Source organism: Sus scrofa, chromosome 16, assembly GCF_000003025.6.
Source record: "Sus scrofa isolate TJ Tabasco breed Duroc chromosome 16, Sscrofa11.1, whole genome shotgun sequence".
Lineage (NCBI taxonomy): Eukaryota > Metazoa > Chordata > Mammalia > Artiodactyla > Suidae > Sus > Sus scrofa.
The window spans coordinates 60,276,308-60,420,486 of record NC_010458.4 but is presented as its reverse complement, the minus strand read 5'-3'; the positions used below and the strand labels follow the sequence as shown (position 1 = coordinate 60,420,486).

At 39.7% G+C, this 144,179-nt stretch overlaps 3 protein-coding genes and 1 pseudogene across 4 annotated transcripts; 2 read left to right on the top strand and 2 right to left on the bottom strand.

Annotated features, from left to right (window-relative positions):
• LOC100515694 lies at positions 47,702-50,614 on the bottom strand (annotated as a pseudogene).
• Positions 63,750-71,232, top strand: CCNG1 (cyclin G1). Its single transcript, NM_001031781.2, is given in 7 exon segments — positions 63,750-63,960; positions 65,005-65,268; positions 67,224-67,477; positions 68,074-68,152; positions 68,234-68,332; positions 68,550-68,744; positions 70,003-71,232. Coding segments are annotated over 5 exon segments (888 nt in total). The 5' UTR covers positions 63,750-63,960; the 3' UTR covers positions 68,742-68,744; positions 70,003-71,232.
• On the bottom strand, positions 78,765-88,347 carry NUDCD2 (NudC domain containing 2). The gene is made up of 4 exons (XM_003134083.6): positions 87,786-88,347; positions 84,083-84,131; positions 83,703-83,854; positions 78,765-79,745 (listed from the first exon to the last, which is right to left on the bottom strand). Exons 1-4 carry the CDS (start codon positions 87,972-87,974, stop codon positions 79,662-79,664), a joined length of 474 nt encoding a protein of 157 aa, XP_003134131.1. The 5' UTR covers positions 87,975-88,347; the 3' UTR covers positions 78,765-79,661.
• HMMR (hyaluronan mediated motility receptor) lies at positions 88,076-129,803 on the top strand. Of its 2 annotated transcripts, none has more exons than XM_003134082.6 (18): positions 88,076-88,688; positions 92,065-92,163; positions 93,154-93,233; positions 97,243-97,290; positions 101,786-101,974; positions 103,234-103,320; positions 103,411-103,511; positions 105,949-106,023; positions 106,155-106,333; positions 107,242-107,390; positions 109,293-109,507; positions 113,243-113,359; positions 119,161-119,307; positions 119,828-119,977; positions 120,064-120,163; positions 120,876-121,052; positions 127,251-127,413; positions 128,541-129,803. In XM_003134082.6, exons 1-18 carry the CDS (start codon positions 88,643-88,645, stop codon positions 128,558-128,560), a joined length of 2,142 nt encoding a protein of 713 aa, XP_003134130.2. In that variant the 5' UTR covers positions 88,076-88,642; the 3' UTR covers positions 128,561-129,803. The 2 variants fall into 2 exon arrangements, with proteins under 2 accessions (XP_003134130.2, XP_005672613.1); XM_005672556.3 differs by having other exon boundaries at positions 88,463-88,688; positions 93,151-93,233.

Here is a 144,179-nt window from a genome sequence, read left to right as displayed (position 1 = left end):
TATAAAATCCATATGCAAATGGCCAAAAAACACATGAAAAGATGTTCAACATCACTCATTATTAGAGAAATGCAAATCAAAACCACCATGAGGTACCACCTTACACCAGCCAGAATGGCCAGCATCCAAAAGTCTACAAACAGTAAGTGCTGGAGAGGGTATGGAGAAAAAGGAACCCTAGTACACTGTTGGTGGGATTGTAAATTGGTGCAACCACTGTGGAAAGCAGTATGGAGATGCCTCAGAAAACTAAACATAGAACTATCATTTGATCCAGCAATCCCACTCCTGGGCATCTATCCAGGGAAAACCACGACTCACAAAGACACATGTACTTCAGTGTTCACTGCAGCACTATTTGCAATAGCCAAGACATGGAAACAACCTAAATGTCCAACAGAGGAGTAGATCAAGAAGATGTGGTACATATACACAATGGAATATTACTCAGCCATTAAAAGGAATGAGGTACCAGCATTTTTAGCAACATGGATGGACCTAGAAATTATCATGCTAAGTGAAGTCAGCCATACAATGAGACACGAGCATCAAATGCTTTCACTGATATGTGGAATCTGAAAAAAGGACAGACTGAACTTCTTTGCAGAACAGATGCTGACTCACAGACATTGAAAAACTTATGGTCTCCAGAGGAGACAGTTTGCGGGATGGGGGGATGTGCTTGGGTTGTGGGATGGAAATCCTGTGAAATTGGATTGTGATGATCATTATACAACTACAGATGTGATAAATTCCTTAGAGTAATAAAAAAATATATATATATAAATCAAATGTGATGTGCACATTTTGTTTGGACCCTAATTCAAATAAATGAACTCTAAACACTTTTGAAACACTCAAGGAAATTCGAATATGAACTAGATATTAGATAATGTTAAGAAATTGTTAATTCTGTTAGGTATGGTAATGGCATTATATTTGTGTTAAAAATACACCCTTATGGCATTCCTGTTGTGGCTCAGCAGTAAAGAACCCAACTAGTATCCATGAGGACACTGTTCGATCCCTGACCTCACTCAGTGGGTTAAAGATCCAGTGTTGTCATAAGCTGTGCTGTAGGTCGTAGATGTGGCTTGGATCTGTCACTGCTGCAGGCAGCTGCAGTTCTGATTCAACCCCTAGCCTAGGAACTTCCATATGCTGCATGTGAGGCCCTAAAATGCAAAAAAAAAAAAATTCCTTATATACCAGACATATATTATATGTGTAATATTCAAGGTAAGCTAGTAACTCTAGTTAGATGACATCATAGTTGGAATTTTCTTTAAAGGCTTGAATATGGGCATTCCCGTTGTGGCGCAGTGGTTAACGAATCCGACTAGGAACCATGAGGTTGCGGGTTCGGTCCCTGCCCTTGCTCAGTGGGTTAACAATCCGGCGTTGCCGTGAACTGTGGTGTAGGTTGCAGACGCGGCTCGGATCCTGCGTTGCTGAGGCTCTGGCGTAGGCCGGAGGCTACAGCTCCGATTCAACCCCTAGCATGGGAACCTCCATATGCCGTGGGAGCGGCCCAAGAAATAGCAAAAAAAAAAGACAAAAAAAAAAAAAAAAGGCTTGAATATACCAGCAAAAACAACACCATCACCACCCGTAGTAGTAGTCACAGTGGTGGGGATGGGAAATAAAGTTAAGGCTAACGAAATGTTCTATAAATATGGAAATTGAATGATAGGTGTACTAAAGTTCATCATATTTTCTCTCTACTTCTGTACGTTTGAAGATTTCCAAAATTTAAAATAATTTCAGCCTCAAATAATTTAGAAGCCAGTCTCATGAGTGAGGTGTTGATTAAAATGTATTACTCCATTTTGGATGGATAAAGAAGGTGTGACACATATATAAAATGGGATGTTAGCCATAAAAAAGAAAGAATGCCATTTGCAGAAACATGAATGGACCTAGAGATTATCATACTAAGTGAAGTCAGACAGACACTGAAAGACAAATATTATACGATATCATTTATATGTAGAAGCTAAAAAGTGATGAAAATGAACTTATTTACAAAACAGAAACAGATTCACAAGCTTCAAAACAAACTTATGGTTAACAAAGGGAAAATATAGGGAGGCAGGGTGGATAGGGAATTGGGGACTGGCATGAGTATACTTTTGAATATGGAATAGATGGCCAACAGGGACCTGCTGTATAGCATAGGGAACTTTCCTCTATACTCTGTGATAACCTATGTGGGAAAAGAATTCTAAAAAGAATGGATATGTGTATATGTATAATTGAATCACTTTGTTGTACAGAAGAAATTAACACAACATTGTAAATCAACTATATACTTCCACAATTTTTTTGTTTGTTTGTTTGTTTTTTGTCTTTTTAGGGCTGCACCCGCAGCACGTGGAGATACCCAGGCTAGGGGTCTAATCAGAGCTGTAGCTGCCAGCCTACACCACAGCCAAAGCAATGTGGGATCCAAGCCATGTCTGTACACCACAGCTCACGGCAACCCCAGTTCCTTAACCCACTGAGTGAGGCCAGGGATTGAACCCACAACCTCATGGTTCCTAGTCGGATTCGTTTCTGCTGTGCCATGATGGGAACTCCTCCATAATTTTTTAAATAAAAATAAAATAAAATGTATTATTCCATTTTGGTTGAAAAATACATTTGTCTCTACCACAGTGAGTGGTTTTCACAATTTCAAAAGAGAAGAATTGGGTTCTAATTATCATTCTGGGTGACCTTCGTTCAACATGGCCTCCACAAAGTTTACTTTCCTCATCAGTCAACTAAGAATGACTTGATCACTTGGTCTTTTCCAGCACCATTCCAGGGCTATTTTGTTCTATAACAGAATAATTGGATAAGGAATGGATTTTAATGCAATAATCATTTGATTTTATAAGTATTCATTTTTATATGTTTTAAAACAGCTTCATTACCTATAATGACTATATTTAATATTCAACCACAGTAATTATACAAGGTCAGAAATGTCCAAGGGCTATGAATTCTATGAACAGTATCCTATGAAGAAACTAATTTGTACTTTTCCTGTAACAGTGAACCCATAACCCCTAGAAATCCCTAACTGCCTAATACTAATCCAATCATGATTTTCTACATGGCTCAGATCACCAGGTAATAGCTCAATTGACTGTAATGAATGTCCTGGTTGCCCCATCACATAGCAAAGATTCTTCAAAAGACTAATCTGATAATGTAGAGATTGAAGGAAAAAAAAATGAAGGTTTCCTACTCTTCAACAATTGCTGACAAACTGTAGATGACCTTGTGGATCAAATATTAATACTTGATCTATCAATTACACCCCTACCTTCCAAACACACAGAAGTGAAGTCAGGCCAGCATAACAATCCAGGATGAGGGGTTGGTTTTTTGTTCTTGTTTCTGTTTTGTTTTTTTCATTCTCAGCCCATTATTTGTTTTAATTAAAGTATAGTTGATTTACAATGTTGTATTAGTTTCAAGTATACATTGAAGTGGTTCAGTTTTATATATATACTTTTACATACTTGCGTGTTTATATATTTATATATACTTCAGATTCTTTTACATTACAGGTTATTACAAGATATTGAATATACTTCCCTGTGCTATATGGTAAATCCTTGTTATCTATTCTTTATATAGTAATATGTATCTCTTAATCCCAAACTCTTAATTTATCCCACCCCCTTTCTTCACTGGTAACCATAAATTTGTCTATGCGTCAGTCCATTATTTTTTCCACAACTCTCATTTTCTAGGGACATTTCCAATTTAGGATCAAACTCACTAAGACTAATGTTTCTATACCTTTCTTTTAATAATCTTGACTTAATTCAATTACTAAATTACTAACTGCTAAATACTGTGATCTTTAAAATATTTTTATAACGCGGAGAAGAGAGATTTTTTCATATCCAACGTTGTCCCTCTTAACTTGATTTTAAAATTCCAAGTCTTTGCTTTTTAGCAAGGGGGGAAACGTAAGTTAGAATCAGCAAAATAATTCGGTATTTGTATAGAAACATAGTAGGTATACTGAACTACAATGTTAATTATGTTTAAGTATGAAATATTTGAGTGATGGATAATTACTTTTAAAAATAAAATTGTGTAGGAGTTCCCGTCCTGGCACAGTGGTTAACGAATCCAACTAGGAACCATGAGGTTGCGGGTTCAATCCCTAGATTTGCTCAGTGGATTAAGGATCTGGCGTTGCTGTGAGCTGTGGTGTGGGTCGCAGATGTGGCTCGGATCCTGTGCTGCTGTGGCTCTGGCGTAGGCCAGCGGCTACAGCTCCGATTTGACCCCTAGCCTGGGAAACTCCATATGCCACGGGAGCGGCTCAAGTAAAGGCAAAAAGACAAAAAAATAAATAACTAAAATAAAATGGCATATTACTCATAATGAGTACTTTTTTCCTTTTAAAAATATTTATTTATTTATTATTTTCATCTATTTTGGCTGTGGCATGCAGATTTCAGGGGTCAGGGATCAAACCCATGCCACAGCTGTGACCTGAGTCACAGCATTGACAACACTGGATCCTTAACCCACTGCGCCACCAAGGGAACACTTAGTAATTTTTTTTTCCTTAATTGCAAATAATGAAACACCTAGTCAAATAATTTTACAGGTTGAAAGATGTCAGACTTGGAAGAGAGAGAATTTAATGCTTCAGTTCAGAAGATTTTAGAAATACCTTTGATTTCTTGCCCTGGCTTAGGGAGAAAGTAATAATACTCTGGTTAGGGTAAGAATTTTGAGATATTTTATGTGATCACATTTTGTTTCATTTTTCTAAGCCCCTTCAAGGAAAATTTCTCTATTGCTTCAGGAAATGAGAGATCTGATGAATTTGAAACAAACCATTGCTTTTAAATTCCTTCATTAATTCATATCAGGTATAAAATCCCTATTAGATAATTCTGCATTGAAATGTTTGAATTTCCTTTGAAATAAAAACTTCCAAGTATAAATTATCACTGTTTTCCAAAGCCCTATGGGGTATCACTTGACATTGTTTTATACTTTGATTGCTAAACCAGAAAATACATATTTTAACTTTTAACAGGCCACCACACTGCACACCTTCAAGCAGTACTGTGCTACCACAGTCCAGTGAACGATGTCCCTAGGCTGTACTACATGGATGTTATACAGTTGCTTCTGGCACCTGCATCCTCAATTTCATAAAAATGTTCTACCAAGAGTAAACACTCAGTAAATATTTGCCAATCAATTGTAGTTTCTATAACAGCAGCTTCAGTTGAATATTGGTGGAGTATTAGAAGACTTCAACTTCAAAATTTCTTAATGATCAAGTAGTACCTATTAAACAGTTTTTATTGTATTAAACTCTAACTTAAGCTGTATTCACACAGTGTAAAGTGCATAAATATTTGGCAATCTTTGCATCCGTTTGTTAGGGAGAAATAGACAAACTAAAGGAACCCTACTTCCCTACTGATGGGAATGTAAATTGGTACAACCGCTATGAAAAACAGTAGGGAGGTAACTCAGAAAACTAAATATAGTGCACTATATGATCCAGCAATCCCACTCCTAGGCATATATCCGGACAAAACTTCCATTCAAAAAGATACATGCACCCCTACGTGCATTGCAGCACTATTCACAATAGCCAAGACACGAAAACAACCTGAATATCCATCAACAGATGAATAGATTAAGATGAGGTACATATATACAATGGAATACTATTCAGCCATTTAAAAGACAAAATAATGCCATTTGCAGCAACATGTATGGAACTAGAATTTCTTTTCTTTTTTTTTTCTTCTGTCTGTTTAGGGCCTCAGCCATGGCACATGAAGGTTCCCAGGCTAGGGGTTGAATAGGGGCCATAGCGGCTAGCCTATATCACAGCTACAGCAAAGCCAGATCTGAGCCACATCTCCATAGCTTGCCAGCGATGCCAGATTCTTAACCCACTGAGCAAGGCCAGGGATGGAACCTGCATCCTCATGGATACTAGTCAGATCTATTTTCCGCTGAGCCACGACAGGAACTCCCTGGAACTAGAGATTTTCCTACTAAATGAAGTAATTCAGAAAGAGACAGACAAATGCCATGATATTACTTATATGTGGTATCTAAAGTATGGCTCAAATTATTGTATCTACAAAACTGAAACAGATCATGAGCATGGAGAGCAGACTTGTGGGTGCCAGGAGGGAGGGGGAGAAAGCGGGATGGACAGAGAGTTTGGGGTTGGTAGATGCAAACTATTACATTTAGAATGGGTAAGCAATGGGGTCCTACTGTACAGCACAGGTAACTATATCCATTCTCTTGGGATAGAATATGATAGTATGAGAAGATAGTATGAGAAAAAGAATGCAGATATATGTATCTGCTATGCATAATCAACTATACTCTAATACAAAAATAAATACCAATAAAAATAACAATAAAAAACTAGATTTGTAATTCAAACCAGCAGTGTGATAGTAGGCATTGACCAGGTGTATATAAAGAATACCAAAATTCTGTTTTGCTCTTGGAGAAAGACCTAATCATTACTTAGTGTCCAACACAATACAAAGTTTTCTATCTATAAGTTCTTTTTTCTTAACAAAATACTGTCACAGACATCTTACCTTTGCCTTCCCTTTTCAAAAACAGTATGAAGTGGTATTATCAATATTATTATTATATATTGAATGAAATTGAGACTCAGAGAATTTAAATAGCATAAACATGGCCACAGCAAGTGGTATCACCAAAACGGAAATCCCTGCCTTCTAACTCCAAGACTTGAACACAATATACCACCAAGGTCAAGGTCAAGTTCTATTTTAGTCATTCCTAATTATTCCAACCTGCTCTTTTATTGCTTGAATGTAAGAGTATAGTGAGAAGAAAATCAGGTTATTTGAAATAACTGTGATGAAGAAAACTGCTCAAAATAGATAGGCAAGTTACTTGACTTGCAAACTTTTGATTGGAAAGTTTATAAAATAAATGGCATGAAACATGAAACCCACAAATTGACCTTTCTCACAAAGAATCTTTTCCCCTTCAGGAACTGGCAACAGTGTGGGAGCAGGGAGAGGTAGAAAAGAATGGTAGAACTAGAAACATCCTTAAAGCCCAGACTTATTCCAAAAATCTGGGTTGCAATCCAACTATGTGTCCTTGAATGTCTCTGAGCCTCAGATTTTTTGTCTATAAAACATATATACCAATATCCATCCTCGTCATACATATTGTGAGATTAAACAAGATATTGTATATATGGCATTAGCACATGACAATGTTCAATGTAATTGCATCTAGCTCGATGTTTCCCAAATGGTTAGGGATATTATTTTAGGTGGGTTTTTTTTTTAATGTCTAGACATTATCACACAATTATTATTTTAAGTAGTTTACATGTAACTCACTAGATACTAAACACCATCATATCTCAAGAGGCAATCTGCTTAGTCTGGTACGGCTGCTATTATCTCCTCCTGCTTCCCTCTTCCAAAACCTCCAGCTTATGTGACCCCTCCAAACCTCATCCTTCTGCTGCCACCTCTGAATCCCCTTTGAACCTTCCCTTCAGAGTCTCAACTCCCACACTGCACTTTTCCTCAGCCACTGTCTTCCCTAAGGAGGGGCTGTAGGAGACAGGTTAGAGACCAGTTAGCCTGAAGGAACCATAAGGCTGCGGCTTGATGTTTCAGTAGAATTAGCAAATAAAAATGCTGGATGCCTATTTAAGTTGGAATTTCAGATAGATAATGAAAATTTTTAGTATGAGTAGTCCACAAAATACTTTAAATGTCTTTACTCAAAAAGGATTCAGCGTAATCATTGCCATGGTTCAGGCCACTGCTGTGGCAAATGTTCAATTCCTGGCCCAGGAACTTCTATGTGCTTCAGGCCCAGCCAAAAAGAAAACCAAAAAAACAAAGAGAAAAGCGATTTTTTTTCCAAACATGAACCCAAAATAAAAGGGAAAATATAATCCAAAGGAAATAAAGTAGACAACAGTAACGGCAATGCCTCCAAGTGGGTGAAGCTCTCTTGGACCTTGTAAACCAGAGCAGCTAAATGCCATCACGACCCCATCCAATGACAGATGGAGAATAATCCCCCAGCTAAGTCCTATTCAAATACTTGACCAACAAAATGACGTGTTATAATAAATTAATGGGTGTTTTAAGCTATTAAGTTTGAGTAATTTATTATGCAAGACTAGAATATATAACAGAAGATAGAATAGGACTGGTGTCATTAAGTCATAGAATCGTACTGGACACAGGTGGAGATCCACTTCTATGGAAGCAAATCAGAGAAGAGTTCACAAGGAAGGCAGAATTTCAGTTGGTCTTAAAGGATGAGTAGAAAACAATCATTTCAGTAGAGCATAAATTTAAAGACCCTCTCTTTTCAGAGCCCTAAATACTAGTTTGCAGGTCCCTTCAAATTAAGAGAAATGCAAGGATGAACTGAGAGGTAAAATCACAGGGGACAATGGGAAAGAAGAGTGACTCCATTAAATATATTAGCTTTGGTTATAAAAAATAAGATTATGAGAAATATATTATTCCCAGCACCTTTCAAATACTACTACCTGCAGAAAATTTTCCTTGCCAGTGAAATCAGAGACCCTGAACTTTTAACAAAAGTATTATCGCTTTTTATTGTTATGGACTCTTAGGAAAAGACTATTGCAACTGACAGGATGCCAATTGAAACCAACTCAAGCAATTGGACAACTTTATCACCTCAAGAAACTTCAAAGTTCGCACATGAACGCAACCTTCTGTAAGAATTCAAATAATAATTTCATTCTCTCTATTTCCCTCTGTGTGTTTATGTGTTGTCTCATTCTTTCCTATCATATAGAGGCTTCGGTCATAAGACATTGAACAGGCTATAACTCCAAATAAGACTATGTTATCCCACCTTAGTAAGCTCAGAGAAAAGTGAAAGCATCTTTTTCCCAACCCCTTCTTATTAGTATTTAAAATCCCCGGGAAACTATTTTTCCCCACTTCGTAGGTTGTCTTTTTTTTTTTTTTTTTTTATGGTTTCCTTTGCTGTGCAAAAGTTTGTCAGTTTGATTAGCTGTATGGTATCACTTATATCTGATATATGGCACAAATGAAACTTTTCCACAGAAAAGAAACCCATGGACTTGGAGAACAGACTTGCGGTTGCCAAGAGGGATGAGGAGGGGGTAGGATGGCTGGGAGTTTGGGGTTAGTAGATGCATACTATTTCATTTGCAGTGGATAAGTAATGAGATCCTGCTTTATAGAACAGGGACCTATATCTGGTCACCTGTGATGGAACATGATGGAGGATAATGTGAGAAAAAGAATATATATAAATATATATGTATATAAATATATACACACACAGAGAGAGACAAGACTGGGTCACTGTGCTGTACAGTAAAATTGACAGAACACTGAATCAACTATAATGGAAAAATAAAAATCATCAAAAAAATGTTTTTAAATAAAATCCCAGGTAAGGTCTCTGATTGGCTGATATATTCTCATGCCTTTGTACAATCATTGTCACTGGTTAATAAGGTAATATGATTGGCCAGTACCAATAAAAGTTCCTAAAGGGTGGGGGGTAATAGTGCTGTAAATCAGAAGAAACAGGGTGAAAGTGTTGCTGGGCTGATCAAAACCAACAAAAAAAAACAAACAAAAAACAACAACAAACAGATGGCTAGCACATGAATATAATGACTGACTTTGTAGAATTTCATTTTGAACAATGAGCTCTCACACTTTTAAGGCAGCATAACCATTCTTTTTTTGTTTGTTTGTTTGTTGTTTTTTTTGTTGTTGTTGTTCTTTGTCTTTTTAGGACCACACCCGCAGCATATGGAAGTTTCCAGGTCAGGGGTCTAATTGGAGCTGTAGCCGCCGGCCTTTGCCAGAGCCAAGCAATGTGGAATCCGAGCTGTGTCTGCAACCTACACCACAGCTCACGGCAACACCAGATCGTTAACCCACTGAGCAAGGCCAGGGATCGAACCCACAACCTCATGGTCCCTAGTCGGATTCGTTAACCACTGAGCCATGATGGGAACTCCAGCATAACCATTCTTAATGCGCTGCATTCTTCAGTCCTTCCTCATCCCACCTCAGTCTAATCTTATTGACTCTAGACTTAAATCATAATTCTCAAGGAATTAAAGAACTTGAACATCACGAAGAAGGTCAATGAATAGACCTAGAAACATAAATCACTTTTTCTGAATGCCTGACATGTACAGCAAGGAAACACACAAGCAAGGACAGATACCTCTTGAGAAGGTAAAATAAGAATATAGACAACAAGGGAGTTCCCGTCATGGCACAGTGGTTAACGAATCCGACTAGGAACCATGAGGTTGCGGGTTCAGTCCCCGGCCTTGCTCAGTGGGTTAAGGATTCGGCACTGCCGTGAGCTGTGGTGTAGGTTGCAGACGCGGCTCGGGTCCCACATTGCTGTGGCTCTGGGGTAGGCCAGTGGCTACAGCTCCAATTCGACCCCTAGCCTGGGAACCTCCATATGCCGTGGGAGCAGCCCAAGAAATGGAGAAAAAAAAAAAAAAAGAATATAGACAACAAAAATGTGAAGAATGGATATATTTTCCACTCCTGCAGGGCAGATTTTATTTCCAAACATCTCATTCCCTCTCAAAAACTGCAGTGCAGATTTTGCAAACAGAATGAGTTATGTAAGTAGGATTATGTACTCTTCATGCAAACTTTGAAGCCAGCTATCCATCCGGTTCTATTTCCCAGATAGGAAAAAGGATTACCACACAGCTCCAATGCTACATAGATATTGGTAAATTCTGCCTCTCTCATTTCAAGTTAGGAAGAGGAAGATATATATTTGAAAACTGTTCAACCAGACTCTCTTAATGAAGGTGATGGCATGTGGATTAAATGATTATGGTTTTACAGTTATATATTGGGATCCACACAATATATTTAAGTATTATGGTTTAATTGTGCCTCCAAAAATTCACATGTTGAAGTTGTTACCCGCCCCCACTGCCATATTTCAGAATTTGACCTTATTTGGAGATAGGTTCTTTACAGAGGTAATCTATTTAAAATGATGTCATTAGCATAAGCTCTAGTCTAATATTTCTGGTATCCTTCTAAAAAAAGGAGAAATTTAGAGACATAGGGAGAATGCTATGTGAAGATAAAGGCAGCGAACATGGTGATGTTTCTACAAGCCAAGGAACACCAAGGATTGCCAGAAAACCACCAGAAGCTAGGCAAGAGGCTTAGAACAAATTCTACCTCATAGCTTCAAAAAATACCAACCCTGCTACCACCTTGACCATGGTCTCCCAAACTCAGAACTGTGAGACAATACATTTCCATTGTTTAAGTCAGAGTTTAGTGTACTTCGTTACACTGCTATAGGAAACTAATACATAAAGCAAAAAACATCACAAGAATGGAAATGAATGAGGGAATACATTACCTCTGAGAACTTTAAACTTTAATTTTTGCATCCACCGTAATGAAACCGCTTAATTCTATTCTCCTCAGACTAAATAAAAGTCAGAAAATTTAATATGTGGCACAAATGAACCTTTCCACAGAAAAGAAACTCATGGACTTGGAGAACAGACTTGTGGTTGCCAAGGAGGAGGGGGAGGGAGTGGGATGGAATGGAAGCTTAGGGTTAATAGATGCAGAATGGAATGGATTAGCAATGAGATCCTATTGCCTTTGGAATGGATTAGCAATGAGATCCTACTGTGTAGCACTGGGAACTATGTCTAGCCACTTATGATGGAGCACAATAATGTTAGAAAAAAGAATGTATACATATATGTGTAACTGGGTCACCATGCTGTACAGTAGAAAACCGTCAGAACACTGTAAACCAGCTATAATGGAAAAAAATAAAAACCATTATATTAAAAAAATCAGAAAATAAGGTAACTACCTTCAATACACAGGTCAAAAAAATGTACTATGTTTTATTCAATAAATTAAATTAATTGAAGCAAAATTAGGTTCCTTTCCAGCACCTAAATAACCCAGATAATGGTCTCAAACTTCAGATTTGCTTGGTCATTTGAAGTTAACTTATTTCAGATAGAGAAGTTCAGATTACCTTTGACCAAAAAGATACCTCATCAGTCTCTGTTAACCAGCCCATTTTCCCTTTCTAACCTGATCTGGTCCTCCTTTTCAGTTCCATGTGGGTTCATGTTCCTTCCTGTGCAAATGGAAGAAGAGAGGCCTGGAGGGAGGGGTGAAGGTAATGCAAAAGCAGAAATGCAAACCATCTGTGTTCATGTATTAGGTGGAGGTCAAGACTCAGTAGCTGCCTGGAAGCGTATCTGAGCTTCTCAACTTTTACATTTCAGAAGCATTGTCCTCCCACCAAGCCAAGAAAAAGAATCAGAGCTTAGAGAAGAGATTATAAAGCTGATATCCCTAGTCCTATGACTCCAACAAGTTTCTTTAATAGGCCAGGATATTGTTTGGGCAGAACTAGATGGCTTCCTATTCACAGGTCAATCTGAGCATGAAATCCACCTGTTTCTCCAATAGGTAGTGAGAAAACAGAATGCAGTGAAAATAGCTATCCACTGGCCCTAATGCAGCCTGGAAAGTCTGGGAGTTGTCATTTCCACCTCAGTTGAAAAACACAAAAAGTAAATTGGGGTTAAGATCACTACACTGTTTAAGAAACAAGGGTTCTAGGAGCAGCATGTCCTCTTCTTGTCTCCATTGCCTTGCAGTTAGAAAACATGGTTATTCACTCAATTTCAGAAACCCACTTACTATTGCAAAAAGCATGGTAGATGTGCCAACCTATACATTCAAAATGGCAAATGCCAAGCTGTTTCGTGTAGGCAGATGGTGAGCATTTGGAAAAGGCTTTGAGATACATATGTTTTGAACAGAAGTAAAACTGCAAAACCTCAAGAAATCTCTACAATTTCAGCCTCTTTCACCCACCCAAACTGGCCAGATCCCCCCAGATAACACTCCTTGCACTTTGGGCTTGCTTAATGTCTCTCTGCATACCCTACCCACTTATGACTGACACTTCATAATGCCTTTTGGTTTTGAAACTTGCTTCACTTAAATTGACCTATTAATACCACAATCCCACCTCTACCTTGACTTCACCCCATAACCAAAGATCATCTCTGTCTCATTCCTATATCCCAGCACCCACTCACCAGCCTGGAAAGTCTGGAACTTGTCATTAACAATAATAGTAGTAATAATAATAATAATAATAATAATAATAATAATAACAATAATAATTCATAGCCTTGGTTTGCTGTTGTTATTTTAAACCCCCTTTATATTAAGAAAGATATGCAATTTTACCACAAATGCCACTTCCTATTAATTGAAAGAGGCTGTTTCAGGTGCATGTTCAGAAAGATTCTGAGGTCTTATCCTAACTTAGTTGAAAGGATGCCTCAGCAATTAGCAATATCTGCCATAGTCACTAAGAGAGAAATGGAAAACTACCTGCTATATACATGCCAACTCTCCTGTGTATCACTAAATTCTGTGCTTTCAGTTATTTCCTCAAATACACACACACACACACAGCATTTTTTTAAAACTATTTTAACTACATATTCTTACATCTAGAAGTTCAACCCATGTGATCAAGGCAATTTTAACCACGTGGTTAAAATAGCTCATGTTGCAAGCCCAGACAATTTAAAATGGGGTTTGCAAATTTAACTTGTAAAAAGACAATAGAAACATGACAAACTATAAAATGTAAGTACATACACTTATATGTATTAACCATATTGCCTCAAAAGATCCTAAATAAAGATACCACAAAATGAGTTTACCACTCATTTGAGTTTACTACTCAAAATGAGATACCACAAAATGAGTTGATGAACTAGCAGAGGACAGAAATAAGGTCTAAAGCAGGAGGTAGGATCTGAATGGTCAAGCCTAGAGGAATGGAGGATCTCTGGACACCAGGCTGAAGAACATCAGAGGAGATGCTGGGGGGGAAAGGGAAGGAACTTCTAAAAGAGAAAGGCACCAAAACCATGTTGCCATATTTCAGGGCTTTTGAGGGTAGATGCTAACTATAGAGAACATCACGTGAACGAGATGGTATTAGACTCCATCCCAAAACAAATAACCTTGAAACTGAAATCCACAAAAAGAAAAATCACAAGTTAAAGCTTCCGTAGTCTATCTTTAAACACAACTTTTTTCGGCGGGGGGGGGGGGGAATCTATTTAAAACAAGCATTTAGAAAAGCATCGTTTTCCTGGCATGATTATTATGCGCCTCATGTTGGCAGGAAGACTTCATTTCCAGTGATATTTTCCAATTGTTAAAATGAAAAAAAAAAAAAAATCCTCCCTGCCGCTTTCTTTGCAATCCATAATTTTGTATTTTTAATTTTGATAACTCAAGTGTCTCTAAGCAGAAATAAGCTGCATATTCATGAGCCCTGATTTGCTGTAATCATTATTTCTGCGGCTCTCTGTCTATGAAGACTCCAAGTACTTGAATCCTTGTTCTCAGGCAATTATATCAGATTGGCTTGGAGCTGAGGGTGCTGGGAGACCCCACTTTTTCCTTTTTCTCTTTGAACGGCTCTGTTGCTCTATCTGAGGTCATCTTTCCTTGCTCCCAAACGGGGCTGATAATTAGTTGCCTCAACATTAGCAGGAAGGATAAAAGTCTATTTAATATGTTAACTAGAGAATTGTTAACTTTTCATCAATCAGCCTTTAGTCACAGACAGCAAAGGGAAAAACCAAAGAGAGGAAAAAAGATATATGAAAATGAGGTTGAGCAAAACCTAAAGGAAGGCATATATACATCAACAATATTTTGTTTATGTGAAAGATATGGATGCAGAAATAAATTAAAAAAAAAACAATAAAATAAGATGGCCAAAGGGTGAAAAAAAACAAAAACAAAAAAGCTAGAAACTAAAAAAAAAAAAAAAAATCCACAAATCTATCTAAAATTTGTCTTCTCTTAGTGGAAATAGCCCAGGTTGGGGCTTCAAATAAATGGAAGCTTGAATGTCAGATCAGCTGCATCCCAGCTATCTGTCCAAGGGAAGGTTTCCTATTTCTCGGCTTTTCTTCCCTGGTCAGGACTAATACCCTCATCTACAAAGGGATCATCACCCTTCCATTAAAGTTTTGTTTGGAGACTTAAATGAGAGGTATTGAAAGCATACAGTATCGAGTCTAATACAAAGATGTACTGAAAGCATATAGTATCGAGTCTAAAACAAAGTCTAATACAAAGTATCTGTCTTACTCTGACTGATTTCTCTTTTTTCTTTTCTGGCTAAACAGTAATTCTGTTTCTAAAAGCCTAACAGCTCCCTTCAGGGACTATTCCAGACTATAGCCAAGCATCTCATTTAGGAAGTTCTTCCCAAAAGGTGATACCAGAAGAGACATCCCAACTCATCTCTCCATTTACCTAAAATTGGGTTTTCCTTTGATATAGTAGTATGCACACAAATGAGGGTTCAAATCTAGTTCCATTTACTGCACATATGACCTTGGACTCTCCAAACTTTAGTTTCCTCTTTTGTACTTTCTATAGTTAAAAGGGAGAAATTGTACACAGGGGCTTATCATGGTATTTGGGTGAAGTAGTAGATTAACAAATACCATTTATTGTTATGTCTCTTCTAGTCCTCCTACTGCATCAAGAAGAAACAGCACATTTGGGAACTTTGTCCTTCCTTTCTGCAATTATTTGGCAGCAGTTACATGGCCACCAAGTAGATTCAGTTCCAGAATCAGTTTGAATCAACATCTAGATTCCACCCCAAACCTCCATTTTTCAGATGTTGAGGGTGAAGCCCAGAAAGTTAAAGTCCCCAGTGGAGGTCACACAGAAGAGCAATTGTGAGATTTTAAAGCCATGAGATCAAAATAACAGTGTGTCTTAGAGCAACAGCTCAACTTCTTGGAAAGACTCAAGTCTACATCTTTAAAAATGTGATCTGGCAGACCATTCTGTCTGCCTGTCAGTTGTTCTGTTTGTTTCTATTTAGGATAGGTTATATCTGTCTGCCTTCAGTTGCTCCGTTTGTTTCTGTTTAAATAGGTTAAATATTACCAGTAATACACAAAGCTAGAGTTTATTTATTTACCAATTGACTTAAAGAATGAATCTCCACCAGGAAAATTAAAAAATTATCTATATAAATTCCTTGAGGGCAAGGACTATGTCTTCATCTTTGTATCCCTAAAAGTAGTTAGTGAAATGACCCCTGATGAGTATTTGTCAAATAAATCATAAAGAATTATCTAACTGAGGAGCCTCCCATGCTTCTCCCTGGCTCCTTCCTTACCATGCCATTTACGGAAGACAAAGGTGCACTTTCCACCTCGGAACCTTTGCACCTACTCTTCCTCTCCCTGCAATACTCTTCCCCATCTCTTCAATTAGCCGCTCATTGTCAACCTTCAGTTCTTGGCTTACACGCCACTTCCTCCCAGAAGACAACCCAGATCATCCTTTGTAAATTCCAGTGACTTACTATCTTATCCTCCTAGTAGTTTCTGTAACTGTGCCCATCACAATCAGAATGACCAGATGGTGTGTTCTCCATAAGCCAAATGAGAACACATTGCTTATCTAAATTGTTCTTTGTATATGCCTAGGGCCTAGCATTGTGCTTGGCCACTAAAAAAGGCTCAACAAATATTCATTTGAAAAGTGAGCAAAAGGATGGAAAGCAGGGACCCAGAGTGAATTTCTGATCCAGTGTTAGGAATACATGATCCGATTCCTATTTGTCTTCTATTAGAGATAGAAAATGTGGACTGAGTGCTCTTCGTTTTCTTTCCTCATTACGTAAGATATTAAGCAAATAAATGCATTCCAGGGTGCAAGAGCATGCTGTGAGTTCTTTTTTTTTTTTTCTTCTGTCTTTCCAGGGCCGCACATGGAGGTTCCCAGGCTAGGGGTCAAATCAGAGCTATACCCACTGCCCTACACCACAGCCACAGCAATGCCAGATCAGAGCTGTGTCTGTGACCTACACCACAGCTCATGGCAACATCAGATCCTTAACCCACTGAGTGAGGCCAAGGATCAAACCTGCATCCTCATGGATACTAGTCAGATTCATTTCCACTGAGCAACAACAGGAACTCCCATGTTGTGAGTTCTGAAGGCCTCACCACCCCCAACCCAAGACATCAGCGTGAAGGCCCCTAAAATTAAGATTATTAATTGCACTGGGGAGTTTTGTGTTTCTTTGGAAAATTAAGTCCTACCTGCTATTCAAGAGATCAGCACTTACTCCTCAGTTTTTTCTTGTTTGATTCCCAAGAAAGAGCAGGTCGATTTCCAGGACAATGATTAAAAGGGCATTTCTCCCCCTCTCCTAATCTTTCTATGTAAGTGAATCAGAGCTGACAGGCCATTACAGCAGTACAGTACCCAGCTGACAATATTGACTGAAAAGCAACTACCTTGCTTATTTTCTTTTGACTTAATGATGGAACAGACACAAATGGAGCTTGCTGTCTTAGCTTTTAGTCCTTAATCCTGTCAGAGTGCTCAACCACCACTGTACTGATCATGCAAAAAGAGATATCAAGCTAAAAATAAAAGCCTGCCCAGAATATTTTAGACAATCACAAGGCCATTTCACGCTTAAACTTAATTTTCTCTCTCACATCAAACTGATGAATTTTCATATGAAAGTATAACTACCAATGCCTCATTAAAATAATGTTTGCTGTATAAATATTCTTAAACAATTTAAAATTTTTGCTTGTTACATTATTTAACTCTGGATAACATATTTAATTTTTATCAGCAATCATCACAAGTACTTCAGAATTCCTCCAGGTGAGCAAATTAATCTAAGAAAAGTTTTCAAATTGAGTGAAATTTTATCACTAATATATTTAAGATTAATAAAATTGACAAAACATTATGTTTTGTGAATATCTGATTTAGCACTTATTACATTATGACTTCTTAGCTTTTTAATGTATTTTTGAGCCAATTCAAAGAATTTTTTTCAGGTTTCAAAAGCCCATAGACACTGATCTATTAGTGGATAAATTAGCCCTACATGTGTTCAATCCATGCAAAAATTCAGATTTATAACTGATCAACTTTCAGTGGATAATCATACCTCTAGAGTAAAACAACTGGGATTACCCTGAAATTGTGTACAAGGAGTTTCCACTGTGGTTCAGTGGGTTAAGAAACTGACTAGTATCCATGAGGATGTAGGTTTGATCCCTGGCCTTGCTCATTGGGTTAGGGATCCCACATTGCAGCAAGCTGTGGTATAGGTTGTAGGCTGCAGATGCAAACTACAGCTCTGGCATTGCTGTGGCCTCAACTGTGGCTCCGATTTGACCCCTAGCTCTCCACTCTCTCCAGAGAAAGACTTAATGGATATGTCTTTGGCAGACCTAAATACAGAATTTACCAAATAGTAGGTACTCTTTTTTTTTTTTTTTGTCTTTTTGCCTTTTCTAGGGCCGCTTCCCAAGGCACATGAAGATTCCCAGGCTAGGGATCTAATCGGAGCTGTAGCTACTGGTCTACGCCACAGCCACAGCCACGCGGGATCTGAGCCGCATCGGTGACCTACACCTCAGCTCACGGCAACGCCAGATCCTTAGCCCACTGAGCAAGGCCAGGGATCGAACCCAAAACATCATGGTTCCTAGTCGGATTCGTTAACCACTGCACCGTGACGGGAACTTCTAGTAAGTACTCTTAATATCTTCACTTGTGTGAGTTTATATTATATAGAGTGACCAGAAATAGCTCTAGTTCTTCTACATAAACCAAATACCCATGCATTTTCATTTGGTGGTAGAAGTGACCACATTAAAATATTTTACCCTACATTTATGGGATTTTTGTTTTTTTCATTTGTTTGGGTTTTTTTTTTTTGCTTTTGCTTTTTAGGGCCATGCCTGCAGTATTTGGAAGTTCCCAGGTTAGGGGTCAAATTGGAACTGCAGCTGCCAGCTTACACCACAGCTACAGCAACACAGGATCTGAGAACCACAGTCACAGCAATGCAGGATCCAAGCTGCATCTGTGACCTACACCAACCACAGCTCACGGCAACCCTGGATCCTTAACCCACTGAGCTAGGCCAGGGATTGAACCTGCGTCCTTGAGGATACCAGTCAGGTTTGTTACCACTGAGCCACAATGGGAACTCCTAAATTTATGGGTGTTTTTTTGTTTTTGTTGTTGTTGTTGTTTTGTTGTTTGTTGTTTTTTTTTTGTCCAACTATTTGGAAACTTCTGGTATCCTAGAAATTTTTGCAGAAGTTATTATAATCAGCTTCAAAGAAATTGTTTACATAATATACACCCTCTTATATATACACTGAAAGAGCATCTGGTCACCAATATTTTCTGAGAAAGTGTCTGTGGGGTGCAATTGATGAAATAAGATGAGGCATGATCCGTATTCTCATTCCCTAACAGTTCAGTATTAACATTCAGTGTAATTTGAAACAACCTTTTTAAATCACATTGGTGATTAGGTAATTTTCCTCTTCAGCTATCCAATTTTTCTGAAGCTCATCCCTTGAAATGAGTGCATTAATATTAAAGTTTGCAAAATAGCAACCTTGGAGAAAATGTACACTCTGACTTTTTCCCTTTCGGAAGTGACTTCATCAGTGACTGCAACCATCAGATGCTCAATCAGCTGAATAACAATGATGATAATTAATATTTATTGAGCACCTGTCATATGTCAACACTGTGCCAAGTACTTCACGTACATCACTTCATTTAATTTCTACAGCAACTATAAGACAGATATTCTCTCATTCTAGAGATGAGGGAACTGAGGCTCAAGAAGTTTAGGTAAACTATCAAAGTCCCATAGCTAGCAAACAGCATAATCCTGTCTACAAAACAGAAACAGACTCACAAACATAGAGACCAGATTTGTGGTTGCCCGGGAGGAGGGTGAGGAAGTGGGATGGATGGGGAGTTTGGGGTTGGTAAATGCAAACTATTACATTTAGAATGGATAAGCAATGAGGTCCTGCTGTATAGCACAGGGAACTATATCCAATCTCTTGTGATAGAACATGATGGAAGATAACACGAAAAAGAATGTATATATATGTATGACTGGGTCACTTTGCTGTACAGCAGAAACTGAAAGAACACTATAATCTAAAAAGAATTTTTTTTTTTTTTGTCTTTTTGCCATTTCTTGGGCCGCTCCCGCGGCATATGGAAGTTCCCAGGCTAGGGATCGAATGAGAGCTGTAGTTGCCAGCCTACACCACAGCTCACGGCAACGCCAGATCGTTAACCCACTGAGCAAGGGCAGGGACCGAACCCGCAACCTCCTGGTTCCTAGTCGGATTGGTTAACCACTGCGCCACGACGGGAACTCCAGAAATTTTTTTAAATAAATGTAAATTCAAGCTGTCTGACCAAAGAGCTCACATTCTTTCCCTTTACACTAGGTATTTTCTTAAGTGGATAGTTTAATTCAACTGAGTACTTAACAGGCAAAGGCAAAATTCTAGATGATAGTGGATTTCTTTTAACTAAACCAACAATCCTGACATTATGATAATAAAAACAGTAGAGCCTGAACTCCCAAGAACTAAACTGATTGTTTCTTAATGTTAATTATTCAATATGATTTAATTCTTAGTGAATGCAGACAAAACCTTTCTGGACATGGGGTGGGAGTCTAGACAGCCTCATATCAATGGCACCAGCCTAAAAGATAAATTCTTAAGAAAAAAAACTACAGCTTTTAATCTTCAAAGCAAATATTGATTGACTTGATTTTTTTTTTCTCTAACTTGTGAAAAAGCTGTAAAAAGAGAACAAAAGGGTGAGCTAAACTGAGAACATGATCAAGGACGAGAGGATCAAGGAGAAAAGGAGAGAAATATCACCACTATTTTGTGTTTCTCAGCTCTAAATATCTTCAATAAACAAATCTACTCTGATACTTACCTAAATAACTCCATTAACCTGGGTGATTTGTCAGAGAAAATAATTGGCACAGATCTGGGAATATCCTTTTTTACATGCAAAAATCTACATTATTTTCTTGAAGACTTCTTTTATGGTCTTTATTAAACACAAGCAAGGGGAGTTCCCATCGTGATGCAGCGGAAATGAATCCAACTAGGAACCATGAGGTTTCGAGTTCCATCCCTGGCCTCGCTCAGTGGATTAAGTATCCAGCGTTGCCGTGAGCTGTGGTGTAGGTCGCAGACACGGCTCAGATCCTGCATTGCTGTGGATCTCATGTAGGCAGCTACAGCTCCGATTAGACCCCTAGCCTTGGAACCTCCATATGCTGCAGGTGCAGCCACAAAAAGACAAAAAAAAAAAAAAAAAAAAAAAAAAAAAGAACACAAGAAAGGGATGCACACAAAAGATTCCCTGGAATTCAGTGGAGCTCCTGGTGTTTTCTCTGTCACAGTCCATTGGGTCAGCTGTAACAAAGCCCACAGACTGGTGCCTTAGCAACAACAGAAATGTGTTTCTCACTGTCCTGAAAGCTGGAGGTCCAGAGTGCCAGCCTGGTTGAGTGCCTGAGAAGGTCTTCTGCCAGGTTACAAACAGACATTTTCTTGTGTGCCCTCACATGTGAAAGGGGCAAGCTAGTTCTCTGGAGCTTCTTTTATAATGGCACTAATTTCGTTCATGAAGGCAGAACCGTCATGACCTAATCCAAAGACCTCACTTCCTAATGCCAATAATTTGGGCATTAGTATTTCAACACATGAATTCTGAGAACACACAGACATTCAGAACATAGTGCTTTCCTAGAGAGGTATAATATCTCTCTCTCTCTCTCTCTCTCACACACACACACCAAAATGGCTTTTATTTACCTCACCTCAGAACTTAAGGGCTTTTACGATTCCGGTATATATTCACTTCCTCATGCCCTCATCAAAGATTTATTGACTATCTGTTATGTCCCAGACACTATGGACAATAACAAGTATACAAGGTAAATAACCTAGAGTTCTTTTTGGATTTTAAATGATCTTTAGTTAAGACAAACATTAAAAATAGATCTAACTTTTTATGAGCATTTAAATGCCAAACTAAGTGACTTACATTTGTTAATTCACTTAGTCATCACAAGAGGCTCATGATAAATGTATTCTTATTTTTCCATATGCCGTTTGAGGTAACTGAAACTTAGATAAGCCAGTTTACACAGAATCACAGTGATGGAACTACTCCTACTAATATTAGTAGGAATATGTCATATACAGAACTTAGTATATACCAAGAATTGTTCTAAGCACCCCACATAGACTAGCTTATTTACTCATCACCTTCCTTTTACCAATGAGAAAACAGTAGCACAGAGATACTAAATAAATTCTCCAAAGTTACCCAACTAGAAAGTGGCAGAGCTGGAAGGTAAACCCCAGTGTGATGAATCCAGTTGTTCTTAATACCTCACAGGTTCAAGTCTGACCATCCCAAGCTCAAGCTCAAAACCACTATGAAACTATAAAATAATGTATGGCGCCCCTGATTATGAGAGTGTGTCTATCTTCCTGGTTGGAAAACTAAAGAAAGAAGAGGAGTTAAAGAGGATGGTTTATTTCAACAGCTCAAAACTTCTTTCATCAAAATGAGCAAAAGCTACTTAATAACACACATCAGTTATTAGGAAGGCCTAAGTTGTATCCAAGAATAGCATACGTGGTGGACATGATGATGGGATAACTAGATTGCCATGGAAGGAAAAGATTTGATGCCCAGCTCTGCGGAGGGAAGTTAGCAGACAGTCTCCAGCTGTCCATGCCTTCTGGTTTTATGTCATTTGTAGAGAAATGGCCTTTCTTCAGGTACACCCTTCTGAGGGCAGTTCACTTCTGGTGGCTGGTTCAGACGAGACTATAAAGACCTGACCATTTTGAGCTAAAACAGGAAGCTGTGACGAGCAAGTGCTGTTCCAGAACTCCCCACCAGGTTAGCCAAGTGTCTCAGGCCTGCATCTTAGTTTGATTCCATCCTCTACCTAAACCTCCTCCTTCCTCTATCTCCCTCAAAGATATTGATTCCTAATCAAATAGCTTGTACCACAAACTCTTTCTCACATCTGCTTCTCAAAAATTCAGTATGAAAGAGTTAGCTGTGAATGATCTGAGAAAGCAGGCAATAAGTGGTAAATTTTGGAGCTAGATCACTCACCACCTTGTCGTGAAGACTCCTGGTGGCAAGTGGAGCATGATAAGCTCTTGTCACAAGGGGGCTATTAAATTGTTAAAACCTTTACTGCTGGTGAATTAGTCATGTGTGCCAGTGGAAGGCAATGCCCTAGAAAGTGAAATGCACTAGGTATGTGATAATTATAAAGAAAACATTAGGAAGTTCCTGTTGCAGCTCAGTGGTAACAAGACTATTATCCATGAGGATATAGGTTCGATCCATGGCCTCGCTCAGTGGGTCAAGGATCTGGCGTTGCTGTGGCTGTGGTAGAGGCTGACAGTTGCAGCTCCAACTTGACCCCTAGCAAGGGAACTTCCCTATGAAACAGGTGTGGCCCTAAAAAGCAAAATAAAGAAAAAAGAAAGAAAGAAAAAGAAAATATTAGATAAAAGGATAAAGGTGCACAGAAAATATGCTCAACATTTTTATTCATCATGGAAATGAAAACCAAACCCACAGTAAGATATCACTTCATATCCAGTAGGATATCTATAATGAAAAAGACAGACAATTATAAGTGTTGAAAGGGATGTGGAGAAACTAGGGCCCTGATATTTTTGCTGATGGGAATGTAAAATGACGCAGTCTCCCTGGAAAACAGCTTCACAAAAATTTCATCATAGAGTTATTACGTGACCCTGCAAACCCATTCCTATGGATATATTTAAGAGAAATTAAAAAATACATCTACACAAAAACTTAAACAGAAATGTTCAGAGTTCCCCAGTTGCCTAGGAGTTAAGGATTCAGCATTGTCACTGCTGTGGCTCAGGAACTTCCATGTGCCACGGGTGCAGCCAAACAAAACAAAACAGAAATGCTCATAGCGTTATTACTGATACAGCCCAAAGGGAAACCAATCTAGATATCCATCAACTGAATAAACAAATGTAATGTGTCCATACAATTAAATATTATTTGAGAATAAAAAGAAATAAAGTACTTATACCTGCTACCACATGACTGAACCATGAAAAAAATTACAGGCTAGTCACATAAAACAGCATATTGTATTATTCCATTTATACCAAATGTCCACAACAGGCAGATTTATATTTATAGATAGAAATTTAGGAGTTCCCATCGTGGCGCAGTGGTTAACGAATCCGACTAGGAACCATGAGGTTGCGGGTTCGATCCCTGCCCTTGCTCAGTGGGTTGAGGATCCAGCGTTGCCGTGAGCTGTGGTGTAGGTTGCAGACGCGGCTCGGATCCCGCGTTGCTGTGGCTCTGGTGTAGGCCGGTGGCTACAGCTCCAATTGGACCCCTAGCCTGGGAATCTCCATATGCCGCGGGAGCGGCCCAAGAAATAGCAAAAAGACCAAAAAAAAAAAAAAAAAAAAAAAAAAAAGAAAGAAGTAACTAAAAATCATTTACTGCAAAAGAGTACTTTCCAATTTTAAACAGGAAAAATAAAACTCCATGAAAGAAGAGTTAGGTGCATTTATACTCATTATTTTCTTTAGAAAACTGATCACAGTGATTGGCAGGTAGTAGTCACTCAATAAATTTTTACTGGATAAATGTTGAGAAAACCCATCTGAAGACGCACTTATGAATATTTCCAGGGGTGGCATGAAAGTAAGGAAAGGGAGGCACCCATCTGAGGGCAAAATTTAAGGAAACATTCCATTGTAGCATGGAGGAAACGAATCCAACTAGGAACTATGAAGCTGCAGGTATGATCCCTGGACTAGCTCAGTGAGTTAAGAATCTGGCATTGCCATGAGCTGTGGTGTAGGTCGCAGACATGGCTTGGATCTGATGTTGCTGTGGCTGTGGCCTAGGCCGGCAGCTCTAGCTCCAATTGGACCTCTAGCCTGGGAACCTCCATATGCCGTGGGTGCAGCCCTAAAAAAATTTTTTTAAATAAAAATAAAACCCAAAAAAATTCCTTTTGCCTCAGCCTCCAAGACGGCTCAGCATGGCATTGACACTGATCCTATCTTTATGTAAAAATTTGGTATTTTCTTCATATGAATTATTTTGCATTTATTTTGTTTCCACCCTGATTACACACATACTGACTATACACAAACTCAGTAAAGTCAATCTAAGGCAAGAATATAAAGAAATGACTCAGGCATGGAGTCAAGGAGTCCTCCTGGACTCACAGAGAAAAATGATTTTATCTGTGAATGCAACTTTATAGTACAAAGTAGAAATTGATGCATGACATAAGAAAATCATACCTATATTTCAATGAGCTTTGAAGCAAAAAGAGTTAGCGTTCTGATATATAGTTGAAATAGGAGATTTTTATATCTAAATCCTAATTAAACTGATTTCTATAAATTTAGAAAAGGCAAAAATGCCATCCTTATAAAAAAAAAACAGTGAAACTACTGATGGTGAAATATGGAGAATAGTTAATTTAAATATTTATATATGATTCCTAGCTTATAAAACTTGGAGTTGAGCCTAGCTGTAACTTACTAAGATTTTTAAAACCTGCTAACTGCAGTCAACATTTTCTCATGGATTGACAGTATGTTAAGACAACCTGGGTTCCAAATTCAGTTCTCCCTTTTGGCTGGGTAGTCTTGGGCTCATTACTAAACCTCTCGACCCTTACTTTTCTCCATTGTAAAATGAGAGGTAATAATACTTATTTCCTGAGGATGTTATGAGAATTAAAAGAAACAATCTATGTAAAGTGCCCAGCACATGATAGTTAATGAGGCAGTGCCCCCATGGGTTTAATTAAAGCTTTGGCTCTCTGCCTCTCAGTGAACAAAAAACTTTCAGTGTCATTATTAATGGAAGAAGTCTGAGAAAATAGAATGTCAAAACCACGCGCAGGATAGAGATGAATGAGCTGGCATCATTTCCAGGCTCCTAAGCTGGAAATTTTTTCCTCCTAAAGTTAGATTTTGCTGAAAAAAGTGACACAAGGCTGCCATCTCGTGGTTGAATGAATGAAAGCCAAACTTTTGGTATTAACCCAAGCTATGAATCCTTCCAAAAGATACCCCTAATTTAAAAAACACCCCTTCACCACGAGACTTTATTGGCAGCGAGGTGCCAATTTCCTTAAGCATAGCAACAAATATACAGACACAAGTCCTTTCTGCAACCTCTCTTCAACTGGGTACCCCACCTTCCCAGCCCTGTCTCACTAGTCTTACCTCTGCCCAGGCCATCAAAACATTCTGTCAGCCACCTATCCCAATGCAAAGAATCTGATTCATTTACAATGCTATTTTTTTAAATTCCTAATACAGAGTTATTCCATGGGAGATTTGCATTTTAATTTTGATTTAGTTTGGATTTTATATTTTGTTTCATTTTAATTGTCTTCCAAACTTCGGCATCCATCAGAACCACCTTGTGTTTATAAACCACAGCATTTTGGCCCCATTGCTGTTTTCTGGAAACATGGATTTCTAACTATTTCCCCACATTGCTGGTCTGGAGACCACAATCTGTCCCCAGTTTTCTATGACAGAATTTTGTAATGGGAGACAGCTGATGACAGAGAAAATTTCTTAAAGGAGCACCTCTTCTATATTTCTGAAATCCATCCACCCTTGCTGCCCCTGTTGTCACTGCTGCACCTGAGGTGACCACAGCCTCTCTCCTCTGTTCACAACAGCATCCTTCAGTTTTCTTTCTCCAACAGATTCTCCATATGTAAATAAGAGCAATCAAAAGTATATCACCATCAAGCCCCATCCAAAGCTTCCAACAAACCTCAGGACTCCATTTAAACATATCCTTTAAGACCATTTATAATCTAGTCCCTGCCTGCTTCATGACCAGCCCACCTCTAGCCAATTCTGCACCTCACTCTGTGCCCTTTCTAGCCCAGTGGTTCTCAGAATGTGGTCCCCAGACCAAGCAGCATCAGCATCACCTGGGAGCTGGTTAGAAATGCAATTTTCCAGCCTTTCCAGACCTAGTGAATTAGAAACCCAGCTGCCCATTTTAACAAGCCTCCAGGTGATTCTGATGCAGCCAAAGTTTAAGAATCCCTGCCTGGCCAACCTCAGCTATTTGTCAAGCATGCTACACCTTCCCTCCTACTGCTACCGTTGTGAACATTCTTCTCCCAGAACACTCCAATCCTCCCCATTAACCGTCATAACTCCCAAATAATTTCCCTGCACATCTGCCTAGGTTCTGTGCTCAGGTCAGGAATCTCACAGTATCCTGCACTCCATTCAGCACTCCAGCCATCACCATACTGCACGATAAGTGTTCACACGTTCCAACCTTGGTCTGGATGCTGACTGCTTCATCATATGCACACTGTATCTCGATGCCCAGGGCAGGGCCTGCCTCAGAACAGCCACTCAGGATTTGTTGAATGAATGAATGACAAAGTATCACATGAAGAGTTGCCCTCTCCATGTGGCCCCATAGAAGACTTAAAAAAGATGAGTAAAATGTTTTCTAACTCAGAGAAGCTATCTGGCCTTGGCAGGAGCTTGCTGATTTCACAATGGATTGTGAGCAGGTCTGGTCTGAATAATATATTGCTGTTGTAAGTCAGCCTTAGAATAACAATGTGACATGGCCAAGGCTTTGTTTAAGGTCAACAAGCACACTGAGGTCTTATGTCAGGTACTGTGCTAGGAACACTAAGTCTAAGGAGCTGCAAATCATCCACGTGAAACAGGCACCAGAACAACTGAGACAGTGTCGCAGGATCCCAGAGGAGGGGGAAAGAATGGGGGCTGATCAGGAAAGACTTCAGTGAGAAAAGTGAGTCAGGCTGTGGTAGTGAGTTCAGTAAGAATTTCCAGAAGATATATCCAAGTCCTAGTCCTGTGATCTAATTTGGAACAAGGGTCTTTGCAGATGAAATTAGGTTATGGACCTTGAGATCATCCTGGATTTCAAGGGGGCCCTGAAGTAAATGACTGGTATCCTTCTACGAGAGAGGAAAAGGAGATTTGAGAAGAAGGCAAATAAAGAGAAAGCCATGTGAAGATGGAGGTGGAGACTAGAGTGAAAAGGCAGGGAAGGCCAAGGGTTGCCAGCCACCCCAAGAAGCTGGGCGAGGAGCATGGAAATGATTCACCTTCAGAGCCTCCAAAGGGAACCAATCCTGCCAACACTTTGATTTTGGACTTCTGTCCCCCAGAACTGTGAGAGAGTAAATTTCTGGGTAGTTTATTTTTCGTCTTTTTTTTTTTTCTTTTTAGGGCTGCACCTGCAGCATATTAAATTTCCCAGGCTAGGGGCTTAATCAGAGCATCAGCTGCTGGTCTACACCACAACCACAGCAATGCCAAATCTGAGCCACATCTGTGAACTTTGCTGCAGCTTGCTGTAACACCTGATCCTTAACCCACTGACTGAGGCCAGGGATCGAACCCACGTTCTCATGGATGCTTTGTAGGGCTCTTAACCCTCTGAGCCACAATGAGAATTCCAATTTCTATTGTTTTAAGCCACCAAGGTTGTGGTAATCTGTTATGGCAGCCCTATGGAACCAAAATGGCCTTGAAGGATGGGTTAGATAAAGAAGCTCTTAGATAAAGAAAATGGAAAGAACAAAAGTTTAATCTCATAAAGGTATCACATGTTCCAGGAACAGGAAGAAGTCTGGTGAGAAAACACCAAGGGAAATAAGTCGACTCAAAAGGTAGAATGGGAGTTCTCTCGAAGCACAGAGGGTTAAGGATCTGGCATTTTCACTGGAGCAGCTTGGCCCATTGCTGTGGTGCAGGTTGGACCCCTGGTCCAGCAACCCCCCATGTCACTGAGGGCATCCCCCCTGCAAAAAAAGTATAGACTTCCACCAGACTAAGAGGAGCTGTGAACCTCATGCTGCATTAGAAACTGGAGTCCTGGAGTTCCCGTCGTGGCGCAGTGGTTAACGAATCCGACTATGAACCATGAGGTTGCGGGTTCGGTCCCTGCCCTTGCTCAGTGGGTTAACAATCCGGCGTTGCCGTGAGCTGTGGTGTAGGTTGCAGACCCGGCTCGGATCCTGCGTTGCTGTGGCTCTGGCGTAGGCCGGTGGCTATAGCTCTGATTGGACCCCTAGCCTGGGAACCTCCATATGCCGAGGGAGCGGCCCAAGAAATAGCAAAAAGACAAAAAAAAGAAACTGGAGTCCTATTGAGTGGTATTTGGATTTTTTTTTTTTTTTTTTTTTTGTCTTTTTGCTATTTCTTGGGCCACTCCAGCAGCATATGGAGGTTCCCAGGCTAGGGGTCCAATCGGAGCTGTAGCCACCGGCCTACGCCAGAGCCACAGCAACACGGGATCCAAGCCGCGTCTGCAACCTAAACCACAGCTCACGGCAATCCTGGATCGTTAACCCACTGAGCAAGGGCAGGGACCGAACCCGCAACCTCATGGTTCCTAGTCGGATTCGTTAACCACTGCGCCACGACGGGAACTCCTGGATGGTTTTTTTGTTACGGCCAGCAAACTCAGGAATAAGGGGATTATTTTAGTTATTATCATTGTTCTTACCCAGACAGAGAAGTGGAAAGGAACAATTTACTGCCACCTGGAGCCTGGGACCCAATCTCCCAACAGAAATATAATCATCAATTTGGAACATATGACATCTCTCCTTCTCCTAAACTCAGACCAAAGCAGACTCTGAGGCTGACTCTCCCTCTGTCACCTACCTCCAACTCCAATGCTCTTTGCCACTATGTTGCAGTAAAAGCAAACTGTTAAAAGGTAAACTGAGGCACATTAAAATTTTTTTCAAAATTTATTTGAGCACACATCCTTTCAAATCAGGCAGTACCAAACCAGAAGTTATCAGGAGCATCCCACTGACAGGAGCAAAGGGAGAGGTTTTTATAGACAAAGCAGGGAAGCAAAACAAGGAAATCATTCGATTGGCTGTCACTGAAGCAGTTGACTTATTTGGGAAAGCCTTATTTGGGTTGCTTATTTGTGACTGGTTGTTCTTAAGTTCCATTTTCTTGAATTCAGGTGCACTGACTCTGACTTAGGATTTGGTTTGCTTGCTTACCTGGGCTGCCAAGGCATTAAAGCCACCCCAGGCTAATGGCTTTTTCATTTGATTACTTTAACAAAACCAAGCCTGCATTCTGCAGCATCACTGGAAACAAATCCAGAGAGTCCCAGAAAGATCATGTGTACCCACCAGTGCCTGGTACTCAGGCACCCCAGGCCACTGTTCTGTAACAAACTTCAAAAGCAGAAGAGAGAAGATTCAGGAGAATGACTACATCCACTCCCCCACCTCTCACTGCTCTATTCAAACTTGACACAGGTTGCCTGTTGTAAATCTTCTGTATATAAATACATACACACACATACATATACATACACACATACATACACATATGTACATATTTATAAAGCAAATGCAACTTGCATTAATAAAATTCTTTATTATTTCCTATTCACTGAAGGGTTTTTTTCTCTTTTTACCTAACATCACAGGCACTTCATAACTAGCATCTACTGTGGCACCTATACAATTTAATCCTAGGCTTTTGAACACATTCAATTGTTATTAAGATACTCTGTCTCCTTTGACAGACCCTACAAACCACTTAATTGCGAAATGTTGTTTGCGCATAGCATCTCTTCTCAGATAACTGTAAAAAAATAAGTTATTTCAAATGAAAATAATAGACAACTCCAGCTGAAGCCACAGAAGACCTCCTCAGTCTACCTACTTTGAAACACATGATTTGTCTTGGCCAAGATTAATTTTACTTTGAAGATGTCCTTCTCCTCCAAGCCAAATGCCCCCATCATTCATCCAGCTCTCAGAAACTCACACTACACCCAAGGTCCAGAGCTCACCAGCCTGGATTTGATCCATCTCCCAGACCAAGCCGTGTGGTGCTCAGACACCCCAATCCTCCATCTCTGAGACCAGCCACCAGACATGGAAGTACTTGATCAGCACAAGACCTCAGAGTGAGAGAAGTGGGCCTTCTCTGAACCAGTTCTTGAAATTATTATGTAGAACCAAACTAACATGGAGTCACTTACGTCAGGGACAAGATAGAGACTGGTGCATAAAGGAACACAAAACTTAAGTTCACCCAACGGACAAGTATACCTTTTCTCAGGGATCAGCAGAGGACTCCAGCCTATCCCTTAATGCCAGGTCTGTTCACACCATCTCTGGGCTTCTTGTTCCCCTGACTCAGCTACCCTGATCCAAATAAGGAAGAAGGCCATAGGCAACCAGTGACCTGGAAAAGCCAAATAACTACCACATTTAACCTCATAAAAATCCCTTGGTCTGTGAGCAGCTCAAAACTTATTGCTCCAGAAAGCCTTGAGTTTCCTGGCTTCAGGTTGAAACCCTTTTAATAAACTCATCTTTCTGCTTTGCTTTACTCAGTACACAGTAACTTGGTCCTGGTCCAACACAGAGAGAAAGCATGTGGTCCATCCATCTTGCTTACCCCATACTGGTCTGTATCATCTAGATTTACCTTGCTCTTACCCCTCTTTCAATTGTGCTGTTTAAATTTCTTTCATTTCTACTTCCTCATCACTGTAATGTCACCCTGGAGTTCTGAATGTCAAGGGGTCAGCATATGGAAATTTTTATAGCAATAAATAGTCTCTGCAGTCTTTGCAGTGAAAAGGATCAAGACTTTTAGTCTCCCAACAAGCCTTGAAAACATCCTAGTTTCATATTAATTTATGTCAGGCCATAGTGAATCAATGAGACAGTATTTCAAACATATATATTATATGCAACATCAAATTCACCAACTCAAAGGCATAAGAAATCTGACATTTATTGTTCTTTAACCCAATTCTGTCAGCTTCCTTTCCTAGAGTTACATGGAAATCTGGCTCACAAGTACCTGAAAAGTCAATTAAACTCATCTACTCTTCAGTCCATTGTGATTATGCCATTATCCTTACTGTCTGATTTTTCAGGGCCCCTTGAAGTGAATGCACAACAATGCAGGACAAGGGACTTCCCCTAGCCAAGGAGCCCCATAATTCAGCGCTGGGGGCCTACCAAGGGCAGTTCCTTCTGAGGTTTTTGCTGCCCTCTGGGTGGGGACTAGGGCTGCAGCCAAGATCCCAACACATGTATTACTATTGTATTCTAGAAGTGGGGCAAGTGCTTCTTTAACCATGCAGCTTAAAGTCCCTCCCGTGCAATCTGATGTCTGACTTTGCTGGATCTCTGTGTTACACCTGAAGGAAATGGGAAAAGATACCTACCTGCCTGATACGTCTCTCTCTGATTTTTCTCCAAAGAATACTGCAGTCTCAGGTCTGATGTGTGTGCTCTTTGGTTATTTTCCATTGTGTGCCCGTCACACACCCTACGCCAGAAAACAAGAAGGGGTGAATATCTAGAAGTAAAGAACTGCTTCATTTCTTTATACTGGTTTTATTATGATATGTCAAAGCCATACAAAAGGATTGGACCTCCTTTAACATGGCAGACTGAATACACGTGTTTATTGCCACTCCTTCCTGACACCCACTAAAACAACAATAAAAGAAATGTAAATAGTATAATTCCAAAATGCAAAGAGAATAGGAGAGGAGACAAGAAATTAACAAGTTTCTGAAAGCTGAAAAAGAGAGGATTGGTAAGTGAAAAATAGAGGTTTCTCCCGGACACCCTCCCCCTCACCCCCATCACCCAAAAAAAAAAGAAGAAGAAGAAGAAGAAGAAAGAAAAAAAAGAAAACCTACTTGTTAGGGTACCGTTGAGTGAAACTGCTGCCCACCTTGACCAGGCACCTTAATAGCCCCTTGCAGGAGTTTTCTCACTACAGGAGGCCGGGTAAGGGTGTGGCGCTGCCCTGGAGACTATCGCGAGAATTTGGGAGGGGCCAAGAGAAGGGAGGAGACCACCAAGCTCCCAGGATCCTTGGCGCTGGAATCCATCTTGGCTGAGAGGTGCCCACGCCACCGGGAAGGAACCTGAGCCAGACCAAGTTCCTGCCGCGCAAGACGATTGGCCAGACCCAACCCAGAAGCTAACCCCGGTTGCCACAAAACTGGAGACTGCGAGCCTCAGGGCAGAGCTGTCCTCCTGGGTTCCCTTATCCCGCGGCTCTCCGCCCAGGTGCCCCTCCCCCAAAAGTTTCTTGCTTTTTCATCACGTGTGTCTCCTGGAACAATTCATTTCGGAGTGTTAGGCAAGAGCCCATTTAGGGCCCTGGAAGGGGTCGACTTTCCAGCAACATTCTCAGTCAAAAAAAGAAAGGGCTTGGGGGAGAGGAGCACCACAAGAATTAAAGGCTCCAGGTATCTCAGAAGACAATAAAATATGGGCGATCGTTTGAAACGCTGTAGAGGGAGCCATAAACCCCACAAGATCCCCATCGCCGCCTCACAGCTAGGTAATTGCTTCTCCCAGACCGCCATGAAATACTGCCTGTCTTACTCTCCGAAGACACTGAGGCAGCGAGGTCCTGGGTTCTGGAACACGCACGAGGCATGAGGAGAGGAGAGGAGGCACCTCACTGAAAACAAGTGGACTTCTGGGAGTTCCCCTTGTAGTTCAGCAGTAACAAACCCGACTAGTATCCATGGGGATGCAGGTTGCGTTCCCGGCCGCACTCGGTGTTAAGGATCCGGCGTCGATGTGAGGTGTCGTGTAGGTCATAGACACGGCTCGGATCCGGCGTTCCTATGGCCATCGTGTAGGCCAGCTGCTACAGCTCAGATTCAACCCCTAGCCTGGGAACTTCCATATTGAGGGTGCAGCTCGAAAGAAAGAAAGAGAAAGGAAGGAAGACAAACAGATTTCCCTACCTCACTCCCCAAACACTTCCAGTAAAACTTTTTTTTTAAATTCTGGAGACTATTAGAGGATCCCTCAATGGAGAAAATTAATGCTCCCCAAGAAGCTCTATAGATAATCATTTTTGAAATAATTTTGTGAATATATCTCCCAGTTGTTTTATCACTAATATGGCAGAGGTCATCACACCCAATCATCTTGGCAAAAGTGACCATTTGGACCCTATTATTCTTTGTCGTGGGGTCTATCCTGTACTTTATAGGATATTTAGAAGAATCCCTGGACTCTACCTGGTAAAAAGTATAGCTTTTCCCCAGTGGTGACAATCACAGGCACCTCCAGGTATTGGCAAATGTTCCCTGGAAGGCAAAATCACCCCCAGAGAAGAACCTCTAAATAAAAGTATGGAGGTACATGCAAGAAAAAGTAATTAAAAGTAATTAAAATGTTCATAGCTTTTGTCTCTAATGACAGAAGTGAGGGATGGGAAGAAGTGGGGCAGGGGCTTTGTCATATCAATAGATATGAGGAGTTTTCTTGTGACTCAGCAGGTTAAGGATCCAACATCATCACTGTAACGGCTCAGGTTGCTGCCCTGGCACAGTTTTGATCCTGGCCCAGGAACTTCCTCAAACCACAGATGTGGCCAAAAAAAAAAGATATGAAATTAGCTGTTACTAGGAGTGCTAAGAAGACATAAGGTGATAGCTGCCAAATGTGGAAGACAAATAATATTAAAAAAAAAAAAAAAAAAAAAAAACCTTAAAAGAGAAAAAAATTTCTTTTGAGAATTGGGAATATATTCTCTGAAAAAGCTGTGTTTGAAAACTGTCTTTAAGGGCCAGAACGATTGAGAAGGATGGAGATTTCAGGAAGGGGAGTTTATGTTTAGGTGAGAAAACCAGAGAGATCAGAACCAAGCTGTTACAGGGAAACAAAGGGACGAGTTTAGTGTCTTCAGCCAGAGGATAGAGCACTGCCCTATTAGGTACAGTGCACATTATATCATGTCAAACTCTAAATTTTGAGCAACTTCTGTAATTCTCAAATATTTTAGGAGAGGGATTCCAACTCCGTGTTTGGGATTAGAAAGTGTCTATGGGGTTCTAGCCTTGGAGAGAGAATTAATGTATTAATATCCAAGTTTTTAGGGAGCTACCAAGAGAAAGAGTATTGATTTAGAATATCCTCATTATCTGAGAAGAATTAATAACAAGAAAATTACATCTACTTAAAAGGAGAATATCATTTGATATTAAATAATAAGAATTTGTGGAGTTCCTGTCATTGCTCAGTGGTAAACGAATCCGACTAGGAACCATGAGGTTCAATTCCTAGACTTGCTTAGTGGGTTAAGGATGTGGCGTTGCTGTGAGCTGTGGTGTTAAGTCACAGTTGCGGCTCGGATCCTGCATTGCTGTGGCTATGGCATAGGCTGGTGGCTATAGCTCCTATTCGACCCCTAGCCTGGGAACTTCCATATGCCGCAGGTGCGGCCCTAGAAAAAGACAAAAAAAAAAAAAAAAAAAAAAAAAGTTTTTAAAGGTACATCTGTCATGAAGAGAAACCAGAGCTTATGAAATAATTTTATCTCACATTTTAAAATGAGTTTATAATTACAATTAAGTTCTAACACAACAGACCAAAAATGAATTAAGTATAGACTTTATTTCTGGCATGATTCTTTTGATAAAGTTGTATGAGAGTCATAAGTCAGTCTTTCTTTCATATTCAATTTGCAGATTTCTTGCAAAATGTTCCAGAGCTTCATCAATTTTCCCAAGGGCCTCTCCTTATCCTTTGATATTCAAATCACTCCCTTCTGAATCATCTATCCTGTCATCATCCTTTTTAAAGGTTTGCAATTTCATTTTGTAATCCTCTTGTGTCCTATTTACATTATATCTTCTGCTTAACAAAGACATTGATCTGATGGGTGGGCTAGACACAAGCGCTAATAAGTGAAAGAATCTTTGAGATGAGGCTAATTTTCTAAGTGTTTAGTTCATTAGTGAGTATGTTCATATTATAATCCATTATTGTAACTGTAGGGTAACTTTCATAAGCACTTATTTAACAAGATCTCCCTGCACCTACCACAACAGTCTTGAGCTTATACATGAAATAAAGGCTCCTTTGTCCAGGGGAATGGTAAAGGAGTTAGGCAAACATTCTGGGTAACTGATAGCATTCTGGTTTCCATAACCTTTACCCACAACTCAAGGGAGCAAGCAAGGAGAGACAACAAGGGCCAGTAACAATAACGTGTGACTAAGAGAATGAAGCAATGTGTCTTTACTTTCAAGTCAGAATAATACCTAAATGTAGCAACCCAATATTTACTTACTGCTCTATTCCTGAAAGTGTCAGCATTTGGTACCAGTAATTAGACTGGAGTTTGTGTAAAAATATCAAACATATCTATTTGTAGAATTTTCTGTTTAGCAAAGTGACAAACAACAAAATTTAGAGTACTCCCCCCCCCACCCTCAATTTTGAGTAACTTTCTCAACAGTCACATACTGACCATGGACATAATCAGACCTGGTTGCACAAGTTCAAAAGCAGCATGAATAAGGTGCTGACCATATTCCTGGCACCCAGTTGCAACAGAATCACTCTCTTGACATAGAATTCTAAATGACCTTCAAATCCATGTCTTTTTCTGACTTTCCTTGACATACTATTTTGTTCGACATTCATCTTTGCAATTGTCTAAGCTTTACTAATTTTATAATTAGGTGGTTTCAGAGTTCTAAAAAAAAGAATTAGGGAGTTCCCATTGTGGCTCAGCGGTAAAAAACATGACTAGTATCCATGAGGATGTGGGTTCGATCCCTGGCCTCACTCAGTGGGTTAAGAATACAGCATTGCTATGAGCTGTAGTGTAGGTCACAGACATGGATTGTAACTTGTATTGCTATAGCTGTGGTGTAGGTGGCAGCTCCAGCCCCAATTCGACCCCTAGCCTGGGAACTTCCATATGCTGCATGTGTTGACCTAAAAAGCAAAATTAATTAATTAATTAATTAAAATAAAAAAGAATCCACACTGATAACATGCTAACAATTTCAGATGGCAACATTTCTGTACAAGTTTAAGAAGAATGATAAAAAACCTTACTAGAACATTCCCTTCAAATCCTGAGATTAGTGAGTTTGCAAAAGTAAATACTACTTTCTAAGGCTTTGCATGGAAAGAATGGCTCATTTAAGTCTTAGATAAGTTCATGGTTCCCTTTCAGAACTGTAGAATATGTGGCTGCCTATCTAATGTTATTGAAAGAGCTGCCTAAGTATCTCTGCCAGAGGTGTGCTTTATTGCCTGAAATTACCACTTCGATAATCATTTCTTTGGATTTTTATGTTGTCTTTTAAAAATCGGTATATTACCATTGGAAGGTATGGAAATTATCTTTTTTAAAAACAGCCACATCCTTATTTCTAGTTTTATAGAACCTGACAGCTCTCCATCAAGAAGCGAAGGCAAGGACTTCCCGTCATGGCTTAGCAGAAATGAATCTGACTAGTATCCATAAGGATGCAGGTTTGATCCCTGGCCTCACTCAGTGGGTTAAGGATTCAGCATTGCTGTGAGCTGTGGTGTAGGCCAGCAGCTGCAGCTCTGATTCAACCCCTAGCCTGGCTAACTTCCATTAGCTGTGGGTGCATCCCTAAAAAAATTACTTTTAATTTAAAAAAAATTTTTAAAGGAGAGAAGCCCGTTTTCCCTGCCCCAGCATTGGGTTGGCTACTTGACCAATAGAGAATAATAGAAGGAATGCAGCATGACTTCTGAAACTAATTCAGATAAGACAATATGGCTTCTGTCTGCTCTCTATCTCTGTCTCTGTATCTATATCTGTCTCTCTAAATGATCACCCTTGGAACCCAGCCACCATGCTCTGAGGAAGCCCAGCAGCTACATGGAAAGGCCACGCGTAAGTATTCTGGCCACAAGCAATGCCATCTCAGACAGCATTAAGGCCACACTTATGAATGAGTGAATGAATGACTCTTCAGAGGATTCCAGCTATCAGCCTCAACCCACTCCAGCCAACACCAGCTAAGTGTAAATTTGTTTGTAAGCAAATAACGTCATTATTTTATGTCACTTAGTTTTGAGGGTTTTTTCTGTATCCATAGATAACCAACAGGAGTAATACATTCATACTGGTGCAGGTTAATTTTTCAAATTAGCTAGCCATTTTGTAGTAGATGTAAGAACCATGGGGAGTTACAACATACAGAGAAAAAGGAAGAAGAGGGATACTGCATCTAAGGCAGGATTTTTTTCTGCTTATATTGAGTAGGCTAAAACTATAAAACTTAGAAGACAGCACAGAGGAAAGCTTCGTGACATTGGATTTAGCAATAACTTCTTAGTTTTGAAACCAAAAGCACAGGCAACAACAACAAAAAAATGGACTGCATCAAAATGAAAAACTATTGTACTTCAAAGCTCACTATGAGCAGAGTGAAAAGTGAACCCATGGAAAGGGAGAAAATATTTGCATATCATATAAGATAAGTGTTCTGTTGACATTAACAACTCAACAGAACAAAACCTGATTTAAAAATGAACAAAGCACTTGAATAGACATTTTTCCAAAGAAGATATATAAATGGTCAACAACAGCCTGAAAAGGCACAACATTTCTGTGAAATGAGTGATATTCCTTTTACACAGAAGAGGGAATGGATGCTCAGACAAGTTAACAATGATCCCAAGGTCACACAGCTAGAGCTAGCCTAAATCCAAAGAGGTCTTAAGCACTAGAGTATACTCTACCAAGGAGGCCTTTTTTTTTTTTTTTTTTTTTTTTTATATTCTCTGCATACATTCTTAGTTATAAAATTCCTCTTACCTTTTTTTTTTTTTTTTTTTTTTTGTCTTTTGTCTTTTTGTTGTTGTTGTTGTTGTTGTTGCTATTTCTTGGGCCGCTCCCGCGGCATATGGAGGTTCCCAGGCTAGGGGTTGAATCGGAGCTGTAGCCACCAGCCTACACCAGAACCACAGCAACGCGGGATCCGAGCCGCGTCTGCAACCTACACCACAGCTCACGGCAACGCCGGATCCTTAACCCACTGAGCAAGGGCAGGGATCGAACCTGCAACCTCATGGTTCCTAGTCGGATTCGTTAACCACTGCGCCACGACGGGAACTCCAAGGAGGCCTTTTGAGGTCCAGAATTGCGAATGCACTTTGCTTCTGTATGCCCAAATCTAGGCCTTAGAAGACACCTAATAAACATCAGGTGAGTTTTAAGAAGAATAAAAGGAAAATGAAAAAGTGTTCAACATCACCAATCATTATGGAAATGCAAGTTAAGACCACAAAAATACCATTTCACACCCTTTAATGTTGTTCTTATTTAAAAAAAAAAAAGACAAAAGAAAAAATAGCAAATACAGGCAAGGATGTGGAGAAATCAGAACCATTGTGTGCTGTTGGAGGGGATGTAAATTTGTGCAATTCTTATAGAAAACAGAGAGGCTGTTCCTTAAAAAATTAAAAATAGAATTACCATGTGATCCAGCAATCCCACTTCAAAATACCCAAAAGACTTGAAAGCGGAGTCTCAAAGAAATATCTGTACCCTAGTGTTCATAGTGTCACTATTCACAAAAGCCAAAAGATGGAAACAACGCAAGCATTTGCTGATGTATAAATGTATAAACAGATGCAGTACATACATGCAATGGAATATTACTTGCTATTAAAAAGGGAAGAAATTCTCACATATGCTACAACATGAATGATCCTTGAGGACATCATGCTAAATAAAGTTAACCAGTCAGAAAAAGACAAATATTGTATGATTCTGTTTATGTGAAATAATTAGAATAGTCAAGTTCATAGGCAAAAAATAGTATGGTGGTTGCCAGGAACTGGGGAAAAGAGTTATTGATGGGTACAGAGTTTTCAGTTTGGGAAGATTTTGAAAAAATTCTGGAGGTGGATGGTTTGATGGTTGCACAGCAATCTGAACATATTTAATGTCACTGCACTGTACACTTAAAATGGATAAAATGGTAAATTTTATCTTTAGGTATTAGCACAATAAAAAATGGGCAAAAGATTTGAACATTTTTCCAAAGAAGATATTAAAATGATCAATAGGTACATGAAAAGGTGCTCATCATCACTAATTATTAGGCAAATGCAAACCAAAGCTATGAATACCATGCCATACCCACTAGGATTGTGATCATAAAAACAACAGACATTAACACTTGTTGACAAGGATATGGAGAAACTGTAAATACAGCTGGTGGGAATGTACAATAGTACAACTACTTTGGAAGACAGCTTCGCAGTTTACTCAAAATGATAAATATAGAGCTACCATATGACCCATCATTTCCACTGCTAGGTAAATATCCAACAGAAATGAAAATATATGTCCTACAAAGATATGCATATGAATGTAACATTATCGTAATAGCCATAAAATAGGAACAACCCTGTTATGTGTTCCCCCCAAAAGTCATATGTTATTACTCATTTTTGTTATTCAATGTGATAGAATTTGGAGATGGAGTCTCTGGGAGGTGATCAGGTGTGCATGAGGCCATGACAGTGAGGCCCACTTCATGGAATTAGAAAGTGATTTCCCGTTCGCTCTCTCTTCTCTTCCCCTGCTGCACCCCACCTCCATGAGGATACAGAAGTGGCTGTATCACACCAGGAAGAGGGCTCACACGAGGAAGCAAATCTGCCAGCACCCTAATGTCAGATTTCTCAGCCTTCAGAACTGTAAGATAAAAATATCTGCCGTTTAGGACACCCAGTCAAGGGTATTTTGTTATAGCAGTCTAAGCTGACTTAGACAAATCCTAATGCCCATAAACAGAAGAATGGATATACAAAATGTGGTGTATTCATACAATGGAATATTGCTTAAAAGGAATGAAGTACTGATAACATGCCACAACATGGATGAACCTAGAAAATGTTATGCCAGGTGGAAAAAGGCAATCACAAAGGACCACACATCATAAGATTCCATTTATATGAAACGTGCAGAATAGGCAAATATATAGAGACTGAAAGTAATCACTGATGGCCTAGAGCTGAAGGATTGGGGGGAGGGAATGAAGAATGACTGCTATTGGATATGGGGTTTCTTTGGGGGTGAAACATTCTAAATTTTAATTTCCTTTTTTGGTCACCCCATGGCATATAGAGTTCCCTGGGTAAGTGACCAGGTCCTAGCCACAGCTGTGACCCACGCCACAGTTGAGGCAACACCAGATCCTTTAACCCATTGTTCCAGGTCAGGGATCAAACCTGCATCCTGGCGCTGCAGAGATGCTGCCAATCTGTTGCACCACAGAAGGAACTCCTGAAATGTTCTAAATTTAGATTGTGGTGATGGTTATACAACTCTATAATATACTAAAATCCACTGAATTGTACACTTTGAATAAATGGTATTGCATGTGAATTTAAATCTCAATAAAAATATTCAAAAACTTTTAAAAGTCACTCTAGGAGTTCCCATCATGGCACAGCGGATTCGGACACAGCTCGGATCTAATGTTGCTGTGCCTGTGGTGTAGGCTGGCAGCTGTAGCTCTGATTTGACCCCTAGCCTGGGAACCTCCATATGCTGAGGGTGTGCCCCTAAAAAAAGCAAAAAAAAATCACTCTAATTGAAAGAAATGATATATGTGATCACTTACGGAAGCCACATACATATGAGAAAGAATTATATGTTCAGTAACCAACAGTCCATAGATTTGTTAAACTTCTGTTAGAAGTTTAGAGGTAGGAAAACTCAAGTTGGAGGTAGGAAAAAGGAGGCAGATTTGCCTTGTGTGTGGCTATCTTTCTGTAGGATATTGGTATGATAACCACTCCTCGGATGGAAGGAAATTATAGTCATACTGGCTATGAAAACATCTTCCTGTTTGAAATGTACAATGAATCAGAGGTAAGTTTGTTTTAAATGTTTTTTTAAATAACAGTGAATAAAGAGTAAGTGTGTAAGTGTGATAAAATATTTGATTAGAAAGATGTTTCAAGTCTCCAAATATTACCGGAATCTTTTACTCAGCATAATATAAATTATTTGAGCCTTGTGAGATGAGGAACTGTGGTGTGGGAAAGCCACAAGAACTCAGCCTTTGTTCTGCAGAGGACATTAAATTTGTATCAATACTTGTAAGATGTCCCTATTTATTCCCATATTTTAAAAAATGAAAATTTGGAACCACAGTAATAATTTATTCATGGCCCAAGAGAGGTTCTTTTTTTTTTTTTTTTTTTTTTTTTTGTCTTTTGTCTTGTTGTTGTTGTTGCTATTTCTTGGGCCGTTCCCGCAGCATATGGAGGTTCCCAGGCTAGGGGTCGAATCGGAGCTGTAGCCACCGGCCTACGCCAGAGCCACAGCAACGCGGTATCTGAGCCGCGTCTGCAACCTACACCACAGCTCACGGCAACGCCGGATCCTTAACCCACTGAGCAAGGGCAGGGACCGAACCCACAACCTCATGGTTCCTAGTCGGATTCGTTAACCACTGCGCCACGACGGGAACTCCCCAAGAGAGGTTCTTAACATCACATTTCTTACCAGCAATTTCGTGATAGGCTTTTTTCCTTTTTCGAGTTCTTCCTATTAAGGGTTTTGTGTCCTAGAGAATTTTTCAATAAGCTAGCCCTTAATTTCTCAAATTAGTCCAAAAGCCAGTGTGAAATGATCACCTCAAAATTAACAGTAATTAAGTCTAAGACAGAGAGTTTAGTTGAATAGAAGAAAAGTACAACCAAGCAAGCAATTCTGAGCTTAGATTCAACTGTTGATAGAACAGCATTCTTTAGATCATGAACTTGAAAATCATTTTCATATACACATGCCATTTGGGAAGCATTTCTAAAGAAGTAGTCCCAGAAGGGAGTGTGGGGTGTTCAATGGGGAAAAATAAGAGGATGAAAAGTCCTGTTAATTGGCCCTGAATAAAATAATTTAAGCTCTCTAGTCTTACTGTTCTTTCTAAGAAAAGATGAGTCGCAATGTACCTAACTGTGGTATAGCCAAAATTCATATGTGGCTATAATTGGAAATAGGACCTTTAAAGAGATAATTAAATGAAGCCATAAAGATGGGGCCCTAAGCCAACATGACTATGGTCCTTATAAGAAGAGGAAGAGTTGGAGTTCCACTTGTGGCTCAACAGGTTAAGAACACAACATAGTGTCCATGAGGATGCAGGCTTGATCTCTTGCCTTGCTCAATAGGTTAAGGATCCAGCATTGCCACAAGCTGTGGTGGCTGATGCAGCTCAGATCCAACACTGCCGTGGCTGTGGCATAGGCCTACAGCTGCAGCTCCGATTTGACCCCTGCCTGGGAACTTCCATATGTCGCAGGTATGGCCCTAAAAACAAGGTATTTTAAAAAGGAAAAGAAGAGGAAGAAACACCAGGAAGATGTGATCACAGAGGAGAGTCCACACGAGAACACAGCTAGGAGCTGGCCACATGTAAGCCAAAGCAAGGCCTTAGCAGGACCCAAATCTACTGTCGCAGTGACCTTGGACTTGAGCCTCCAGAACCGTGAGAAAACAAATTCCTGTCGTTTAAGGCAGCCAGTGTCTGGCATTTTTATGATGGCAGCTGTAGCAAACTAACATGTAAATCTCTGAAAATCTGGCAAGGATTTTAGGGAGTTTGAGAAAATAAACAGAAAAATCCTTTGTAAACTATAAAGTTTACTAAAAATAGAAGATACCATTATCTTTTGATGGGAATCATCATACACTCTCATATGCAAGATAAAGTCCACATAAGGAAAATGCTTCACAGAAGAAAGACTAAAGAAAAACCTAAAGTATCGGTTGATATTTGTTTGTTGATTTGTATTAAGCCAACTCCTCTCAGTTCACAAGGTCTTATATCTGGCATACTAGGAGATGAATTCCCACTTTAAAATGAAAACAACTGGAAGATTAACTTATTATTGTAAATCAAAAAGAGGAAAGACCTTGATACATGGCTCAATTTAAAGAGACTCAGTAATTGATGTCAGTTGTATGGTGAGTTGTAATTTATTTATCTCACAGAAGGCTACTCATTTCTACAGATAAAAATATCTAACATTTATTGAGTTCTTACATATGCTATAGCCGAGTATTAGTTTAATTCATTAAATCTCTGACGTAGAACTGTTATTATTTTCCCAATTAAAGTATGAAATATTGAAGGTAGGAGATAGTAACTGAGGAAAATCGTAACTGCAGTCTGTCCCTTTATGTCTCAACCACTGCTTTTAGTTATTAAAAGTTCTTCTACAAGGCCAGGATTGACATGAAATGTATTATAGAAAAAAATCTCTATCAATGCTAGGCGGCACTATCACTTGTCATATCCATGTATTTCCATGCTCACACCCTCTTATTTATAGTTATGTGATACAAACATATGTATATTTCCATTAAAAATAGAAACTTACATCATGTGCCTAAAGTTTTTATCCTATTTAAGCTAAATCTATGTATGGCTGTCTTCCAAGAAAAACTAGATATTTTAAGACCTGAACGAATTGATGCCTTGTTCTATCATATTTTAACTACACATGGGTACGTGAAATGCATGTCTTTATTTATTAATTTTACTGCAACACTGATATAAAGCTCATTAACCTGACAAGCCAGAATATTTTAAACCAAGAATAATGCTTTGGATAATCTGAAAATGGAAATGATGAATATAAAATAGCTATAGAAAACATAAACATTTATAAAACATGTAGTGACATTTCTTAACATCTATCTAGAGAATTTTAAGCATGCTAAACACACAGAATTTCTGCCCCTTTGTGTTGTTCACTTCCATTGTAGTCTGTGAGTATTTGACTAGAAGCTTCTATAATGACACAGCTGACTGAATGCAAATTGACTAGTGTCATATGAGGACTTAGATTGTTCCAGTAGTCACACACTTCTTTTTCTCCTTCTTTTTCTGCTGGCTCTTGCCTGTCATTTAAACATACACAAGTCTAGTTCATCTTTGAAAAGCAAAGTGTCTCTCAGTTGCATGTGGGCTCTCTGTCCAGGGTCTCCTCCTTTCACAGCCAGCTCCCTGCAAGCGTGGTTTACACATTATGCATTGATTTCATTTTCTCTGTTGTTCATATTTCAATTCACCTTCTTTGCAGCATTAGACCCTGGTGCTTACTCTCTCCTTGATGCGCTTTCTCTTGATTCCTGTAATGTGTCCTCTCCTAGATCCCTTCAGACACTCCTGTTCCCTAAACTCTTCCCTCAGTTTTCTCTTACCCCACTTCAATTTTCCGTAACTGATCTACTTCTGTAACTCTCTTACCTCCTCTAATTCTGATGAGTCCCAAACCTATCTGTAGCATCAAATGCTTCTCTGGGTGCCTTTGGAACTGGAGTTGTCTCAGGTATCTCTAGCTCAGCATCTTCTTTCAAAAACCTGGTCTTTTTCCTGTATGCCCTGATCTTAGCACATAAACAGAATCTTCATTCAACCTTTTGCCTAAACCAGAAATTCGAACATCATTTCTGACTCCTCTTCCATCCTGATCCCCTAATTTGTAAAATCTAATCAATCACCACAATCCATCAGCTTGACCTCCTAGGATCCCTTGATTCCATCTCCTTCTTTCCATTACCACTCTCACTCCCTCAGTTCAGTCTTCTCAATTTTTCCTAAGTTAAGGCAATGGTGGTTTTTTGTTTGTTTGTTTTTTGTTTTTTAATCCTCACTTTAGGGCCTGGGATAGAACTGCACCTCAGCAGCAACCCGAGCCACCTCACAACAAAACTGACATACTTAACTTTCTGCACCACAGCAGGAACTCCGAGGCAATGGTCTTTTTTAAAAAAACTTTTTGTTAAAGTGTAGCTGATTTACAGTGTTGTGTTGATTTCTGCTGTACAGCATAGTGATCCAGTCATACATATCTATTCATTCTTTTTTTCATACTATCTTTCATTGTGTTCTATCCCAAGAGATTGGATATAGTTATTGCTTATAGACTTTATTTTTCGGTGGAAAATTAATTATTTCCAAGAAAACAATGTGAAACAGCATCAAAAACAAAGTTTTGGGGGCATCTCTACAGACTAGCGGAAACCCATTAGTCCCAACACTAACTCTTCCAATATTGAAGAACTTAAGATACAAAAGAAAGGACCAAGGAGTTCCCGTCGTGGCGCAGTGGTTAACGAATCCGACTAGGAACCATGAGGTTGCGGGTTCGGTCCCTGCCCTTGCTCAGTGGGTTAAGGGTCCAGCGTTGCCGTGAGCTGTGGTGTAGGTTGCAGACGTGGCTCGGATCCCGCGTTGCTGTGGCTCTGGTGTAGGCCGGTGGCTACAGCTCCAATTAGACCCCTAGCCTGGGAACCTCCATATGCTGCGGGAGCGGCCCAAGAAATGGCAAAAAGACAAAAAAAAAAAAAAAAAAAAAAAAAAGAAAGGACCAAAACCAGACATGCATACATCTTCTGTTCCAAAAGACTTCTCGTTCTACATGAGAAAGATCCAGTGTAAAACATTCCTTCTTGAAAGGGTGGGGGAAAAAATGTAATTGTAATGTATACATGTAAGGATAACCTGACCCCCTTGCTGTACAGTGGGAAAATTAAAAAAAAATTATAAAAAATAAAAATGAAAAAAATAAAAGCAGAATCTCTGAAAAAAAAAAAATTCCTTCTCAGGCGGTGTCATGTAAATAAGTTGTAAAAAGGGTAATTCTGCTATCAGCTCCAGCTGTACTGCCTACGCCTTTGACTCTTCATCACCCAATATGGTTCCATCTTTTTCAGCAGCAGGAAAAAAAAGAAGGCTTTACTTCAAAGTCATTCTCCTAAATATGACTGACATTCAACAGGCACGATCACAGGGGAAAAAATATTGCATTAATTAGATGCATCATTAGTTGTAGTTACTGTTTTTCATTAGAATACGTAAACATTCAGGATCTCGATGGATCCCAGTAGACCACATTTTTTCTGAGGTGACAGGACATTTCCTCTTTATGAAAGCTGAGACCATGCTGGGATGCTAAATATGGCTGTACTTCACCTCTCTAAATGTTCTGCCTCAGGAAATGAACTAAGAAGACCAGCAAGAGAACCCAACTCTCAGACAGAGAAGTTGTTTCCTAATGTTTACTAGCAACCTCTCTAAGCTTCACTAACCTCATGCAAAATGGGGGTAAACTATGAGCTTCACAGAGTGCTGTGATATTTGAATGCCATGACAGGTAAAGGAGCAAGTAGAATGGTTAGAATGCAGTTGGCATGAAGCTTCCATCTCCTCCTTCTCTCTTTTGGGAATAATCTTTGATTTTGAGTTCATTTTGTACTTGGTAATATCCTGGGCCTGATAGCACATTTTGCAACCTTTCACTTGAATATATTAAAATAGAACCACTATGGGAGTTCCTCTGTGGCTCCGTGGGTTAAGGACCTGGCATTGTCACTGCTGTGGCTCAGATTGCTGCTGTGGTGTGGGTTCAATTTGGGAACTTCCACTTACTGTGGGTGCAGCTCAAAAAAACCCCAAACAACTCTGTGAGATTCTCCAGATAAGCCTTTCCAATGCTGACTTTATTGCCAAGATTTTTAGAGTGAAAAAGCTCTGATTGGAGTTCCCATTGTGGCTCAGCAAGACCAGACTAGTACCCATGAGGATGTGGGTTCGATCCCTGGCCTTGCTCAGTACGTTAAGGATGTGGCATTGCCATGAGCTGTGGCGTAGCTCACAGATGTGGCTCAGATCCCACATTGTCGGCTGTGGCCAGCAGCTGATTTGACCCCTAGCCTGGGAACTTCCATATATCATGGGTATGGTCCTAAAAAGCCAAAAAAAAAAAGGCTCTGATTTACTTCTCCTCCTTGTCTCTGCACTGGTCTGGTGTATAACAGACACTCAAGAAATACTTCTTGACTAGAAGCCAAATGAATGAATGGTATGGATAAACAAGATGAAAGATTAAAAGATGGAGAGGCTCACTCACAATTGAAACCTTCAAAAAAATCCAGGCACTCCAAACCCCCCAGGCATTGTTAAGCTACCCAGAGGATACCATGAATTCCTTCAAGGCTCCATGGGTTAGAATTTGGTCTTCATTTTGCAGGTAGGATCACTTTGGTGGAGGTGGCAGTTGGTAGCAAAAAGGTAAAGTGACTCGCTCCGTGATGTTAAGGACTTGAGGCTAGACCCAGGCAATAGTAACTCTTTTCTGGAAATATCTTCATTCTTCAAGAGACGTTCCATGTCCTCAATGGAAGGCAATGGCTAAGGGATCAGAGCACACTCTGACATGTGTTTAAGAAACAGATCCTCCAGTGACTGCTGTCTTAAATTAGAGGAAACTTGAAAATGTTACTGGTGAAACTTAGGAACAAGATCTAGTTCTCAGTCCAAGGAGCTCAAGTTGTAAAGGAGATGGGTGAGCTACCCAGAAAGCAGTTTCTATGCCTACATGTGGTTGAGCAAAGAGCAGGGGATGCTCATTTAGGTGTGGCTATAGATCTGTTATAAAGGATTCCTTCTTCAAAGAAATCCAATCTTTATTTTCCTAAATAGTATTGTCCACAATTCTCCTTTTCATTAGAATATTTACGTAAGTATCTGATGCAAATCTGATGACAGGTTAAATTTATCATTGATCAGAACATTAGCCTGATAGAGGGAGGAACCTCCAGAAACTGCCAGAGAGACCAAAGCGCCAGGATCACTCTGGACAACCATCCTGATACGATATTTCACAGTGTCCAGTGGATAGTTTAACATGTAATAATGGAGTCAGGTCCTGAGACTGATAATATAACCCAGGCAAAATTCTCTCACAAAGGTTTTCCTGCCCAGCTGAGATTTGAATTCAATTGTGAGTGGCAGCAGATCAAAAAACACCAGCTGAATGGTATTTCAATTTCACTCTGATTTAGGGTTCTTTCTCAAAACCTCAGTTCTAGGCATTCCACAGTAAGAGGGTACGTAGTGAGCTCAAATTTGTTAGCAAAGAGGCTTGATGAACTAATCAACCACTTTAAGTCTCCGTTTCCATAGATAAAGATGCCTCGATCGTAGTGGCCAGTCTCCGTGTTTACCTTCCATGTCAACCCACTTCACAGCTCTGAGGTTACCAGTCCACAGCATGTTTGGCATGGAGCCAGGGACACATGGAATCCTTATTAAGCATCACCCAGAAATGTTCATCAGGAGAGTAGGTGTTCTTTGACCAGGCAAGTAAATCAATGGCCCTCTGGTCTTGAAGAAGGAAGTTAGCAAAAGTAAATGGTGAGATTATGCAGAGGAGGCATTTTTCTTATCCAAGTCCACCCCATGAAGGAAAACAAATGGTACCTCTGCTCCAAGTGCTCATAGGTGGTCCTTCTGATGATATGAGGAGGGGGCAGCACTCCTGAGGTGATGTTTTTCCCTTTAAATCCTTTCATATACTGAAAAATCTCCCTGTTTTCAGGAGGAAATCTTGCCCACAGGTGTTGATGGTATACCTCCAGGGGACCTCCGAAGCCGCTAGATCTTTGATGCAATTCACATCAGCCTGGAGCCTGGAAATTCCTGCGTAGACCACAAACTCCCTCTTGGAAGCCGGAAAGGCATTTGGGAAGCATCTCAATAGCCTTTCCACCGCATCTTTGAAAGCCAAGGCGGCTTTCTCATCCACATGAACACGAGACATTTTGAGGCATATCAATAGCCCTGAAGAGTCTCTCAAATGTGTCAAAGTCTTTGTGAATGACCATGACATGAGCCAAAGGGAACGCAGCTTCCTTGGACAGAGCTTTCATAATGTAGTGATTCTGATCATGCATTTGTGGCAAGTTATTTTTCTCAGTGGTGTCATTGGTGTCTTTCCATCCAAGATTTTCTTTCCTGTGACCACCATGTCACAGACTTCAGCAAACACCGAAGAGTTTGAGATTTTCTCCCCTGGCAGGTATTTTGGCAGGACTAAATTATTGCTGAAGTCAGTCTGGAGGTCCATCCCCAAACTCTTGGGGTATCTACTCTCACTTATTTTGAGCAAGAAGAGAAATACTGCCACACACTTAAAGGACAGGAGATCAACCACAAGCCTGAAGTTTTCTCACAATGAAGGGATTGAGTGAATCTGAGAACACAAGCCACTGGGGCTGATGGAACCAGAGCTGAGAGGATTGGGTACCTTGGTCCAGGTTAACCTCAAGGTAAGGTCCTGACAAATATGTCACAGTGCATTTCACAGTGGTCCCCCCAGATAGGGGAGGAGGTAGAACAGCTGTCTGTCTCACAGACCTTTTACCCAAGAGAAGGATGTCACTACCATCACTGAGGTCATCTTTGACCACAGGGACAGTGTACTTCTTCAATTTTATGCAGTCTCACTTGTCATGAGACAGGTCACCGCCAGCATGGATTCATGTTACAAAACACAGAATTGCTTAAATTTCTCTTTTACCCTCTTGTTGTTCTTGTTATAGCCAAAAGTCGAAATCCCAGACCTGGAAGTCACTGATAGCAACATTTTCACCTTAATGTTAGGAAGCTGAGAGAGAGAGAAGGGAGAAGGTAAATGGAGAGGAAAGAGAGGGAGAGGGAAAGAGAGGGGAGAGGGAGTGGGAGGAGAAAGGAGTAGAAAAGGAGGGAGGCCCAAGTAGAGAATCACTTATCCTCTTTAAATGTAGGAGTTTGCATCTACCAACCCTAAACTCCCGTCTGTCTCATTTCTTCCCTCCATCCCCCTTGGCAACCATAAGTCTGTTCTCTATATCCATGAGTCTGTTTCTGTTTTGTACATAGGTTCATTTGTGATATATTTTAGATTCCACATAAGTGATATCATTAGAACATTCTCTAACACCATACACAAAAATAAACACAAAATGGATTAAAGACCTAAATGTAAGGCCATATACTATAAAACTCCAGACAAAACTTTCTCTAAAAAAGATAGATGCACCCCTATGTTCATTGCAGCACTATTCACAATAGCCAAGACATGGAAACAACCTGAATGCCCATTGACAGATTAATGGATTAAGAAGATGTGGTACATATATACAATAGACTTCTATTCAGCCATAAAAAATAAAAATAGAATAAGATAAAATAATGCCATTTGCAGCAACATGGATGCTGAATAGTGGAGATTCTCATACCAAGTGAAGTCAGTCAGAAAGAGAAAGACAAATACCATATGATATCACTTATATGTGGAATCTAAAATGTAGCACTGGTCTTTTAACTGCTCTTCCTGACTCTAATTTTGGTGCCTCCTTTACAATATCCACACTGATGCTAAATGGTCATTCTAAATCACAAATCCAAATGTGGCATCCTCTTTAAATTCCACAGTTTTCTTAAAGCCTATAGAATAAAGTCCAAAATTCCAATAATAGTATATATGGTATCCCTGACCCTGCAGGATAAGCAGTTTCTTCTCTCCCCGTTTCATCTCTAGACACCTCCCCCCAACACCCTCCATGCTTTTGCCATTGTAGTCTATATTTCATTTGTAGAAATCAACTTACTTTTTCTTTCCTCCATGCCTTTGCACATAATGTTGATTTTTTTTTATTTTATTTTATTTTTTTTCGGAATGCCCTTTGCACCAGCCTCTTAATTTGGCTAAGTCAAAACTCAGATCATGAGTTAAAAAATTAAAAGGCTGGAGTTCTTGTTGTGGCGCAGTGGTTAACGAATCCAACTAGGAACCATGAGGTTGCGGGTTCGGTCCCTGCCCTTGCTCAGTGGGTTAAAGGATCCGGTGTTGCCGTGAGCTGTGGTGTAGGTTGCAGACGGACGCAGCTCGGATCCCCCGTTGCTGTGGCTCTGGCGTAGGCTGGTGGCTACAACTCCGATTGGACCCCTAGCCTGGGAACCTCCATATGCCGCAGGAGCGGCCCAAGAAATGGCAAAAAGATAAATAATAATAATAATAATAATAATTAAAAGGCTAAAGAAATGAGGAAAACTCTTGACCTTCAAGAGTTAAAGGCAGAGTTCCCATCGTGGCACAGTGGAAACGAATCCGACTAGGAACCATGAGGTTTTGGGTTCAATCACTGGCCTCACTCAATAAGTTAAGGATCCATGAGCTGTGGTGTAGGTAGCAGATGAGTCACTGGCATTGCTGTGACTGTGGTGTAGGCCTGCGGCTGTAGCTCTGGTTGGACCCCTAGCCTGGGAACCTCCATATGCCGAGAGTATGGCCTTAAAAAAAAAAAAGGAGTTAAAGGCCAAGCTTCCCAAATCTCAACTCTGTCAAAACTGTGTGTGTGTACGCACACATGCACTTTTGTGAGAAAGATTAGCAGCATAGGTAGAAACCTACATAAGGAAGGGAACTGTTATCTCTCCCCCCTCCCTCCTTCTCCTACAAAAGCAGCACACCGCAGAGACACCTTCAGTGTGGGCTTCGGACTAGAGAAGAGATGTACCTGGAAAACAACCCAGCTGATCCTTCCAACCCCTTATCTTCACAGAGAACAATAGCCAACACAGCCTATGGCCCTAAATGGTAACATTTTTTATTAAGATTCTTATTTTTTCAGAGTTCCTATCATGGATCAGTGGTTAATGAATCTGACTAGGAACCATGAGGTTGCTGCTTCGATCCCTGGCCTTGCTCAGTGGGTTAATGATCTGGCATTGCCGTGAACTGTCATGTAGGTCGCAGACTTAGCTTGGATCCTGCATTGGTATGGCTCTGACATAGGCCAGCAGCTACAGTTTGGATTGGACCCCCTAGCCTGGGAACCTCCATATGCTGTGGGTACGGCCCTAAACAAACAAACAAAAAGTTGTTTGCATATTTTAGAGATTAAGTCCTTGTCAGTTGCATCATTTGAGACTATTTTCTCCCATTCCATAGATTGTCTTTGGTGTTTTTTACAGTTTCCTTTGCTGTGCAATAGCTTGAAGTTTGATTAGGTCCCACTGGTTTATTTTTGTTTTTATTTCTTTTGCCTTAGTAGACTGACTTAAGAAAACATTAGAGGTGTTCCCGTCATGGATTGGTGGTTAATGAATCTGACTAGGAACCATGAGGTTGTGGCTTCGATCCCTGGCCTTGCTCAGTGGGTTAAGGATCTGGCATTGCTGTGAGCTATGGCGTAGGTCAAAGACACGGCTCGGATCCCACGTTGCTGTGGCTCTGGGTAGGCCAGTGGCTATAGCTCCAATTAGACCCCTAGCCTGGGAACCTCCATATGCCACAGGAGCAGTCCAAGAAATGGCAAAAAAAGAAGAGAAAAGAAAAGAAAAAAGAAAACATTTGAATAGTTTATGTCAGAGAATGCTTTGCCTATGTTCTTTTCTAGGAGTTTGATGGTGCCTTGATTTATATTTGTCTTTAAGCCATTTTAAGTTTATTTTTGTGCATGGTGTGAGGGTGTGTCCTAGTTTCAGTGATTTACATGCAACTGTCCAGTTTTCCCAGCACCACCTGCTGAGGAGACTATCTTTTTCCCATTTAATATTCTTGCCTCTTTTGTTGAAGATTAATTGACCATAGGTGTCTGGGTTTATTTCTGGGTTCTCTATTCTGTTCCATTGATGTGTATGTCTGTTTTTGTACCTATACCACACTGTCTGCATTGCTGTAGCTTTGTAATATTGCCTGAAATCTTGGAGAGTTATGCCTCCTGCTTTTTTTTTTTTTTTTTTTCCCCCTCAGGATTGCTTTGGCAATTGTGGGTCTTTTATGGTTCCCTATAAAAAAAAAAATTTGGATTGTTTGTTCTTGTTCTGTGGAAAATGTCATGGGTAATTTGACAGGGATTGCATTGAATCTATAGATTGCTATGGGTAGTATGGCCATTTTTACGATATTAATTCTTCCAATCCAGGAGCATGGGATATCTTTCCATTTCTTTACAGCCTCTTTAATTTCCTTGATTAATGTTTTATAGTTCTGAGCATTTAAGTCTTTCAGTCTCTTTAGTCAGGATTATTCCTAGGTATTTTTAATTTTGGGGGGTGCGATTTTAAAAGGTATTGTATTTTTATATTCATTTTCTAATATTTCATTGTTAGTATACAGAAATGCAACCAATTTCTGAATGTTAATTTTGTATCCTGCTACTTTGCTGAATTCATTGATCCACTAGAGTAGATTTTGTGTGGAATCCTTAGGGTTTTCTATATATAGTATCATGTCCTCTGCATAGCATTACAATTTTACCTCTTTTCTTCCAGTTTGGATACCTTTTATTTGTCTGGTTGCCGTGGCTAGGACTTGCAATGCTATGTTGAAAAAAACTGGCGGGAGTGGGCATCCTTGTCTTGTTCAAGATTTTAGTGGGAAGGCTTTCAGCTTTTCTCCATTGAGTATTATATTTGCTGTGGGTTTGTTATAAATGGCTTTCATTATGTTAAGGTGTGTTACCACTAAACCCACTTTGAAAAAAAAAAAGTGTTTATCATGATTGGATGTTGGATTTTTTCAAATGCCTTTTCTGCATCTTTTTTTTTTTTTTTTTTTCATTTGGTCTTTTTAGGGTCAGACTTGCTGCATTTGGAGGTTCCCAGGCTAGGGGTGGAAGAGGTTGGATCAGAGATGTAGCTGCTGGCCTACACCACAGCCAAGGCAATGCCAGATCTGAGCCATGTCTGCGACCAACACCACAGTTCAGAGTAACATCAGATCCTTAATCATTGAGCAAGACCAAGGATTGAACCTGCATCCTCATGAGGTACTAGTCAGATTCGTTTCCACTGAGCCATGACAGGAACTCCAGTTTTTCTGCATCTGTTGAGATGATCACGTGGTTTTGACTTTTCTTTTGTTAATGTGTGTGAAGTTGATTGATTTGCACATGTTGAACCATCCTTGTGAACCTGGGATGAACCCCACTTGGTTATGATATATGGTCTTTTTTATATGTTGTTGGATTTGGTTGGCTAAAATTTTGTTGAGAATTTTTGCATCTATATTCATCAAAGATAATGGCCTATAGTTTTCTTTTTTGGTGATATCTTTGTCTGGTTTTGGAATTAGGGTGATGGTGGCATCATAGAATGTCTTTGGGAGTGTTCCTTCTTCTTTAACCTTTGGGAAAGTTTAAGAAGGATGAATATAAGCTCTTCTTTTTATGTTTGGTAGAATTCACCTAAGAATTCATCTGATCCTGGACTTTTGTTTGTAGGAAGTGTTTTTATTACATATTCAATTCTGTTTCTAATGATCAGTCTGTTCAATTGATTTATTTCTTCTTGATTCAGTTTTGGTGGGCTTTCTCTAGAAAGTTGTCCATTTCTTCTAGGTTGTCAAATTTGTTGGAATATAATTGTTCATAGTATTCTCTTATGGTTTTTTGTATTTCTGCAGTATCCATTGAGATTTCTCCTTTTTCATTTCTTGTTTTTGAGTTTTTTCTCCCTTCTTCTTGGTGAGTCTGGCCAGAGGTTTGTCAATTTTGTTTACCCTTTCAAAGAACTACCTCTTGGTTTTATTAATTTTTCTATTCTTTTCAGAATCTCTGCTTTATTGATTTCCTCTTTGATCTTTATGATTTCCTTCCTTCTGCTGACATTAGGTTTTGTTTGTTCTTTTTCTAATTCTTTTAGGTGGTAGGTTAAGTTGTTGATTTGAGATTTTTCTTCTATTCTGAGAAGGGCCTGTATTGCTATAAACTTCCCTCTGAGCACTGCTTTTTTTGGCATCCCACACATTTTGAATGGTGATGTTTTCATTATCATTTGTCTCAAGGTATTTTTTAATTTCCCTTTTGATTTCCTTGTTGTTTAATCTCCATGTAGTCAATTTTTTATCATTTCTTTTCCTGTGGCTGATTTCTAGTTTCATGCCATTTTTGGTCAGAGAAGATCCTTGAAATAATTTCTATATGCTTAAATTTGTTGAGATTACTTTTGCGCCCCAGTATGTGGTCAGTCCTTGAGAGTGTTCCATGTGCACTTGGAAAGAATATATATTCTGATTTTTTTGGATGCAATGTGCAGAAAATGTCAATTAAGTCCAACTTTTCTATTGTGTATTTAGGAGCTTTGTTGCCTTATTAATTTTCTGCCTAAAGGATCTGCCCATTTATGTGAGTGGGGTGTTAAAATCTCCTACAATTACTGTATTCCCATCAATTTCTTTCATGTCTGTTAGTATTTGTTGCATGTATCTGGGTAACCTATATTAGGGGCATATATACTGATGATTGCAATATCCTCTTTTTGAATGGATCCTTTTATCATTAAATAGTGTCCTTCTTTTGCTTTATGGCCTTTGTTTTAAAGTCTATTTTGTCTGATATGAGTATTGCAACTCCTGCTTTCCTGTCTTCTGCATTCACATGTAGTATATTTTTCTGTCCCCTCCTTTCAATTTATATGTGTCCTTTGCCCTAAGGTGAGTCTCTTGTAGACAGCATATTGTAGTCTCTTGTTTTTTTTATCCAATCTGCCACTGTATGTGTTTTGATTGGAGCATTCACTCCATTGACATTTAAGGTAATTATTCTTACATGTGTATTTATTGCCATTTTATTTATTTATTTTGTCTTTTTGCCTTTTCTAGGGCCACTCCCACGTCACATGGAGGTTCCCAGGCTAAAGGTTCAATCAGAGCTGTAGCTGCTGGCCTACGCCACAGCCACAGCAATGCAGGATCCAAGCCTCATCTGCAGCCTACACCACAGCGCATGGCAATGCTGGATCCTTACCCCATTGAGCAAGGCCAGGTATCGAACCTGCAGCCTCCTGGCTCCTAGTCAGAATCGTTAACCACTGAGCCATGATGGGAACTACCTTATTGCCATTTTAAACGTTGTTTTCCAGTTGATTCTGTTTTGTTTCTCCTTTGTTCCTTTCTTTTTTTGGTTGGATGATTTCCATTTATTTTATGCTTAAGTACTTTTCTTCAGTTTTTGTGAATGTAATGTTCGGTTTTGTTTTGTGGTTGCCCTGTTTTTTAGGTATATTAACCCCTTCCTATATCTGCTTGCTTTAGCCTGATAGTCATATAGACTCAAACACCTTCTAAGAAAGAAAAGACAGAGAGAGTCTGGATTTTCTTACTTTCCTTCCCCACATTTTATGATTTTGTAGTCCTTTTTTAACTTCTTCATGTTTGTCGTTTTGCTATTCCTTGTGTTTACTGTCACTTTTACAATAGGTTTTTCCTCCCCTTTTAGATCTGTGTATGGACTTATTTAAGTGATTTCTTTCCATTTTTGATTTCCTCCATACTATTTCTTCTTAATTCTTTTTTATTTAGAGGAGCCCTTTCAGCATTTCTTTTAGAATGTGTTTAGTATTGCTGTACTTTTAGTTTTTGTTTGTTGGAGAAATTCTTTATTTCTCCTTCTATTTTAAATTCTATTCTTGCTGAGTATAGTATTGTAGGCTGCAAATTTTTCCCTTTTAGAACTTGGGCCTATAGTGTTTCTGTAGAGAAATCAGCTCATAGTCTTATAGGGATTCCCTTATAATTAATTTTATTTTTCTCTTGCTGCTGTTAGAATTCTCTCTTTGTATTCAACGTTTGCCATTATTATTATAATATGTCTTGGTGTGGGCCTGTTTGGGTTCAATTTGTTTGGGGCCCTCTGTGCTTCCTGTATCTTGATAGCTATTTCCTTTAGACTTGGAAAGTTTTCAGCCATAGTATCTTCAAATATTTCAATCCCTTTTCTTTTTCTGCTCCTTCTGGAAACCCTATTATGCATAGATTAGCCCACTTTATTATCTCACAGATTTCTTATATTGTTTCCATATTTTTCATTGGGTTTTCTGTTTGCTGTCCTGATTGAGTGATTTCCATTATTTTATCTTCCAAGTCACTAATTCATTCTTCTTTATTATTCATTCTGCTCTTTAGTGCCTTTAACTCACCTTGTGTCTCTGCAAATGAATTTTATAATTTTTCTTGGGTCCTCCTTACATTTTCTTGCTCCTTTCTAAAGTAATCTGCAGTACTGTTCATATCCACTCTTAATTCCTTCATATTCACTCTTTATTCCTTCAGTATTTTCATTATCTCCTTTTTGACCTCAGTTTCTGTTAGACCGCAGAGGTCTGTTTCATTGTTGGCTCCTTCATATGAATTCTCCTGTTCGTTTAACTGGAAATCGTTCCTGAGCTTCTTCATTTTGCTTATATTTTTCTTATTCTTTGAGTTTAGGGGAAAAAACTACTGTAGTCTTGGAGGGCTATTTATATGTACAAGCGCCCCTGGGTATTTTGTGAGGGAGGGCTTACTATTTATTTTTAGGGTGCAGTGTGTGCTTCCAGGGAGATGGAGGCAATGGACAGGGCTAGTAGCTAGTGCCTGGTTTCTGGGCCTTTGACAGTGGCAAGGACACATGAGAAGGTGTGCAGGCTGCTCCTAGTTGCAGGGCCCTGGGAAGTGACTGTGATCAGGCAAGTGTAGTGGCACCTGGAGCATCTGGCAGTGGCAGAAACAGGGTGGATGCATTCCCAGGGAAATGAGAGCAAAAATGGGTGGTGCTCAGTTGCAGTGCTCTCTTCTTTGCCAAACTCTGAGGTGACTGGGGCCACAGGTGGTGCCTGTTCACAGACCCCTAGTGGTGGTGTGCCATGCTCACCTCTGGTGTCTGAGATAGCTGCTGTGATTTGCCCCCACTGCCTGTAGAACACAGAAGAGGCACTGCATTGTGCTTAGCCCACCCCCCACCCTCCCGCCCTGCCACTGCCCTTAGCCCACACAAGAGGTGCCTGGCCACCTATAGCCCATACAAGAGGCACCCCATCACCAGTAGCCCATGCAAATGGTGCCTTGCCACCAGTACCCTGTGCCAGAGGCACTTCGCCTACTGAGAGTCGGTGCTTGTGCACAGGAAAAGATATTCCTATGGTGGTCTTCCCTCCTCCTCTCACCCTCCACAATGGTGCCTTGCTTCTCCTGTGGGTCCAGGCCTCCTCCTGTGCTCCTTTGGCTGTGGTGCTCCACTTCTCAGTCCATGATACACCACTCCCTAGCCCCTCAGGCTGTTTTCACACAGCCAACCCTAGTCCTCTCCCTGAAACTGACCTCAGGAGCCAGAGTCTCAGCACCCAGTCCCTGCCCGAGCATCTCAGGCTGCAGTGTCCAGGGGTGGTGGTAAAGGTAAGTCTGTGTGGCCCTCACTCTGCTTTGCCCTCCTCGGTCCAACTGCTGAGCTTTTCTCCGAAACTTGGAAGTCCCCGTCTAGGTGATCTCCCCATTGGTTAAGTGGCTTCCCAGGGTGTGGGTCCTTTCCTCTTTAACAGCTCCCTCTCAGGAATGCTTGTCCCATCCTAACTCCTTTTCTCTCTCTCGCACTCTTTTCTTTCCCCCCTTTTTTCTACCCAGTTATGTGAAGGGTTTCTTGCCCTATGTGGAGGTTTAAGGTCTTCTATCAGTGTTCAGTAGATGTTCTGTGCGAATTGTTCTACATGGAGATTTTTTTTTTTTATGTATTTTCAGGAAAAGGTGAGCGCCACATCTTACTCCTCTGCCATCTTGATCCTTCCCGTGGTAACAATTTTATTTTATTTATTTATTTACTTACTTACTTATTTTTTTAGGGCTACACCTGTGGCATTTGGAAGTTCCCAGGCTTGAGGTCAAATCAGAGCTGCAGCTGCCACCCTACACCACAGACACAGCAACACCATATTCAAGCCTCATCCTCAACCTGCGCCGCAGCTTGTGGCAACACTGTATCCTTAACCCACTGAGCAAGGCCAGGGATCAAATCCACATCCTTATAGATAAGGGCTAAATTCTTATCCCACTGAACCACAACAGACTCCTAATGGTAACATTTTTAATCTGGAACTGCAAAACACAATGGTCTGGCACCTAGAAAGTCCTCAATAAATATCTGTTGAATGGTCAGACAAACAGAAAGTAAATAGGCAACATAGGCAAAATGTTGATGATTACTGAAGTTGAGTAATAAATTTAAAGTATTCCAAAATATACACTTTTTAAAAATGCTATAAAATCCAAATTCAAGTTCTGTGTTAAGTATTTTAGCAAACAGTAAAAAGTAGTTGCCAGACAGGAGATATAGAAGATATTCCTCATTTCTGAATATAATAATATCAGAGTTGTTAGAGAACTAAATAAGATCATATACATTTAAGTTCAGCACTCAGCCTGGCACATGGGAAATATATGGCAAATGCAGATTCTTCTCATTATTGATCTTGGATTTGAGCCCTGTACTCAACAGAACCTATGGCCATTAAATGAAATGCTAGTGGAGTTCCCATCTTGGTGCAGCAGAAAGGAATCCAACTAGGAAACATGAGGTTGCAGGTTCAATCCCTGCCTTGCTCAGTGGGTTAAGGATCTGGTGTTGCCATGAGCTGTGGTGTAGGTCGCAGATGCAGCTCGGATCTGGCATTGCTGTGACTCTGGCGGAGGCCAACAGCAACAGCTCCGATTCGACCTCTACCCTGGGAACCTCGATATGCCGCGGGTGAGGCCCTAAAAAGACAAAAGACAAAAAAAAAAAAAAAAAAAATGCTAGCAAGTGGAGATCTCCAACTAATATCTCCCAGTGCCTTAATAGAGTAGTGGTTACTTGACAAAGTTTACTTTTCCACAAAATATACTAACACCTTAATTAACTTGAAGAGGCTATTTTTATCTGAGGTAGCTAAGAATCTTTGAAGGGCAAGATATACCTGACGTTACAAATCTGTTTTCTATATACTCTTCTCCCTGCCTCCCCACCACGACCCATACTATACACATTTTTTTTCTGCTATCTCAGGGGCTAATGAAGACTCCAAGAAGCCACTGCCAAGCAAGTTTTCTTCTAAGAGCAGATGCTCTAAAGAGGTTGGAGAAGTGGAAGGGGCTGTGGTAAGTAGCTCCAGGAAGGATCCGGAAGTAGAGGAGAAGAGACTCAGCTGGGATCCTTTTGATCCTCACCTTTTTGACCCTCACCACAGTTGGACAAGCCTACATCCAAAAGTTCTGGACATTTGTCAGGGAGTGTCGACAGGGGGTGAGGGGCAAAGACTCCTCCAGTCTCCAGGATGAAAACTGAACCAATGAGGAATATCCCTGAGTCAGGGCAGCATTTGACAAGTCACCACTGTTACACCTACTTGTTATAAATGTTGCTGCTTAAGGCACTTCTATAGTCTACAATGTAGAGAATATGATTAAACTTTCCTCTCACAGCCTGGGATTCTTGCCCACTCTTAAGGCCATTAGTCTGAGCTTGGGTTCTTACTGCATTTAACTATTGATGAAAAACATAGTATGAAGATGACAGGTTAATATGGGCCTAGAAAATACCCTAAAAGTCAGTCATTTGAAAGATTCCTAGTAGAGATGCATTACTAAATCTACACATCTTTAAAAATAAAGTCATAGTTAAGGAAAGGCTCATTTTCTTTCTTTTACAATAGCACATAATTGAGTCTTATATTTGCCCATTTTGCTAATTAGAATTTTTAAATTATTTAAATCATAGTCTGTGTTCCAGAATTACAGAATAAAAATGACAGTGGAGATGAGGGAAAGGAGAAAATGTAAAAAAAAAAATCCATTTGACTTGACTTATATTTAATCAATGTTTCTTCAATACTATCGAAATAATTTTTTATACAAGGAATTTCAGATTTTAATAAAAAGTAATTATAAGATCCTAATATGAGAAAATATTTTTATTACATAAACAATGATATAATACCTAAAGCTGCATGTGAAACTTTTAAGTATAAATAAGACATAGAAATTAATATATGCAAATTAGATACTTTTATTAGCATTAAATAAACAATTCTAATACTCTCATTCTAGGCTGAGAACAGAAGACTAAGTCTTACAGTCGATAAAACAGAATCAAATGTACGTTTAAGCAAGGCATTTCAAAAGAAATGTTAGTAATTTAAAATAAAGGCTACCACTTAGACTGTGCTCTGGGCACAATGCCTACCTCCTTATGTATTTTGCATTATTTAATCCTCTCAATAGCCCTATGAGTAAGGTGCTTTTACTTCCTATTATTAAGAAAAGAAAATGGAAACTCAATGTGATTAAAAACTTGCAATGTGATTAAAAAGTCACATACCTGTAATTTGAAAATAAGTCAGTTTTATCCCCAAATCTATGTATTTATATTGTCCACAAGACCACATGTTCCACAAGAACAGGAACCAGTATATTCTGTCCTCCACTGGCACATATTATGTGTTCAACAAATAATAATGAAAGAATGCATATGTATATATGTGTATTCCTAATTTCTTTACTAAATTTTTTCCTTTGTTACTAAAGGAGAAATGTGTACATTTATAAACTCACACATTATTGGAAAAAGAACTTTTTAAGAGTTCCTGCTATGGCGAGCAATGGGTTAAGGATCTGGTGGTGTCACTGTAGTGGTTGGCTCAGGTTGCTGCTCTGCTGAGGTTTCCATGCCCTGCCTGGGAACCTTCAGGGCCGGCAAAGGCTGGCCGAAAAAACCAAAAAACCAAAACAAACAAAAACCTTTTTAAACGTTTTAAATTACCTATTTATATTCATTATGTCAGTTTATTTTCAAGGATGACCAAAGCCCTTTCCCCATCCAAACTGACCTGGTGATATGGCTGAGGTATTAACTTTTTCCCTCTGGTTTTCCCTTCCTCCTTCCTTTCCCTCACTTCCCGGACTCTGCACCCATTATGGGGCTCAGGTCTCATCACTGCCTCAGGGCAGCACTCTGCTGGGCAAACAGCAAATCTTCAAGATTTTCATTTTTTGTTTCTTTGACCCCTGCCTCTCATCACCGCATGCCAAAGTTCTAGGTCCAGGAATCCAACCCCCTTGTTACAGCAGCGACAATGCAGGATCCTTAGGTCCTTAACCCACTCTGCAACCAAGGGAACTCCAAGATGTTCATATTTCAAAGCCCAGGTAGCCACCCACCAGGAGGAGGCCATGAGAACAGAGATACCATAGTACAGTCCATAACAACTGATAACCAACTGGCTCACCAATCCTCCGGCTCGTTTAATATACACCCTTCACATTTGTGACAAAAGTAAAAGGGAAGGAGTCCAGGAAGGCTTCAAGCTAACTATTTTTATACTAACCTGGCAGAAGCTCCCAATCAGAGATTAGGTTCATGGCAGCAAATAAAAAGAACGCATTGCTTCACACACAGCTCTGTGGGCTGAGCTTCACAGTCACTACAATTATTATTGTATACATATTCTTTTTTAGAGCCAACCACAGACCTTTCATTTTAAGCCGTTTAAGAATTACCAACTTTTCTATTTCTAATTTGTTCAAAAATCAAATTCATGAATTGAGCGAAGACCAAGAATTCACACAGCCAAACTCCGCTGTTTGATAAATTTTACAAAAAGCAAAGGCAAGGAAGAAGTGATTTCCAGAGTTCATGAGGAGAAACTTGGAAATTTAATAAACTATACCACAGAAAATCCACCACGCTCTATCTGTAATGACAAACAAGAACTTCACTTTTCTTCTCTTTTCTTTTTTTTTTTTTAACTAGGCACTATATTTTTAGAAAGAGAAGGCAAAACCACTGAACTGAACCGAATGGAACAAAAACTCCCAGTACCTTCTGGAATAATATTCCAGCCAAAACGCCTGCCAGCAGAGGCCTTACCCGGGCCTGGGTTTGTGCGCGCAGCGTTTAACTGCCCCTCCTCTTCATTGAAGAGACTTGGGGAAATCCTCCAATGAGAGACTCTTAGAGGTAGGGGGTGTGGCTTCAAGGGGCGGAGAACTTGACTCCAGAATAATAGCGGAAAGTGTAGTGTGTGCCGATTGGCGGGACTTATTCCCCATGAACCTGTCCTGTTTGGCCCACTGGAGGCATCCATCAAAAGAAGTACACCAATCATCGGCGAAGATGTCCTCCCACCGCCGCGAGAAAGCCCCGCCCTCCAATATATTACTCAGGAGGGCGGTCGCGGGCCCTTCGGCTCCGAGCTGACCCTGCGAAGGGCAGTGTTGGCTCCGCAGCGCTGCGGAGACCTCCACCTAGGACGGTTTCCCCTCCCCGGGCCTCTCCCCTCTTTCCCGCGATTCTCCTCGCCTCGTAGGCTTCTCGGATCTAATATCGTGGGGTGAGGTGAGAGCAGGCCCGGGGAGGGTGGTTACCGCTGAGGAGCTGCAGTCGCGATCAAGGTGAGCTGGGATTTCCAGGTTAACCTGGGGGTGCGGGCAGGGAGCAGGGTTAGAGACGCGGGGTGAGGGGAAAGTCCTGCGCCCTTTTCCTCGGTTAACTCTCCAGAGTAACAAGTTCAGGCTAGTCCGTGCCTGGAGGGGCGGGGCCAGATCCGACCTCCTAAGGCGTCTTAGTGTCAGGTCGGCCCTGTCCCAGGCACTAACCCTGGGGCGAAAGAGGTGGACCCAAGAAGTTAGTGGTTCCACATCTGCCCACCACTTCCGTCGCCCAACCCTAAAGATCCCCTGCCTTCCTGTCTATTGGTTGTTGGTGGGAGGAACCAACAGTGTATCCTGGGCTTAAGCCTGTGCCTGGGACCTAGTAGAAGTTCTTTACTATCTTAAATTAATGAACCCCCCAGGCTCCCCTTGCAGGCTGCGAAAGCCTCCTGCCCCCACTGCGTGCTTCCATAACGCCCTTTAAGCTTTCTTTCCTAGCACCAATAAAAGTTAACAATTCTTGAGCACTGTGTGCCGAGCTCTATACGTTAAACTCTAGTTCAATCATGTTTAATCTTCACAGCCATTCAACGAGGCAGATTTACGGCTAGAAATAAGCTCAATTTCATTGTCCAGTGTTTATCAGGCACCTACTATGTGTGCTATGTACATATGTACCTAGGGGATCTCATTTATTCCACACAAGTCTATGAAGTAGGTAATAACCTCATACTCTTTACATATCAGGGACTAAGGACTAAGAAAAATTTCCCATTGCTCATAAATGGCCGGATAGCTACTGCTATATAATTTCAAACTTTGGGCATAAAGATTTGCTTTTTTTTTTCCTTTAAAAAAGCATGGCTACTGCCCTCTAGGAACTCCGCAATTTAGGATGTGACCAACTGGTTGGGGAGGGAGGGAATAACAGATGGCGCTTTGCCTCGACTTAGATTCACTAATAGCATTGAGGGAGGGGAGACTTGTGTTAGGATGCACTTAGCACAACACAAGGCAGGAAGGCCCCGTTCTTTCACTCCTTTCTGGGCTTTGTTCTATATATAGATGATAGAAGTACCAACAACAACTGACTCTCAGAAACTGCTACACCAGCTGAATGCCCTGTTGGAACAGGAGTCGAGATGTCAGCCAAAGGTCTGCGGCTTGAGACTAATTGAGTCTGCACACGATAATGGCCTTAGGATGACTGCAAGACTGAGGGACTTTGAAGTAAAAGATCTTCTTAGTTTAACTCAGTTCTTTGGCTTTGACACCGAGACATTTTCTCTAGCTGTGAATTTACTGGACAGATTCCTGTCCAAAATGAAGGTACGTTTAAAGCTACATTACCCTGAGTATTTCCTGGTTTTCCTCAGTGATTTTGGAGATAGTATTGCTAGGTTTGGGGAGTATTCATAAACTTGACCTTTTTTGTTTTCAGGAAGTAGCCAAAACATGTGTACTACAGCATTGATAAATATTCTTCCTTTTAATCAAGAGTAATGCATCATTTATTAGACTTCTGACATTGAAAAATATTCTAATATCTGGAATTCTGTCATGGCTCAGTGGCTAACGAATCCGACTAGGAATCGTGAGGTTGTGGGTTGGATCCCTGGCCTTGCTCAGGGGTTAAGGATCCGGTGTTGGCGTGAGCTGTGGTGTAGGTCACAGATGTGGCTGTGGCTCTGGCATAGGCCGGTGGCTACAGCTCCGATTAGACCCCTAGCCTGGGAATCTACATATGCCGTGGGTGCGGCCATAGAAAAGACAAAAAAACAAAAGAAAAAGAAAATATTCTAATGTCTGGAGTTCTCTAGTGGCCCAGAGGGTTAAGGACATGGCATTGTCACAGCGTTTCCAAGTAGGAGAGTTGGCTGTGAGCCTTTTTGGTAGATTGTGTATTTTCTTTTTACTCTTGTTTTTTAAAGAAATATGTTAGAGCCAGAATGCTAGATTGTGAGTTAAGAATTAGAATAAGGAGTTCCTTCTGTGGTGCAGTGATTTAAGAATCTAACTGCAGCAGCTCAGGTCACTGTAGAGGTGTGGGTTCAATCCCCCGCCAGGTGCAGTGGGTTAAGGATCCCTAGTTGCCACAGCTGTAGCATAGGTCACAGCCATGACTCAGATTCAGTCCCTGGCTGGGAAGCTTCCATGTGCTATGTGTGCAGCCATTAAAAAAAAATTATACTTCTTTTGTTGATGCTCTCCACCAAGTCAATGAAGTTTATTTCTTAATCTCTATTCATATATGGTAAAGTTCTAATTGTTTTAGCCTTAATCTACTCAAGTCCAGCTTATGGTTGGCATTTCCAGCTTAAGTTTGCATATAGTAGAATTTTCTGAATGAGCATATATATTAATGTTTCCATATATTATATATTTATTTCCCTATAGTGGATAGGCAGGACATCCGTGTAGCTTTCAGAGTTTAAAAATACATCTGACTTCTGTGTGTCCATGGTCATTGGTGGATGAAAGAATGTGACAGTGAAAATGAAACTCGTCTTTTTAGTCCTCACTACCTAACAAAATGCATCATATATGGAAAGAACTTGGTGTTTGTTGAGTTAAATGGTTCAAGAAACTTGTTCAATAGACTGATTAAACATCTCTTTAGACACCATGTGCAGGCACTACCATTTTAACTCTATAAATGTTGCACAGATGAATGACATTCACTTGTCCCTTAAGCATATTATACTCCTAGTGGGAATAATGTTTGTACTATCCTACAGTACAAGGAATATTAAGAAAATAAAGTTTCAGTTGAGCTGGAACTTAAAGTGAATAGAATTTTGAGTGACAAATTTTGATTGTAGACATTCAGAAAATGATAAAAAGATTTGTAGTGAATAGAGGTTTACAGGCAGAGTAAAGAATATCTACTGAAGTATTTACAAACATTTTTTACTGTAACTACAGAAGAAAACAGACTGAAAAAAATGCAACATTCTGGAAAGAAATTTTGTGCATAAGCTGTCTTCATATAAGCCTTTGATCAGATAATTTGGTCCAACTAGAATACAGTACTTATAGTTCTAAACAAACCAAAAAAAGTTAAGCCGAACATTGTATTGAAACTTAGTCCATTTACTCAAAAATTGGTTCCAAATGTGTACATGTGGTTCAGAGGCACCAGCGGATCACGTTAAATCCGTCACAGCTGAGAAATAAACTCAGCAATACATTTTTGAAGTGATGGGTCTGAGTTCTAGATTATCCTTTACGTTTTTTTTTTTTAACTGAAATAAGGTAAAGATGTAGACTTACTGTCTTTTTAGGTACAGCCCAAGCACCTTGGGTGTGTTGGACTGAGCTGCTTCTATTTGGCTGTAAAATCATTAGAGGAGGAAAGGAATGTCCCACTGGCAACTGATTTGATCCGAATAAGCCAGTATAGATTCACGGTTTCAGACTTGATGAGAATGGAAAAGATTGTGTTGGAGAAGGTGTGTTGGAAAGTCAAAGCTACTACTGCCTTTCAATTTCTACAACTCTATTATTCACTCCTTCAAGAGAGCTTGCCATATGAAAGGTATGTGATCTTTGTTTTTAACAAAAGAGATTTGAAAATCAGAATGGTATTGTCTGGGTGTTACATAAAAATCAGTATCCTGGGAGAATTCCCATCAAATTAAGTAAAATGACAGCTGAGCTCCTTGAATTTCACTTCATTCTCCAGCAGAAGTGAGAAGACTTTCAGTCAAAAGTAGCTGCTTGAAGTCTGTGAAGGCTAATTCTTGAGATTAAAAGACATTTCAACTTCTTTAAAAATTATTTTTCCTTTATAGACTAGTTAAAGTTAACTTATAGAACCTAGTAGGTAAGTATCTAACAGATTAATGAAAAGGGAACTTTAGATTCAAAAATACAGTAATTAAAATGAAAAGGAAAGAAACCTTGGTAGTTGTGGCATGATGCTTTTTATTTACTTATTGCCCAAATTACTTAAAAATCACGTATGGTATCCTTAAGCAGTTAATGTCTCTGAAGAAAGGGAAATTCTGCAGATAATTTATTTTCTATAAGTGTACATAAGCTTCATTATAAAATTGACTTATTTTTCTAAAAATTTCATTTGACTGGATACAAAAGTATCTACATAAAATTAATCTCATTTTCTTTTTAAAGGAGGAACAGCCTTAATTTTGAAAGACTGGAAGCTCAACTTAAGGCATGCTACTGCAGGATCATATTTTCTAAAGCAAAGGTAAATATTTCATAAAGATTAAACGTATCTATTTTTATATTCAACATCTACTTTATTTACTTTAAAACTTCTCTGTTTTAGCCGTCTGTGTTGGCATTGTCTATCATTGCATTGGAGATCCAAGCACTGAAGTGTGTAGAGTTAGCAGAAGGAGCAGAATGTCTTCAGAAACATTCCAAGGTATGTCAAGGTTATAGCCTAAATTCTAGTAACAGCTGTAAAAGAAACTAAAGCACTTGTTCTTGAAGTAAATGAGATGTCATGTGTTTATGTGAAACTTCAGTGGCTTATTCTCAAATTTTTTTGACAAGGAAAGACACATGTTGATAAGGTTGCAATTTCTGTAATTAAATACTGTAGGACTTCTAACTAATAGATGTTTTAAATTTATGCACAGATAAATGGCAGAGATTTGACTTTCTGGCAAGAGCTTGTATCCAAGTGTTTAACTGAATATTCATCAAACAAGTGTTCCAAACCAAATGTTCAGAAGTTGAAATGGATTGTTTCTGGGCGTACTGCACGGCAACTGAAGCACAGTTACTACAGAATAACTCACCTTCCAACAATTCCTGAAATGGTCCCTTAATTGGTAAATTTGGCTCATAGTTATTCTCCATGTAAAGAAATTTTTCTCATGCTATAATGCCCTTCTATAATTCAAGAATTTAAACTGAATTATTGGAGTTCCCATCGTGGTGCAGAGGAAATGAATCTGACTAGGAACCATGAGGTTTTGGGTTCGATCCCTGGCCTTGCTCAGTGGGTTAAGGATCCAGCAAACTGTGGTATAGGCTGGTGGCTACAGCTCCGATTAGACCCCTAGCCTGGGAACTTCCATATACTGCGTGTGCGGCCCTAAAAAAAGACAAAAATTTTTAAAAATCTTAATTATTTTCAAAATAAACAAGATAGAGTTGGAATAGCAAAGGGGAAAATGACTTCACTTACCTAATCAGCTAGATTCTGAGGGCATTTACTCCATTCAAGGTACAATACCCTAAGACTAAGGAATTATCTATACCTTTGATATATGTTAGCCATTTCATTACATTATTAGCTTAGAAAGCAGCCTCTTCCTTAATAACCTGAACTTTAAAAGTACCACTAAAATGATTTTTTTTTTTTTTTTTTTTTTTTTGCTTTTTTGGGCCGCATCTGCAGCATATGGAAGTTGCTAGGCTAAGGGTTGAATTGGAGCTACAGCTGCCAGTGTACACCACAGTTCACAGCAATGCCAGATTCTTAACCTGATGATGGAGGAGGCCAGGGATCGAACCCAAATCCTCATGGATACTAGTCAGGTTCATAACCCGCTGAGTCACAATAGGAACTCCCAGTGTTTTCTTAATTGCACATCATTTTGCCATATGTAGACTCAAGCTTTGGCTCATTTTTAAAATAACACAAGCCTAAGAGAACGGCACCAAAAGTTTGAACCACACCCTGAACTAATTTGAGAGCCTTAGCGTATTAACAAAATCAGTATGAACTTGTGTATTATATGTATTGTCACTAAAACATAATATACATTCTTGCCGTTTAATCATGGTGGTGATTTTTCTTTCTACTCAAAAGTAAATGTTAACATTAAACACATTTACATAAGACATGATTATGAACCTTAGATGTAAACAGTTTAGGGAATTCTCTGGTTGCCCAGCAGTTAAGGATCTGGCATTGTCACAGCTGTGGCACAGGTTCCATCCCGGGCCTGGGAGCTTCTGCATGCCATGGGTGTGGCCAAAAATAAATAAATTTTTTAAAAGATGTAAGCAGTTCATTTTTAAAAGGTTGTAATATTTGTGTTTGGAAGACATTAATAACTTGATTTTCTATTTGTTAAATAGGATTAATACAGCAACAACAAAACTCTTCTTTGAAGCCTTTCTCCACAATCCTGAGCTGTGGATTTCATCATGTTGTAATGGATTTAAGCTGTGAAGCCTCAAAACATCACAACTAGATTAACATTGGTGTTTTCAGATTTGGGGAAATTGCCTAATTAACATTACCCTATAGTGGGATTATCCACATTTGAATTCACCTGTGAAGCATACAAATCAAAGCTAACAGCATAAATGTGAAAAGCTAATTGACAAACCTGGGAAGTTAAACTGTGAATCGTCATTTCTAACATTGATCCAGCTTTCTACATCGGGTCATTATATTGTATTTAGGTGGTGTTAAAAATGGTAACCTACTTAACTTAAAATTTAAATAATGAGGTTTACATCAAAACCAACATTTCATAAATGCACTTTTAAGGCATAACAAGGGTCATTATTCTAGGCAGTGAAAATAGTTTCTTGGCACCTATAATGCAAATAACAGATAATCCAGAGATGTGGACTTTATTGCTACATGAGAATTACATTTAAATTTCAGGGCATTTTACATAAAGCAAACTACATACCTAGTAATTTTGGCATATTTAATCTTCTAGAAAACAGGTGATGTTTGTACCCATGATTAAAAAATTTTATATAAAATTGACTGCCTCAATGCAGTCCCATCAAGAAAATTATTATAGTAGTAACTCAAAATAACATCACTCTGAAAACTTTCTGAAAAATTTGCACTCCAGAAGTTTTTACTAGGGACTGTTTTTATAAAACCATCATTGCTTCTAATTTAGAATTTTGCTTAGAAAGAAGCAAAATACACTTTCACTAATTACCCCTACTGTGCCAAAAAAGTGTTAAGTAGACATCTTCATAATTATAAGGTTGCTGAAGTAGTATTCAGGACGTTGGTGAATCTAAGGAGATGTGCAGTGTTAAAGTTCTATAAACAGTTCTTCAGTGCAATGTATGGCCTGAATATATCCAGGATGGCTGTACCCAACTTGGGCATATTATACGTAGATATGCATTGGAAAATAAACCAAAGAGCCACAGTATATCTTATGCTTTTGTAAACCATGTTTTATGGATAACTTTCCAGTTTGCTCAAAAGATTGATAAATTTCAATATTTTGAATACATCAGTGTTAATTTTGAGTTGACAGAGGTAACATAACCAACTACCATTATGTTTTGGTACTAAGGGATACCTTTCAATAAAGTTACTGAAATGCATTCTTTGCTGGGTGGTTTTCTATTTATTTCTCTTCTAATTTAACTTGACAATGTAATAATAGAACCACAATAAAAAGCTATCTCCACTAAATTTTTTTTTTTTTTTTTTTTTTTTTTTTTTGCTTCTTAGGGCCACACCCACAGCATTTGGAGGTTCCAGGCTAGGGGTCGAATCGGAGCTGCAGCTGCCAGCCTACACCACACCTTGCAGGAACAGGGGATCCTTAACCTACTGAGCAAGGCCTGAAAAAAGATCAAACCTGAAACTAGTCAGATTTGTTTCCCCTGTGCCACAAGGGGAACGCCATTAACTAAATTTCAAACTAAAGTAAGATGCATGATAGGAAAAAACAAAATCTCATAAAATAATATAGCTGTTAACTAATTAATATTCTTTTGTAATGGCTTTTTTTTTTTCTTTTTTTTTGCTTTTTAGAGCTGACCCATGGCATATGGAAGTTCCCAGGCTAAGGGTTGAATAAGAGCTGCAGCTGCCAGCCACAGCCACAAGGCCAGATCTGAGATGCGTCTATGACCTACACCACAGCTCAAGGTAGTGCCAGATCCTTAATCCACTGAGTGAGGCCAGGGATCAAACCCTCATCCTCATGGATACTAGTTGAGATCCCTATCATTCAGCCACAACGGGAACTCCCTGTAATGGTTTTTTAAAGATAGACACAAGATTGTGACAAATAGGCTAAGACATTAAAAACCTGGTGTTTTTGCAATATAGGTCACTTTGTTATTTAGATTCATCACTACTATGGGCTATCCTTAATACAGATTAACCCTTAGATTCAGCCCACCTCAAGGTCTGTGTAACCCCCTCACCTGATTACCACAGCATTCCAGCAAGTGGTTGCTAATAACAGATAACAGCCATGTATTGTGTTAGTCGGCTTAGATCTCTTGTTTATTATTGGAACTGAACCAATACGATTTTGAACTGTTCATGTTTAAACAAGATATAAACACTGCAAGGTATTACTGATGATAAAAAAAACTCATAAAAGAAGTTTCCTTTTGCACTTGACTCAGGTTGTATTTAATAATCCCTTTCTTCACAAGTGTTATTTTTAAAGAGGGCACCTGACCCTTCCATTGTATTTCTAATTATAAGAGAACTCCTAAAAACAGCAGATGTTTCTAATCAAATGCTGTGGTTAGAAATGATGTTTTTTTTACCGTCAGTATTATTGTCAGATGTTTTAGATGAATCATCTCACGTAGTCCTCCAAACTGAGTAAGGTTATCTCAATTTACAATTCAATCAGAGCCCCAGAGCAGGTAAGTGATTAGCCCAAGGTCACAGACCTACACTTGGAAGTGGGATTCAAATCTAGGCAGTTCTGATCTCTGGGCTATGAATCTTAACCACATAACCTTCCAAAAGAGATTAAATGAACTGTTTAGTTTTTTTTTTTTTTTGTCTTTTTTAGGGCCGCACAGAGGCATATGGAGGTTCCCAGGCTAAGGGTCGAATCGGAGCTACAGCCACTGGCCTAAGCCACAATCACAGCAACTTGGGATCTGAGCCATGTCTGTGACCTCCACCACAGCTCGTGGCAATGCCAGATCCTTAACCCACTGAGCGAGGCCTGGGATTGAACCCACGTCCTCCTGGATACTAGCCGGGTTTGTTAACCACTGAGACACTACGGGAACTCTGAACTCGAGAAATTTTATCAAGATTACCAAGAATAAAGAGCGATATTTAAAAAATGATGAAACGCTCAATTTACCAAGACATGACAATCTTAATACGTATGCACCTAACATCAGAGCTTAGAAACAAGATGCAAAAACTGACAGCACTGAAAGGAGAAATGGACAAAGCTTCAATACAGCTGGAGACTCCTCAGTAATGTATAGAACTACTAGAAAATAATCAGCAAGGATATAAAAGAAGTGAATAATACCAATAATCAACTGGATAAACAGCAGAATAAGCATTCTTTTCAAGTGTACATGGAACAGTCACCAAAACAAATTATATCCTAGGTCATAAAATAAACCTTAAGAAATTTAAAAGGGAGTTCCTGTCATGGCTTAGCAGTAAAGGACCCAACTAGTACCCAGGAGGACGCAGGTTTGATTCCTGGCCTTGCTCATGGGTTGAGGATCACACGTTGCTGGGAGCTATGGTGTAGGTCATAGATGTGGCTGGGATCCCACGTTGCTGTGGCTATGGTGTAGGCCAGCAGCTTAAGTTCTGATTCAACCCCTAGCCTGGGAACTTCCATATGCCACAGTGTGGCCCTAAAAACCAAAAAAGAAAAACTTAACAGAACTGACCTCATAAAGTATATTTCCTGACAATAAAACCAGAAAATAATAGATAAGAGGAAAATCTCTTAGAATATAACAATGGACTTCTAATTAACTCATGCCTGTCAGGGAAGGGGAAGTCTAAAGAGAGAAAACATTTTGAATCAAATAAAAATGAAAATAACAAATGTACAGAAGGCAGCTAAACCAGTTCTTAGTAATTCAATGTATCAACTGCTATTAGGAAAAAACTCTCAAAACCAGTAAGCTTCCACTTTTAAGAGACCAGAAAAAGAGCAAAATAAACCCAAAGCCAGCAGAAGGAAGAAAGTCATGATAAAGGAGGTGCAAAAAAATTTTTTTAATTAAATTGAAATAATTTAATGGGGCAAATCAAAACCTAGTTCTTTGAGAAGAGTAATAAAATTGATAAAGCTCTAGCAAGACCAACCAAAAAAAAAAAAGACAAATGACCAATTTTAGCAGTGAAAGATACCATACAGACCCAAGACATTAAAATGATACCTTCTTTAATACTATTCTATGCATACAGAATTAGACGAAATGAATCACTTCCTTGAAAGACATGAACTACGAAAACTAAGTTCAATAATAGAAGTATTGTTGAAATTCTATTATAGATAAGTACTATTACTAAACTTATCTAACTTGTAAGATAAATAAGTTCTATCATTATTTTTAAAAATTGAATCCATTGTTTAAAGTCTTATTGCCAAATTCCAAATCATTTAAAGACTTAACACAAATTCTAGAAATCTCTCCCATAAAATAGAAGAATCACTTCCCAATTCAGTTAATAAGCCCACCATTAACTTGATACCTAGCCAAGATAAAGATAATACAATTTTTTTAAAAGCTATTGACCAATATTCCAAATGAACACACAAAAATCTTCAGCAAACGAGCCAAAAATCCTCAACAAACGAGCCCAGATCTATAAACAGAGTAATACAACATTACCAGATTTGGGATGGAGAGATACAAGCTGGTTCAAAATTAGAAAATCCACCAACAGGAGTTCCGGTCGTAATTCGGCAGAAACAAATGAGGTTGCAGGTTGGATCCCTGGCCTCTATCAGTGGGTTAAGTATCTGGCATTGCTGTGGCTGTGGCGTAGGCCAGTAGTTGTAGCTCTAATTCGACCCCTGGCCTGGGAACCTCCATATGCCGAGGGTATGGCCCTAAAAAGCAAAAAAAAAGAAAATCCATGAACATAATCTATCACATTAACAGTCTAAAGAAAAAAACTTGATCAATTGATACAGAAAAAGCATTTAAGAAAATTCAGATCCACTCATGAGAAAAACTCAGTTAGCAAGGAGTTAATAGATGAAAACGTCCTCAATTTGATAAGGGTCATCTATTAAAAACTACAGCTAACATTACACTGAATGTTAGATAGAATCTTTTAAAACATTAACATCCACAAGACAAGAATTGCTGCTTTCACCACTTCTATTTTTCTAACAAATGCAATAAGGCAAGAAAAAGAAACAAAGACCTATAGATTAGAAAAGACAAAAAAAAAAAAAAATCCCAAGGAATCACCAAAAAACTAGAATAGGTGAGTTTAACAAAGTCAAAGGATCAAACATATTCCTTTGCACTAGCACTGTGCAACTGGAAACTGAAATTTCAGAAAGAAATCATTTACAACAGCTTCAGAAAATGAACACTTAGGAACAAATCTAACAAAAGATGTAAAGTTTCCACAAAGGGAAAACCATAAAATGCTGATGATCTAAGTGAAAGAGGTGCTAAATGAAGAGACTGTCCCATGTTCATGGATCAGAAGACATATGCTATTCCACTGGAAAATTTAACACAAACTTTTGTAGATATAGACTAGTTGATTCTAAATTTTATAAGCAAAGGCAAAGAAAATTAATATAGCCAGAACAATTCTGAAGAATTAAGTTGAAGGACTCATGCTACCCAATTTTAACACTTACTTTAAAGCTATAATTATCAAGGCAATGTGGTTCAGATGAAGGGAAAGACACATAGATCAATGGAATGGAATAGAGAAACCAAAAACAGACTCATATAAATAGAACTGACTTTTGAGAAAAGGGCAAAAACTATTTAATGGAGAATAAATAGCCTTTCGACAAATGATTGTGAAACAAATGGATTACCATAAGCAAAAAAAATAAACCTCCATCTATATTTCACAGCTTCTACCAAAAAAACAAACAAAACCCAAAAACCCACTTAAAATGGGTCACATACCTAAATGCAAAAGATAAAATTATAAAACTTTTAGTAGGTTGGGAAAAAAAATCTTCATAACCTGGGGTTACAAAGTTCTTAGACACCAAAAACATGATCCACCAAATGCATGATTAATTAAACTACATCAAAATTAAAAACATTCACCATCAGAAAGTGAAAACCATATACATAAAAGGATTCATGTATCTATAAGAAACTGTGTCCAGAATAAAGAACTATTTTATCTCAATAACAAGCAGATAACCTATTAAAAAATGCACAAAGGATCTGAACAGACTTTTCTCCAAGGAAGATACACAAATGGTCAATAAATAGGAGGAAAGATGCTCAACATAATTAGCCATCAGATAAATGCAAATCAAAACCACAATGTGACACCACTTCACATTCACTAGGATAGCGAGGATCAAAAAGCCACATAACAAGTGTTGGCAAAGATATGGAGAAAACACAACTCTCATATACTGCTGCTGGGAATGTAAAATGGTGTAGCCACTGTTGAAAACAATCTAGCAATTCTTCCAATGATTAAACAGAGTCCCCATAAAACCTGAAATTCCACTCCTAGGTAAGAAATGAAAATATACATGCACACAAAAATTTGTACCTGAATGTTTATAGCAGAATTATTCTTAATAGCCAAAAAGTGGAAACCTCCCAGATATTCATCAATTGACCAATGGATCTATGTCATACAGTAGGATATTGTTCACCCAAACAAAAAGAATGAACTGACACATAACAGAACATGAATGAGCCTCTAAAACATTATACTAGTGAAAGAAGCCAGAAACAAAAGACCATATATTAGGAAAACATGTATATAAAATATCCAGAACAGAGAAATCTGTAAGACGGAAAGTAAATTAATAGTTGCTTGAGCAGACTGGGGTGGTGGTGGTAATAGCTAAAAGGTATGGGGTTTGTTTAGGGGTTTTTTTAAGGTGATGAAAATGAAAGATGACTATGGTGATAGTGCATATATGACTATAGTAAAAACCACTAAATTACACAATCTAAGTAAGTAAAACACATGGTATGCGAGTATCTCAATAAAGCTACCTTTAAAAAAATTACATGATTCCTTTTATATGAAATTCTTCAAAATACAAAACAATGGAAACAGAGACTAAATCAGTGTCCTCCTGGATGTGAGGTTAGGAGTAGGGTGTGACCATAAAGAGAGCATGAAGGAGTTTTGGTGGTGATTGAACTGTTCATTTTCCTGATTTTTGGAGGTGTTTACGCATGTTTATATATAGGGATCCAAATACATTATGTAAGGATAACAGAAATTAGGTATCTCACTGTTGTTGAAAAGAGTTATACACAAAGGGAGAGAGCAAAAATGAACCCCACAGGATCAGAAATGAAAATTTAAGTGCAGACTCATGGTTTTCAATATATACAGATATATATAAAAAAATATAGATGCAAGCATGCATAATATACACACCAACAGTAACTACCCACTAACAAACAGATTCTGGCTTCTAAAAACCATTCTTCATAAAAAGAACCAGGGCTCCTTGAAAAAAATGACTGATTCTTGGGCTAGGGTAGGGAAAGCATAATAAGCCTGGTGTATTTTGTGCCAGAGAATAAAAAATTGCTCAAATAACGATGAGACCTATTGAAAAGGCGCAGAAACCACCTAGAACGGTCTTCCACTGGCCATATCTGGAAAAACTTGAGGATAAAAGTAACGGGAATAGATATTAACCCAATGAATAAAGCAGGAAATCATGAGTATATATAGATACATATCATAGGTATATATAAAGTGAAAATCTGATGAGAAACAAGGTTGTACTTTGAAACTATATCACACAAAATACTTAACCATATAAATAAAACAAATAGCTTTACAGTGGAGAAGACTGGCAGACACTGCTTAATCAGTTAACTAAGGAGAGTTGTCCCTCAGTATCCACAGGGCATGGTTCCAATATCCCCCCAGACATCAAAATCTGCAGATGCTCAACAATGACATAGTATTTGCATATAACCTACATGTTTCCTCCTGAATAACCTTAAGTCATCTCTACATTACCTACAATACCTAAAACAATGCAAGTACTATTAAATAGTTGTAAATACTATGTAACTAGTCACCTATTGCAAGGAAAATTCAAGTTTTGCTTTCTGGAACTTTGTAGGTGTTTTGTTGTGGGTTTTTTTTTGTTTTTTGTTTTTTTGGTTTTTTTCACGAACATAGTTGATCCACAGTTGGGTGAATGAGAATTTGAAACCCACAGTGGGCCAAATGCAAATACTATCAGAAAAATGACAAACTGAAATTAATAACTGATGAAAGCATACAAAAACACAGTATCACTTATTTAACAGTCCTGCCAAAGACTCATAACCTGAATCTTAGTATGAAGAAACATCAAACAAAACTCAAAATGAGAGCTGTTACACAAAACTAGCCTGTAACCTTCAAAAGTACCAAGGCTGTAAAAGTCAAGTTTAAAATGAGGACTTGTTCCAGATTGAGGTGAATAAAGACAGCTGGTATCTAAAAGCAAAGCATGCTTCTGACTGGATCCTTTTGCTACATAAATGAAGTTACTAGGACAATCAGTAACCTTCAGTGGAATGAAGGTCCAAGGACTAGGGGGTCACAATGTATCAAAACTACTTCCTGATTTTAATGGTTATACTGTAGCTATGTAGGAGCATGTCCTTTGAAGGAAATACATAGTAAGGTACTCAGAGAGGTGACAGAGCATAATGTTAGCAACTTGCACACAAACCTGAAGACTGAGAAAGAAAACAATTCTGTGTACTTTACCTTTTATACATTTGAGATTGTTTAAAATATTTAAATTAAAAAGGACATAAAAAGGATGAAATAAAACTTCAAGACTTCTTATCTATGTCTAGATCACTGAAGGTTATGTCACTAACTTATTGATCATAATTTGCTTTCTGTCACTCACAAAGGATACACCCAATAACCATATTCACTTCACCACTTTCTCATTACTCTATTCCTAGTGTTAGGTTTTTAACTATTTTTCCATTTCTTGACATAAACGCATCCCTTAAGGAAAAATGTACTAATTCAGAAATTTCCAGTAACTTTTAAAATTAACTTACTCAGAACATATTTGTAGACTGTCTTTTCCTTTCTAAAAATGTTTTTCAGGAAATTGCCATCATGGCTCAGCAGTAACTAACCCAACTACTATCCATGAGGACACAGGTGCAATACCTGGCCTTGTTTAGCGGGTTAAAGATCTGGCGTTGCCATGAGCTGTGTTCTAGGTTACAGATGCAGCTCGGATTCCGAGTTGCTATGGCTGTGGTGTAGGCTGGCAGCCGTAGCTCCAATTGGACCCCTAGAGTGGGAACTTGCATATGCCGCAGGTGCGGCCCTAAAAAGACAAAAAAAAAAAAAAAAAAAAAAAAAAAAAAAATGTTTTTCAGTAATATAACTTCCTTATGTGAACAGGCACACTTCAGACAAAAGGGTACACAATTCCTATTTAGAAAACTTTATTGAGTATTATTCTTGCATCACACTTACTGAAAGAAAAACTTAATTTTCCCTGAAGGCACCTGTCATCTCACATGATCTATACCCTAATGTTTTTTGTATTAAAAATCCAGGTTAAATATGAAATTACTAAAATGCAGCATATAAAAAATTCATGCTGAGAAAAAAAAGAAGTCCAAAAAAAAGTTACCATATATCAATAGAATAGTTCCCACAGTATTTAGGATGTTTCCTATGTAAATCATGTTTGAATGCAATTTTTAGAACCATATTTAAATATATTTTTGCAATTTGTTAACTGGAGGCATCCACGTTTTTCTTCCACCACATAATCTGTTCCTTTGATTAAGCTGACAACATCTGCTAGGATCCACAAAATGCAGCGAGAAAATTGCGGTTATTTCTCAAGATTTGAGAAATCTGGTCCACCTTTACTGTAGTTTCCTGAGATTTCTGCTCCGCTGAAGTCAAAACCAGGATTCTAAGAGATAAGAAAAAAAATTATAAAATAAGACTCATAAAGAAAAATATACGTAGCCCAAAAGGAAAATGGTAAAAAGATATTAACTGGCAACTGACAAAAAAAAAACAAATCTAAATGGCCAATAAACATGTGGAAAGATATGAAAATTCACTGTAATCACCAAAATGGAACCTAAAACTATGAGGTATTTTTTCAATTTTCAGATTTAAATATTTAGATAATCAACATGTTTATTACAATGCTGACAAATGTATGGGGAACATTTACTCTACTATTATTGTGTGAATAGAGTTTAATAACTAACATTTTTTGAGAGCTTATTATATGCCAGGCAGGGTCCTAAGATATATATATATATATATTTAATCCTCACAACGATCCTATGGAATAAGTACTACTGCAGACTTTAGACTTTTTAGAGGCATTTCATTTACTCAACAGACATCTACTGAGTGCCTACTCTTTAGAAGACACCAAGAAAAGGGAGTTCCCATCGTGGCGCAGTGGTTAACAAATCTGACTAGGAACCATGAGGTTGCGGGTTCGGTCCCTGCCCTTGCTCAGTGGGTTAAGGATCCGGCGTTGCTGTGAGCTGTGGTGTAGGTTGCAGACGCGGCTCGGATCCTGCGTTGCTGTGGCTCTGGCGTAGGCTGGCAGCTACAGCTCCAATTAGACCCCTAGCCTGGGAACCTCCATATGCCACGGGAGCGGCCCAAGAAATGGCAAAAAGACAAAAAAAGAAAAAGACACCAAGAAAGGCATATAATGTGGAACAAAAAATGAACAAAAAATAGAGAAAGATCCCTGTTGTGGTGGAGATCACATTCTAACAGAAGACAAATAATAAACCCTAAGTTATCTACTAGTACAGGTGTCAGCAACTTTTCTGTAAAGATCCAGGTAGTAAATACTTTAGGCTTTGATAGCCATATAGTCTCTGTCAGAACCACTTAATTCTGCTGTTGCTATGTAAAAGACAATATGTAAACAAATGAGCATAGCTGTGTTTCAGTAAAACTTTCCTTCAAAAGCAGGCAATGGGCTGGATTTGACCCAAAGATAATTTGCTACCTCATGATCTAGTGTGTTAAAAGTTGGTAAGAGGAGGAGGAGAAGGAGAAAGAGAAGGAGAGGATGAAAAAAGAAGAGAAAGAGAGAGAAGAGGAAGATGGAGAAGAGGAGGAAGAAGAGGTGGAAGAAGAGGACGAGGAAGAAGAAGAAAGAGAAGCAGGCAAAGTAAGGAAAATGAGAAGATTAAAGCATTTAAATGTGATTTTTTTGGTTGGGTTTTTTTTTTTTTTTTTTTTTTTTGTCTTTTTGGCTTTTCTAGGGCCGTACCTGTGGCATATGAAGGTTCCCAGGCTAGGGGTCCAATCAGAGCTGCAACCACCCTCCTACACCAGAGCCACAGCAACGTCAGATCTGAGCCTCGTCTGCGACCTACACCACAGCTCACGGCAACGCTGGATCCTTAACCCACTGAGGAAGGCCAGGAATGGAATCCACAACCTCATGGTTTCTAGTTGGATCTGTTAACCACTGAGCCATGACGGGAACCTCTAAATATGATGATTAAAGATCAAAGCGTGCTTCACTGAGAAATGACTTGAAAACAGTGAAGTTGGGTAAGCTTTGGGAAAAGAAGACTACAAAAAAAGGACAGGAGTTCCGTCAGGGCTCAGTGGTTAACAAACCTGACTAGTATCTGTGAGGACGAAGGTTCAATCCCTGGCCTCACTCAGGGGGTTAAGGATCTGGCGTTGCCATGAGCGGTAGTGTAGATCAGACGCGGCTTGGATCCCACATTGCTGTGGTTATGGCGCAGGCCAGCAGCTATAGCTCTAATTGGACCCCTAGCCTGGGAACTTCCATATGTCACAGATGCGGCCCTAAAAAGACAAAAAATACCAAAAAAGAAAAAAAAGAAAAAAGAAAAAAGGACAGAGAAGGAATGGCCAGGCATGTTAAAAGACCAGCAAAAAGGTCAGTATGGCTAGAGCGGAATGAGTGAGGGGGACAGTAGTAGGAGAGGAGGTCTGAGAGAGACCACGGAGGACCAGATAGATCAGTTATGAAAGACTTTGTCTTCTACTTGAGTGAAAGAGTTCTGAGAAGTGATATAATCTGACATGCAGTTTTAAAGGACTGCTCTAACTGCTATTTTGAAAGACTGCAGCTCGGCAAAGGTAGATGAGAACAATTTAGAGGTTATGAGAGTAACCTAAGCAAGATGTCAGAGGTGGTCCGAAGGATAGTGACAGTACTGCTGATGGTGATGAGTGGTCAAATTCTGACTACATCTGGAAGGTAGTTCCAGTAAGGTTTCCTGACAACTGAACGGGGTGTAAGAGAGAAAGAGAGGGAGTTCCCGTCGTGGCGCAGTGGTTAACGAATCCGACTAGGAACCATGAGGTTGCGGGTTCCGTCCCTGCCCTTGCTCAGTGGGTTAACGATCTGACGTTGCCGTGATCTGTGGTGTAGGTTGCAGACGCGGCTCGGATCCCGCGTTGCTGTGGCTCTGGTGTAGGCCAGTGGCTACAGCTCCGATTCAACCCCTAGCCTGGGAACCTCCATATGCCGCAGGAGCGGCCCAAGAAATAGCAACAACAGCAACAACAAAAGACAAAAAAAAAAAAAAGAGAGAGAGAGAAAGAGAAATGGAGAATGACTCCCCCAGTTTTTTGAACAACCATTTCCATCAACTGACATGAGAAGGCTAAAGGTAGAATGAATGTGGGAAGGAAATGGGAGAGTTCACACTGGACATATTGAGTTTGCTATGTCTGTTAGGCAAGTGAAGATGCTAAACAGGCAGAAAGATGTGCAAGCTCAATATTCAGGAGAAAAGTTCAGGCTAAAGATACATATTTAGGAATCACTACCCATAGAGATGGAAATTATTCATCAAAACTGTAATAATGCTTTAAGAATTCTCTGGTGGTACAGCAGATTAAAGATCTGGCACTGTCCCTGCTGTGGCTCAGGTTGCTGTTATGACGCAGTTTCAATCCCTGGCCCAGGAACTCCTGCATGTCACAGGTGCAGTCAAGAAAAACCAAAAAAGTGTAACAGTGCTTCAATTCAGTAATAATTCTCCAAGATATCTACCTTAAAGAAACATTTGAACAGTTTCAGAGATGAAAGCACAAACTCTGAAATAGACACAAATGAAGAAATCTAACTCCCATCAAAGAGTAACAGCTAAGAAATTACAATACATTCAAACTAGGAAACACTCTAAAAGGCATGAATTTTATCCATAAGTACTATTAGGAAATGAGACCCAAGACATATTACTACATGAAGCAACATGAGCAACACACACACACGTGTGATCCTCCACTTACATTAAAAACAAAACAATAAATCCAAAGTACTGATGAGATAAAAATGGGACAGAGGCCTTTCACTTTTTTATACACTGTGTCTGTACTGACTGAATCTTTATGAGTTTATTCATGCACTACTGACGTACACTAACTAAACTGAAACTTAGACTATCATGGTAGTATAAATTCCTCAGGGTGAGGGGAGGATGATATAAAGGCCAGTCATTTTTTTTTTCTCTTTTTTTTTCTTTTTGGGGCCACACCCACGGCATATAGAGGTTCTCAGGCTAGGGGTCGAATCAGAACTGTAGCTGCCAGCCTATGCCACAGCCACAGCAACACAGGATCCAAGCCACACCTGGGACCTACACCACAGCTCACAGCAATGCCTTAACCCACTGAGCGAAGCCAGGGATCAAACTTGCCATCCTCATGGATACTAGTCGGGTTCATTAAGCACTGAGCCACAACAGGAACTCCCCATTTTTCTAACTATTTAACTTTAAAAATGTCTGAGGGATTCTTGTAATTTTTATAGCCACATTTGAGTTTTAATTTCAGATAATAATTATCCTATAATTTTCAGATGTTTAGCTACATATATTCATGCATTCAGGTGACTTACTTCCTTCTGGAATCTCTCTAATGTAAGTTTTCTCTGCATTTGATCTTGCACCCAAGGATCAGCTGCATATTCAGATTCTAGAAGAGAAGTCCAACAATTCGCTGCATCTCTCTTTGTCTTTGTTAGAACAATACGGACCATTTTCCTATCCTCTAAGCAAACAAACAAAAATTAGAGACAAATTAGAGTTCATCATCAATTTATACTTTCAAAAATCAATAGGTAATATTGACAAAACAGTTGTTTCAATACATTTCTATTACTACAGCTTCCAAAGCTGCAAAGACAAAGGACACAACACAGCAGAGGGAAACATACTAAGTTCCAAGACAAAATTCATTTTTAAAAAGATTTTAAGTAACATCATAGATTACTCTTACCCAAAGTCCATGTTCCCTCATCAGCTATTGTGGAATCAAAAAGTTTGCCCTGAAAAATAAACATATGAGGTTATAAAATATAGAAAGTCCATCAATTCTTATAAAGTTTTCATGATTTAAGACTTCACTAATTTCCTAATTCACACATAATTACCTAATTTGTTCAGAGTTAGGGAGACCAAATTTTACACCATTTCAATACACCAATAGGTGCTCAACCCTAAGTCCCCTCCTATGGAATGAAACAAAACCAAGTATGTCTACTTTGAATATTTACTATGACAAAGAACACAGGGCTCTCTACCAAAAGATCAGAGCTCCTAAATTTTTACAAAATGAAGATATATTATGGATCACTGACTGGTCAAATGTGAAATTAATATCTGAAATGCTTTAACTTTACCAATCATAATAAACTACAAGAAGAGCTGTTCTGCAGATATCAAGAAATGATGTCTCTTAAAACAGATACCATAGATCGCTAATATGTGGAATCTAATTTTTTTAAAATGATACAAAAGAGAAGTTCCCTGGAGTTTCCGTCGTGGCTCAATGGTTAACGAATCGGACTAGGAACCATGAAGTTGCGGGTTCGATCCCTGGCCTTGCTCATCGGGTTAAGGATCCAGAATTAACGTGAGTTATGGTGTAGGTCGAAGACGTGGCTTGGATCCTGCATTGCTGTGGCTCTGGTGTAGGCCAGTGGCTACAGCTCCTATTCGACCCCTAGCCTGGGAACCTCCATATGCTGTGGGAAGTGGCCCTAGAAAAGGAAAAAAAAAAAAAAAAAAAAAAAGATACAAAAGAACTTACAAAACAGTAGACTCAAAAATTACAAAACCAAACTTATAGTTACCAAAGGGAAAATGATAGGGGAGGGATAAATTAGGAGGTTTGGATTAACACATACACAGTATTATATATATAAAATAGACAGTAACAAAGACCTGTTGCAGTGCACAGGGAAATATACTCCATAGTCTGTAATAACCATTAAGGAAAAAGAATCTGAAAAAAAAATGGACATATGTATATGTACAACTGATTCACGTTTCTGTACTCCAGAAACTAACACAATACTGTGAGTCAAATATACTCCAATAAAATCTTTTTTAAAGCGAAACAAAAACTGAAAAAAACAAAACAAATGATGCCTTCTAAATAAACTTTTAAAAACAGGTTCAATCTCTTTGTAGGGCCTCTTAGCATTAAAAAAATTAAGTATAAACTAGTTGTCAAACTAAATGTCAAACTAGTTGTGACTGATTTTTCAGAAATTTTTTATTTTAAAAAAGAACTAAGAGCTCCCATCGTGGCGCAGTGGTTAACGAATCTGACTAGGAACCATGAGGTTGCAGGTTCAGTCCCTAGCCTCGCTCAGTGGGTTAAGGATCTGTCATTGCCGTGAGTTGTGGTGCAGGTTGCAGACGCGGCTCAGATCCCACATTGCTGCGGCTCTGGTGTAGGCCGGCAGCTACAGCTCTGATTAGACCTCTAGCCTGGGAACCTCCATATGCCACAGGAGTGGCTCAAGAAAAGGCAAAAAGACAAAAAAATAAAATAAAATAAAATAAATAAATAAGAACTAAGCGGGAGTTCCCATTGTGGTTCGGTGGGTTACAAAACCGGTTAGTACCCATGAGGATGCAGGTTCCATTCCTGGCCTCGCTCAGTGGGTTAGGGACCCAGCATTGCTGTGAGCTGTGGTGTAGGTTGCAGATGCAACACTGATCTGGTGTGGCTGTGGCACAGGCTGGCAGCTGCAGCTCCTATTTGACCCCTACCCTGGAAACATATGCCACAGGTGCAGCCCTAAGAAGAAAATAAAAAAGAACAAAGCAAAATATGTTTAAAAGAGAATGCATCTACTAAAATCTATTTTGTTGCTACCTATCAAATTTAACTTTTAGAAAATGAAATTAAAATGTCATGTTAAAAAAAGAAAACACTTTTTTTCATATGTCAGTAACAGTATAGAAAAACCCTACAGGTCTAAATGTACACCTAAAACCCTAGATTTATGGCTATAGTGTCAAAGTTACTGCAAGAACCAAAGTAAATATGAACTGTAATTTTAAATCACTGTTCAGTAAACTATAAATTGCACAACTATTCAGAAAGGTCATTAAGAACCAAGTTGACATAAATCAATGTCTTTCACATGAATCCTTTTTCTCTGAAGCACTCAAAACACTTTCATATAAAATAATAGCTGGAGTTCCTGTTGTGGTTCAGTGGTTAACGAATCCGACTAGGAACCATGAGGTTGCGGATTCGATCCCTGGACTTGCTAAATGGGTTAAGGATCCAGCGTTGCCGTGAGCAGTGGCATACGTTGCAGCCTCAGCTCAGATCCTGTGTTGCTGTGGCTCTGGCATAGGCTGGAGGCTATAGCTCTGATTAGACCCCTAGCCTGGGAACCTCCATATGCCGCAGGAAGCAGCCCTAGAAAAGGCAAAAAAAAAAAAAAAAAGACAATAATAATAATAGCTAAGAGGTAATGTGATGTTATTCTGTATCAGGCACTATTCTAAGCTTCTCACACACAGGGATATACCATGCTGTGCTTAAAGCAACTCAATGAGAAAGGTATGTAATTACCCCACTTTGTGGATGAAGGCTTAGACACTGAATAATCTCTTGTTCAAAGTTAAAAAACTGGTAAAATGGCAAAGGGAGGTATCTTACCAAGTAGTCTCCCTTCACCATCACAGAGTGTCATCAAATATCCTGAACATCTAATCCGAGAACGAAATCTAACTTCAACCTAATTGAATTTAACTATAAATTTTAACAATGAAAAAAATGGGTCCTAGATCCAAAGGGTACTGATGAGATTAAGAGGAATGTTAACTATTTTCTTCACAACCTCTGGGCCACCTGCTTAACCACGCCACGAAAATGCAGAATTTTTCTTTTCTTTCCTTTTTTTTTTTTTTTTTTTGTCTTTTTAGGGGCGTATGGAGGTTCCCGGGCTAGGTGTCAAATTCAAGCTGTAGTCGTTGGCCTACACCACAGCCAACAGAAACGCCAGATCCCAGCCATGTCTGTGATCTACACCACAGCTCAACGCAAGGCCAGATCCTTAACCCACTGAGAAAGGACAGGAATCAAACCTGCGTCCTCATGGACGCTAGTCAGATTCTTTTCTGCTGAGCTTAATTTTTCTAATTTTGGATGAGACATTACCTCCCAATCCTCATCCCGACATCTTTAGCCTCTATTTTTATCTTTACTGTCCTACAACTGCCCACATATTTATTAGTTTAGTTATGCCTCCCGCCGAGACCCTAACTTCTCTCACAGTACGGGAACATTATCTGGCTCCTTCACCGCTGTCCTCCCAACACCTAGATCAGTGCTTGGAAGATAGTACATGTACTATAATTATTTGTTCTTTCAAGGACAAGTTAAGCTGTTCTCATAGAAGACCCGCAGAGGAACAAAAGCAGCAGCTTCATCTGGCTTAAAAACAAGGCCAGAGAAAAGGGCTACTCAAATTCCCACCTCAAATGTGGCTGGCCCTGAGCCGGGGGCGGGCTCCTACCAGACCGAAAACCAGGGCAATCTCATCCCTGCTTCGGCCAGTCAAGAGGAGCCGAACGGCCCTCCAGCAGTCTTTCCACGAAAACCATGATATTTAGGGCTGGGGGATTTGAGGAGGCTGGAAAGAAACTGAGTATAAGCCCCGACCTGCCGCTACCTTGAGGATCTCGCGACCACCCACGGCCAGCGCCACATGCCGGCTCTGCAGGCCGCACTGGATATCCTGGGCGCGAGTGCCTGGCGGGACCTGAACTTCAATGAACACCTCCTCCAACGTCTGGTACCACTGGCCCCACGGCGTCCCGCACGGAACGACCCCACTGCGTTCCTCAAAAGGGGCTGACATACTCCAATCGCCTCCCGGCTGCGGTGGCACCGAGAAAACTGAGCGCAAGCGCGGAGCCTCCGCGCCCAGGCCACGCCCCGTCTCCTCCGCTCGGGTCACTGCACATGCGCAGGAGTGGACCCCCGTGTTTCCACCTGCGCTCTTTCTTTCCTCTCAATGGCCATTAGGACACTGGCAGGACCCAGGTTGAAGGAACTGAAATCCGGAAAAGTTTACATCCAAAGACCGATGGAAGAGGCTTGCAACTCGTAAAGTTAGAACGCAGGACAGTACCACCAATATGACGTCAAGAGCGACTGAAAAATTCGCTGATGTGAACTGCGATTGCGCAAATGCTGCTTGTGGCGTAGTTGAAATTGAGTAAAGCCAGTAGTGATTGGGCCAGTGTGTGGGGGAGGGGTCGAAGTAAAAAAGTACTAGTCTCCTATTGGGTGATAACCTAAACTAGCAGGCCACCTGATTGGACGCCGCGAGAGCCGAGTACGCAGGCTCTTTGGGTGTTCCCTTCCTGGATTGGTGTACCCAAGGCTTTGGTTTTCCGATTGGCCAATGTCGCCTGGGCGGGAATAATCAGGGAGATTTGAATTTGAAGACAGTAGGCCATAATAACCCTCTGGAAGTTACCGAGGAGCGCTGATACCTTCGTGTTTGTGGAGCTGGTCGTCAACATGTCCTTTCCTAAGGCGCCCCTGAAACGATTCAATGACCCTTCCGGTGCGTACGGGGAAAGGAGATGGGGGACAGGAGATACTCTCATACCTCTTGCCCCTTTTGCTTCCCTTCATCAGAGGCAAATAGCGATTTTTAAGGCTGGGACGGGACTCCTTTTATTGACTCCTTTTTTCTGAAATATAAGCCAAGTATTTACTACATACCAAGCACTATTCAGGATGATAAGGATACAGCAGTGAGCGAAGCAAAGCCCCTACCCCATAGATCTTACATTAATTGGAGAATGCAGCCAATAAACAATTAGTGCCTTCGGAAACTAAAACAGATGGAAGGGAATAGGAATGAGGAAGCGGCGGTAGCTATCTGTTGGTCAAGTCGGAGAGTCTCACTGATAAAAAAATATTTTACCGTCGCATTTTGTTTGAACTTGTGGATTTCTTATTAATATTCCATTCAAGCCTAAGAAAAGGAAAATTGGTTAAAGCAGTTTATGGGTGGCAGTAGCACAAAAACACTATAGATTAAGTAATGGGAGTTAATTTTGATAGTACAGTACCCCAGATAGCATACTGAGTTTTTACATCAATTATTTTTTTATTTTAATTCCCGCAAATACATATTATCTGTTGTTTTTATTGATAAAAAGATGGAGACTTGTTTATTATATTTGCTCAATGTTATGCAATCCAGATATCAGAACTGGGGCCCCAAACCAGCCTCCTCAAACCATGCTGTGCTCTTAACCACTGCTGTGCTTAATTAAGCACAGTAACCAGGAAGCCTTAGATGTCGTTTGTAAGGCACTTACCATTTATTGGAGGTAACTATGCAGGGATTTTGCTGAGGTCTTCTGGCTAGATCAGATTTATCTTTCCAACAGCCAGGTGAGGCAGGTACTGATATTGTCAACAATTTACAGATGAGGAAACTAAGAGTTTCTGCAGCCAAACTGAGCAGCCTGTAATAAAACTTAACATCAAAACTCATGACTCACCCATCATAATGTATACTTTTTAACAGTCACTCATTCCACCTTAATTTCTATCAGCTAACTTGCAAATGGAAATGAGGCCAAGTGAGCAAATGCATTAGCACAAGCTTTTTTTTTTTTTTAATTGAAAGGCTCAAGGACCATATACTTTCCTAGACATTCAGAGAACCTCTTCTAAGTTCTGTCAGCAGTGTGTATCTTATGAGAATTTTTTTTTTTTTTTTTGCTTGTAATAAATTAGACTGGTTTTGCCAGTTACACAAAATTTCAGGCTCACAGTTTCAGAAGTAGTAATACATCATTTATTTGAGGCTTGGTATGTGTGTGAGGCACTGTAGTGATTTCTTATAAAATTCTAGTAATCCTAACAGCTGTAATATGAGGTAAATTTTTTTTTTTATTCCTGTTTCATGAATGAAGAATCCATCTCAAATAGAAATAATTTTCCAGGGGTTTTAAAGCTAGACTGGAAAAGGGGAGAATATAATGTTCTTATCCATCATCTTCTCCCTATGACTACGGAGTACTTGGCACCAAAGCTGTTGATTGGCAGACAAAGGTGGACGTGGATTTGACCCTACTGATTACTATACAAAACCCTATTCCCATTCCCACATTCCCTGTGACTGTTTTCTTTTCCACACTTCCAGATTCAACCCTGAGCTAAATACTGAGGATACGGATATGATTAAGACTGTCCCTGGAGGTCCCATCGTGGCTCAGTGGTTAACTAATCTGACTAGGAAGATGATGAGATTGCGGGTTCAATCTCTGGCCTTATTCAGTGGGTTAAGAATCCAGCATTGCCGTGAACTATGGTATCTAGGTCTCAGACATGGCCCAGATCCCGCATTGCTGTGGCTGAGGCATAGGCCAGTGGCTACAGCTCCGATTAGACCCCTAGCCTGGGAACCTCCCTATGCCATGGGTGCTGCCCTGGAAAAAGACAAAAAGACAAAAAAAAATTCTTTTAAATAAAAATTTAAGTTAAAAAACAAAACAAAACACTGTCCCTAACTTCAGGCAGTTTTGTCTAAGGTGGGGGATGGATAAATATGTTATTATAAGCCATTACAAAACTACAGGAAATTCTATGATAGGAACAGTACACACAGGCTGCTGTGGAATGAAGGTTTCTAGCTTGATTTGGGGATTTAGAGAAAACTGCAAGAGGCAACATCTGGGCTGAGATCTGAAAGAAGAGGCAGATCTCAAGTCAGCTATGCATAAGCACTCTGAAATGCCTTTCATTTGGGATTCCAGTTACATGAGTTATACAGTATGAAGTGCTGGAACATAGAAATATAGTGACATTTGTACTTTGCATAACATGACTTTATGAATTTCCTGCTGTATTGATATTAGACAGAGATGGATTATCACTAAATTTTTATTCTAAGCCACATCTTAAGGGCTAGGCATTTTCAGTAGCTTCATTTCTTAAATCTAGTGGTTGTTACTCCGGTGAATCTCTTTAAGTAGAGTTGATTCCAAATATTTTATTTCTTATGTTCAAACCTTAATAACAAATCTGTGTTGCTTATTCTTACACAGTGTTCATCCCAAAACTCTTTGTTGTTTTGCTCAGTTACCATGCTCCTTTGACCCAACTGAAGTAAAGGTCATTTGGGAAGATAATGATACTGTTCTTCCCAGAGAGGCATAATTTATAATATCAAATGAGTGCTATTTTTACATTTGAAAACAAAGCAATTTATTAATGGCATTTTTACATTCGTATTACTCACTGTACTATGATTTTTTTTAAAAAATTGAAGTATAGTTGGTTTACAATATTGCATTAGTTTCAAGCACACAGCACAGTAATTCAGTTATAAATTTTTTCCAGGTGTTCCCGTTGTGGCTCAGTGGTTAATGAATCCGACTAGGAACCATGAGGTTGTGGGTTCGATCCCTGATCTTGCTCAGTGGGTTAAGGATCCGGCACTGCCGTGAGCTGTGGTGTAGGTTGCAGATAGGATCCCACGTTGCTGTGGCTCTGGCGTAGGCTGGCAGCTACAGCTCCTATTCAATCCCTAACCTGGAAACCTCCATATGCCACAGTAGCAGCCCAAGAAATGGCAAAAGGACCAAAAAAAAAAAAAAAAATTTCCAAATTATTTTCTATTACAGGTTATTATAAGGTATTGAATATAATTCCCTCTGCTATATAGTAAATCCTTGTTGCTCATCTATTTTATGTATAGTAATTTGTATCTGTTAATCCCAAACTCGTGATCTGTCCCTCCCCCTCTTCCCCTTTGGTAACTGCAAGTTTGTTTTTTGTGCTGTGAATCTGTTTCTATTTTGCCTATCAGTTCATTTGTATGAATTTTTAGATTCCTCATATAAGATCTGTAAGACATGTTTTAAGTTAAGGTCCTAAGTTACATTAGATGAGGTTTTAATGTTTTATGTCTCCTCTAGGTTGTGCACCATCACCAGGCGCTTATGATGTTAAAACTTCAGAAGTATTGAAGGGACCAGTATCCTTTCAGAAATCACAAAGGTTTAAACAGAAGAAAGGTAATGGATCCCAAAATAAAATAATAGTCATATGATCTTATAAATTTTCAAGTTAAGAATAACAGTGTTTAGGAGTTCCCCTTGTGGCCCAGTGGAAATGAATCTTACTAGGAACCATGAGTTGGCAGGTTTGATCCCTGGCCTCGCTCAGTGGGGTTAAGGATCCAGTGTTGCCATGAGCTCTGGCATAGGTCACAGATGTGGCTCGGATCTGGTGTTGCTGTGGCTCTGTTGTAGGCTGGCAGCTGAAGCTTCGATTAGACCCCTAGCCTGGGAACCTCCATATGCCTCAGGTGCAGCCCTAAAAAGCAAAAAAAAAAAAAAATAATAGTGTTTAAAATTAAAGATACTAGGAGTTCCCATCATAGTACAGCAGAAACAAATCCAGGAAGCATGAGGTTGCGGGTTCAAAACCAGACCTCTCTCAGTGGGTTAAGGATCTGGCATTGCCATGAGCTGTGATGTAGGTTGCAGATGCAGCTCCAATCCCAAGTTGCTATGACTGGCATAGACTGGCACCTTAAGTTCTGATTTGACCCCTAGCCCTGAAACCTCCATATGCCACGGGTGTGGCCCTAGAAAGACAAAAAAAAAAAAAAATTTAAAGATACTACAGTATTTCAAGAAATGTGACGCTACAGCTACATTTGAATTTTCTTTAATTGATAGTCAACTACAGAATAATACTCTTATCATTACACGGCTGTATAACCAGGAAAATTAAGTAAGACACATAGATAATGTAGTTTTCCTTTAGTAATGGCATTAACCCTCTATTGGAGGATACTAGAGGGAATATTAGGAAAATCAGGAAGGTATTAGATGTGTAAAAAATATTGTGTAACTTATTATTTGAATATGTACAGTCAAGAAAAGAATAACTTTATATTGCTTCACTAATAGTTGCTATAAGAAATTTGGGGATTGTGTTTAATCTGTGGTTCAAACATGTAAGCACCAGCCATGATCTGTACAATTTGTTTACAGCAGAATCTCAACAAAATCTTAATGTTGACAAAGATACTACCTTGCCTGCTTCAGCAAGAAAAGTTAAGACTGGGGGATTAAAGGTGAGGAGCTCTTAACATTCTAGCTCTAACATGGTATCAACTGTATCATGAAAACATTTCTTTTTCTTTTTTTTTTTGTCTTTTTGCCATTTCTTGGGCCGCTCCCGCGGCATATGGAGGTTCCCAGGCTAGGGGTCAAATCGGAGCTGGAGCTGCCAGCCTACGCCAGAGCCACAGCAACGCAGGATCCGAGCCAAGTCTGCAACCTACACCACAGCTCACGGCAACGCTGGATCCTTAACCCACTGAGCAAGGGCAGGGACCGAACCCGCAACCTCATGGTTCCTAGTCAGATTCGTTAACCACTGCGCCACGACGGGAACTCCGAAAACATTTCTGAAAGTTGTCGTATTGACTAGAATGAGCTAAGTGATAAATTAAAGCTATCAGTAAACCTATAAACTAGTAAAACATTATTAGAACTCTAGCAAGTGTTAAACACCTGCCTATGTCATTACTAAATATGTTGTGTTTAAATGTGCCCTAGTTCAAAATTACAACATGCTGGATAAATTCTATTATACCTAGTAAGCCTTTAAAAATAATGCAATGCTTTGATTTGTTACCATCATTTGAATTGTTCTGATTTGGGTTTTTTACTTGTTTTGGGAGAAGGGTAAATATTGATGAAGAAGAAAGAAAAAACATTCTAATGCCTAAAAGAATTTTCCTACTCAGAAACTGCCAGAGTGGTAGATTAAATTCTTAATAATTTCATGTTATTATGGCTTTTGCAGGTATTTCCTATTACTGTTTCTATATGTTCGTAAAGCAACTTGTACTTTCTTAAGGAATTGCACAAATTGATATTTTAATGTGAAAAAAGGTTCAGAGTTGGAAAACCAAAAGTACAGGTTAAGTTTATTCTTGTTCATTCATTAGGCAGTTACCTAAGTCTCTTCTTCTATAATAAAGAGCTGTGTTGTCTAGTATAGAAATGATCAGCAGAGTTCCCGTCGTGGCTCAGTGGTTAACAAACCCAACTAGGAGTGATGAGGTTGCGGGTTCCATCCCTGGCCTCGCTCAGTGGGTTAAGGATCTGCTGTTGCTGTGAGCTGTGGTGTAGGTCATAGACGCAGCTCAGATCCCGTGTTGCTGTGGCTCTGGCGTAGGCTGGTGGCTACTGCTCTGATTAGACCCCTATCCTGGGAACCTTAATATGCCCCGGGTGCGGCCCTAGAAGAGACCAAAGTGATCAGCTACATGTGGCTATTGAGCACTTGAAAGTGAAGAATAAAATCTTTAATATAATCTAATTTTAATTAATGTATATTTAAAAACTGAACTGATACTCAGTTCTGTTGTTGGGAAAATTAAATGTTTTGGAATAACTTAAGTATGTGAATCTACTTTTTCATCTGCATGTTTTATGAAATTTAAATATAGACATGTCTTTTTTTTTTTTTTTTAAAGCTGCATCTATGGCATATGGAAGTTCCTGGGCTAGGGGTCAAATCAGAGCTGCAGCTACAGGCCTACAGCACAGCCACAGCAGCACTAGATCTGAGCCACATTTGTGACCTATGCTGCAGCTTGTGGCAACACCAAATTCTTAACCCACTGAGCAAGGCCAGGGATCAAACCCACGTCCTCACAGAGACTATGTCAGATTCCTAATCCAGTGGGCTGCAATGGGAACTCCTAGATAGATATTTCTAATGAAAATTTAACATCTGAATTGAGAATGTGCTATGAGTACAAAATGTACAGCAGGAGTTCCCGTCGTGGTGCAGTGGTTAATGAATCCGACTAGGAACCATGAGGTTGCGGGTTCGGTCCCTGCCCTTGCTCAGTGGGTTAACGATCCGGCGTTGCCGTGAGCTGTGGTGTAGGTTGCAGATGCGGCTCGGATCCTGCATTGCTGTGGCTCTGGCATAGGCTGGTGGCTACAGCTCCGATTAGACCCCTAGCCTGGGAACCTCCATATGCTGTGGGAAGTAGCCTTAGGAGCGGCCCAAGAAATGCCAAAAAGACCAAAATAAAATAAAATAAAATATACAGCAAATTTTGAAGAGCTAGTACGAAAAATATAAGATGTTATTAAAATTTTTACTTTTTAAATATAGCTAGTATAAAATGTGAAAATATGTACATGGCTTGCATTATGTTTTTATAATATAATGAGGACTGATAAAGACACCCTTTACTTAGAAACTGATATAAATTTCTTAAATTAGAACACTGCAAATCAGCTATAATAGAAAAAATAAAATCATTGTTGAAAAATTCCTTGAATTAATTGGAGAAGCAGTTCTGAAATTTTGAGTTAATTATAGAATTCACAAATCATCCTAGAAAACTAAATTACATAAAGGCCCCAAATAATAGGCCTTCCTTGATAGAAAATGCCATTAGGTAGGAAATTAATAAATATGAGACTGATGTGATCCTTCCCCAACTTAAAAACTTATAAAACACATTTCATTCAAGATATTAATGACTTTCTTCCATTTTTAGATAGAAAAGTTAGATGTTTTGTTTTTGGCCATTATTTCAGAAAGGCTTTTGGATATAAAAAGATGTGTAAAAATCATATGTGTGGAGTTCCCATTGTGGCTCAGTGGTAATGAACCCAACTAGTATCCATGAGGACGGGGGTTCAACCCCTGGCCTCACTCAGTGGGTTAAGGATCTGGAGTTGCCTCAAGCTGTGGTGTAGTTTGCAGACCTGGCTCGAATATGGCGTTGCTTTGGCTGTGGTGTAGGCCAGAGGCTTCAGCTCTGATTCGACCCCTAGCCTGGTAACTTCCATATGCCACAAGTGCAACCCTAAAAAGAAAAAGAAAAAATCACATCTTATTTAGAAAAAAGGCAGTAGGTAGATTAGAGTCAGTTTGTACTTTTTAACTTTTTCTTTATTTCCTTGCGTTTCTGGGTTTTGGTGGGTTTTTTTTCCCATCTTTGAGATCTAAGTTTAAGTTGATTTCTCTGAAAGTCTTTTTTTTTTTTTTGGAATTCCGGTTGTGGCTCGGCGGGTTAAGAACCAACATAGTCTCCATGAGGATGCAGGTGCAATCCCTGATCTTGCTCAGTGGGTTAAGGATCTGACATTGCCGCAAGCTGCAGCATAGGTAGCTCTGATTCAACCCCTCACCTGGGAACTTCCATACGCCATAGGTGCGTCCTAAAAAAGAAAAGAGAGAGAGGTTTTTTCTGAGATAGTATAATTAAGTATCCAGAATATATTACTGTTTAACATTAGAAAAGAGGATGTATTCTTTTCACTGCACTTGTTAGCAAACACCTAATCTATTGGGATAAAAACGTTCAAGCCTGCAATATTATAAGATTTTAAGAGGAGTTCCTGTCGTGGCGTTGCAGTTAGCGAACCCAGCTAGCATCCATGAGGGCGTGGGTTTGATCCCTAGCCTTTCTCAGTGGGTTAAGGATCCAGTGTTGCTATAGCTGTGGCATAGGCCAGCAGCTTCAGCTCTGATTCAACCCCTAGCCTGGGAACCTCCATATGCCGCAGGCAAGGCCCTAGAAAGACAAAAGATAAAAAAAAAAAAAAAAAGGTTTTAAGAACTTTTTCCTTGGGTTCCCATCATGGCGCAGTGGTTAACGAATCCGACTAGGAACCATGAGGTTTCGGGTTTGATCCCTGGCCTTGCTCAGTGGGTTAAGGATCCAGCATTACCGTGAGCTGTGGTGTAGGTCGAAGACTCTGCTTGGATCCCGCATTGCTGTGGCTTTGGTGTAGGCCGGTGGCTACAACTCCAATTAAACCCCTAACCTGTGGCCCTCCATATGCTGCGGGAGCAGCCCTAGAAAAGGCAAAAAGACCAAAAAAAAAAAAAAAAAAAAGAAAGAAGGAAAAAAGGAATTTTTCCTTCATTTGCTAGATAAGTCAGCTGCAAAATATTTAATAGATTCAGTGAAATGTTTAAAATAGAAATTAACCATTTGGAACTTTTAATGTTTCCTGATGGCTAAAAATCAAATTTGGCCATAGTGTTTGTGGCACTTAAATTTGATTATCACTGTTTTTGTTTTTGTTTTTTTTTAATAGAAAGAATCTCAAAAGAATGATAAAGATTTGAAGACGTTGGAAAAAGAGGTAAGCAATACTTTCAACTTAACTGAAAATAAGTGCAATAAAATGGAAAGAGAGTTAAAAAACAAGGATTGTGTTGCCGTTTGAGGAGTCATGTAGTTAGGCATACATCCAAATCAGACCTATAGGCTAACCAATCCTTGGCTTGAATACCATATTTTTTACCTAGTTGTCAGTGTGGTATGCCATTCGTTAGCCTGCTAAGGGACAGATTCAAGATAATCTACTTCAAGAAAAACTGAGAACTACAAAATCCATATGTTAGTTTATTAGCTATACATGAATCACATATTTACTCATAGCCTGCACTCTTCCTATATGCTAATCTACTTGTTAAGACAATAACTAGCTAGAGAATTGCTTGGTGGCCATGAAATCCTAGCAGGTTATTTTAATTGTGTTGGAGTCGTGCTAACCTAATGCATCCCATAGGTACCTATGCAAACCTATAGGTACATGCCTTCCTCAAGGATAAAACGACCTTGAGCTCTACTGTCCATTGTAGTGAGTGACTATTCAATAAAATTAGGAACTCAGTTCTTCGGTTCCACTCATCACATTTCAGGTACTCAATATGCACTTGCGGTGAGTGGCTACCATACTAGATAGTGCACTTCCACCTTGGTAGAAATCTCTATTGAGTAAAGCTGACCTAAAAAACCTGCTTACTTCCCTAAGCAGGACTAAGCTGGTCGCTGCCAGCTTTGCTTTTCTGGCAGTCTTTTTTTCTGTTTCCATTGCTGACCCACTCTTTCTGGTAGGTATATTTGTTTCACATATTAAAACTTCTGTTGGAGTTCCCGTCGTGGCACAGTGGTTAACGAATCCGACTAGGAACCATGAGGTGGCGGGTTCGGTCCCTGCCCTTGCTCAGTGGGTTAAAGATCCGGCGTTGCCGTGAGCTGTGGTGTAGGTTGCAGACGCGGCTCGGATCCCACGTTGCTGTGGCTCTGGTGTAGGCCGGTGGCTACAGCTCCGATTCAACCCCTAGCCTGGGAACCTCCATATGCCGCAGGAGCGGCCCAAGAAATAGCAACAACAACAACAACAACAAAGACAAAAGAAAGACAAAAAAAAAAAAAAAAAAAAAAACTTCTGTTGACTATAGTTAAATGTTGACTTAGGACCAAGAATATGTCAAGATAATTTTGCCTATTTCTGCTCTTGTTACTCTGATCCTTTTTGGATTTATTTTAATAATACTGGCTCTCATTTTATTTAGGATACTTGCCTATGATGCATAGTTTATTACTTAGAGATGTAATAATGAGTCCCTCTGAGTCTCTGAGATAGCTGGTGCGTGAGTGGCAGTGCCAGAATTAGAACTGGTCATTTGTATCAGTTATTTAATCTTTTAGAATAGAAATTCTTGGCAAATACAGCTCTATTTTATTTAAACCCCACAGTATTTGTTGTTTGATTGATTTGAATTGTCAATATTTAAAGGTAAAATTTCGGGCAAAACAAATTCAGATTTCTGATTTCTATTGCAAAATTAGAAGATCTGGCAACACAGTTTCCACATTGCTGTCAAGGGCAAAAATTTGCTAGGGTTGTGCAGAGTTGCCTGCATTAGACCTCCACATTTGTTCAATCACTCCTCACTTGGCTCTCTTTATATATTTATTGTATCTGCTTGGTCATGTAGGCATTTGAGTTTACAAACCCGTTTTTGGAGCTTAAGCTTCTTCAACTGAAAAATGTATGAAATAGATAATCTCAACTTTTTTTTCCTGCTTTATGCTATGCTATAAACACTGGTTACAAACCACTAATATAAGCATACAGACTCTCTTTTTTTTTTTTTTTTTTTTTTTTTTTAGGACCACACCCATGGCATATGGATGTTCCTAGGCTAGGGGTTGAATTGGAGCTGCAGCCGCTGGCCTGCACCACAGACACAGCAACTTGAGATCCAAGCTTCGTCTGTGAGTTTCAACACAGCTTACGGCAATGCCAGATCCTTAATCCACTGAGCGAAGCCGGGGATGGATCCCGCATCCTCATGGATACCAGTCAGGTTCGTCATCACTGAGCCACAGGGGAACTCCAGCATACAGACTCTTGTGGTACGGAATCTTAAAGTTTGTTCAGTTCCTAGCATCTAGTTCACATCTGTTTATATAAGTGGTGCTTGATACATTTTTGGTTAAGCAATGTTGTCATAGAATACTTAGGTAGGCGGTCCTGCTGTGGCGCAATCAGATCTGTGGTGCCTCTGCAGCACCAGAACAAAGGTTCCATCCCTGGCACTGTGGGTTAAAGGATCCAGTGCTGCTGCTGCTGTAGCGTAGGTTGCATTTGCAGCTCAGATTTGATCCCTGGCCCAGGAATTCCATATGCCACAGCCTAAAAGGAGGAAAAAAAAAAAAAGAATACAGAGGTTAGTATAAATACAAAGCCTATAAGAGTAGAAAATACTTTTCATGTGACTTAAGAGCTCTGCTTTCTTGATACTTTTATCCCCAGCAAATATTCTATTTTGGTAAATGTTTTACGCAGACTAGGAAAAGAATGTATATGCATATGTTGGATATAGTGGTCTGTATGTCAGTTCAAGTTGTTTAATACTTCATATCTTTATCTGTACTGACTTCTTTGTCTGCTTATTCTGTTAGTTACTGAGAAAGGTACTTTTACAGCTCTGGTTTAGTCTCCTTCTGTTTTTAATTCTGTCCATTTTTGCTTTGTATATTTTGAAGTTATGAGATTACTTTGTTGTGCATAGCAAATTTAAGACTATGTCTTCCTCTTGGAATAACCTTTTTTTTTTTTTTTTTTTTTGTCTTTTGTTGTTGTTGTTGTTGCTATTTCTTGGGCCGCTCCCACGGCATATGGAGGTTCCCAGGCTAGGGGTCCAATCGGAGCTGTAGCCACCAGCCTACGCCAGAGGCACAGCAACGCAGGATCCGAGCCGTGTCTGCAACCTACACCACAGCTCACGGCAACGCCGGATCGTTAACCCACTGAGCAAGGGCAGGGACCGAACCCGCAACCTCATGGTTCCTAGTCGGATTCGTTAACCACTGCGCCATGACGGGAACTCCTGGAATAACCTTTTAACCATAAAATCATTTGTTACTAGTGATACTTACTAGCAATATTTTTTGTCTTAAAATCTACTTTGTATGAATTAATAAGGTCCCAGGCCAGGGATCAAATCCAAGCTGCAACTACAACCTATGCCACAGACCTGGCAATGCCAGATCCTTAAACCATTCTGTTAGGCCAGGGGTCAGACCCATGCTGCCACAGAGATAACACTGGATCTTTAATCTGCGCCACAGCAGGACCTGCCAGCTTTCTTTTGTTTAATATTTACATGATAAATCTTTTCTGATCCCTTTATCATCAATCTATGTCCTGTTTAAAGTGCATGTCTTGGAGTTCCCGTGGTGCAGTGGAAACAAATCCAACTAAGAACCATGAGGTTGCGGGTTCAATCCCTGACCTTGCTCAGTGGGTTAAGGATCTGGCATTGCCGTGAGCTGTGGTGTGGTTGCAGACACCGCTCGGCTCTGGCATTGCTGTGGCCCTGGCGTAGGCCAGCAGCTACAGCTCCGATTAGACCCCTAGCCTGGGAACTTCCATATGCCTCAGGTGCAGCCCTAAAAGGACAAAAGACAAAATAAGTAAATAAAGTGCATGTCTTGTAAAAATCTGGGATCATTTTTCTTCAGCCTGAAGAACTTATTTTAGTATTTCTTGTTGTTATACTGTTGACCAATACCCTCAGCCTTTTTTTCCCTCTGAAAATGACTTTTTGTCACCTTTATACTTAAATGACGTTTTTACTGGAAGTAGAATTTTACATTAGGAAATTTTCCCCCAATATTTTAAATATTGTATTGTCTCCCTGGCTTCCATATTTTCTGTTGACAAATAGTGTTTTTGGTTTTGGTTTTGGTTTTTATCTAGTAATTGCAGCAGGAATGATGGCTCGCTGATGCCTGCTACATCCTACCCAGAAGCCCAGTTTTTCCTTCTTGGAAATGAAAAAGCTACTTAACATTTCAAGCTATAATTTGAATTCATATACTTGGAACTAGAGAAAAGAAGAACTCTTATAGTTGGAAATACCTTAAAAGTGATTAAACAGTTTAATTATATCTGGAAGTTTATGGCACTTCAAATCCTCTGTTCTTAAAATGTTTACAGATTTTCAGATGTATCATAAAGTAAATATGATTGCTCAAACGTCTAGTGAAATTAGGAGTTCCCATTGTGGCTCAGTGATAATGAGTCTGACTAGTATCCGTGAGGACTTGGGTTTAATCCCTGGCCCTACTCAGTGGGTTAAGGATCCGGCATTGCTGTTAGCTATAGTGTACCTTTCGGGCAGGGCTCAGATCTGGCCTTTCTGTGGCTGTGGATATGTAAGAGCATTGTGTCACAATTGGAGATTTTTCTAGAACTTTAATGTTTTTATCTTTTGTAGCATCTAGTTACATGGGCAATAATCAGTGACCTATTTGTTCATCACCTTGTTTCTGTCCAGATTCGTGTTCTTGTGCAGCAACGTGGTGCTCAGGACAAGCGTATTCAGGATCTGGAAGCTGAGTTGGAGAAGATAGAAGCAAAGCTAAATGCTGCTGTCAGGGAAAAAACATCTCTCTCTGCAAGTAATGCTTCACTGGAAAAGCAGCTTATTGAATTAACCAGGACTAATGAGCTACTAAAATCTAAGGTATTTGAACCTCATGATAATATTTAAAATTGAATAAATAATAAACATGGGTATTTTAGGCCTCGGTTAGTCATTTTCCTTTACTAAATATACTTTAAATGTTAAAGCTAATTCCAACAGGAATTATTATTGCATCTTTTTTATTATGGTACCTGGTACATAAGAGGTTATATACAAACAAGTTTATTTTTTGTTTTAATATCTGACATTTTTCTCACCCTCAAAGTCAGGCTCAATAAATAAGGCTGTTGATAAAATTTGCAGAATTTACATCTGGAAGTATCTTTAAAAGATCTTTCTCTGAAATAAATAGTGGCATAATAATAGGCTTCCATCTCAAATCCTTTGGGAATGAAGTGAGAAGTGAATAAATTTATACACTAAATGCATTCAGTACATAAATTTTGTTCATCAATATTAATATACTAATAGATCTTAAAGGGCTTAACGTGATCATCCTGTTGTGGTTGTGTGTGTGTGCATATGAAAGTTCCTGGGCTAGGCGTCAAATCAGAGCTGTGCCAGCCTAGGCCGCAGGCACACCAACACCGGATCCGAGTCAGTGACCTATGCCACAGCTTGCAGCATATGCCAGATCGTTAACCCACTGAGTGAGGCCAAGGATTGAATCCACATCCTCATGGACATTGTGTCGGGTTCTTAACCCACTGAGCCACCACGGGAACTCCAATCATCCTGCTTTTTCACAGAAGTAGAAGGAAGCTGTCAATCACTGTTCAGCTTAATAAGAGTCATTTATTTAGGGCCTATTATGTGCTGGGCTCTCTGCTTACAAAGGGAGTGAGGATGCATAAGAATTAAGCATGGGAAGAATGCAGATTCCCGGGTTCCCCTCAAGGAGATTCTGATTTATTAGGCCTGGCATGGACCCAATTGTCTGCTTGTTTCAAAGTAGACCAGGCAGTGTAGATATACTTTGTTAAGTAAACACACTTTATGAAATTCTCTTCAAGAAGCTTGCTTTAGAGCCTTACAGTGGACTTTCCGGCTTATAGAGATAAGTGACCACTGTAGCTGATTTCAGAAGTAAACCAGAAAGTCACATGAAGGAAAAGGAGGAACAAGGGCAGTGGTAGTGTCCACCCAGTAACCCTAGTATTGTTTAAAGGCTGTTTTCTCTACCAGAGTATATCACAAGCAAATAATAATCCCAGTAGTAGATGGAATAATCAGTATTTCTGTGATTTTTTTATAAGTCAGTAGAAAATATTTCTGAATTTTTTATGTGTTATATTTAGTTTTCTGAAGATAGTAACCAGAAGAATATGAGAATTCTAAGCCTTGAGTTGATGAAACTTAGAAACAAAAGAGAAACAAAGATGAGGGTGAGTGATACCTTTGCTGACTTTGCTGTGTCTGCATCTAGGGATCTGAAAAATTTCTCATTTCCTAAAACAGATATTTCTGTTATGTAGAGTATGATGGCTAAACAAGAAGGCATGGAGGTGAAATTGCAGGTCACCCAGAAGAACCTCGAAGAGTCTCAGGGGAAAATAGCACAACTTGAGGGGAAACTGTGAGTGACTAAAAGGAAAGGGAAACTACCTAACCTAACCAGTTCTTGATTTACTTTTCTCACATAGCTATTATTTACTGAGACTTTAACCTTCCCTCTATACTTAACCTCATTGACTGCCTCTACTTGCCTAGTTTTTCTTCCTCTTTGACAGCTGACCCGTAATCATTCCCAAACATTGTACTGAAAAGATGTCTATCTTCTGTATCAAGGGTGAGAAAAACCTCGTAATCTTTGTAATAGAATAATCTTATGGGAGTTCCCGTTGTGGCTCAGTGGTTAACGAATCCTACTAGGAACTATGAGGTTGCAGGTTCAATCCCTGGCCTTGCTCAGTGGGTTAAGGATCTGGCGTTGCCGTGAGCTGTGGAGTGGTCGCAGATGCGGCTCGGATCTCGTGTTGCTGTGGCTCTGGCGTAGGCTGGCAGCTACAGCTCCGATTCAACCCCAAGCCTGGGAACCTCCACATGCCGCAGGAGCAGCCCTAGAAATGGCAAAAAGACACCAAAAAAAAAAAAAAAAAAAGGAATAATCTTGCGGTGGTAGTCAGACCAAAACTAAGAAACATTGGTATAGAAATCTGTAATTAATCCATAATCCTAGCCTTCTTCTTATTACTCAGCTATAATTTACATGCAATAAAATACAGATCATAAGTATTCAGTTTAGTGACTTTTAACCATGTATATACCTGTATAGCCACCACCCAAACAAGAGAGAGAATATTGCCATCCCCTCAGACTGTTCCTTCTAGCCCTTTCATGCTCCCCTGCTTCTCCCCATGTCATACCCCACAGCCCCATAATCACTTTCTGACATATCATTATAAATTATTGGGCCTTTGGGGGGATGTTTATCACTCTGTGTGTGTGTGTGTGTGTGTGTTTGTGTGTGTGTGTGTGTGTGTGTGTACACATGTATATGTGCAGCTTTTGTTTAACATAAATTTTTTGAGATTCATCTATACTCTTGCATTACAATTTTTTCCTTTAATTTCTGAGTAGAATTGCATTATATGAATATATTTTCATTTGTTTCTTATTCTTCGCTTGATCAATATTTGGTATTGATTAATACTTGGGTTTCCATTTCTGACTATTATGAGTATGCCTTTTTGTAGACATAGTTTTTATTTCTCTGAATAAATACCTGGGAGTGGAATTTCCAGGTCCTCCGGTTGTATGTGTATAATGAAGACTCAAAGTGGTTGTAACCATTTTACACTCCCACCTTGAAATGTATGGTGGATCCAGTTGTTCCATATCCTCACCAACAATTGATGTTGTCTGTCTGTCTGATTTCAGCCCTTCTAACTGATGTGAAGTAGTATCTCACTGGTGATTTTAATTTGTTGCTATTGATATTGAGCATGTTTTACGTGCTTATTGACCATTCACATATATCCTTTAACCTCCTGCCCCTTTCCTCAAACTGGCATATTTAGAGGAGACAAACACAGAAGTAACTGAGTATAATGCAACCCGGAACAAAGGCTTTATGGTACACAAAATGCGACTTTGTATGTGTGTTGTGTGGGGAAACTAGGAAACTACAGAGAAAAGATTTTTCTGTAACACTCAAGTGTTGTAGATAATGACTCTCATCATAGCTCTTTTGTCAGAATATATTTGAGAGTTCCATGGTGGCTCAGTGGGTTAAGGATCTGGCATGGTCTTTGCTGGGGCTCTGGTTACAGCTGTGGCACAGGTTCAGTACCTTGCCCAGGAACTTCCACATGCCGCTAATACAACAAAAAAGAAAAGTGTATATTTGGAATGCTTTCTCACTCAGAAAAACTTGGAGTTCCCACTGTGGCTCAGTGGAATCGGGTCTATCTCTTGAACACTAGGACTCAGGTTCCATCCCTGGCCAGTCACAGTGGGTTAGGGATTCGGCATTGTAGCAGCTGCAGCATAGCTCACAACCGTGGCTCAGAGCTGATCCCTGTCCCAGGAACTCCCTATGCCATAGGGCAACCAAAGAATAAGAAAAAAAAAAAATGAGTCTTCTATTCACATGTATTAAATTGTCAACTCGAAAGAGCTCATATTAATGGTTAAGAGTTTGGACTCGGATTTTCCATCATGGCTCAGTGGTTAACGAATCCGACTAGGAACCGTGAGTTTGGGGGTTCAATCCCTGGCCTCACTCAGTGGGTTAAGGATCCAGTGTTGCAGTGAACTGTGGTTGTAGGTCGCAGATTCGGCTCGGATCCTGGGTTGCTGTGGCTGCACCGTAGGCCGGTGTCTACAGCTCTGATTAGACCCCTAGCCTGGGAACCTCCATATGCCGCTGGTGCAGCCCTAAAAAAGACAAAAGACCAAAAAAAAAAAAAGGAGTTTGGACTCTGGAGTCTGCCTGTCTGAGACAATGGTAAATAGTACAGAGTGTGCTTTATGTGTGATTATTGTATGTATTAATAATCGTATTTTTTTAGTGTTTCAATAGAGAAAGAAAAAATGGATGAAAAATCTGAAACAGAAAAACTCTTAGAATATATTGAAGAGATAAGGTAATATGAATAGTTTTAAATTGGACCTTATTTGTTGAAGTATAATGAATACATCATTTCCATCACTTTTTTAGTTCATGTTCCCTGTGCTTAGGTAGATATGCTCTTCAACATAATTTGTTTTAATGCAGTTGTGCGTCAGATCAAGTGGAAAAATACAAGCTAGATATTGCCCATTTAGAAGAAAATCTGAAAGAGAAGAATCATGAAATTTTAAGCCTTAAGCAGTCTATTGAAGAAAATGTTGCTATGTTGTCCAAACAAGTAGACGACCTGAATGCTAAATGCCAACAGCTTGAAAAAGAAAAAGGTATTCTCCTGTTTATAGTTTCACTTTCTCTAAATAAGGACTGCCTCAAATAATTTTTCTAAGAAGACTTTTCTTTTTTTAGCTTTATTGAAGTGTAGCTGATTTTTCCTTTAATTTCTGCTCTACAGCAAAGTGATTCAGTTATACTTTCTTTTTTTTTTTTTTTTTTTTTTTTAAAGGCTGTACCCGAGGCTCATGGAAGTTCCCAGGGTAGGGGTCGAATCAGAGCTATAGCTGCAGGCCTACACCACAGCGACAGCAATACCAGATCTGAGCTGCATCTGCGACCTACACCTCAGCTCACTGGCAATGCCGGATCCTTAACCCATTGAGTGATACCAGGGATCGAACTCGAGTCCTCATGGATATTAGTCAGGTTCATTATCCTGAGCCATGACGGGAACTCCCTCTTCTTCACATTCTTTTCCATTATGATTTATCATAGGTTTTGAATATAGTTCCCTATGTTATATAGTAGGATCTTTCTGTTTATCCCCTACAGTATATTTTTTAAGGTATTACTATGTTAAAACAGCTTTCAAAAATGATTATATAAACAACAAAAGTTTTGTTCTATGTATGGGAATTTTTGTCTTTTATACTGTTTGTTCTCTATTTCAATATATTGCTTGTCCTGATTGAAATATGTACAAATGTGCAGTTCTTGACTTCCTCATTGGGTGGCCATTTAAAATTGGTAGATAGATGGAATTAGGTTTGGGGGTTTTATTATATAAAGCATATACTATATTACACAGAGTAATGAAACATATTTCAGAGTCCCCCCCCCTTTGGAAATACTTGATCTCTGTAACATGGTAAATGTAGCATAGTAGAATATTATGAGAATCTGGGTTTCTCAAAGTTAATATCTAATTACAGCATTGTTAACTTTTTCCCTTTTCTAGGAGACCTCATCAATAGGGACAGATGTCGGGATGAAAATCTAAATTCTGAAATACAAAATTTAAAAGAAAGGTCTAACCTTGAAAGACAAGAACATGAAGAACTACAACAAAAAGTATTGCAAATTGAATCACTTCTGCAACAAGAGAAGGTAGTTGACTATAATATAAAAAAAAAAAAACAAAACCTTTGTGCTTCTTTTAGGTCATAGATTTCCCTATGTATCGGGAAAACTTTACATTAAATTGTATGTATCCTTTGCTCCAACAATTCCATTTTTAGAGTCTTATCCTGAAGAAATAATCATGCGTGTGTGGTATGTTAACTGATATTCACCACAGGGCTATTTTATTGATTTTGTGAAAAAAGTCAAGCAAGAGTTGAAGCACAGTAAGGAAATTGGTTTTTGTTTTGTTTTGGTTTGTTTGTCTTTTTGCCTTTTCTAAGGCTACTTCCCACAGCATATGGAGGTTCCCAGGCTAGGGGTCTAATCAGAGCTGTAGCTGCCAGCCTACGCCAGAGCCACAGCAACGCAGGATCCGAGCTGCATCTGCAACCTACACCACAGCTCACGGCAATGCCAGATCTTTAACCCACTGAGCAAGGCCAGGGATCGAACCCGCAACCTCATGGTTCCTAGTCGGATTCGTTAACCACTGAGCCATGACGGGAACTCCTAAAAGAGTATCTACTTAGATAAAAAACAAAACTGACAGTTTTTAAAAATTCAAATTACGTAGAAAATATTTTGTGTATCAGTGAGAAAAAAAAGATAGTTCGTTAGAAAAATGGGCAGGAGTTCCCATTTGTGGCACAGCAGAAATGTGCCACACTTAGGTCACAGACACGGCTCTGATCCTGTGTGGCTGTGGCTGTGGCCGTGGCTGGCAGCTGTAGCTCTAAGTAGAACCCTAGCCTGGGAACCTCCATATGCTGCGGGTGTGGCCCTAAAAAAAAAAAAAAAAAAAAAAAAATTTGGCATAGGATGGAAATTGATAATTCTTAGAAATAGAAATTCATATAGCCTATAAACATCAGAAATGCTCTACCTTACTAGTAATTAGAGAAATGGAAATAATTTTTTTTTTCACTTAAAGTTAGATACGAACATTTGAGGAGTTCTCTTATGGCAGAGTGGGTTAAGAATCTGGCGTTGTCACTGCATTAGCTTGGACCACTGCTATGACAATGCCAGATCTTTAACCCACTGCATCACAAAACTCCTCAGCAACCATTTTTATCATATTTTAACTGATCTTTACATACACAGTGTATATCATTTAAGTTTTTAAAAGTATATGAATACATAGAAAATATAGCGTACCAAACTAATAGTTATCTCTGATATGGGAAAACTAAGATGGGGAGTAATCAAGGCAATTTTCACTTTTTTGTAATGTCAGGATTTTTTCACAATGGTGATTTACTTATATTTATTCATTGGTATTTACTTATATAACTTTAAAGGAGGAGGAAGTGGGAGGGACAGGGAGTTTGGGGTTCATAGGTGCAAACTATTACATTTAGAATGAATAAGCAATGAGGTCCTATTGTGTAGCACAGGGAACTATACCTAATCTCTTGGGATAGAACATGATGGATGATAATATGAGAAAAAGTATCAATATATGTATATATATGACCAGGTCCCTATGCTGTACAGCAGAAATTGACACAACACTGTAAATCAACTATACTCTAATACAAAAATAAATAAAATATGTAAAAGTCATAGAACTCCTTTTATATAATATCATATGAGAAAAATATGTGATAAAAGCCAGTTGTAGAATATGATTTTAGTTTGCTAAGAAGTGTGTGTGTGTTGCATAGGAAAAAAGACTAAAATAACATTTACCACAATGCTAAAGTGTTGAATAGAATCCATGACAAAATGAATACATCTCTCTAATTTTCAAGTTTCCTTGAGGCTCTTGAATTTAGTGTTCATTGCTATACTTCTTTATTTGTCCTTAGAAAACCTCACAAATTATTAAATTACCTATTATCAAAACCTTTCAAATTATTTTGATGATTTTCTGTTTGTATGCAGGAATTATCTTCTAATCTTCAGCAGAAGCTATGTTCTTTTCAAGAGGAAATGATTAAGGAGAGGAATCTCTTTGAGGAAGAATTAAAGCAAGCACTGGATGAGCTAGATAACTTACAGCAAAAGGAAGAACAAGCTGAAACCCTGGTCAAGCAGTTGGAAAAGGAAGCAGAATCTAGAGCTGAAGAACTAAAACTCCTAGAAGAAAAGCTGAAAGGGTTTGTATTAATAGACCTTCCTGCTGATAAATGACTTCAGATGCTAAAAAGTATTTTCTAGTACACTCACTCAGGATTCTCACACCAGTCATGTGAGTGGTGAGGCTGGAATTAATTTTACAGGTAAGGAACAGACACAGAGAGGTAAATAGCATGCACAGGAGATGCATGCAAACAAGTATGACAACCAAAGTCAGAAGCCCTGCACGTTGTTTGTTTAAGGCCCGAGGTTTTGGGGTTTTGGGCTTGTTTGTTTGTTTTTCAGTTCTTTTGGGGCCACACCCATGGTATATGGCAGTTTCCAGGCTAGGAGTCGAATTGGAGCTGTAGCCGACAAGTATGCCACAGCCACTGCCACAGCAGTGCCAGATCCAAGCTGCGTCTATAAACTACACCACACCTCATGGCAACGCCGGATCCTTGACCCACTGAGTGAGGCCGGGAATCGAATCTGTGTCCTCATGGATGCTAGTCAGATTAGTTTCCACTGAGCCATGGCGGGAACCCCAGGCCCAAGGTTTATAATTAAAGAATGTTTTAACAAACAGCCAAGAGTTGGGGCTCTTCTACCAATCTTACATTTTCTAAAAATTATTGGACATTAACATTACAATAACAGATTAAGAAAAATACCTAAAATCTAAGATTCTCACCCTTTAGTAAGAAACATTTCCATTTTTTGTCCATATGTACATCAGTTTACATAGCATAAGCTATACTTTTAATTACGTCTTTTGAAGGAGCACAAATACTTCAGAAGAAACAATTAAAGAGCAAAATGGGAAAAAACATCCAGAACTGGAAAACATTCAAAATAAAAAATTTTATCATTGAAAGTGAAAAGCCTAAGAGCTCATGCTTTTTTTTAAACTCCAATTTCATATTGTTTTCATCACATTATAAGTCCTACTCTACTATATTTAATTAAAATATCCAGGTTGATTCTTGAGTTCAAATTGTAAACAGATATTTGAATCCTTAGGATTTTTCATATCTGTAGCATATATGGAAGTTCCCAGGCTAGGGGTCAAATCAGAGCTGCATCTGCAGACCTATACCACAGCCACAGCCACACCAGAGCTGAGCTGCTTTTGCAACCTACACCACAGCCTGCAGCAACAACTGATCCTTAACCCACTGGGTGAGGCTAGGTATCAAACCTGGATCCTCATGGACACTGTGTCGAATTCTTAAGCTTCTGAGCTTCAGTGGGAACTCCGAATCCTTAGGATTTTAACAATAAGAAATTTTCCTGGAAGGAACCACAGACTAGACATGAACCTAAGAACTATCATTTACCTCTCAACTGTATCTATCTCTTGTTGGATACTTTTGTTATTAATCCCTTTTCTGTTTTCTTTAGTGATTGGTAATTAAAAAACAAAAAAAACCACCAAGATTATATTTATGCCTGCATTTGTGGGAAATTACACAAAACTGTTATTACAAGAGTATAATTAGGGGGAATAATTCTATACTGCAGCCAGTCTCAGGGACAGGCACTTTAAGAATCTTAAGGAGTTCTCGTGTGGCTCAGTGGTTAACGAATCCGACTAGGAACCATGAGGTTGCGGGTTTGATCCCTAGCCTTGCTCAGTGGGTTGAGGATCCGGCATTGCCGTGAGCTGTGGTGTAGGTTGCAGACGAGGCTTGGATCCCGTGTTGCTGTGGCTCTGGCGCAGGCTGGTGGCTACAGCTCCGATTCGACCCCTAGCCTGGGAACCTTCATGTGCCGCGGGAGCAGCCCTCAAAAGGCAAAAAGACAAAAAAAAAAAAAAAGAATCTTAAGTAGATGATGTCAGTTTTGGAAAGAAAGATTAAATAATCATTCTAACTCAGAATTCAGTCCAGAAGTCAGGAGATAAAGATTTTATTTCTTGATGTGTTAACTAGTTGTGAGATTCTGAGCAAGACATTCTTAATTGCTTTAATTTTCTATCTCATTCAATATAAAAAGGAGTCTTATGAGATAATTTCTAAAGTCCTTTACTGGCTTAAGGGAGAAATTTAGAAGTTGATAGTGGCTCCTCTAGAGGGCGGGAAAGAGAATATTTTTATTATAAACTCTTTAGTACTGTTTGATTGCTTTTAGCTATGGTGTACATTTTTAAATCCTATCATTACGGAATGAATTTGACCAAGTGTTTATCTTGTCTCAGTGTCCACTTTATTCTGTAAGTGAATAATACTTCTTCTTTGTAGTTTTTAGTTACATATGTAATTCTTTAAAAATCTCTTATAAGCCATGTTCTTACAGAAAATTTGTATCACCATTGTGGTAGTATGTAGTACTAATTTTTTTTTTAAATCTCTGAGATTTGTAGTATATATTTATAAAGATGACTTAAAATAATCCGCTAAATAAACAAGTTGTTGGAGTTCCCCTCGTGGCTCAGTGGGTTAAGGATCCAAGATTGTCACTGCTGTGGCTTGGGTTCCATCACTGGCCAAGGAATTTCTGCCTGCTACAGTTGCGATGTGAATGAACGAAGAAATAAATAAGTTGCTGAATCTTTGAATAATTAACTATTATGTGGTTTATTGGTATAACCAAAATGAATCTACATAGTCCTATAACTTTTTTTGAAAAGAACTTTTAAAATGAAGTGTTCTTAACTGTACTTACTGCTTCTTTTTTTTTTTTTTTTTTTTTTTTTCATTTTTTTGGCTATACCCATGACATATGGAAGTTCCCTGTCCAGGGGCTCAAATATGAGCCACAGCTGTGACCTATGCCACAATTGTTATTCCTTAACCCACTGCACCACAGCAGGAACTCCCTTAGTACTTGTTAAATGTCTAAATACAGAGAATTAAATTTTATTCATTCCAAGTGGTTTTTTTTGGGGTTTTTTTTTGTTTTTTTTTTTTTTGTCTTTTGTCTTTGTTGTTGTTGTTGTTGTTGTTATTGTTGCTATTTCTTGGGCCATTCCCGCGGCATATGGAGGTTCCCAGGCTGGGGTTGAATTGGAGCTGTAGCCACCAGCCTACGCCAGAGCCACAGCAACGCGGGATCCGAGCCACGTCTGCAACCTACACCACAGCTCACGGCAACGCCGGATCGTTAACCCACTGAGCAAGGGCAGGGACCGAACCCGCAACCTCATGGTTCCTAGTCGGATTCGTTAACCACTGCGCCACGACTGGGAACTCCCCAAGTGGTTTTTAACTGGTAATCCTTCACATTCTTTAATCTTGGCTACTGCCAAGATTCTCTTTTAATCTTTCTTCCAAAAACGTGTTTAAACTACCTGCGTAAGTATATATAATATGAAAAGTTAAGTAAATTAGAATGAAAACAAACAGAGTTCCCATTGTGGTGCATCGGAAACAAATCCACTAGTATCCACGAGGATTCAGGTTGGATCCCTGGCCTCGCTCACTGTGTTGGGGATCCGGCCTTGTGGTGACCCCTGGTGTAGGTCGAAGATGCGGCTCGGATCTGGTGTTGTTGTGGCATAGGCCGGCAGCTGTAGCTCCGATTCAACCCCTGGCCTGGAAATTTTCATATGCCACAGGTGCGGCCCTAAAAAGAAAAAAAAAAAAGTAAAGTAACAGCAGGAAAGATAAACTGAAGCTGTATGTAAATAAACATGTTACTAGATGTAGGTCATAAGTTTAGGTCTAAGCTGTTCAGTAACTAACATAAAATGGAAGATACAGGATATATGATTCATAGTGTCTTTCTAGGGTAATGATTTGCAGCTAGCGTTTTATCTTTTAACTGTTTCTTAGGAAAGAAGCTGAACTGGAGAAAAGTGATGCTGCTCACACTCAGGCCACCCTGCTTTTGCAGGAAAGGTATAACAGTACAGTGCAGAACCTGGGAGATGTTACTGCTCAATTTGAAAGGTATTTTTGTGGGGAGCCTGCACTCTCAAACATATGAGCAGGGAGGGGGTGTTTACCTAGGGAAATCTGTCAACAAAGTAATCACATAAATAAAATGATTGGTATTACTTTAAATTCCATAATGACCTGTTATAAGTTGGCTTTATCTGATAGTCTCAGAATACATGGTAAATTCCCTCTCCCACTATCCATTTCAAATTTTCATGTACTCTCAAACCTTCGGCTCTTCTGTCTTACCCTCCCAATGTGATCATTTTTGTCATGAAGGATCCAAAAGCTTTTATTTCCTTTTCATCAAACCTGTAAACACCCCTGCGTTCGTGTTCATCCTGTCTCCCTCCCACTCATTACAGATGAAATATCTCATTCCTTTAACCTTCAGTGACCTCTTTCCATCATTTGTCCTTTGTCTCATAATTTTCTCTTTCCTAAAATTTTCCTAGTCAATATTAAAACATGTTAATGCACCTTCATCTTCAAAATATTTTTTAAAAAAACCTCCTTTTTTCCTCCACTTCCTTCTGCAGCTATCCAATAACATCTCTCACTCCCAACATCTGTCTTACCCCCAAATTCTGTTCCTTTTCGTAGCTCATCTTCTTGATTAAAGATTATATACTATATCCACTTCCTCTATCCCATCTACTTGTTATTTTCCCTTTCTTAAAAAAAACTTTATTTGCAGGGGGGACTACAAATTGCAAAGGATAATACCATAAATGCCCATGCATCACACAATCTTACACCAAGAGTACATTAATGTTAATGTTTTTACTTATATTTGCTTTAGATCATTTCAGGAGGAAAACTCTTATCTATTTTAGTATGTTCAATACATAGAAAAGATATACAATGTGTACAATGATTGTAAACCATAAGGTTAAAATTAGCGTTCATGAGCTCGTAAAAGACAACTATAAGCCAAAAGATTTTAACAGCTCCGTGTCTATATGAATTCCTCCTATCCCATCTCATGATTTTCCCCAATAGATAACACCATCTCAAAGTCTACATTATTTCCTTGCTTTTTTCCTGTGTATAATTTTATACTGTGCATATCCATACAAATAGTATATTATCTAATATTGCTTTTTCCAGAATTTCACCAAAAAAATAACATCATGGTGTACACCCTATCCTGGGCCTTTTCACGCGTCGTTCTGTATGTTTCTACACTTGAATAACATTGTTGCCTGAGGTTATAGTTTGTTCATGGTCACTGCCATACAATATTTGATTTTATCAGTCTGCCACTATCCATTCTTTCTTTGGGCTTTTGGGTTGGTTCTCATTTCTTTCATTTTATTAATAGTACTCTATGGCTGTTCTTGTGGTCTTCTAGTATATACCTGTAAGAATTGCTCTAAAGTCATGTTTATGTGCATATTCAACTTTACATTTTTATGGCAAACCACTTTACAAAGTGAGGGTGAAAATCTATACTCTCACTAGTGATGTGTGAGTCCCCATTAATCTGCCTCCTCCCCAAAGCTTATTAGACTTCATAAATTTTGCTAGTGTACTAAACCCAAAATGGCTTCTTCTTGTGGATAATTTATCTTTCCTTTTCTGTACAAGACTAGTATATGACTTTTGTTCATTTCTCTATGAGATTATCTTTTCCTCACTGATTTATAAAGTTTCCATCAGCAATATGGATGCAAATATCATCTCCCAAATTATGGCTTATCTTTTCATTTTCTTTATGGTTTCTTCTTTCTTCAAAATTTTATTGGAGTATAGTTGATTTACAATGTTGTATTCGTTTTAGGTATTCAGCAGAGTGAATCAGTTATACATATACATGTATCCATTCTCTTTTCTCATGTAGGTTATTACAAACAATTGAGTAGATTTCCCTGTGCTGTACAGTAGGTTCTTGTTAATTATCTATTTTATACAGTAGTGTGAATATGTTATTCCCATCCTCCTAATTTATCTCCCCCACAGCTTCCCCTGTGGTAACCATAAGTTTGACTTTGAAATCTGTTTGTTTCTGTTTTATAAAGATTCTTTTGTATCATTTTTATTAGAGTCTATGTATAAGTTATATGATATTTGTCTTTCTCTGTCTGACATGGTGTGATATTCTCTAGGTCCATCCATGCTGCTGCAAATGGCATCATTTTGTTCTTTTTATGGCTGGGTTATACTCCATTGTATATATGTACCATATTTTCTTTATCCATTCATCTGTTGTTAGACATTTAGATTATTTCCATGTCTTTTCAAATTATGGTTTTCTTTGAAAATATGCCCAAGGGTGGGATTCCTGGATCATATGGTAGTTTTATATTTAGTTTTTGAAAGAACCTCCATACTTTTCTCCATAATGGTTGCACCAGTTTACATTCCCACCAGCAGAGTAGGAGGGTTCCCGCTTCATACCCTCTTCAGCATTTGTTGTTTGTAAATATTTTTTTGTTTGTTTGTTTTTCTTTTTAGGGCTGCATCTGCAGCATATGGAAGTTCCCAGGCTAGGTGTTGTTGAATCAGAGCTGCACCTGCTGGCCTACACCACAGTCACATCAAGGCCAAATCTAAGCCACATCTTCAACCTACACTGCATCTCGAGGCAACCCCGGCTCCTTAACTCAACCCACTGAGCAGGTCAGGGATGGAACCTGCATCCTCATGGATACTAGTTGGGTTTTTAACCCACTAAGCCACAATGGGAATTCCTGTTTGTAGACTTTTGATGATGGCCATTTTGACTAATATGAGGTAACATCTCATTGTAGTTTTAATTTGCATTTCTTTAATAATTAGTGAATTGAGCATCTTTTCATGTATTTTTTGGCCATCTGTCTGTCTGCTTTGAAGCAATGTTTTTTTAGATCTGCCCATTTTTTAATTGGGTTGTTTTTTGTTTTTTGGGTTTTTTTTTGTTTTTTTTTTTTGTCTTTTTGCTGTTTCTTGGGCCACTCCCGCAGCATATGAAGGTTCCCAGGCTAGGAGTCCAATTGGAGCTGTAGCTGCCAGCCTACGCCAGAGCCACAGCAATGCGGGATCCGAGCCACATCTGCGACCTACACCACAGCTCACAGCAACGCCAAATCCTTAACCCACTGAGCAAGGGCAGGGATCGAACCGCAACCTCATGGTTCCTAGTCGGATTCGTTAACCACTGCACCACGACGGGAACTCCTGTTTGTTTTTTTTTGATACAAAGTTGAATGGAGATGTTTGTGTGTTTTGGAGATTAATCCCTTCTTGGTTGCTTCATTTGCAATGATTTTGTCTCATTTATGTTGGTTTTTTTTTCTTCTGTTGAATGGAAATTCTCAATTTTAATGTGGTTAAGTTTATAGATTTTTTTGTAAATACTTTCATAGTCAATAATATCTTTCTATCCCAAAACATATGCCTCAGGTGTTGCTGTAAAAAGGAAAAAAAAAAGTAGTGCCTTAGGAAGTTTTTACCCATTCTGTGGAGTCTGTCACCATCAGTATGCTAATAACATAAAAAATATAAAGATACTCACCTAATTGTTTTCCAAAAGTTTCAAAGTTTTACTTTTTATTTTCTACCTCAAACTAGTTTTAGAGTGTGTAGTAATAACGGGATGAAATTCACGTTTGTTTTTCCATGTGAATAACCAGTTACCGAATACCCATTCATCGACTAGTACCTTCTTTCCCCATCTGATACACTATGACATACATATAATATATCTATATGCACACTATAATATACATGAATATATTTATGACTTATGTCAGCATTAAATATATGTTTATAGATAGATATAAAATTTTTAATGCTATTCTTAACTCTGAAGGGATTTCCCATCTTGCTACTCAGAAAAATAGTGCCTTGGAGTTCCTGTTGTCACGCAGTGGATTAAGAACCCGACATAGTATCCACTCATAGTGCACCCCTCAGGGTGCAGGTTCAATCTCTGGCATTGCTGTGGCCGTGGTGTAGACTGGCAGCTGCTGCTCCAATTTAACCCCTAGCCCCGGAACTTCCATATGCCTCAGGTGCTGCTGTATAAAGAAAAAAAAAAAAAGTAGTGCCTTAGGAGGTTTTTAGCCATTCTATGGCGTCTGTCACCATCAGTATGCTAATAACATTAAGATTTATTTCTTCAAACCAGACCTCTCCTTTCAGCTCTCTACTCATATATCCATCCACCTACTTGACGTCTCCGAGTAGATACCATACTATCACCTAATATTAACCTGTCCACAATAACTCAGGATCTTCTTTCTATCTCTTTCTACCTCCAGTTACTCATCTTTATTTATCTCAGTCAGTGATATCGACTTCTGAGCTTCTCTTTCCATCTATCTTAGTGTCATCTCAATAATTTTCTCTCCCTTTCTCCCAACATCTAATCTGTTTCTTGAATTTTTCAACTCTGCCTCCAAAAGAAATCTTTTTTTAACTTCCTAATTTTTTTATTGTAGTCGATTTACATAGTTCTGTCAATTTCTGCTGTACAATGAAGTGACCCAACCATACATACATACATATATATATGTACGTGTATATTCATTTTCTCACATGATCCTCCATCATGTTCCATCGCAAATGGCTAGGTATAGTTCCCTGTGCTGTACAGAAGGAGAATAGAGATCCTACATCTTTGTGTTGCCACCTTCTTGGTCTAAGCCTCCTTTACCACTCACCTGGGCTGATAACAGTTGTCTTCTAGTTAATCCTCCAGTTTTGAATTCCTGTCTATTCTCTAACCAGTTGTCCACATATCTCTAGAATAATCTATACACTTACTTAGAGACTTTCAAAGTCTCTCCTTTATCTCTTGGGTAAACCCATTATGCCCTGCCAGTGATGATTGACCTCATGCCTCTTGCTTCTGCTCCTGCCTCTTATTCAGTAAATTCCAATCCCAGCTCTTAGTGGACTGTATTCTGTCTGCCTCCAAGCGCATATACATCTTTTCTCTCTAAAGTACTTTCCCCAGCTGGCAGGCTAAATCTTGCTTCTCTGTCACATCTCAGCTTAACTATAAAATCCTTAGAAAGGGGAGTTCCCGTCGTGGCACAGTGGTTAACGAATCCGACTAGGAACCATGAGGTTGCAGGTTCGGTCCCTGCCCTTGCTCAGTGGGTTAACGATCCGGCGCTGCCGTGAGCTGTGGTGTAGGTCGCAGACGCGGCTCGGATCCCGAGTTGCTGTGGCTCTGGCGTAGGCCAGTGGCTACAGCTCCGATTGGACCCCTAGCCTGGGAATTTCCACATGCCACGGGAGCGGCCCAAGAAATAGCAAAATAAATAAATAAATAAATAAAATCCTTAGAAAGATCTTTTCTGAATCTCCAAGCAAAATGTAGGTTCCCTTGTTCTTCCTGCTAAAGTGCTTTGTAGTTTTCCTTTACAACACTACAAATTTAAATATATACTTATTTTTCTTCTTTTTCTGTTTTGTTTTGTTGTTTGTTTTTTTCTTTTTTTGCAAAACCTAGACAGGCATTTTCCCCCTCTCTTACCTATAAGACCATAAAGGTAGATAGAGGAGGGATTGTGTAGGCTTTTTTGTTTTGGGGTAATTTTCATGTTTGATAGCTGATTTCTTTCCATCTCTATGCATAGTTCTCACACATAGAAGACGCTTGACTCTTTTTTTTCTTTAAATGAACCTCATATTTCATATAAGTTCATATAAGTACTAACATCAAAAGAATGAATTCTTACCTGTACAAATGCAAAAATAAATGGATAAGATTTAGTTTGTTTTACCTGAAAGTGTATAAAATACGAACTAATCAGCTATGCAATTGTTATGCATACAGCAGTTAGAAAAATCCTTTAACTTTCTTTTTCTTATTTTATAAGCTATAAAACATTAACAGCAAGTGAGATAGAAGATCTTAAGCTGGAGAATGCATCGCTTCAGGAAAAGGTGGCCAAGGCTGAGAAAAGTACAGAGGATGTTCAGCATCAGATATTGGAAACTGAGAATGCGAATCAAGAATATGCAAGGTATGTAGGAGAAATGTAAACTGTCCCCACCTGTGGCCTTAGAGCCATTAAGACAATTTAATGATGTTGAAATCCAGATGCTAAGTAATGCAGGGAATTATGGTTGCATGGCTTACTTTGGGTGATCTTCATTCCAGAATTAAGAACTTACACAGTTAAGGAGTTACTCTTATGGCTCAGCAGTAACAAACCCAGCTTGCATCCATGAGGATGCAGGTTCTGTCCCTGGCCTCGCTCAGTGAGTTAAGGATCGGTGGGTTGCCATGAGCTGTGGTGCAGGTCACAGACGTGGCTGGAATGCTGTGTGGCTGTGGCTATGGCCAGCAGCTGCAGCTCCAATTTGACCCCTAGCCTGTGTACTTCCACATGCCACAGGCATGGCCCTAAAAAACCAAAAAAAAAAAAAAAACCAAGTTAAAAAAGTACAATTCTTAAGAGTTCCTTCAGTTTAAAAATAAATAAATTAAGTAATTAAAATGGTTGTAAATTGTTCAGTGGACTCTTCTCTCTCAAACCCAAGGATGCTTCTAGATCTTCAGACCAAATCAGCACTTAAAGAAGCAGAAATTAAAGAAATCACAGTTTCTTCTCTTAAAAAAATAACTGATTTGCAGAACCAGCTCAAGCAACAAGGTGAAGACTTTAAGAAACAACTAGAAGAAGAAACAAGGTAATCTAGATTTAGAACCTGAATGCCACCTATCTCGATTATTTTTTCTGATATACTGTGTTTTTAAACTTAATTTTCCTTTACAGAAAAATTGAAAAAGAAAACTCAATGGCAGAATTAACTGAGGAAATGAATAAGTGGCGTCTCCTCTATGAAGAACTATATAATAAAACTAAACCTTTTCAGGTTTGTCAATTAGGACTTAACCTACTTATATTTAAGAATTTATTTTGTTCTCTGTCACCGTCCTAAGATTAATAGGGTTTTTCTGAAAGACCATTTTTCTGTGCATTTATAATGCCAATGTAACATCCTATTAAAGAAGGCTTATAGATTTTATTACATTATTTTACATATATTTTTAATGTAGCCATTATAGGGTTAAAAAAATATCTGTTTTGTTTGGCTCTGGCCTTAGCACATGAAAGTTCCCAGGCCAGGGATCAAACCCATGCTGCAAAAGCAACCCAGGCCACTACAGTGACAATGCCAGATCCTTAACGTGCTGCACCACAGGGAACTCGTAAAATAATACCTTTTAATGAGATTTTTAATGTTAATAAGCTTAGAAGGTTATCCTGATATGAACTTTTGACAATTAATCTATGTAAATTTGTGGTACTTGTTTTATTATGATTTCTCTCAGTTTTTCTTTAATACCCTGATCCTAAAAGAATAGATGCTAATCTTGGTACTTAGAAGACAGTATTGGTTATGTCCAATCACATGGCTGGTACAGATTAGGCTGACTAGCAGGCTTTCTTTTCTTGTTTCTTTACCTTCGTTTTAATGATCTTTGAAGTGAACACACTTTTTTAAAAGAGTCTTATAGTCTCTATGAGTAAGTAAGATTTAACAGTTTTGGGTCTTAACTTTATTTTAAAAAAATCATTTTCAGCTACAACTGGACGCCTTTGAAGCAGAGAAACAGGCTTTGTTGAATGAACATGGTGAAGCTCAGGAACAGCTAAATAAACTAAGAGATTCCTATGCTAAATTATTGGGTCATCAGAATCTAAAGCAAAAAATCAAACATGTTGTGAAATTGAAAGATGAAAACAGCCAACTCAAATCGGTTTGTAAAATAACAGTTCTATTGATTTGGGGGTGAAGTAGTTGGTATTCTATTTGTAACATGTAAGTAAACTGAAAGACTTTTGTATCAGGAAAAACTTTATTTTTTATTTATTTATTTATTGTCTTATTGCCTTTTCTAGGGCCATTCCCGCGGCATATGGAGGTTCCCAGGCTAGGGGTCTAATCGGAGCTGTAGTCGTTGGCCCACGCCAGAGCCTCAACAATGCCAGATCCGAGCCTCATCTGCAACCTACATCACAGCTCACGGCAACGCCGGATCCTTAACCCACTGAGCAAGGGCAGGGACCGAACCCACAACCTCATGGTTCCTAGTCGGATTTGTTAACCACGGCGCCACGATGGGAACTCCTTAAGTTCTTTCAAAGACCTACTTTATTGAGATACAAACTCAGTAGATAACTCAATGCTTCATTGAGATATAATTCACATTATCATACAACTCAGCTGTTAAAGTGTACAACTCGGTGTTTTTCAGTGTATTCACAAATGGGTGCAACCATCACCATAGTCAATATTAGAATGCTTTCATCACCTAAAAATGAAAACCCCTGATCCTTTAGTTATCATCTCCATGTCCCCTCATCTATACTTCCGCCTCTAATCAGCTCTCTCTGTATATAAATTTCCTTATTCTGGGTATGTAATATTTATAGAATCAAATAATATATAGTCTTACAAAAGTGGCTTTCAATTAGCATAATGTTTTTGAGGTATCTGTACTTCATTCCTTTTTTTTTGGACTGTGCCCACACATGCAAAGGTTCCTAGGCCAGAGATCAAACCTGAGGCACCGCAGTGACAATGCCAGATCTTTAACTTGCTGAGCCACCAGAGAACTCTAGTACTTCATTCCTTTTTATGGCCTAATAACGTTTTATTTTGTGGCTCTGTCACATTTTATTTATCCATTTGTCAGTTGATGGACATTTGTGTTGTTTCCACCTTCTAGCTATTAAATATATGTTGCTGGAAACATTCATGTACAGATTTTTATGTGGACATATGTTCTTGTTTCTCCTGAATTATTCCTAGGAGTAAAGTTGCTGAGTCATATGGTAACTTAATGTTTACCGTATGTTGGACGATTGCAACTGTTGGATTGTTTGCCAAAGCAGCTATAGCATTCTACATTCTATCAGTCGTCTGTGAGTGTTCCAGTTTCTTCTCATCACTTACTGTCTGACTTGTTGGTTCTAGCTATCCTAGTTGATGTGAAGTGATGCCTAGTTGTGGTTTTGACTTCATTTTTCTGATGACTAATGGTGTTGAGCATCTTTTCATGTGCTTATTGACAATTTGTTTTATTTTCTTGGGAGAAATGTCTATTTAGATCCTTTGCCCGGTTTTTAAATGGATTATTTGTCTTAATAAATTGAGAGGATTCTTTATATATTCTGTTTATACTCCCTTATCGGATGTATTATTTGCTAACATTATCTCCCATTCTTTGCATTTTCTTTTCACTTTCTTGATGATGTTCTTTGAAACACAAAATTTTGATGAAGTCCTCTGTGTATTTTTTCCCTTGTTGCTTATTCTTTGGCATCTAACCATCCTTTGCTAAACCCGAGGTCATAAAGCTTTACTCCTGAGTTTTCTTCTGAGAGTTTAGCTCTTACATTTAGGTCATTTATCTATTTTAAGTTAATTGTTATCTACAGTGTGAGGTCAGGGTCAACTTTGTTCTTTAACACGTGGATATTCATTTGTTCCTGTACCATTTGAAGATGGTATTCCTTCCCCTCATTAAACAGTAGTGACACTCTTGTTGCATATCAATAAACTGTATATGTATTGGTTTGTTACTAGACTCTCAAATGTATTCCATCCATCTGTACATCGAGGCTTATACTACCACACTGGCCTGATAGTGTGGGTTTGTAGTAAGTCTCGAGACCAGGAAGCTCAAGTCCTCCTCTCCTACTTTGTTCTTTTTCAGGACTAGCTATTCTGGTCTTGTGAAATTCCTTATGAATTCTAAAATCAACTTTTCAGCTTCTACAAAGAAGTCGACTGAGATTCTAACGGGAATTATATTGAATCTAGATCAATTTGGAACATATTGCCATCTTAACGATATTGTCTTACAGTCTATGAACATTGAATGTTTTTCCAATTATTTAGATTTTTCTTTCTTTCTTTTTCTTTTTTGGCCACCCCCCAGCATATGGAGTTCCGAGGTCAGGGATCAGATCAGAGCCACAGTCACGATCTAACTCTCAGCTTCAGCAGTGCCAACTGTGCCGGGCTGGGGATTGAACCTGCATCCCAGTGCTCCCAAGACGCTGCCAATCCCATTGCACCACAGCGGGAACTCCTCCTTGGGATTTTCTGTGTAGAATATCATATCATGTGCAAATAGAGGTAGTTTTACTTCTTTTCTAATCTGAATGCCTTTTATTTCTTTTTCTTGTCTAAGTTCCTGGCTAGAACCTCTGGTATAATGCTGAATAAAAGTGAGTAGATGTCCCTTCTTTGTTTCCTGATCTAGGGGGGAAACACTCAAATTTCCACCATTAAGCATGATATATTTTAGTGTTTTTATCATTAAAGGTTTAAATTTTGTCTGGTACCTCTTCTGTCTTTATTGAGATGATAAAATTTTTAGAATTCTATTGATACGATGTATTATATTCATTGATTTTGAATTGTTAAAACACTCTTACTTTCCTGAGATAAAGCTCACTTGGTCATGGTGTATAACTTTTTTACATGTTGCTGGATGTGCTTTGCTAGTATTTACAGAGGACTTTTTCATCCATATTCCTAACAGATACTGGTCATTTGCTCCCAGACCGGGGATCAGAGCCAAGCCACAGCAGTGACAATGCCGAGTCCTTCACTACTAGGCCACCACAAACTCCCAATGCTGGTCTTTAATTTTCATGTAATGTCTGTGGTTTTGGTATCTGGGTGATGCTGACCTCATAAAATGAGTTGGGAAATGTTTCATCCTTTCTATTTTTTGGAGTGGTTTATGAAGGATTGCTATTCATTCCTCACTGACTGTGTAGTAGAATTCATCGGTGAAGTCATCTGGACCTGGGCTTTTCTTTGTGAGTGGTTTTTGATTTCTAATTCAATCTCTTCACTTGTGATAGGTCTTTTCAGATTGACTGTCCTTGAGACAGTTTCAATAGTTCGTGTCTTTCAAGAATTTGTCCATTTAGTGCTCGCTTTGGCAGCACATATCCTAAAATTGGAACGATGCAGAGATTACCATGGCCCCTGTGCAAGGATGACACGCAAATTCGTGAAGCATTCCTTATTTTTTTGAAAAAAAAAAAATAGGGAAAAAAATAATTGGTCCATTTAAATTATCTGATTTGTTGGTGTGCAATTATTTATAGCATTCCATTATAATCCTTTCAATTTTTTATAAGAGGAGTAATAATGTCTCCTCTTTCATCTCTGATTTTGGTAATCTGAATCTTCTCTCTTGTTGTAGTTCCCCTACTTCTGTAAGCATGTTTATAATGCCTTTAAATTTAGGGGGTAGGATAAATCCACTATCTTACCACTCTCTCAAGCATGTTTTGTTGCCTGCTTTTTCTCAGTGTATAGGTCACACTTTCCTGTTTGCATACCTTGTAGTTTTTGATTGGAGAATGGGTTTTTTGGGTAATACAGTATAGAACCTCTGGATATTGCCATCGCTTTCCAGGTGCATTGTTATTTTCTTGTTTAGTGAAGTCTGTTCCTCCTCCCCACCTCAGGTAGAGTTGTACCTCTAATGTTGCTACTCAGGGAGGTTCAGTTTGGGGTGTGCCTACAGTCACCCTGAGAGGCTGGTTTTGATAAGGCGGTCTTCCACTCTCCCTGACCACACAGAATTGCCAACTTATCCCTCTTACTTTCACCAGTGCTCTAGGGCACAGATTGCTGTGTAAACTAATCCAGCCTAATTCTGGCTTCTTTGTTGGAGCTATGTCTTAGGTAGTGATTTTGTTCTGACTCCAACACGGCTCCTCCCACCTGTCTTAGTCACCTGTTCTCTTCTATACAGCAGACAGCTACAGTTTAGCCTACATTGTGAGTCATCTCCCAGTTCCCTTGCACCACATCCTCTACTCTTCTTAAGAGTACCCTTCAGGAGTTCCCGTCATGGCGCAGTGGTTAACGAATCCGACTAGGAACCATGAGGTTGGAGGTTCGATCCCTGGACTTGTTCAGTGGGTTAAGGATCCGGCGTTGCCGTGAGCTGTGGTGTAGGTCGCAGACGCGGCTGGGATCCCGTAGGCCGGTGACTACAGCTCCAATTAGACCTCTAGCCTGGGAACCTCCATATGCTGTGGGAAGCAGCCCTAGAAAAGGCAAAAAGAAAAAAAAAAAAAAAATACCCTTCAGCTTGAACTTCTCTAAGCTCTTTTGCCAGTGAAGTCAGTTCTTTTGGGGATAAATTAGGAGCTCGGTGCTTTACAGCCTACTTAGCCAGGCAAAATTTCTGAGCCAAGGCACCAGAGCTGGATTTGGGAACAATGGCAAGCTTCTTTTTTTTTTCTTTTTAGGGCCACCCCCGCATATGGAGGTTCTCAGGCTAGGGGTCAATCAGAGCTGTGGCCACTGGCCTACACCACAGCCACAGCAACGTCAGATCCAAGTCGCATCTGCGACCTATACCACAGGTCACAGCAAGGCAGGATCCTCATGGATGCTAGTCAGATTTGTTTTTCCGCTAAGCCACAATGGGAACTCCCCAGGCAAGCTTTTCTCTGAATGACCCCTCTGTCATAGTGGCTGGGTTCTTGGTAGACTTGGGAGAGAGGGAGATGGGGAGCACCCTGAGGTTTCTTAGTTTGCCTCTCCTGGCATAGAACCATCTCATGATCCAGGGCAATGGTGATCACGGTCTCAGGATTATCAGCACTCTGCACCTGAGGTATGGCCTCTGTCCTATAGAAGAAAGGATCCCCTACTTCTCAACCACATCTGCTTGGGACACAGCCTCAGCAACAGGTAGCTGCAGGCAAGATAAGATATGCTGATGTCCTGCTCCTCCTGGCAAGAATTACCTCTGACTGGGAGCTGGGGGAAGAGGGAGCCCTGTGCTCTTGGCTGCACCAGTCTGGCGTGGAGTCTTTGCTTTGCTAAGCAGGGCGTGGAGAGAGAAGAAACAGGATTGGTTCAAATACCATAGGCCACTGCCTGTTTTACCACATTTTTGTGGGTTTTCTTAAATAAATGTTTCTTCACTTGCTATTTTACCTTAAGACTATTTTCACTTTTCCAGTGTTGCTCAGTGGGTTAAGGATCTGGCATTGTCACTGAAGTTGCTCGGGTAACTGCTGTGGCACAGGTTCAAGGCTTGCCCTGGGAAATTTTGCATGCTGTGGGCACAGCCAAAAAAGACACCATTTTTCAGAGGCCTTCAAATGGTTGTCATTTTGTATTATTTTGCTTTTTTATGGCCACGCCGTCAGCATATGGAAGCTCCCAGGCTAGGGATCGAATTGGAGCCTCAGCTGCCGCCTATGACACAGCCACAGCAACGTGAGATCCTAGCCTCATCTTCAACCTACACCCGCAGCTCACAGCAATGCCAGATCCTCAGCCCACTGAGAGAGGCCAGGGATCAAACCCCTGTCTTCATGGATCCTAGTTGGGTTCGTTAACCACTGAGCTACGAAGGGAACTCCCTGGTTCCTTTTTATAATTTTTATTTTCACTAGGGAGCTGGTCAGCAGAGCTTCTCATGCTGTCATGCCAGAAGTTGATCTCGGCATTTAATTTGACATTGAACTTTTATCAAAAAGATAACTTTGTACCTGTAGAGGAACAAGAAGATGTAAATGACTCATTATCTTCTTTGTCAACAGTCAAAGTCATTTTGTAATTTATAGTCTGAAAGCCTATATCTTTTGGCCTTATGTTTGAAAAATGAGCAACTTTGGGATTTGTCAGTAACACGGGCAGTGCATTTCACCAGCATAATCTTTTGTTTTTAGGGCCTCGCCTGCAGCATATGGAAGTTCCCAGGCTAGGATCAAAGTCACATCTGTGACCTACACCACAGCTTTCAAAAGGCCAGATCCTTAACCCACTGAGCAAGGCCAGGGATCAAACCCTCATCCTTATGGAAACTATGTTGGGTTCCTAACCTGCTGAGCCACAACAGGAATTCCTCATCAGCATAATCGTTAACATTTATTTTGTGACTATTTTTTTTCTTACATAGGAGGTGTCAAAACTCCGCACTCAGCTTGCTAAAAGAAAACAAAGTGAAGCAAAACTTCAGGAGGAATTAAATAAAGTTCTGGGTATCAAACACTTTGATCCCTCAAAGGCTTTTCTTCATGAAAGTAAAGAAAATTTGGTTCTCAAAACCCCATTAAAAGAAGGTAAGAAGTGAATAACTGTGTCATAGAAGTGCCATCTTCCTTAGGAATTGCTTTCACAGCACTGAGCAAGTTAGCCGTCTTTATGAACTGTAAAAATTGGTTAACAGACTTTGATATAAAAGAAATTCTTACTGAGATTTTTGTGTAAAATGCCTTTTCTTTCCTTCTTCTGTACGTTATAATCTCTATGTGTCCAGATCCTACCTGGCCTTCAAGTCTAGCTCAAGTTATATCTTTCTTGAAAACTTATCTGACTTTTTTTGCTCCTAACCACCCCCTCAGAATTATTCCTTCTCTCATACCATTGGCATGGGGGGAGGGAGGTTGCTTGTTTTTGTTTGTTTTTTTAGTGCTGCACTTGCAGCATATGGAAGTTCCCAGGCTAGGGGTCAAATCGGAGCTTCAGCTGAGGCCTACACCACAGCCATGGCAACACAGATCCAAGCCACATGTCCGACCTAGCCACAGCAACACCAGATCTTTAACCCACTGAGTGAGGCCTCAGATCAAACCCGCATCCTCATGGGTGGTAGTCTGGTTCGTTACCACTGAGCCACAATGAGAATTCCCCCTTGGCCTGTTTAACCTAAGTGTCCAATTCGTAGTTTTAGAGAAGTATATTTTCCCTCTTTCTTGTCTACAAATCTCTGTGTGGTTTGGGGGTTTGTTGGGGTTTTTTTTGTTTGTTTGGTTTGTTTTCTTTTTAGGGCCACACCCACAGCATATGGAAGTTCCCAAGCTAGGGATCTAATTGGAGCTACAGCTGCTGGCCTACACCACAGCCACAACAACACCAAATCCAAGTCACATCTGTGACCTATACCACAGCTCGTGGCAATGCCAGATCCTTAAACCATGAGTGAGGCCAGGGATTGAACTTGCATTCTCATGGATCCTGGTCATGTTTGTTAACTACTGAACCACGAAGGAAACTTCCTCTGTATCTTTGACAATAAATTGAAATTGGCTGAAATAGTGAATGAAAAAATATAAATAAAATTATGCTACAGAACACATGCATTGCTTCATCTGCCTTAGAGAAGACAGAAGTTGCCTGCTTTTGGTTCATGACTGATGAATTAGGTTTAATTTAGAAAACTAACACGACTATTTAATAATCCTTCCAGGCAATACAAACTGCTCATGAGCTATTAGTGGAGTTTCCAGAATCACGCAAGTAAACATCTGAAAAACCTGTTGAAGATTATTTCATGCTTATTGTTTTTATTGTCGTTGCTGCTTTTCTTGTTATTATTATATTTGTAATAAATATTTTTAAATATTATATTTAATATTAAACTTCTTATCCTTGCATGTGTGAAAGGAGGTTCAAACATTTTTACCAATATGTCTCTGACATTTTCTATTGTCAGTACTTGTTCCTTAATGCCTCATTCTAAAACTTCTGACAAGCTTTCCAGCTTTGCAACTCATCCCATCAAAATAACATTCTCGTTCTTTTTTTTCTTTTTAGGGCCATACCCAAAGCATACGGAAGCTCCCAGGGTAGGGGTCGAATCTGAGCTATGGCTACCGGCCTACACCACAGCCACAGCAGCTCAGGATCCAAGCCACATCAGTGACTTATACCACAGCTCACAGCAACACCAGATCCCTGACCCACTGAGTGAGGCCAGGAATTGAATCCACATCCTCATGGATACTAGTTGGATCTGTTTCCACTGTGCTACAATGGGAACTCCCAAAATAACATTCTTTTAAAAATCACTCTTATATTCCCTTATTTCAAAACCTTAGGTGGTTTCAAGATTCTAATCCCCAGGTTCTGGAGTTCCTGGTGGCTCAGCAAGTTAAGAATCTAGTATGGTCACTGCTGTGGCACAGGTTTGACACCTGGCCCAGGAACTTCTGCATGGGATGGATGCAGCATAAAAAAAAAAAAAAAAAAAATCCTCGGGTTTTTGTTTTGATACTGGAGGCCTTTTCTAATCTGAACCTCTTGAGCTAGGCTAAAACACTCTAGCTTGTTCTTGCCTCTACTTCTTTGTAGTAATGTTCATTCTAGCCTACCATCGTTCATTTATCCAGTTCAAATGAGAAATAAAGGTATGCTTAATTTTATAGTAATCTCTGTCTCTTACCAAAGTCAATAATTTGCAGATTCCTAGATTCTATCTCAGGCCTTCTAAATTAAAATCTGGGGTCTGGTCTGAAAATCTGCATTTTTAATGAACTCTGCCATTAATTCTTAAAAACTATGCTTATGACCTCTTTAGATAATTTGTCTTATGTTGCTTGGCATCTGCCTGATTACTGGGGGTGTTTGATTAAAATTATGTAATATGAAATAAAATCACGCATTAAGTCATTCATCCACTTATTCAACTTGTATTACATAAAATTAAATGTGAACTGTTTAAACATAAACAGCAGCACTGTGGTCTGGAGTTTATACATATTTAAAATTGAAGTATGACAGCAATAACTCAAAGCCCAGAAAACCCATAAATAGTTGGAAATCAAATATCACACTTCTAAATGTGCCATGGGTCAAGGAAGAAATCACAAGGGAAATTAGAAACCATTTTGAGCAAATGAAAATAAAGACAACATATCAAAACATGTAGAATGCTGCTAAAAGCAGATTTAGAGCAAAATTATCTCATCAAAGGCATATCAGTCAAAGAGGAAAAGTTTCAAATCAATGACGTCAGCTTTTACCTTAGAAAAAAGAAATAAAGGAGTAATTTAAATCCAAAGTAGGAGGAAAGAGAAGAATAAGAATCAGAGAAAAAAAAAAATCATTAAGTTAGAAAACAGAAAAACAATAGAGAAAAATAAATGAAAAATATTTCATTGAAGAAGTCAATAAAGTTGATGAACCTCTAGCTAGACTGATCAAGAAAATAAAAATACAAAAACTGCCAACATCAGGAATAAGAAAGGTGACATAATTTTGTGGGTGATGAATATATTCACTACCTTGATTATGGTGATGATTTTAAGATTGTATATTGTGTATATTGAACATATCAAATTGTACACTTTATATATGTACAGTTATTATATGTCAGTTATAACTCAATAAAGCTCTTTAAAGATAGTTTATGCTGAAAGCTAAACTTGATATTGAGGTTATTTTTTTCTCTTGGGCTACTGGTTTTAAATGGCTTTATTTATGAAGATCTAAAGACCTGCATTTGGGAGGGAGTTTAGATTTATTTTTTATTAACATAAGACCTGTTCATTTTGCATTCGTTGTTTTTATTTTTTTTATTTTTTGTCTTTTGTCCTTTTAGGGCCACACCCATGGCATATGGAGGTTCCCAGGCTAGGGGTCCAATTGGAGCTGTAGCTGCTGGCCTATACCACAGCTACGGCACTGCCAGATCTGAGCCACGTCTGCAACCTACACCACAGTTGACAGCAATGCCGGATCCTTAACCCACTGAGCGAGGCCAGGGATCGAACCTGCAACCTCATGGTTCCAAGTCTGATTCATTTGCGCTGTGCCAGGACAGGAACTCTGGAAGCTAGTTTTTATCCTTAGAAAATTTTGAGCTTTGTTTTGGGGAAGGGTTTTGGAATGTGTTTGTTCTTTAGTTATCAAGAAAAGAGAATCCCTTAAGGAAAAAAATACGTCCTTTAAACATTTTGTAGGGAGTTCCCTGGTGATCAATCATTTAAGGATCTGGCATTGTCACTGCTGTGCCTTGGGTCACTGCTGTGGCTCAGGTTCCATCCCTGGCCCAGTAACTTCTACATGCCATGTGCATGCCCCCCCCCAAAAAAAAAGTTTTGGAGATTGTGAAGAAAACGAGATGGTTGTTAAGAGAAATCTTTGGTACTACATGTGTGATGGTTTCAGACTGAGAATGTTAAGTCCCAAACTTAATTTGTATGTCCCCACCTAATCCCTACCATCCCCAGCATTATACAGTCCTTCAACTCTTTATTTCATTATATAAAATGTCAAACTCCATATGTTATTTTGTTGTTGTTGTTGTTTGTTTTGTTTTTTGTCTTTTTTGTTTTTTTAGGGCTGCACCCGAGGCATATGGAGGTTCCCAGGCTAGGGGTCAAATTGGAGCTGTAGCCACAGGCCTACACCACAGCCACAGCAACTCGGGATCTGAGCAGCGTTTGTGGCCAACACCACGACTCACAGCAACGCAGGATCCTTAACCCACTGAGCAAGGCCAGGGATCGAACCCAAAATCTCAGGGTTCCTAGTCAGATTCATTAACCACTGCGCCACAACGGGAACTCCTGAAGGTGAGAAGTCTAAAGTGAGTCTTAATGGGACTAAAATCAAGGTGTTGGCAGGACTGTAATCCTTTGGGAGTTTCCAGGGATGGATCATGTTCCTTGTCTTTTCCACAGCACGCATTACTTGACACATAACCCCTTCCTCCTTCAAAGCATATCGCTCGAACTCTGCTTCCACTGTCACATCCTTTCTTTCTTTCTTTTTAAATTGAAGTATAGTCCATTTACAATGTTGTGTTAGTATCAAGTGTATACCATAGTGATTCGGTTATATATATATTTTTTTTTTCGTCTTTTTGTCTTTTGTTGTTGTTGTTGTTGTTGCTATTTCTTGGGCCACTCCCGCGGCATATGGAGGTTCCCAGGCTAGGGGCTGAATCGGAGCTGTAGCCACCGGCCTACACCAGAGCCACAGCAACGCGGGATCCGAGCCGCGTCTGCAACCTCCATCACAGCTCACGGCAACGCCGGATCGTTAACCCACTGAGCAAGGACAGGGACCGAACCCGCAGCCTCATGGCTGCTAGTCGGATTCGTTAACCACTGCGCCACGACGGGAACTCCCGGTTATATTTTTTGATTCTTTTCCATTACAGGTTATTGCAAGATAGTGAATACGGTTCTCTTGTGCCACACAGTGGGTCCTTGTTTATCTATTTGATATATAGTAGTATGTATATCTTAGTCCCAAACTCCTAATTTATACCCCCCCTTCCTCCTTTATCACTTTTGGTAACCATAAGTTTCCTTTCGTCTTTTCTAGGACTGCACCCTCAGCATATGGAGGTTCCCAGGCTAGGGGTCGAATTGGAGCTGCAGCTGCCGCCACAGCCACAGCAACATGAGATCCTAGCTTCATCTGCGACCTACACCACAGCTCACAGCAACACCAGATCCTCAATCCACTGAGTGAGGCCAGGGATCGAACCCACAACCTCATAGTTCCTAGTCATTAGGATTCATTAACTACTGAGCCACGATGGCAACTCCAAGTTTGCTTTCTATGTCTGTCACATCTTTTCTGATTCTGACCCTCTAGCTTCCCTTGGTAGGGGCCCTTTTTGTTACATTTCACCCACATAGATTATCAGGCGTAACCCCCCCAATCTCAAAGTCTTTAATTTGGTAACATCGACAAAGTCCCTTTTGCCATGGGAGGTGATATATTAATAGATTCCAGAGATTAGGATGTAGACATCTTTGGTGGAGTCATTATTTCGTCTACCATAGTCATAAAAGAGGCTGCAACATCTCCCTGGTGTTTGGTTACTCACTCTTGGAAGCCAGTCACCTTCAGTTCATTGCTAGCCTTGGTATTAGCTGCCCCAGGTGAAGTGGACCAGCAATGAATGGTTTCGGCTGAACCCTACCCAAGTTACAGATTTGTGGGCAAAATAGATGTGGCCATTTGAGCCACCAGGTTTTAGAGTGAATTGTTACCAGACTACCTTTGGTTTAATTCCCTTGAGTACTTACTTTAGACTCAGTGGTCCACCACTTTACCCTCTATCTTTCCCCACTTTTTCCTCTCACCTTCCTGTTAAAATTCAACCCTGTGCACATTCAAATATCTGTATCTTAAGCTTTTGTACCCAGGCTGTCAAGCACAACTAAATTTTCAAATTTCAGAGTTGATGGCCATGGCAAGTTCCCACTTTTCAAACTTAACTAGGCTCTTAAAGTCGCTGAACATTCTGTTTCTTTTTCCCTACCATTTTTAATTTTCATTAAACCTCAGCATGTAGCACCTCCCTCTTAGGAGATGATACTGACTTCTTCACAAAGAAAATTCAAATAACCAAAGTGGAATTTCCTAAAAATGTAGGTTATTCAGTAAGCAGTTTTACAATAACCGGCTTTCTACACGTTGGAAAAAAGTTGCATCTCTCACCTCACTTTCAAACCAAAAATAAAATCCAGATTTAAATTTTGAAAACAAACTATAAAAACATTACAAGATAATGTGGGAGATTGCCTTCATAATTTCAAAATGGAGGGACTTTCTAAAGAACACTGTGAAGCCAGAAAAGAGTTATGTTTTCATAAAAAGTAAAAAACTAGATGGAGAAAAATTCCATAATAAAATGGCAAACACAAATGATATGTAAAGCAAATTTCTTCAGATCAGAGACTTTTATAAATCAATAAGGAGAAGTCCAAAAGTAAACCATATCCATGCAGATATAACCTAAGAGAAGAAATGAAAAGTAATATGAAATGTTAATCCTACCATCTCAGATTAACTATGATCTAAAAAACTTTGATGATACACTAGTATAAAGGGGGGGGAAATGGAATACCATACAACTTAAATATCGACAGTGTTTGTTAACATTGAAAATCATGTGCTCTTTGATCCAGAAATTCCTCTCCTAGGACTTAATCTGTTAAGTATCTGTACAAAGAATTCAATGTAAGAATATTCCCTGCAAAACTCTGGTAGCAAAAGATAATATAGTCCTTGATTAGCTAAGCACTTGATCTAGCAGGAGTCTCTCACCTGCTGAAGGTCGTGACAGGAGGTGAGTACTAAGGTAGCAGCTGAAGAATTAATAGAAGTAAGCCAGATGAAGGAGGATGGCAAATGTAACGTGAAATGGGAAGATAGGAGTGTTTGGCATATTTGAGAAACTGAACATTCAGTATCACCAGCAGAAAAGTAGTGAGATTCACACAATCATATGTGTGAATCATAAAAATGTGCATAAAGATTGCAAAATGTGCGATAAGAGTGTGATCTTTAACCTATGGATGACAGTGAGCCATTGAAGGGTATTACATCAGCATCAGGTGTGTGTTTCAGAATGTCAGTCTGACTGCTGAGTAGGAAATTAATTCAATGGGAATAAACCTGAAGTCACATTATTCATCCAATACTACTTATGAATATATAGTATGTAGTTAGACATGTCTAATTGCTTAAGGGAAAAAAAAAAAAGGTCATAATCCAGGTAAGGGTAGAAGACGGTCTCTAGCCTGGAAGAGTTCAAGGCATTCCGTCCTGGGCGGCTGGATGAAAGACCATGCTATTTCCTGAGATATCTCTGGCCTCACTCAGTGTGTTAAAGATCTGGTGTTGCCACATCTGGGGCATAGGTGGTGAATGTGGCTCAGATGTTGTGTTGCTGTGGCTGCAGCTGCAGCTCCAATTCGACCCCTAGCCCAGGAACTTCCATATGCCACAGAAGTGGTCCTAAAAAGAAAAAAAAAAAAAAAAAAACTTGAGTGGAAAAAAAAGCCCATTTGCAGAGTCAAGTTGGCACATCCGCTTTGGGACACTGGATTTAAGGAAGTGGAGATGGCAGGTAGGGTCTTGCCTAAATAGATCCTCAGGACAAGGCTCTGAGGAAGAGATGCACTATCTGGAAATGAGTGTTAGGATCAGTGAGAGTCAATATCAAGATTCATTAAATAATCATGCTCGAGGCTGTAGAAAGAACCAAGACAATTCCTATCTTTAGAGTTTACAGTATAACAAGAAAGACAATCAGTCATTCTTATAAATGTAAAGTTACAAACCGATTTAACTACTCTGAAGAAAAAGGAGCACACCTTTAATAGTATAATGAGGACAAATGTACAGAAATAATAAATAACCAGCAAGGGCTTACACCAACTACGTGAATGAGTGTCCAGTGAGGTTAGCTTTCCATTGAGTCGCTGATAATTATAATGATAACAACATTATACTATTTGTCCCCAAAAGAAGACACTGTCTGGGGGAATGTTTAGACTTTTCAGAATTCAGGTCTGGTTTAAAGGGAGTGCCAGGCTAGGGCGTAGTGAAGGTGTGGAAGGAATGAGCTGAACTTTGGAAGGAATGAGCTGAACTTTGGCCTGTTTACTAAGCCTCCAAGATTTTGCCTCAAGGTGTTTGGCATCCTGCCTCCCAGGGAACATGCAGGACCTGGCCTACATGTGCTGAGGCTGACCGGTAAAAATCCAAGTGATCAGAAGAAGCCTGGGCTTAGGAAAAATGGGGCCATGTCTAGTTTGACTTGGGCCTCTGTCTGTCTCCACAATAGCACTTAGCCTTGAACATCTGATCCGTGGTCCACACTACTGACAAGAGCGGATTGTCCACAGTTTGCACTGCCTTGCCTCCTTCCTCACTAACCCTGTGATGCTGGAAAGACGTTACTGGAATCGGAGATTCTTGTTCACGCAACCAAAGAATGAAATTCTCGAACACACTTCAGCAAGCAAACAAAGTCATTACTACAGGAAAGCAAATAGCCCCCAAGACAGCTGGGAGCAGGGGAGAAGAGCCCCCTCTCTATTGTTCGGTAGGGGTTTTTATCCCTTAAAGATGAGGGAGGTACCAACATGGGGTCCAGAAAGATGTGTTTTGGTTTGGGGTTTTTTTTTTTTTTTTTTTTTTTGTCTTTTTGCCTTTTCTAGGGCCACTTCCTGCAGCATATGGAGGTTCCCAGGCTAGAGGTCCAATCGGAGCTGTAGCCACCGGCCTACACCAGAGCCGCAGCAACTCGGGATCTGAGCCATGTCTGCAACCTACACCACAGCGCACGGCAATGCCAGATCCTTAACCCACTAAGCAAGGCCAGGGATCAAACCCACAACCTCATGGTTCCTAGCTGGATTCATTAACCACTGTGCCACGATGGGAACTCCAGAAAGATGTGTGTTTTTGTTTGTTTGTTTTTTTCCCATTGGCCTTGTCCAATTAACAGACCTTGTCCAAAAGGGGTATTAGGGGTGGGAATATCCTGTAAGTCTCATAGCTTCTTGCCCTTCTCTTCCTGTAAACTGAGTCACAGGGGGTTAGGGATTAAAGTCCATCTGGGTGTAGGTACACTCCCTATGGTAAACAAGGCCTGTGGGGATGTTACTGCCTGGAGCTCTTAAGCCACAAATGTTAATCAGTAGCCATATGAACGAATGCATTGAAACCCATGCTCCTACACTTGACTACCTGAGTTATTATTCTGCCTCATCAGGAACGCTTCCACCACATCCTCTCCTCCTGCTGCTCTTGGTGACTTCTCTGTGAACAACCCCTAAAACAGGGCGGGGTCTAGTAAGGTGGAGGCAAACTAAAAGATAAGACCCCAGAGTCTAAAGATATTGAGATAACCGCTTGAGATTCCAAGTCTAGCTATTCAATAGTCCTTTAGATTAGAAGTGATCTGAACCTCAGTCACCACTCAGATTTTGTCAACTAGGTTTTCTGAAAACTTAAACAAGGTGGCTTCAGTACCCAATCTCTCCATCTCAGTCACAGCGGTGTTTAGCCCCTCTCCCTAAGTTGGAATTGATTGATCCTCTCCCACTCCCATTCACTTCACAATCCTCATTAGCTCTTGATTCAAGAGATTGACAGCAGCAGAAAAGATAACCTGCTCTTTCTGTATATTTTCACCTGAAAAATCATGATTCTTCTGGCTCTAGGGATGCTGCCATCTGGGTAGGAAAAAATTAAAGAAGTACATTAAGGAATTAAAAAACATGTTGTTCCTGCTGTGGCACAGTGGGTTACGGGTCCAGCATTGCTGCAGTTGTGTCATAGATTGCAGTTCCAGCTCAGATTTCTTTTTTGTCTTTTTGCCTTTTCTAGGGCTGCTCCCATGGCATATGGAGGTTCCTGGGCTAAGGGTCCAATCAGAGCTGTAGCTGCCAGCCTACACCAGAGCCACATCTATAACCTACACCACAGCTCACGGCAACGCTAGATCCTCAACCCATTGAGCAAGGCCAGGGATCAAACCCGCAACCTCATGGTTCCTAATTGGACTAGTTAACCACTGAGCCACGATGGGAACTCCTCCAGCTCAGATTTGATCCCTGGCCCAGGAACTTCCATATGTCATGGGTGTGGCCAAAAAAGAAAAAAAATTAATAAAAATGAACAGCGGAATTCCCATCGTGGCTCAGCAGAAATGAATCTGACTAGTATCCATTAGAATGCAGATTTGATCCCTGGCCTTGCTCAGTGGGTTAAGGATCCTGCATTGCTGTGGCTGTGGCCAAAGCCAGTGGCTACAGCTCCAATTCAATCCTTGCCTGGGAACCTCCATATGCCAACGGTGCAGCCCTAAAAAAAAAAGTGAAAAGCATGAAGATTAATATTTCAATATCTTATTGTACCACACTCTACTCGAAAGCTCCTGTTAAGAGAAATGAGCAAAGGAAGAAAAACAAATGCAAAATTTGTGAAAGTCAATAGATGTTTATTGACACGCCTTAGCTAGAGATACTTAAAAGTCACCTCTGAAAAAGGTAGGTAGTATGGCTTTTTCTCCTTTGTTATTTCTCATTGACTCTAACCCTTTATGCTCTGGTTTCCATCCCCAGTCCTCTGAAAAGTCTCCTGCCAATTTCTCCAGTGAATTCTTTTTTTTTTTCCCCAGAGTACTTGTTGACATTTAATGAAAATCTCCCACCTTGTATCTTCAAGCTACCAGGACATAGACCCCTCACACACACCCTTAATCTCCTCAGCTCTTGTGCTGTAGAATTTGGCCTTCACGATAACAGGCTGCTTTGGGAGCTTTCCCATCCCCAGAACTTAGTAGTAGCCTGATTGCTGCTCTTCACTGAAAGAGCTCCAGTCTTGATCTTGGAAGCATTTACCCATGTGTTCTCACTGACCACGTTCACAGTTTGACAAGGTTGACAGCTGGGCAAAAGCTCTGGTTCCTCTTTAAGTGTAATGCCTCATACCAACTTTCCCAAAGTATCCTGGGTGATATTCGTCAAAGCTGATCCTGTAGTGATGAGGCCATCAGCATTGCCCCAGCATCCTAGGTTCTTCCGGTGTTTACCTGTGTGCTGGTGGCCGTGGCTCACATGGCCCCTAAGTTTCCAGGTCTTCCTTAGTCTGGAAGGCATGTCAGTGAGAGAAATGAAAGTGGACTCCAGCGAATTCTATCTTGCCAAATCCAATGGACACATTTCTAGTTCCATCTTACTCTAATTTACAACAACTTCCTCTTTTATGAAAGGTCTCTTCCAGACTGCTAATGCAGTACTTGGTTTTCCTTTCACCTGTTTCTTTCGTCATTCCTTTGCTGGACCATCCATTACCAGAAGTGTAATTGTTGGGGAGAGTAAGGGGTTAACCTGGACTCTCTTTTCTTTATCCATTCTCTCTCCTTAGATGATCTCATTAAGTCTCACGAGTTTAAATACCATCCTCTTTTTTTTTTTTTTTTTTTTTGTGGCCGTGTCCATGGCATTTGGAAGTTCCCAGGCCAGGAATAGAATCCGTGCCACAGCAGCAACCCAAGCCACCGCAGTGACAACACAAGATCCTTAACCTGCTGCACCACAAGGGAAACCTACACACCTCCTCTACCACCTGACCACATCCAATGTAATCATTGATTTAGATGAGGAGTTCCCGTCGTGGCGCAGTGGTTAACGAATCCGACTAGGAACCATGAGGTTGTGAGTTCGGTCCCTGCCCTTGCTCAGTGGGTTAACGATCCGGCGTTGCCGGGAGCTGTGGTGTAGGTTGCAGACGCAGCTCAGATCCTGCGTTGCTGTGGCTCTGGCGTAGGCCAGTGGCTACAGCTCCGATTCAACCCCTAGCCTGGGAACCTCCACATGCCACGGGAGCGGCCCAAAGAAATGGCAAAAAGACAAAAAAAAAAAAAAAAAAAAAAAAAAAAAGATGAGGAACATCAGTGGAGGCAATTAGGTGAAAGTTGTTAGGTTTCAGGATATTCATAGCTTCCACAGAAGGACCCCAAACATTACTTACTATTGCAAAGGATTAAAAAAAAAAAAAAAAAAGCACCACTTTACCAAATGGGAAAAATATCATTGTGAGCCACACGGAAAGTCCCCAAATGGGTAAATATAAAATCACTAATATTGAGATGACTTTTTGTCAGGTGCCTTCCTAATGTGATATGTGAATTATACAGCATCATCAATCTAATCAGGTGTCCCAAAAAAAGTCACTTTACAGAGAACACAAAGCTTAGTGGAATATTAAAAAAACTCCCTGAAGGAGTTCCTATTGTGGTGCAGCTGAAATGAATCCGACTAGTACCCCTGAGAATGTGAGTTAGATCCCTGGCCTTGCTCAGTGGGTCAGGGATCCGGCGTTGCCATGAGCTGTGGTGTAGGTCACAGACACACCTTGGATCTGGAATTGTTGTGCCTGTGATGTAAGCTGGCAGCTGCAGCTCCGATTTGACCCCTAGCCTGGGAGCATCCATATGCCACAGGTGCAGCCCTAAACAGCAAAAATAAATAAATAAATAAAATAAGTGACTTCCTGAAGAAAGCAATCAGATAGTGAGTATGATGTCTTCAAAAAGCCAAAATTATGAAAAAAAGCAATAATATTCACATAAGAACCTGCACACAGATGTTTTATAGCAGCTTAATTCATAACTGTCAAATCTCCAGAAGCAACCAAGATGTCTTGCAGTAGGTGAATGGATAAATAAACTGTAGTAATCTAAAGAGTAGAATCCTTTTTTTTTTTTTTTTGTCTTTTCTATGGCCGAACCTGCAGCACATGGGGATTCCCAGGCTAGAGGTCTAATTGCAGCTGTAGCTGCCGGCCTACACCACAGCCACAGCAATATGGGACCTGAGCCGTGTCTGCAACCTACACCACAGCTCATGGCAATGCCAGATCCTTAACCCATTGAGCAAGGCCAGGGATCAAACTCGCAACCTCAAGGGTTCCTAGTTGGATTCGTTAACCACTGAGCCACGACGGGAACTCCCCAACAGTAGAATTTTAGCACTAAAAAAGTACTAGTTATCAAGCCATGAAGAGATATAAAGAAGGAATCTTAAATGCTTATTTCTAAGTGAAAGAAGTCAATTTGAATATGCTACACACTGTAGGAACCACGAGGTTGCGGGTTCAATTTCTGGCCTCACTCAGTGGGTTAAAGATCCAGCGTTGCCGTGAGCTATGGTGAAGGTTGCAGATGTGGCTTGGATCCGGAGTTGCTGTAGCTATGGTGTAGGCTGGCAGCTGCAGCTCCATTTCAACCCCTAGCCTAGCCTGGGAACTTCCATATGCTGCAGGTGTGGCCCTAAACAAAAAAAAAAAAAAAAAAAAAAAAAAAAAAAACTGTAGACAGTAAAAACATCAGTGATTGCCAGAGGGTGAGGGCTAGGTTAGAATGCAAAGGCAAAGCCCAGGATTTTTAGGGAAGTGAAAATTCTCTGTATGATACCACAGTGAGAGAAGCAAATCATTTTGTGTTAGTCTAAACCCACAGACTGTACAACAGCAAGTTATCCATGATGTAAACTGTGGACTTTAGGTGAGTATGAAGTGTGAGTGGAGGTTCATCCTTTATGATAAATGGACCACTCTGGTGGGGGGGTGCTGATGATGGGGGATACTGTACATATATGGGAGCAGGGAGTATTTGGGGAAACTCTGTATCGTTTCCTCAATTTTGCTGTGAACCTAAAACTACCCTAAAAAAACCCTTACAAGAAGAAGTGCTGATTTTGGCGAAAATAGAATAAGGCACAAGCAAACAAAATTTGGATAGATAGTGTAGTGGGGTTTATTTAGCTCTTCTTTAAACTTTTCTGTAAGTTCAAAAAAATTTTGTAATAATAGGTTTTTAGGAGTTCATGCTATGGCACCGTAGGTTAAGAAGCCGACTGCAGTGGCTTGGGTCCCTGAGGAGGTGGTGGGTTCCATCCCCAGCCTGGTTTAAGGATCAAGCATTGCTGCAGCCTCATCTCAGTTTCAGTCCCTGGCAAAGGAAGTCCCATAGGCTTCAGGTGAGGCCATTAAAAAAAACAAAAAGTTTTTTAAAAATTCCCCTACATTAGCCAAAAAGTGCTGACATGTAATTTTACTCAGGCCTCTCCTCAAATTCCTGTATTCCTTCTTCCTCAGCACCTTAGCCAATGGCATTACCATATACTCCAATCGAAAGCAGGAGGGGCCATCCAGGGCCTTCCTTATCCCTCCTTTATTAAATTTGCCAAGGTGAATATGTAAGTACTCATATCCTCTGCTGTTACTCCTTGTAGCACCTGGTATTATTCTTCAGATACAGTCATTCCAAGGTGAGGATGGTACTTCACTTCAGTGATGTTGAGCTGGGCTTTCAAACTTGAAGTCCACCTCCCTTTAGAATTACATATCCCTGGAGTTCCTGTCCTGGTGCAGTGGAAACAAATCCAACTAGGAACTATGAGGTTGCAGGTTCGATCCCTGGCCTTGCTCAGTGGGTCAAGGATTTGGCATTTCCATGAACTGTGGTGTAGACTGCAGATGTGGCTCGGTTCCTGTGTTGCTGTGGCTGGGGCTGTGGCTGGCAGCTGTAGCTCCAATTAGACCCCTAGCCTGGGAACCTCCATACGCCGCAGGTGCGGCCCCAGAAAAGGCAAAAAGACCCCTCCCCTCCCAAAAAAAGAATTGAACCTGGGCAGCCTGGATGAAAACTAGGAGTCTTAGCCACTAGATTAGCTAGATGCTAAAAGTAGAATTGCCCTGATTCTTGTCTCCTGTTGAAAGCAAGAATGTTTCAAGGAGGCAAAGACTGTGAAAACAGGTATAAAGTTTATTGTTAGAGTCACATTACAACACGTGGGAGAGCACACAGAGAAGCAGTTTAAGTCAGAAGCAAAGAAGTAATATACGCCCTACAGAGTTGTGCGGGTGCGGGCATCCCCTTCAGTGAGGAGCGTGCCAGAGGGGTGATTTAAATCACTTATATAGGACAATTCTTCCGGGTCTTTGTTTACCTTTAGCCAATTATCTTTTTAATTCTCACACCTGGCTGGACACAGGACCCTCTCCAATATGTGTGTGCATCTTTTGGCAAAGATGGATTCCAGAGCAAAGGGTGCCAGGATGGTATCAGGACTTACTATGGCCTGGCACCGCCTCCCTTTCTGACCCCTAGGAGTCATGTGTTTTGGGGGAGCTCTCCTTGAACCCAGGAGTAATTCAAGTGGTCTTTTTCAGGTGGAAAATGAAACAAGGGCTCAAAGGACACATATTCGTTCTTATTGAACAGTCCCATGCATCAGATGAGTGCCCAGAGACAAAGATGGCCCCAAGGCCACAGAATACATGGCTCAACAAAATGACCCTTGGCTATAAAAAACCAAGCACTCCACTGGGAGAGGGGGCCCGAGTCTCACCTGCTCAGAGCTCCCAACCACTCTGTTGGTCAACAAACTCTGCTTGCAATCTCATGGCCCAGCCTCTGCTTCCTTCTTCCCCGCTGTTCTAACAATCTTGTCTCTACTCCTACTGAGCTCAGCTCCTTCTACTGACTTTTTCCCTGAGGTGTCAAAGAGAAATAAGGCCCAGTTTACTTGGCATAACAAGTCCCAACTGTTCCCGGCCCAGGGGCCCATCTGTCTCCTACCTCATTTCCACTGTGCCACAAGGGGAACTCCTAAACTATTTAGACTAAGCTTGACTAGTAAATACAACAATTAACAAAATGGAAAAAAATATTTTTTAGGGAGTTCCCATTGCAGTGCAGCAGAAATGAATCTGACTCATATCCATGAGGATGCGGGTTTGATTCCTGGCTTCGCTCAGTAGGTCAGTGATTTGGCGTTGTCGTGCCCATGAGCTGTGTAGGTCGCAGACTTGGCTCAGATCTGGGTTACTGTGGGTGTGGTGTAAGCTGACAGTTGCAGCTCCCATTTGATCCCTAGTCTGGGAACTTCCATGTGCCTCGGGTGGGGCCCTAAAAAGCAGAAAAAAATTATTAAAAAAAATTTAAATATTTTGCAATCTGTTAGAGAACTTAAAATATTGTCAGTTTAATTTTCATTTTCCTGACTAATGGTGAGGTTTAGCATTTCATCACATGGCCATTCAAATTTCGGGTTATGAATTGCTTTTATTTTTGCATGAATTGCTTTTCAATTTCAATATGGAATTTTTTTTTTCTATTCATTTTCAAAAGTCCCTTATCAGCATAGTGATTAGTTCTCTTTTTTTTGCCATTTCTTGGGCCGCTCCGGTGGCCTATGGAGGTTCCCAGGCTAGGGGTCCAATTGGAGCTGTAGCCACCGGCCTACACCAGAGCTACAGCAACTCGGGATCCGAGCCACAGCTACACCACAGCTCATGGCAACGCTGGATACTTGACCCACTGAGCAAGGCCAGGGATCGAACCCGCAACCTCATGGTTCCTAGTCAGATTCATTAACCACTGCACAATGACAGGAACACCAGCAATTAGTTTTTCATCTCTTATGCATTACATATATTTTCTCCCAGTTTTTTCATATGGAGGTTCCCAGGCTGGGGGTCGAATCGGAGCTGTAGCCACCAGCCTATGCCAGAGCCACAGAACTCGGGATCCAAGCCGCGTCTGCAACCTACACCACAGCTCATGGCAACGCCAGATCCTCAACCCACTGAGCAAGGCCAGGGATGGAACCTGCAACCTCATGGTTCCTGGTCGGATTCGTTAACCACTGTGCCATGATGGGAACTCCTCTCCATTACCTCTTAAACTACATTTATGGCCACAACAGTCAATCCCTACCTTTCCTGAAGTCAAGATGTCTTTGACCATAGATTAGTTTCCCCTGTTTTAAAATTTCAC

Excerpts from the sequence above, each read along its gene's own strand:
- NUDCD2 (XM_003134083.6), bottom strand. The coding sequence starts at position 87,974 with ATGTCAGCCCCTTTTGAGGAACGCAGTGGGGTCGTTCCGTGCGGGACG. Across the intron at positions 83,855-84,082 it reads TGAGGGAACATGGACTTTGG|AGGATAGGAAAATGGTCCGT; the intron begins GTAAGAGTAATC and ends TTGTTTGCTTAG. Across the intron at positions 79,746-83,702 it reads TAGAGAGATTCCAGAAGGAA|AATCCTGGTTTTGACTTCAG; the intron begins GTAAGTCACCTG and ends CTTATCTCTTAG.
- HMMR (XM_005672556.3), top strand. The coding sequence starts at position 88,643 with ATGTCCTTTCCTAAGGCGCCCCTGAAACGATTCAATGACCCTTCCG. Across the intron at positions 88,689-92,064 it reads ACGATTCAATGACCCTTCCG|GTTGTGCACCATCACCAGGC; the intron begins GTGCGTACGGGG and ends TGTCTCCTCTAG. Across the intron at positions 106,334-107,241 it reads ACAGCTTGAAAAAGAAAAAG|GAGACCTCATCAATAGGGAC; the intron begins GTATTCTCCTGT and ends TCCCTTTTCTAG.